General features: G+C 48.6%; 1 protein-coding gene and 1 long non-coding RNA gene across 2 annotated transcripts; one reads left to right on the top strand and one right to left on the bottom strand.

Moving 5' to 3' along the window:
- Positions 1–54,941: 54,941 nt before the first annotated feature.
- Positions 54,942–143,996, top strand: LOC122393154 (agrin-like; the record flags this gene model as incomplete). Its single annotated transcript, XM_043388896.1, has 23 exons — positions 54,942–55,434; positions 63,723–63,755; positions 66,097–66,306; positions 71,861–72,079; positions 80,853–81,068; positions 83,502–83,717; positions 92,770–92,988; positions 93,424–93,483; positions 94,912–95,006; positions 109,560–109,674; positions 119,948–120,154; positions 124,381–124,845; positions 125,968–126,111; positions 126,507–126,770; positions 127,087–127,383; positions 128,483–128,653; positions 128,992–129,211; positions 130,903–131,010; positions 131,395–131,514; positions 131,778–132,013; positions 132,293–132,430; positions 133,733–133,979; positions 143,834–143,996. Coding segments are annotated over exons 1-23 (4,656 nt in total), but the record flags the coding sequence as incomplete, so codon positions are not given.
- LOC122393159 lies at positions 138,399–141,907 on the bottom strand. Its single transcript, XR_006258648.1, has 2 exons — positions 141,220–141,907; positions 138,399–139,100 (listed from the first exon to the last, which is right to left on the bottom strand). It is a non-coding gene; the product is annotated as an uncharacterized LOC122393159 (long non-coding RNA).
- Positions 143,997–144,179: the final 183 nt, after the last annotated feature.

Genomic DNA, 144,179 nt, shown 5'->3' with positions numbered 1-144,179 from the left:
GGCGACGAAATACCGGCTGAGTTGTCACACGAATAGGTTTATAGCCATCCGTCTTGTGAAAAAGTTGAACTTTTGCCTTTAATATTTCTACAGGCAATTTTAGAAGTGTCTTCACATGGATTACAAAACCGTTTAGATTGTTGTATTCACTTCAAGCCTTCCCTATTGTTCTTGATGATGCGGGAACTATTTCTAATTAGTGTTTCTAGCTTAGTAAAAGAACATACTGTGCAAACGATGAAAAAAAGCATAAATGGAAGATTTTAAATGCAATTTTCTCTAACAATTAATGGTAAATTATCTACATATCAAGGAAAAGGTGCATGCTAACTGATATTTAAAGTTCTTGGGGCCACTTGTTTTCTTCTTTTCTTACGTCGCCCCAATGGCCGCGAATACACTTGTGATGACGCTTATCGGAGCTGTGGTTTCAATTTTTCACCAAATAACTTTCACAAAAATGGTCCTAGAGCTACGGCAGTGGTACCATCGCATTCGCCTTGTCAAACCGCGTCGAATGATTTATATTTTGTTTGGAAAGGTCAAGTTTTATGTTTTATGAAAGGTCAAGACCTCATGTGACCTCGAATGACCTTTGGTTGACCTTGACACATGAAAGGTCGATTATGATGGATTCTTACCCGCTGATCACGAAACTGGCATCTATTTTCCTCTAAGCCTTCATTTAGAGCCTCCGGAGGGTAAAAATGTCTTATTTATTATTACTAACTTGAATCAGTGAAATAGCCTCTAGCAAGGACACTCCTCTGTGACCTTGACCTTTGAGCAGCCTTGTATCGTAAGCTGAACCACAAATAGGGACCTGATAAGCCTCAAAACATTTTAAAACATCTTGAAAGTTAGCACGCAAGATGTACGAAAAAGTGCAAAGTTTGAGGTCAATTTTTAGCATGACCTCGACCTTTACCTTTGAATTTGAGCACATTTGCGGAATCCTCAGATTCTCTTCTTGCGTTTGACACCCAATTTGGCCGGTTTTATGCATCCTACCGTCCTCCAGAACGCTTATTTTGAGATCACTACACATGTGCCGGTTTTGTCTTTGACCTTGACTTCTGACCTTGAAAATTGACCTGAGGTCAAAAATTTTGGTGCTTTAGAGTCGTCTTGTAAGGACCTTTCGTTTGGTACCTATCGCTTTTGTTTGCGTAGCTCCCTTATTTACGGAGCTAGACGGGGGGGGGGGGGGCGGCGAAAAACGCCCCCCGGGCTGCGGTGGTTGGGATTAGTTACCCCCCGGGCCCGGCCGGGTTAAATAGGAAATCACGCATCAATGGAGCAAACGTCATTTCTTATGTTTCATTGATTTGTTTTTCTTGCTATGCAATATGACATATAAATGCATATATTATTTTTCACTCCATTTTTCCCAGCGCAATGTCAGCCTTCTTGTTCTCCTGGCTGGATGACAAGTGCTGCTTTCCTAGTCCTGCTTTGAAGAGAGGAAGTCACAAACCGGTATCGGCAACTATGCACGATGAACTGGCTGCACAGTGCAAAGTCCACAATTGCACCTTTCACCTTGCACATGCCCACAGTCGTTTGACATGGGCTTCTTCATGTCATGTGTCACGTGCCACTGTTAAATGTATCGGCTTTGTCCGGTGGAGACTTGGCCAGGTATCGGGATGGCCATTGGGCTTGCTTCAGTTGTGCAGGATTTATACCGATAGAGCATTTTTCTCACCATCGATGTTGTCCTGGTAGTATTGTATTCGCCGATGATAATTATAACAACTCTCACACTCGACGTCACATCATTCAGATATGGTGTCAATATTTTATATTGTCCACACCATCTTTTTTCTAATTGAATTTCAGTAACTGAATCGCCCTTGTTTCACAGCCAAGATCTTCGGATAAGTCACATAACCACACATATGCCAGCCACAGTCTACCAAATCCGCCCGGTTTGGCTTTGGGTACCTACGGGCTACGGCTCCACGGCCGAGTCACCGCCAGGGGTGTTATAGATGACGCTGCCGTCAGAACACCGGGACGCTCTCGGTTATAAAGGTGCTCCCACCGATCACGGGCGCACCTGTGCAGCTCAGAGGTATGTCATGGGCGACTCAGTGAGTATGAGTACCATGCATTGGACTTCTGAGCATTCATTTAGACTTCTGAGCATTCATGTCGCGCATGCGTGACATGAATGCACGCCGACAGATATGTGAGGTGCGGCAGACATCCGTGAGGTGCGGACGCCTAGAGCCGGCTCATCCTCACCCAGTCGGCTCACAATAGGAGGACTCATTCAGTCTCAGTCGGTACTGAAATACTTCACTTTTGTGAAAATCAGTCGCGGCTCTGGAATGATAGAAGTATCTGCTGCTAGGGAATTGTGCAAAGACGACGCCATGGTACTGATCTTACCTCAGGTGACTCAAGGTAAAAAATCTGAATGTTCAAGATCAAAAATCTAAATGTGACCTTTTGCAGGGCACATACCTTTCCAAGTATTAGTCGCTAGTCGCTACCCTAGTCTCGCTTTACTTCGTTTACTCTGCTCATGCTCAGCCTATCACCAATATGAAGGCGACAGACTGACGATGCATTGAAAGTAAGGTCACTTGGCCGAGTGTTATGTACTTATCTTTTGAGCACATTACCTGAAAATTTTGGGTTCCCACTACGTCAGATCGCCAATCCAACGTTATGCCAGGTTATGACGTCATGTCAATTTATGTTCAGCTGAAGGCGGTGATTTTTGCAATCTAAACAATTTGTGCTATGTCGTTTGGCGAATGTTTCTGCATTGCAAGTGATAGAATTGGTGTAACTGACTGTTGCCGCCGCAGGTCCGAATTTGTCTCGGAAACGCGCTCGCTGCTCTTTTGAGTTTATTGGAAGCACCAAAACGGTTTCTGAAGACACAACAAAGCAAACAAAACATGTTAACATTCAATTTAATCAAGCTAAGAAATAACAAGATCGCCGGATGACCCGAGTACTTATGATTTTTATAGCACAATGCCCGAGTTTTCTGCAAAGTTCTTCCCCACTTAGGGGCCTAACGTGAAGAAGGCTAAGCCTCCCCATCCGCTTCCTTGTGTGCCCTGGATTGTGCAGGCTATCAAATGCCAGCGAGGGTTTATCTTGATCAAATGCAATATTTCCTTCTAAATAGCACATTGTAAGAGTCTAAAAACTCAAAGTGGGCGGGCTGCGCCACTACCCATTAGTTTTACTCGCATGCCGTTATATGCTCTATCAGTGACATATTTGCCTCTGCATAAGCATATCCTTCGGTCAAATCGTCTCCGCAAAGGATTTACTGCAAGTCTTGCGATGCATGAAGTTTTCAATCCGTGCGAGCGCTGTGCTCCACCCAGGTTATCTTCTATTATTCATGAAGAGAGCAGACCATTGGCCATGGAAAGCCACGATAAACTGGCAGATAGCTGACCGTTTAATTACCATACGGGTGGGACCACAAGGGTGTCGCCTGAACTGGATGCCATTCTGGCAACAGGGAGGGGCATGTACCCATCCCATGGCGATTAGTGAAATGTGGGGATGTTTTGACAGGCGGCAGTGCCGAGAAGCATGGAATGGTATCAGATGTGAGCGACCAGTGCAGCCCGTTGACGCGGATCGGTGGCTTGTTTCAGCCGCTGCGGCTCACCAACTGATGGACGTCTCATTCCACGTCCCTCGGTCATCTCATCATCCCGTGAATCTGAACTAGCAGTGGTAATTTATTATTATGCTGATCAATGATCATGATACTGAAAGGGTTAACCCAGGCCCAGCACCAAAGGCAGACATAAGAGAAAACTGAGGACAGGGCAGAAAATGCATTCCTAAGTAAATGAAAATACAGTTCACCTGTAGTAAAGACTCTAAATCAAATGATGAACTGCAGCAGTCAAAGCTATGATCTTGACCACAGGAAACATGTCTTCAAGCCGTTGAGGCTTCGAATCTATTTGCATTCAACGACCTTTGCTTGCTACTGTTCTTTGAACCATTACCAATAAGCAATATTGTTCCAGAAAGCGTCTCAATGCAAGGATATATCAAAACGCTCGTTCTCCACACTTCCTCTGCCCCAGCGGTCTCTTAGCGGCTCTCTAATGAGCCCCTCACCGGCGCGGCCCACCCATAATGATCGAGGCGGCTCGGCGTCGCCTCTGATTTGTATGCGTGTCTGCGGGACGCGTGGGCAGGGTGGACGTGAACTGGTGTGGGTGGGGCGCAACCAGAACACGGTCCGCCTCTAGCCGCGGGGTGCGCCCGAGACCGCCACCCGAGCCAGCGGCCGTGGCTAGAGGCTGGGTGTAGAACATGGCCTTCAGTCGCCGCACTGCACGGCCTCAGGTGCGGGCCGGATGGGGTAGTGTGCGCTCAGATTCGGAGTGAGAGGTCAGTGGTGTGAGAGCAGAATGGATAGTGGTTAGTGATGAGTGTCAGTGCTATCGTGAAGTCGACGGTGTGGTAAAAGATTCGGTGATGTGCGCGACACGGTAATATCATATATGCCACCGGATGTGCTCGCCAAAGATTCGCCCACCTGCTAAGATGAAAACATTGGCGAAATGGCGACAGACCGCTCTGTACGCGGCATCAGTGACAGCGTTCTTAGTCACCGTGTCTGCTGGGATCTACGAACAGACCAAGCAAACAACCCACCACCATCCCCCTGTGAACTGCTCAGAGGAGCCAGCAAATCTCACCGTGCGCGCTTCACATGTCGTGCTCTCCGGGAAGGTGCTGAGTCTGCCGGACGGCCTCGGAGGACCGGACGTCGGTCATGTGCGAGTGATCCACGTGTACCGCGGCCTAGGTCGAGTCAGAGGTCATGTCATCAAGGTCAGGGGCCTGGCGCGCCTCGGGGCATGTGTGGGTCGCCTGCCGCGCGGCGCGGTGCGAGTGTTCATCCTGGACAGGTCAGAGGTCAGGGGAACGTTTGACCTCAGCGGTGACCCGCTCCGACTCAACAGGAAGCAGCTGGACCGGTTGAACGAGGCCAGTAAAGGTAAGGATCATCCTGGGAAGCATGGCTGACGGAACTATCTATCAGGATGTTTTAAAGTCTGCCTGAACGACGACTAAATTAGAACACATTTTTACAAGAGATGCTAAAACATGGTCATTATCTCTGCCTCTGATATATCTGCATGTATGCATCTTTATCAAAACCCAACAGCCTTTTTACACGCTCCCTGACTGACACCGACCTTTCCCGGATCAGATGCCCAGCTTTCCTTTCACTGGTTGTTGTTTTCTGACCGGACCATTGTGATGTCTTGCTGATGGCTGCCCCGCGGCCCCTCCCCTCCATTCGATACCCTGCGGTCAGTAAACACAGTGTAAATGGAATAATGCATCCGATGATAATTAACCCCCTGCGGGATATCGGAGAGGCGTTCAGCTTAGCATGGGTCGAACTGGATCAGCGCAGCGACCAACCATCGTGAGTGAAACCGCAGTTTACCAATCAAACAATTAGGATGCGTCAGCTTCAGCTTATGAATTAATCAGCCAGTGTTTGTTTGACCGCGGAGTGTGAGCTGATATTGTTTTATTAAGCTGCCTGGTTGGAGGAGCGTAGGGGCTCATCCCTTAGTTTCTATTGTGATTTATTAAAGGCCATTTCAAAGCATGAGATCCATGGACTTTTTCAGCAACCTTTCTGGAAAAAATATGTCTAAGACGATGCCTTTGTGATTGCCTTTAAATAATGTATTTGCTCATCAGGTGTTTTTCAATTACCAAATATATGCAAATATATATCTGGTTGTGTGATACATTGTTATTGCAAAATTTTATTCTTACTTTTTTATTTCATTGGTACCTACATACTATATAGGTACTTATAATATTGCTTATATCATGTGATATTCAGTAGGTATGATCTTCACAGGCATGATTATCTGACAAGTTTTCTACGCAAGTTTTCTACGCCCTCTCGATTTCTCGCAGTTAGCAGATAATCAAAGATGCTTATCTTTATATTACCTGCCCCCATTTCCCGCAGACCTATTTCCCGAATAGTGTTTGTCTCTGGCAGGACGACTGCTTTCCGTCGAGAGCCGTTCATCTCCGGGTGTCATCTGTTTCAGTCATTAGGAGCTGGCGCGTACCACAACACGCCTTACAGTCGAGTGCGTCCAGCCTCCTCAGTCGCTGCCAGTGGCGCAGTGACTGGTTATCCCGCTTTCAGTAGATCTGTCTTCGGATGTTGACACGGCTCCTGACGTCCAAACACCGCTGACAGCCTCTCGGCACCAGTCGCAGAACATCCCAGCTTTGCTGCTCACAGCGCGTCCAGCTAAAACAAAGCCGACGACACTGGTATTTCTCAAGGCCATACAAAGATTGAGAAAAAAATCCTATTTAGCTGAGCGCATGACAAAATTGTTAATGCTACTAAAACCCTGTTTTTTTTTTAATATGTACATATGCAGTTATACATAATTACATTTAAGTTGAGCTGTAAAAAATGACGTTTCTGTGTTGCTGCCCTGTGTCTACTGTTAACTGATTCAACCCGTTTCCACGCTCTCCTTTCAACTCCTCCGCTCTCTCGCAGTCTCCGCCCCTCTCTCCCAGTGCAGGGCCTCCCTATCCCAGCGTATCGGCGCCCCGCCCTGTCGATACGAGACGGCGCCGCGGCGCCACCGCACCCCCCGGCCAAAGGGTGGAGGACTCATCGCGCACTGCACATAACGCCGCATCCATCATTGGGGGAGGGCAATCGCGACGGCGGCGCGCGGCGGTGCGTCCGTGATCTGATGTGGAGAACACGAGGTCAAGTGGTGGTGAGGCATTGCCGGTGAGCAATTAGACTGGGAATGAGCAGTGCATAGTAGCTTCGAGGAATTTCTAGCTGCTCGATGAACACTCACGGTCAATGTTGACGCCGGGAAGTCTATAAAAAAATTGTGTACCTATGTGTTACGCAACCTTACTTACCATACCGAACAACCTGGTCAGTGCCAAAACTTAGAAACATCAATTCACGATAGTTACTGTCGAGGACTCACTTTATCTTTTTCAGTCTATAACGAATTCTCTATTTATGGAAACTGTGCTGTCATATTTATAATAAGCATTAAGGGACACAGACCTCATCTTTATTTCATGTCTAATAGCTGCTACTGCGCACGCGCCACCAGCTGCCGATAAATAGACCGAACACGAATGCCAGCACATATCACTTGGTATCAGCGTTATTCACGTCGACGTGCGTTCATCCGTGCCATCAATTGGTGCTAGCGCTGTCAGGTGGCGACCCAGTTACACCTTTCACCCGGTAATAAATTAGTGGCCAAATCTGCTCAGGTCGTCACCACGGTTTATGCGCTGGCGCGCTGGTCTGCAGTTGGTCGCTTCTGCAGATCAGCGACAAGTGATAGGTCATTGATGGAGTGGGTGGGAGACGGACGGTACTGGTTTAGTGATGGGTCAGTGCCAGAATGGGTGGACGATGGACGTTACTGGTTTAGTGATAGGTCAGTGACAGAATGGGTGGATGATGGACGGTACTGGCTTAGTGATGGGTCATTGATGGAGTGGGTGGGAGACGGACGGTACTGGTTTAGTGATGGGTCAGTGACAGAATGGGTGGACGATAGACGGTGCTGGTTTAGTGATGTGTCGTTCGTTCGTGTATTTAGGAAACATCCATAGAATGGTTTTTCAGTGTTCCACGTCAGGATACAATGTACATATATGATAAAACATTGGCATATTAAAAAAACTCAGATTAAAATAGATGCGACATACTTCATAAAGCTATGCAGTATGCATAGATGACGAGTTTCTCACGTGTAGAGGCAGCTCATTCCATGCTCTAACTGCACGACTAAAAAAGCAGCGCCGACCGAACTCCGTGCGCGAGCGCGGTATCTCCAGCTGTCCATCATCGGTTGCCCTAGTGTGTCAGTGATGAGGTGAGTGGTACTGGTCTAATGAATGACCAATGACTGTGTAGAGGCAGACAAAACTGGGCTCAGTGTTTTTTTTTCACTCTAATTCAGATGCTTTGAAGTCGTTACTAACAATTTCCTCCATCCCCATAGCTGTCGCAGGCGATTAGTTTTCACTTATCTGTGTGTCCGCCCACATGCCAGCGGGACGTGTTATGAGAAAGTAATTACACGTCGACATATTCCATCGCCCGACTGTTCCAGGAGTCCATCGAACCGCGTGGGTGGGCGTTATGGTCAAATAGCTTACCATTCTAAATAAACCAGCCTCGATCCCAAGTCCTAATTGATATCCTTGGAGTTTGATTTGGGACCGGTCAGTATAGATTTTCTCCGTGTGTTGAGTGGAGCTCATCTCACCCGTGCGTGCCGTTTGGATTATGGGCGAGAGACTCTGGGTTCTGTTCACGGTTTAATCTGATTGGAGGTGGCCAAATACCCGACACGACACGACTGTGAGCCGCGCCGAGCCTTCTCGGTCCGTTCGATGACGTGTCTTGGGAGGAGGCACACGATCGTGGCCTCTCGGGGTGTCTGCCGTAAGTCAGTGGGGCTGACGGCATCAGACGAGTCACATCTGTGCTGTGGGGGTATCGGTGTGCCGGTGCTGTTCATGTGGTCGGAGTTCTTTTGGATTTTTGTTTTAGCTCGTCGACAATCTCTGGAAATTCTGAGTGGCAAGCGAATGTGACCGCAATTTGATTTCGAGCCAAGAGTGATGGCTTTTGTAAAGCGGACTGTGAAACGACGGCTGTGGCATCTTCTGCTAGTGCTGGTGACACTTCAGCAGTCTGCCGGTGGCTCTCCATGGTGGTCCCACAATGCCCTCTGCGTACCCCTGGGTGCCGATAAGTCTCCGCCTCCCCCGGACGCTATGCTGCTGACGGGTCGCGTCACTCGCCTCCTGAGGGACCGGCGCACCGCTCTCGTGCGTGTCATCCGAACCATCGCCGCCCCGTCCGCCTCCACTGCCGGTAACTGGAGCTCCAGCCGTCTCGTGGTGTCCGGTTTCCAGGATAGTCGGCTGTGCGCGGCGCGAGTCCGGCAAGGTGATGTGCGCATACTGCTAGTCCGACCGACCGACCCACGGGCGGCAGCGAGGGCGGGGGCGGGGGCGGCGCAATACGAGCTGCTGGCCGCCGCCAAAATATCCCGTGACAACCTCAGGACGGCAGAGAGATACTCAAAGAAGATGGACCGGGGGAAACTGAGACGTGACAACAAATACACAGGTAGGAATGAGACGTCGAATCATTGCAAAACATTTCAATTCACAATATCCAAACCAATAACTTTCTGGTCTTTCTGGCTGTCAATGTTTATAAAAGCTGGTATATGTATCCACTTTCCATCGCCAATAGTGTTTACTGTCGCGGTGAAGTGTGTCCCCGCTGTTCGACCATTAGTGCCACCCCTGGTTGGCATGTCGGTGGTACGACCAGGAAACGCCCCGTACAAAAACAGCCATACGTCTCCGCAATTGGCTGCCCGGGCGGCGGGGTGCCGTACGAGACACTGGGTCGCTGTTATAGGAGAAAGGTCATGCATAGAACACTGGGTGCTGTTTTGCTTTGTGACCGCGTCATCTTTGTATGCGAGGGCTTCAAAGTAAATGCTTGGCGCGGTAGACGGTTTGGTAATTGACATGTCATCACGAATAAGGTGGTCGGTCGCGTGCTGGTGGGTTTCGTCTAGCGTTACATGGAGCAATCTACTCTCTGATTATTATTCATGCTACAATTAAGAGGCGGTTTCATGTCCATTCTAACGTTTACGACACATTGGGTGTAAATTTATGCTCGGCTCAGATGTTTTTACTGGATCGCTTCTGCTTACGAGAGCTGCTTGTCATCTTTGGCATAATAACAACATAACTGAGAGTTCGAAACCAACACTGGTCTTGGAGTAAGCCTAGCTTTGATTCTTTTCTGATTGTTTTCCAAAATGACATAGATGCAAAAGGTTCCCAATGATTTTCGGTGCTGACAACCAGAAGACCATAGGTCCTGAATCATCAGTTCATCTTCATACTCAATGCACGCTTGCGTCTTACGTTGCGTCGAAGACGTCAAAGAAAAACAACCACACGCACAAACACTTGGATGCCTTGTACCAGCAAAATTAGCTTGTTCGACGTTTTTCTTCAGTCATTTTATGACCATTTATTTTTCATCAGGACAATTCTGCTATGTTTAGAAAATAATGATGAATAAATGGTTGCATAAACGCCACGAAAATGGAAGCCAATTTCCGCACCAGAGATTCTCAAATGTCTTCCTAGCCTTGGCGAGCGCCTAGGATCCATGTCCGTCATTTGTTCCATTTCCTTCTACAGGTCTGGGCTTTTTGTCAGCGGACTAAGCCGCTGACGTTACACCGCTGTAGCTCACGGGTGCAGTCCCGGAGTCAGATGTGGCGTGACGTAATTCAGACCCCGAGAACAGCTGCATTTGGAATCTATGCTAATGCAATAGCAATGCGATCCACCGGATACATTTATCTAGCATACCGTTCCATGCGCGTCAAATATTTGAATAAAACCTTCGATGCTTGCCCGATTGGTCGTTGAAATATCCCAGGTGCGTTTGACTCATATCTCACGCGTGATCCCTTTCTCCATCAGTGTCCCATAATGATCGTCGGACGCACAGCGCTGCCTAATTTGTATGCGATTCGCGCCCGCCGAGTTGCGTGCGCGCTATAGAGGGCGGACTGGTATGTGCGTACTTACACCTGCCCTGTGGTTTTCGACACCGGTTCTTTGCATACATAGTTTTTGGTTCAAGCGTGGAACGGGTAGTGGGGGAAACTGTATCATCACTGATTATATTCAAGTGCTCCTAAATCACAAATTTGCGTGTAGAATGGATAATACAGTCCCTATCAGCATTCAGTATCCGAAGATCATCACAACACACACTATCCCACGCTCTTTCTCTCCTCTCCTCCGCGGCCCTCCGCTCTCTCCCGCCTCGGGTGATAATTATCCCACCATATCAGAACACCGCCCAGTCGATATCAAGCCGAGAACGCACTCCAGTCCGGCCCCGAAGCCAATGGGTGGAGTGGCGCACTGTCCATACCTGCGCGTCCATCATTCGGCGGTGGTCTGGTGGTCCCAGGACCGGTCTCGGGGACCATGCAGACCGGCGCCAGACACGCACCCCTGCGCCCGCGGTCCCAGGGCTGTGGGTAACGAGGGGTGGGGCAACACAATGACGGTTCAGCGCGGACGATTATGCTGATAAAGACGTGCACGGGCGGGGCACGGTGCAGGTACGATGCGAGGTGGCTGATGTACTGTTTATGTCCTGTGCTAACTGCCAGATAAATGATGTTCTCTAGGGGAGAAGGCGATGTGAAGCGTGAGCGTGAAGCTCTAAAAGAGTGAGCTTGAAGTGCAGTTGCCTTTAACTTTTTTAATGTTTGTGCGAATCTGATACGAATTCTCTTAGAAAGAAAACACGATTGCTCAAGGTCAATTAACGTTATTACATAATTATGCTGACATCTCTGTAGGCTGGAAATATTTTGTCCCTTCTTCTTCACTACATTTTCTTCCTTCCTTCAGTTGCACAATGTTACGCCTCTTCTTCGTTTTCTGGGGGTAGATGTAATTGCCGCTGGGAACAGGCTCCCTGTTTCCAAACAACAACCTGTAGCATTAACCGCTCGCGCCAGATAGTTTCAAAGCACAGCGATGTTGCCTGTGCGATAGCACACATTTATCTTCGGTCAGTGCGACGTTGTCAGCGCGTATATATTTTTGACCTAGCAGCTATAACAAACCTGATTGGATGCTTATCATTCGGCTTTTTTGCCGTAACAATGTGCGACGCTCACGACGGGTAATTTCTCATCTTAGATGCATTTAGGTTCGCTAATTGCTTACACCTTTGCTACCAGTTTCTTGTGTTGCAGGTACTTACCTCTAGTACACTATCCTGTTATCTCGCTTCTAAATACGTCCTACTGTCAACACCAACGCATGCAGCACAACTGCATTTACAGCTGAACTTGGCCCTGAGTTGACACACAATAAGTTTTTTGATTTATTTGTGATTGCTTAAATGTGAACAACACGATAAGGATAGGAATAAAGTTGAATATGTTGACCAATTTTTCTCTGTGTTGAAATTCACGTAATATGTATATTTAATTTAAATGCCAATGCCTATGGAAGGCATAGTTCAGTGCCCAGTGTCCTTTCTTGGAAACAAGACCATTGACTGTCCTTGGACAGGTCCGTAGAAGCTCTCCGGCTACTCACGTCTCTTTGTTCCGTGTTTGTGTAAATAGACGGTCTCCACCCAGCCTGTTGGCTGTTTATCCTATCATCTATAAGCCATTCAAATGCGGGCTATGCACTCAATGGTTTATAATCAGCGATAAAATCTTCCACCCCATGTGACGGGAGCGCAGATGACCTTTGACCCTTCCATCCTGTCACACAAAGTCGGTGAAGAGCCCGGCTTATGCGAGTGGCGCGCGACCATCTAGTGCATTGTCCGGCATCTCGCATCACTGTTCGCTATCAGTCTCTGCATCAGTGACTTACTGAATGAAGATCAATCATTTGCTCTCTGGCCGTCCACTGGCCACCTTGGGATGGTGAATGGAACGACCAGTGGTCAGCACAGCAGCCTTGTGTCGGACAGTCATGAATCACGCTTCACAGCACTAAGAATCACATACCGCACATGTTTTATCGATTATCGACCTGTTCCGCGCTGCTGCTGGTAAGACAAATAGGTGCATATGTCACCGACCACCGGTGCCGTGAGATTTGTCACCTACCGGGCAGCTTTGCCCCGCAGTGGCGGCGTCATCAACTACAGTATCAAGTGCGTCATCGTAAACGTCATCAGAAAACGTCACCACCTTTGGGGAGTAATCCACAAACGGATGGTATTGTATCTGATGTCACATGCTTGTTCATGCTAAGCCATGCACATTCCAGCCAATGCTAGTTTTTATAACTAAAGTTTTTATATCTAAGGACACACTAGTATGTCCTTAGATGAGCTGGAATCCGAAGAGCTGACGCAGCCTTTTGCGCTTGGAAGCCCACGCGCTGTCCCGGTTTTAGTGTGGTCGTTTATTTTCACCGTGTCCGTATCACTAATGAGTGAAGCAGCCACCTCACTGACGGAACAGGACCGGAGGAGATCACTTATACTGCCGGAAGGCAAACACGCGCCCGCCGCCAGCCCTGACGGATGCCGCCTTCCAGTGGTGATATGATGGATGGGGAACCAACAGCAGACGCCCTCTTCACGCTGGACTGTGCTGAAACTCCTATGCGGCTCCGGTGGCGTACCATATATAGCCGCATGCTGTGCGCATACTGTTCTGTTATGCCGTAAAACCATAGTGCCGTCCATTCGATTGTCTTTATCGCCACTGGGGACGTTCGAAAGTCGTCGACAGTCGGCCCTTTTGGTCGCCGTCTAATGCAAAACATATACGATGTCGACGCTCGCTGCGCGTTAGCCGCAGGGGTTTTGGTGGAGTCTCATTATTGGCCATCCTACGGCAGTAAATCGCTGCAAATATGCACTAATCAGACATGCCCTAATGGGCAGTACTCTACGACAGCTGATATGAACGTCTCAGTGTAATTTATGACCAATTGGTATTATAGAACATCAGTACCAACTTGCAATTGCTTCGAGCACGCATGACTGCTCTGCTTGTTCACTGCAAGTGTTTCGTGTTTCTTGTATTGCTAGTGCATCGCGATTATTCATAGTATTTTTCTTGAATCCTAATGGATGTTTCTGTAGATCTGCATTTATATTGCCCGGCCATTGTGAGCATTTAAATCGCTTGCACATCATCTTTTTTTTGTGTGTGTAAGCAATGGTCTTGCCAAGAACAGGGCCCAGTTCACAGTTGCAGATAAGTAAATGATGCTGGAGGGCTCCTTATCTATTATCCATGCATGACGAAGAAGCTCTTTTACATGGCTCTCGTAAACTGTGCCAGATAACTTTTGCTTCTGGTGCTGAACGACTGTGAAACAGAACCACGAACGGAGAGTGATTGCGGCGATGGTAAACTTCAGTAAGGCAGGATTTTATCGACAAGACAAGTAAAGTATCCGGAGATCTGGATTGTAATCGATCCGCAACCGAATGGTCGAAGTGATGGCATCTCTCTCACCGATGGATAAGACTGTTCATCTCGTTGACGTGCAGGGGACCAAACAAATCATTTTCTCAAACTGATTCTTTCTGTTGGACCATCTGATCAGTACGGCCCCTCTTCTGGACCACCTGTTCAATACCTTCCTTGGACCATCAGACTAATACTGCCCATCTCCCGGACCATCTGACCAGTACGGTCCCTAACTAATACTGCCCATCTCCCGGACCATCTGACCAGTACGGTCCCTAGTCCATCTGACCAGTGTGGTTCCTCTCCCTGGACATTCTGACCAAAACCACCCCTCTCCTGGACCATCTGACTAGTGTGGCTCCTCCCTCTCCTGGACCATCTGACCAGTACTTCCCCTGGACTATCTGACCAGTACGGTTCCTCTCTCGGACCATCTGACCAAACCCCTCTTCCTGAACCATAAGACCAACGCTGCCCCCGTCCTAGACCATCTTACTTGTACAGCTCCAATGCCCTGGACCATCTGACCAGTGCGGCTCCTCTCCTTGATCATCTGACCAGTACGGCCCCCAGACCATCTGACCAGTACGGCCCCGGACCATCTGACCAGTACGGCTCCTCTCTCCTGACCCGGAGATGTGCCGCGGTGGGCGGGAGACCCGCCCGTCAGCCGCCGGCACCAACCAGTCGGCGGGTGGCGCTGTTCACAGACGGAGGCTCGCCCGAGTCGGCGCGACGGCCGCGGCAGAAGCGGCGTGTGTGGTGTGGTGTGAGGTGAACCCCGTGTTTGGGGCGCTGATTAGCTGTAGGTGGAAGGTGTTGAGGTTACCATAGCGTGACGGACTTGCGGAGGTGGATGGGGCCGCTTAATTTGGATCAGTAGCGCCCGGCCGCGGACTATTCGTACCGAGAAGTGCCAACCTTGGGAAGTGATCATGGTTTGAACTGAGCACACGGTGGTGCAAACCAGGAACACTATCCACTGTCCACCTCTTACGTGGCTAAGAATTTCCGGTTGCGCCGAACTCATCGTGCGTCAGTGAGTGTTTTGCTGACCCATATTCCCTCGGGGCCACGAGCCGGGCGTAAGAACTATTTGAGCACCGCAGCAGCCTCCTCTGATCACCGCAGCAGACTCGGCAGTCGGCGGCTGGCCGGCTCGGCGCCCTCTGCTCGCCTTCTGTCCCTCTTATGGCATCGATGGGCACCACGGACCGTCTCAAACTGTCTGTGGTCATCTTCTGGCTGCTGACTTGTCATCTGTCTGCAGCGGCCCGCGGTAGAGGCGCCCGATGTTCGCCGTTCCCAGCGGCTCCCGGACCGTCAGACCCACGGCCTGTGGTAGTCACCGGCAGACTCCTGGCCTTCTACCCGGTGTTCTTGCCACACGTGCGGTTCCCAGTGCGTCGCCGCGGACTGGTTCAGGTCACTAGGGTCCTTGCGGGACAGGTGACCCGGCCACAACTGGTTGTGGACGGCTTCTACAAGTTCGGCGTGTGCAACTCTCGACTGAGGCTGAGGGATGCTCGTATCTTCTTCCTTGAACCTCCCGGAGAAAGAGGACCCCCGGCACGATACTCCCGGGGTAATGGAACCGAGATGGAGACCGATTTTCTGCTGATATCCACGGCACGCATAACGGAGAAGAACGTGAAGATCGCCAAAACCTACTCAGGTCAGTCACTCTTCCACGGGATTAGATGTTAATAGCTAACGGCATAGATGTAATTAACAAAAAGTGACGATAATCTCAGCTCAGGCTGTTTACGGGCGTGTTTCTAATTACAATATTCAATCACACAATACGGTTCACCGCGTTAAGTGGTCACTATCGATAGGCATTTGCCGCACAAAAGTACGCCCCGACTAATTCCTTTTGTGTAGCCGACATGGCGCCTAGTGGCTGTCAGGCGACAGACACATCTAACAAAGCCGACTACCAGCACGGGCCTAATCTGTCGGCCGCGCGTTCGATCCATTATCTGCGGTGCTATGGAGGCATTTGTGGTCGCCGTGAACGGAGGCTATCGGGGCGTGTCCGAGTCGAGACAAATCGGGGTGGAGCGCGCGCCGGCTCCGATCGACTGCGCTCCAGTCGGGTGCCGATGTCGCAAAAACGACGCCAAAAAACGCAGCCGCGGCCGTGACGATGGTGCGCGGCCGAGGGAGCTGCGTGAGGCGCGTGTGTGCCGAGGAATTCCGATCTAAGAAGCTGATTGTGAGCTACGAAAATCAACCAAAATCAACGTCTTACAAGTGAGCAATGGTAAACACATGTATTGTTCTTGCAGCAGATATCTATCCGAATCAGTTTGAAATGATCAACTATTGACCTTGTTCCACAATCCTATAAACACCTTTTGGAACGAGAAGTGCAGTGACACTTACCGTAGACTATCTAACCAAAACAATTTGACAATCCAAACTTCTTGAGCTTTTGTCATCAACATTATGCCACCATTTACATTGTTCCACATTCCCATAAATACGCTGTGAAAGCATCCGAGGTGAAAAATGACATCGGCCTGAGCGCGGACGGATCAACCATATCAAGTCGCTTTCCTCGCAGATAACACTAATAGCCGCCGCCCTAGTTAATCATCTGCCTGTCCGAACGGACGGTTCTCCCATCTAGCTAACTGCACGGCTGCCGTCACTCACTGGAGTCGTCTTGATGACGGTTAAACGGATGACGGCTCGGTCGGATGACGGTGCGATGACGGTGGCAGGTGCAGCCACCGGCCAGTCACCTTCCCGTCATCACGGTCTGTCATTCGATCTGTCATCGCGAGGTGACATCTCGAAGGCCGGTAATTTATAACCTGGACCTCGCCGACTGTGTGCGTGATGGTGGCGCGTATAAGCCTCCAGATGCGTGCCGGCCTGAATTGGAAGCGTCGCGCTGCGCCTCCAATGGAATGTGGTAGGTGGGGGACAGCTTTCAGTTTGTGGCTACTGAACTGTCTAATGATGGGCAGCAGGCGATGGCAGAAGGACTCAGGTCCGACTATAAATCGGCGGCTAGAGCCAGGTGTCACATGCAGTGGCTGCTTTGGATCAGGACTAGTGCCGAAATGGTGCCGGTTTTCTCTATCTTAGTCTGAGTTATTTCGGAGATCATGACGATTAAACGCCCCTGTCATAGGTGCAGGAGAATGATCATGATTGATGGTGAGACATCATTCATTTATAATAACAGTTTTCTGTGGATAATACCCAGGTCTTTGACACGAATACACTCACACCTATTTCTTAGAAACTGTGCCTGTTTTGTCCAGTGAATGACTGACGTATCGGGCAACATTAGTGACGCCTGACTCAGAGGAAAGAGTTTGTCATCTTTTATCATCCAGAATACGAACGAATTGGCTTGTATTTGTTTTATTTATGTTTTGTTCATTGTCGTAGGTCACCAAAGTTTTGACTGAAAGTGATGCAGACTGGTTTATCAGTTGATCAATTATGTCATCTGACAAACTAGTGAGTGATCTGCTTCAGCTGTAAGCGGCTTTGTCACCTCTGATTTCCTTATTTCCCTGATTCCCTGGTTCTTGGGTCACCTTTAATGCTCAGAATATATGTTCGGAAAAGTGTTGCTCACTTGCTCACAACTTATTGAAAGGTGTGTTGCTTGCTTATTTGCTAGCTTTTGTGTCTGTTTATTTGAAATATGATTGTTTATTGGCACGTAACTTGTATTAGGCGAATGGCATGTCTGTTATTTTCTTATGCAATGGTGCTCGAGTGTCACCCTCGCCACATTACGGTCTTTTCTCCCATAAATTCCGTATAATCACAGCCCCATTCCAGTGCAGAACGCAAACACGGTCGTGCGTTAGCCTGTCAAAACAGACCTGAATGTCTGGTTTGATTTCCACTGGTCGGCCGCTCCGCCCGCGGCAAGCTCGAATTCACCACTAAATGGTGTTTATCCTATCCCTGCGTGTAGGGTGGCCTTTGTCACGGGCTCGGGTCGGTTTCCTTCAAGGAGAGTTCAGAACATAAAGTGTGCTGACATTCCTGCACAATGGTGTTGAATTAGGCGGTATTGTCAAGCACAGTAGTAAATAGCAGATGCGCACTATTGTCAGCGTACAGGCTGCCAGCGTACTTCACATGTCTCGTAACTCCAAAAGCGCTGTAGAAGTGATGCGTGAGTCGGTATTTACTTGCAAGTCTTGCTGGTTGCATGCTCTCGCAACTAAAACTCCAAGCAAGCAGATTTCTTCTTTACGGACGACGGTATTATTCCAAGTTTTCTTTAATAGTTTGCCCAGTAGGTAATCCATACCAAAGAAACCAATCGTATGGCTTAGAAAAGGTATATACTTGTCCATGTATATGCTAAACATTAATTCAGCTAATTAATGGTCATTGAAATGCCAACTTAATAATTCATCGTTTGAGGGCATCTCCCACCCAGCTATGTATGTTGTTGCGTGGCATGAGAGGAACTTTTTTGGCTGATTCATCTTTTTTGAACAGTAGATGGGCACATGATGACTGTCACACTCTTCACTGCCCTTTGTTCCTGAACAATGCTAAGATAATTCCACCATCATCACATCAGACAGATTCCTTGTGTTTATCTTCCTTATGTGCGTCCCATCACCAATCGGACTGATCTACATATTTACTTCGTACGCTTCACCATCAGGAAGGATTATACCACCCTGAACTGCTCCAGAAAACTTACTGCCGCTGCCGATCCAATAAACCAACCTCCTGTACCTCAGAACCCATTCTGCTTATCCTCTCGATAATGCAACTTTACGAGATTAACGTCAGATGAGCAAATGGACGCACGCGCCCGCGCTCGCCGACGCCCTCGATGTGATCGGAATCTCGGACAGGTAGCAGGTCGCGGCACCGCGCACTGGATTACTCAGACGTGGGCGGACTGGGCCGCTGCCCGTGGGCCCCACGCGGCCGGCCGCTGGGCCCTGTCGGTGTCCCGCCCGCCGCGCCGTGGCCCGCTGGGAACCCCGGGGCGCCGTCCACTGTGGTCGCCGCTCTATGCCGTCCCGCCGTGCGCGGTCGAACAGGGGCGTGGGCCGGCCGTACGTCGTGCTGATGATGTTCTGTGTTGACGTCTCCTCTGTGCACCCTGCTCCCTGCCCCGTGTCCCGGGCGTTAGCCGGTGAGTTGCTGGGGCTGCCAGGGAGGGGGTCGGCCGGGGCGGCGTCCCGTTCCTGAGTCCTGTACCGCTGATTTGTGCGGTCCCTTGCCCCTGGTAGTCCTCGGTGTCCGTCAGTGTCCTGTGTTGCACTGGTGGGACCCGCCCCGGTGTCTAATGACCGGACAGCCAGCCGCGCTGTCCACTGTTCACTGGCTGCTGACGGCGGCAGAGGATGAGTCTCTGACGGCGGACAACGCTGGCTGACCGCTGTGCCCGCTGGGGTTACCGGCGAAGTCAGGCGAACCCAGGCGGAGTCGCCGGCGCCGAGAAAAGGGTGGAGTCCTTCGCCGGGTGGGCGGCGGCCGTACCGCTCACGCTGACAGTCTTACAGGGAAATGCTAATGGACTTTCGAAAGCGAGTGCAAGCGGTAAAAACCGACGTTTCTGGATAACTCAGCGGCGTCGTTGGATAGCAGAACTAAATGAGTGGTGACTACTAAAACGGTGATTGTAATATGGGCTTTTGGTATTATACATCATCCTGCACAAATCAGGCACAATTTCAATATATTTCAAATAATGATTGCGAGTTTCTACGATTAATCCTTCGGATTTAATTCCAAAAATGATAAATTGTTTACATTTCATGCTGACTTGTGTCACTGCACTAGGTGCTGGATAAAATAGGTCTATAATTTATCCTTAGCATTTGGAAGATCTTCAGATAGTTCATTTGAATGACGGCCCTCGATCGCTATCATCCTAGCGTGAGAAACGCTACGGAAATGGCTAGCATAGTTTCAGGCATTATCATTGAATAATGTCTGTGGCCTTTGTCCCACACCCGTCACATGTGGGTACTTGCGCAACGAATAATAAAGACCCGAGCTGGCGCGCCTTTGGACATTAGTACGTTTCAAAAAGGGTGCAATTATGCGTTCAATTGGCAATAATTAACGACAACAGTTTATCTATGCAGCCACGCTTCCCACTCTATGCACCAATAATGAACATGCGTGCACCATCGCCATTCTCTTTTACTTAAATACCTACCGGCAAGCGAGCTAATAAACATAACTCAATAATGTCGGCGTTGTCAGCGTTAATAGCCACCGCAATTAGCCGGTACGTCTTTTCTCAGTACGGGCGCAGACTGCAGGGTGAGCTGTCATGGGTGCAGCACCGGCAGCCGGACGTTCTGCACCTCTATTTGAGCCTGTGACCGCTCCGAGGGGCGGCGCAGATTACCTGTCCCCGCGCGAGGCACGCCCTCCGCGCGCGCGCCTCGAAAAACGGCCCGCACGTGCATAACAGATGGCGCTGACAGCGGTGGGAAATTGCGACATCTCAGGAGGTGTGGACCTGGGACGCTGGCTCCTCTCTGGTGACAAAGTGCGCCGCTTGTCCAACACATTTCTGGCGTGGTGGGGGCTTGCTGACACCCAGGTGACATCGGGGGCTTATGTCGAGCGCTCCATCGTGGGGAAGCGCCGGGCGACTTGGCTCTCCTCGTGCTAGTGGTGCACAGAAAACATATGGGAAGTGGCTGCAAATCGTATGTTGTTGGGCAACAACATTTTCTGGGGTATCTTATTTGCATATTGCACATGTCACGTGGCACGTTTATGAGAACCCGATTTGTAGGAACAAGCCGTGGTTGGCAACGTTTTTTTATATGATGGACTTATCGTCATTAGTCATATATTTTTACACATGGCTACTAAATTTTATCACAATCCTTTATCACAAGAAACGTTGTGCTTCTTCGAAGAGGCTGTTACCATCTTAGATCTCATCTTCGATAGTCGACACGCCTTTCCTTATTCACCATGTGTTTTGAAATGTATGCAAATTTTGCAAGATTAAGCCATTTCCGTACCCCGTAAAGTAATATTTTATTTTGCAGTTCGCAGCGTTTTGCCGTTCGGGGACGCCCACCGCGTCTCGTAGATTGTGTTCCGTGGCATCGGTCCGCCTCCCGCTGTCGATTGACCCACCCCCTCCTCTCACCCTGCCAATACTCCTCCCAGAGCTGACACCCTACCTGCCCGCGGCACAGAAACTTATTAAAGGACGGCCGGCCCCGCCAAAGGACGGTACGAGGGGACGGTTAGTGCGCACGGCTAGTAAAACTGCATTAACGGCCATAGCTTGCATGTCGCACAGCCTGGTTGCTGTCTTTAATAAGGTGGTGAAGGACAGAAGAAGCCATAAAAGTGGTTCATTCTCTCAGCAACTGCATCAATTCCACAACGCGAAAGAAGAAATCAGTTGTCCCGGTTGACCTCTCGGCGATTCACCCTGATGCTTTTTACATGCACTTTGTCGGTATTTTATGCATTTGTTTCTGGTTGCACAACTCATCTGAACAATTTCCTGTTCCTGTAAATTACCTCGATTCCCTTGTATGGACGTTCCAGTTCTTTCCCAAGACCGCTGTCTCCCGTTACCTATACATCAAGGGGCGGGTCGTCCGGCGATTGGCTGCCCGATAACCCGGTCGCGGCGGCTATCGGCTCGGCTGCGGTGGGTGGGACCGGGTGGGTGTCGCCCCGGCTCGTATCGAGGCAGTCAACTGTGCGTGACCTCGCCCAGTGTCTCGGATGGGCCCGCCCCTGGCGTGCTCGGCGCTATATCTGATCCACTTCACGCGTACAAAGGGCGCACTGCGGCAGCCCGCACTGATTGAAGGCAGCTCCGTTTTAGGGGGTGCTCGATGTCCGGATCCAGCGCTAAGTCGGCACTAATTTGTAGGGAGATCAGTAGACCTACGGCTCTCTGAGTGGAACTGATAGGTGCCCATTGCTTTTGTAGCATGACCAGTAAGATGCGACGTAAAACTATCTGCCTGTGAACGATAGCCCCATTTAGCATGCTTATTTATTGTTTGTTCTTTTTAACCAGTCGTGTTTTAGCTAGAGAATGTTATGCATTTTATGTAAATTGACAGTCCTCAGTCTTTTGCCGTCCCAACACACAGGTAGATTTTCTGCCCTGACTGATGAACATATACGATACATTATACATACACGCGGCTCCCCTTATCAGGTGTCCGAATCCCAGCACCAGCAGCTCTACCCATCTACCTTCATAGCTTTGTTCCGTCCCCTCACCCCATCCATCACACTCACACACTCCACCGAACCGCGTCCACGTAACGGCGAAACCTCCCACTGTCCGGCCTTCGCCACCCATATAGCGCGTTTCACTGGCCCATTATGTGACCTGACCTGTCACCCGTCACCCAGCACTACCCCCCACCCGCACACACGCACACGCACAGTGTTCGTCCTTCCGTGCCGCTCGACGCTACGGTATGGCCACAGAGCGGACTGTGCGTACAATAGGCCATCCGTCAGCCAGCGGTTACCTGTGGGTGGTAACGGGTGCAGCCAACCTGAATTGTGTCCTGGTGGACAGAAGGGCGACACAGAGAGAGAACTCGTGTCAGCCTCTGCTGGGTCATAGATCAGCAACGGGACCGGGCTGGCGGGGAACGAGGGCGAATTGGCTCCTAGACTGGGGTTAGGTTCGTTAGGTATAAGCAAGGATAGGCAATAACTGTGCGTGTGAATGGGCGTAGTCTCCAAATGTTGCCTTTTCTAGACCTCTACGCACGACAAACGCGAGAAATGAACATCCGTTTAAGGCACTGTCGTTCTGCATAGGTCATATTTCACCGGTTGTCTTCTTGGCCACATGATACCTCCATTCACACTCTCAGCAAATCCAGGAGGCCGCACCTAACAAGGACCGCTGTGAGTGCTCCTTCCTCGCGGCAGTGACGTAACAGTCGGCGGCGGAGGGCTGAATTTACGTCTGTGTCGCGCCAGTCGGAGGAGTGGTATCTGATGGTCCTCCACCCCGACCGAGATGTCCTCTCCTCCGGGGAACTGAGGGGGAGGGGAGAGGACGAACCGGTGGAGCAGGCGCCTCCGCCCCTGCTCATAATGGCGCTCTGATATATCTGTGAGATTGCATTCAATGGTAGCATTGTGCGTCGGCTAATGCGTTTCTTTATGCCGCTGTTGGTCTGCAGAAGAGGCTTGACTCTGGCTTTGTGAAGCATGATTATTGCACGGGAGGAGTCGGGGAACAGCTTATGGAACCAGTCAGGGTGACAGCGAGGAGAGGTCTGACTCAGGGGACATGTACGATCGTTTATATGCCTGATTCAGCATACCTTTGATTCCACGGGTCCGCTTCACCAGGATGTGCATTGTGCGATGCTTGTGCGCTGATATCGGCTAAATTGATTGCCGGAAATTGACATGTCATTTACCTTACTTTTATTGCTCACATGCAGTTTTGTTTATTGTAATGAGAAAGTATCTGCTTTGAAGTGCCCCAGAAACGGTTTTAATTGCAACTTGTATTTACAGTGACGAGTATGCGATATGCTTTTTCGTGCATGGGTGTTAAAGCATATTGCAAGTTTGCCTCATCTGTAAAATGTCCTTAATAAATACCATTTGTGACGGCGGAATCTGGCATGTGTCTGTAGGTGCGCCCATGTCTGGATCGGTAGCGTGCAGTTTTATGTGTTAATGGTGGAGAAGATAATTAAAAGTACATGTGTCAGGGCTGATCGCGTGACCTGATAATAATTAGCGCGGCGCTTCTGTCACTTACAGCTCGTTACGGCAGCTACGTTTTTTTTTTGCACGGCGCCAACCAAATGCTGACGCCCTTACCGCGCTAGCATAGGACTTCGTCGTCGATCGTCAAGTTTTACATGATTTCCTGCCTTGCTACAATAGACTATGTTTCCTTTCACGAAAATTTATTATTGCACGTTTAGGGTTTCACAGACCCCAGATGGCTAGCATGTGAAAACATGGCCTCACATCTGGCGTCAGTCATGGAGAGTGTTTTTTTTTTTTTTGCTTTTAAATTCCCGAAGGTTTCCGACTGCAAAGGCTCACCACACAAGCCTTATCCTAAGCTGGATCCATCCCATCCACATTCCATTTAAGTCCATTTACGGTCTCATTACTATTCCATCAGCCGCTTGCACTGCGCGCGTCACCGATAAACTCGATTACAGGTCATACCTGACAAGGTCGCTGGTCACCGCCCACCTGCGCCGGTCACTGATAATCACTACACTCGTCACCGCAGGTCACTGCTGGTCACCGCGGGTCACTGCACACGTCACTGGCACATCACAAATTATTCGCCGCATTATTCATCGCGTCGTCAGCCCACGCATCACCGAACCGGTGTCACAATACGGCCGACCGGGCCCGTCTCCCCGCCTCGCTCTGCGCCCGTCGTCACCGGTCCTGTGACAGGCACTCTGCTGAGCCTGTTTAGCTACGCTGTCACTCTGGTGTCGGATCAGGCTGGTCAGTGGCCGGATTTGGGACCAACACACGTCAGAGAATTGTCGTCAGCTCAGAGGTAAAAGCGTTCACTCAGGTGGACGCGAGGAACTTTGGAAGTGAGCTTTGTGCGGTGTTGGGAAATGCTTTTCAAGCTTGTGGCCGTAGAAGACAAACAATATAAATTAAAGTGCCGTACTTAGTTTACAGTATTTGGCTTGGGTATGTGTAAGCTAGCGTGATGTTTGAAAAACACTTTTTGTTTTTGCCCACCTGACTCCAAAGGTGCACTGACTCCATTTGAAATCTCGCATTGTGCTAGGCCCCGTTCGCTTGCCTCGATAGCTCGCATGGCCCCAGAGTACCATAGCGACCCTCTGCACCCCAACTTCTTTGTGATGCCGTCTTGCCGACCTTCATACAGAACGGCTATCACTGTGGCATCGAGTTGCAACCATTCCGCGCTAGACATGCACTCGTAAAGGCGGCCCGCGCCACAGTGGCGCTGGCGCCAGCAGGCTGAGGGTGGAGCCTCAGATTCGTGACAGCTGTCAGGACATTATCGCGCTATTAAAATCAGCCGGCGGTGACAGAACGATTCTGTGAACGACAGGTGAGTCGTGTTTACGGCTAACCACTGATGCCGTGCCTTGTGAAACTCATGAAGGTGATGGGGGACTCTGAGTTTTATGAGCAGATTGAGAAGATACAAGGTGTCTCCTGTCCATGATTATTTATAGTACCACAAGCGTGAAGTGTTGAAACGTCAGGCGTGCTAACTCGTTGATGCGTGGCTTTGAATCTCTGGAATGCCCGCTGCGAAATTTTTTTACCGGCCAAAGGAGGGCGGTTTGAGCGCTACCTTGCCATGTTTTGCAACGCTATTATTTCAGTTTTAAGCTTTGAGCTCAACAATAGTGAACTTTTTCACCGCGCTTGCTAATGCTAAATGCATTCTATTCAAAGAATCCCACACATCTTTCTGCCTGCTTGATTTAGAGGCAGCGATATCAGTACCGCTATATCGCTGCCCCGATCTGCACAGAATGGTGGTTCCGTAGTCCATAACCATACATTCAGGCGTGACTGCGGTCTGCGGCAGGACTTGGATGCCCTTCCATCCGAGTGGGAACTTTGCTTGTAACAAATCACCGAACCGATTCGGACGTAGCAACCTGTCGCATTAGCTATAAACTAACGTGCGGCTTTGAGCAGCTCCTATTGAAAAGCCCTCCTGTGACAGATATGTCTTATGATAACAGAATTCATGCGATTTTATGCTTTTCACAGGCTACATTTGAATCAGTTGCCTGTGAAAGGGTGCCACCTGTCTCGGAAAGACTGATGTAAGGAGACAGGATAGGGCGGCAGTGGACAGTGACAGGCGCACTGACAGAGGCGCTGCATGCGCGGAAAGTGAAACTGCCTTTTTGTAGCACTTAAACGATCTACTGATGCTGGCTACTGTTCTGAGGATCTGTTCACGGTGGTGTCATCGGGAATTTAATAGCCTGAGCCTACATTTGTAGATGCGTCATTGACAGCAGAAAACTTTACAGACAGGGTAACAATAGAACACAAAAGTGTACGCAAGTTATTGGAATGGTTCATTCCGCCTGACCTATGCACAAACCCACAAGACAATTGGCCAGTGGCCATACGTGTGGCCTTTCACAGGCCTGCGGCTAGTAAAGCCTTTATCATCACTCTTCACTTATACAGAATAGCCGATAGGTACTATGGACGGTAAAAACTAAAACGCATGTCAGCGCCTTCCTAATCATTCATTTTACAAAAGCTTCTGCTAGTTTTTGTGGACGCCAAGGGTTGTGATTCGCGCTGCGGGTGACATAATTATCGCTGTGGGCATGTACTGTGATAACAGCGACCACCAGGGGAACGCCGTTCCTATAAAAATATTGATGGTGGTAATAAAGCGTTATGACTCTGGCACCGGACAAAAACACAGTAATTCGGTAAGTACCGAGATTGATACGGCGTCATAATTTATCACTGCTTGTTCAGGGGTAGATTGGAGGAGTCTCGTCATTCTTTGGATGGGGCCCTTTGCTAGCCGCTCAACCAATGGCTGAAACCTATGTACAGGACGGAATGTTGCTTGACAGATTTTAACCGAAATTTATATTCAATAGACTGTCTTCTATGAACTATGTATATGATTCTATAAATTGTGATGCATTGCCTGAAATAAACAAAATATTTGTCGGTAGACGCATGGTTCAGTTTGCAATGGAAATTCATAAGCTCCTCCGGGGCAACTAATGCCAGACTTTCCAAAACTGATGTCTGACGTTGGCTAAGTGCTGACTGACCACGTCAGCCACTCACCCAATGACCTGGAGGTCGCACGTGGCAGCCATTACTCGGTCTGTTCTAGGTTAATGTGCAGTAGCCGCCACCTATCACCGTAATCAATCTGAGATCAAATTATACCGGCATTCCATCCATCGCCGCTAAAGAGCGGTAGCACTGCTGGCTAAATGAAGACATCACTTTTGTTCGTCTCCAAACGATAGTGGTTGGTAAGTGGTGCATACTTTGGAGTCTGATACCATCTGCTTAATGTATTGTCGGTGCCACTCCCAATTGGAAGGCAGAGACAAAAGTGCGCGGGCCGATTCAATTCGTACCTATCGGAACTAATTGGAAACACCCATCTGACTCAGCACGTCCACGCGACATTCCTTTAGAATTCGAACGGCCAAACCTTTTCTTATGACATGGTCCCGAGAGGGGGACTGAAAGTTTTATTAGCTGCTGATTCAGTTTTTTTTCCAGGGTAAAGAAGCAGGAACGATTGCCTCGACTCTTTCACAATACGATTACCTGGATCCTTGAAGGTCACCCACTGCCCACTGACTGTATGAGATCGTACAGTTGTCACCATTTTGGCGCTTGACGTGCCTTTTCCCGCACCCACTGGCATGCTTGAGTCGTACAGCCCTACGCCCGACTTGGTCGAGAATCACACTGCATGTTAATCAGCGGCGACAAAAAGTGGGTCCCTTCACCAATTTAGTACACGCCCACTACACGTACCTTATCAATAAATAACATCTGGGCGCCTGAGCGACCCGCGGCATGGCACACCTCACGCTCCACATGTAAAACGGTTCGTCCGAGGGCGCACAAAAACTTTGCCGTGGAGATGTGTTGGCAAAGTGTGCACTGTGCAGTGCTTGAATTTCTGACAGCTTGTGGTGCCGACAGGAAATGACAATCTGTGTGTGTTTGGGTGCTAAATTTGCTTGCCTTGGGCTGGATTAACATTATGTTGCATGCTTCTTTTCATATTATGATGCTTGTATCTTAAATTGCAACATTTTTTTGCTATTGCATGCAGATAGTTACGATTATGCGTAGTGCGTATTCATTACTCATTATCAATGCCTTGTAGCCCGACAAATGCCTTTTTAAAACGTGTATTAATAATTTTTAAAATGACTGATGCTGTCGGTCGAAATCGGCTAAGATTGATTATTTTTCTTCTATTCTATTCATACGGAGGCCAAAAACATTTATATCATGCTGTCAGAGCAAGCGCAATAGCTCATTGTTCTTTCATTAGAAATCATATCATTAAAAGTTAAGATACTGCGCTATTGATTCCACATTCAGTGTCAAATCAATCAATCATTGACATCACCTAACCCGCTGTAGTTAACTTTTGAATGCTCATTATATCCAAAGAACTACATACTTACAAGGCTCAGATAATTGTCATATTTGCGTAGGTATTTAGGAGCTGGTTTCTAATGCACGCCCGCCACTTGGTGAGGAATGCTTAGTGACTCCCCTGGCGATTGCCGATTGCATACAATATTCGTCTATTTTGAAGCTACATCTGTTTATCCCGATCGACCGACAAAACTTGCAGGAATATTCAACACCCTTGCCCTCGAAAGACAATTGCCGCGTTATGACTGCTCGCATGTGTATAGGTCTCCCTTATCTTATAGAGGTGCTATAGCTGACGACATTATCCAGCTAAAACATGTAAAAATCACTCGTAAGCCCGTCGGACCCTCCACAGTGGATGAATTATTCAAAGGACAGCTTCAATGCATGTCTTCATACTATCCGATTACAACTGAAGGCTAAAAATGCCAAATCAAACACATTTCACTGCATTCCAGAATAATCAGCCCTGGAACCTGTTTTTCCAAGTAGCGTGATATCGTTTACATGTAATTAGGTCTGTTTAAATTCACGGAGGGCACGCGCCTGTGTTGTTTTGCTGGTAGCAGAGCAGCGGCAGGGGAGAGCCCCTGCTGAGGAAGAAAGTCATGGGTGTCCGCGAAATAACCGCAAATATCCTCCCCTCCCTGACCCTCCGTCGTCTACTCATTCGAAATACCAATCAACAGCTACCTGAAACCTTCCCCTCGGCCCTCGCCATCCCCTCCCGCGCCCCTTGCGCCCGATCGGCGCATTTCGCGGCCACTCGGACGGCGGAGTGACCACCAGGTGTGCGTGTGCGTGTGTGCGTGGGCGCGACACGGCGCCCCGGCGCCCGGGCCATCAGCGGAGGGGCGTGGGCGCCGCTCCGTCCGATCGCTAGGACGTTGTCCTCCGGACTGCCGGCGCGTGGGACGGGCCCGCTAGGCGTGGGTGAGACTCCTCGCGCGCTGATGTAAATGCATCAGGAAGATAAGCACCCGGGAGTGATTGGGGTCGCGGATATTGCGATGGATTGCGTGATTTGAAAGGGGATGTGATTATCGAGTAGCTGGAGATACGAGGCTACCGTTTGCGTGAGACGGCGGACCGTGATAAGAAGAGCACTTCGGGAAGAATGGTGCCAACTGCGGTGGGCGTGTTGGTCTGGTCTCTCTTGTTTGTTGTGGCAATCGCTGGTGATGTGTTAGTAGAAGTTAATTCGGATCGTATGGCTTGTCTAGAAGAATCGATGGAAAGGTCGGCAAAAAAAGCGGAGGTCATTATATCTGGCAAGGTTCTGAATCAGCCTCCAGAAGCCGGCAGTGACGTCATTGTTCGAGTGTTTCACATGTACCGCGGCCTGGCAGGGGTCAAAGGTCAGGTTATCTACATCAGACAACAAGCCAGCCTTGAAATGTGGGCGTGGAGAGTGTCTCAAGGCTCTGTGCGGGTGTTCTTCTTGAAGACAACACCGCAGCATGATAGCTCCAAGCGCAGTCTGAGCCCTCTCCGACTGACCGAAGGCCAACTGAGCCAGCTTCACGCTGTTCTGAGAGGTGATCCCCCGCCCCACGGTCCAAACGAGAGGTCAGCGCGGTCAGAAGCACACGGGCGCCGCGGCACCCCGCTGGAAGAATTCAGCGTCTGACGTGCCGCCGCCAGTTCCGACGAGCCGAGAGGCGCCGCCCGCCGAAAACGACCCGGGACGATTAGAACAAAAACCCACCGACGCCCCGAGGGGCGGTCATTTCCACTCCTCTGCCACGTAAATTTTATGGCGGGTGGGTGTTGCGCTTCCCGGCACGAGATGACCAGGCTCTTGCCTCGTCTGTGGATTTATGTCTCCGAAGACAGTTATTCTGTATTTACGCCGGTCAACAGCGTTTTGTATGACGAGGGTAAAACGCCCAATGCGTTTCTTTGAATTCCTGCTTGTTTTGATTTTCCAACAAGCCAGCAATGCCCTAACCTTTTTATGCATTAAACTAGCATTTACTTTACGCCGAAGATAAATCACTATTTTATTAGTTCGGATACCAGACAAGTTATTCTATACATTTCCCGATGTCATTTGTGGTTAACTGCTCGCACTGTCCTCATTGTATGACTCACCCGTGACCCACAAACAGTGACTCTGCAGTATAATTACACCTCCGATAATGGGCGTTTGCTCCGATCGACCAGACAGGACGAGGCCGCGCCCTATAGGAATTCCACGCAATTACGCCCTCCTTTAAATGCATTAAACGAACGAGGAGGAGGCATTATTAGTGAATGCCATTGTTAACCCGCGCCCTGCTGGGGGTCCTGGATTTCCACGCCCTGCTGGGGGGGGGGGGGGGTGTGTTTGAACACCCCCCCTTGTAACTCGGCTCCTGGGCCACGTAGCGATACGCGGAAGGCGGCGTTCGAAAGAGCGTAAAAAATAATGACGAAATCACTTCGGTCAATTTTTTGGTCAGGTCAAAGGTCAGGTCACCAGAGGTCATTGAAGGCAAAATTTCGCCGATTTCCGGGTCGAATGTCGAAAATTTCCAAGAAGCCAACGCATAACTCGGGAACCAATAGAGCTACAGCGCCGCGGAAAAGCGCATTCGATAGCCCTATTAACGCCCTTTCTGAGTAATTCTCTCAGATTTGACCTAACGTCAACGGTTTTGCCTGCAGGGGTCAAAAACTGCAAAAATAGCCGATTTTTTCGAAAACAGTTTTTCTACAATAACTTTTGACCCAAGCCTTGTACGAGCTTACTTTTACCGGCATCGTGTTCCTCTCGTCAAGACGCATCGAATGAACTATAACTTGACCTTGAAAGGTCAACTTGAAAATTTGACCTCAGGTCAAGGTCATGACCTGACCGGAAAGGGTAATGTTGCATATCAGTCGATCCGTATCGTCGAGCTGAAAACATCTAAGGCGTTTTCAGCGCTCTAGCATGCCTCTATCAAAAGTTATTTGCGAAAAACTGTTAGATACCATTCGTGACCTAAGATGACCTCAGGGCATAAACAAGGGTCACGGACACCATTTTCAAGTTCAGTGTGTCTAAACCACTTGTAATTCGGTGTTTGGGAGTGTTTATAATGTCTTTCATCCAAAAGAGGCGCATTTCAATTTTCTCCCATTGACTTATAATGGGGAGGTCGCAAAATTGACCTGACCTTAGGTCATCGATATCAAAATTCTGAGATATACATTTTGTACATGCTATTGCTCTTAGCAATCGCTGAAAGTTTCAAAGCGATCGGTCACTCGGTGTAGCTATGACAGACATTGAAAGTTTTTAACAAAACAAATTGTAGACGTGAATATTCCCCAGACCTTGTCTTATGACAATAGTCAGTAGTGTTGACGCGTGTTCTTTATTTCAGGTACGTACGATGGCTTCCTCCCAGTGACAGTCGCTCAGCGGACAGGTCAGTGACTCCGGAACTCATTCAGCAGCTATCCCGGTCTCAAAAAAGTCTGGCCACTTCATTAACGACAAAGACATGAGCCTTTCCAATCTGTCATATTAAAAACATCTGTTGTCGTTATCTGTTAAACCAACCATGATGTGAACAGGTGAATCCACTCAGTTTATCGCTGTATAAATCTCATGGGTGGGTAAATGAGCCCATCGCGTTTTTCCCGTTTGCTTCTGTCCCTTATCGCGGCTGGGTTGGGTCATATTTTATCAGAGGCCACGCCGCTTAGGGTCGGAGTGGGCTGTGATAAACTAATTAATTAGCGACAAGCAGGGGCGAGCACAAGACAAATTGCTGACAGCAAGACAGAGTGGAGTGGGTTCTGACACCACCGGTGCTACCTGGCACGGCGTAAACAACAAACGCCGCGAGTAATAGGCGCGGAGCTTAAACAAAGCGCTGAGGGAGTGTGATGCATCGGATGCCGACTTGAGGCGCCCATTGGGAATTCAGTCATGTCTCAGACTCTTCCAAGATAGATTAGGAAGGACTACCGGGGATGACACTGTTGTTTCGTCAAAGCTATTTTCAAGTACCGGGCATTCGTCCCTGGTGTGATGTCCCATAGCGTTGCAGTCTTCGTTCGTTTCGTGTGTTGTATTGCAGTCTCCAAAGCGATGCGCTGGTTCTCTCATTGTTTTCGGAAATAACAACTTCCTGTCCACTTGACAACCATTACTGGGGAAAGGACACATGCTTAGGATTGAGGAGGGTCATAGATAATAATCGTAATTCTTATTTAAATGGAGAGTAAAACGGTTATAATATGCCGCTAGCTCTCTCGATTCGTTACTCGCACCGAGTCGGGGACACGTCCCTCTCCGTACAGCTGTCTGGGCTGCCAGCTGGTGGCTGCCGCTGCCGCTCGCTCCAGTTCTTGCCCCGGCGCTGGCAGTGGCAGTGACGGAGGTAGCTCCGTGGGCCGGCGCCAGGGCCGGGCGGGGCGGTCGGACGGGCGCCGGGCCGGCCACGCGGGGCGGAGTCGCCCCGACGGCACAGTCGGGGGCCGTCGGTCGGGCCGCCGCACACGCACGCACAGCACCGCCGTCGGCCGCGAGCGCCCCAGCCGCGACCTTTGGTGACCTGAGGATCACAGCTGGTCCGAGGAGGTGTCTAGTGAGCGCCCTGACGACCGTGAAGGCGGACTTTGAGGTCGTGTGGGGGCGTGGAAGGCGCCCCAGACTCGGGAAAACTGCGTTCGGTGGTTGGTTTCGAAATGGTGTTCCAGCTGCTCGTGATAGCTGGTGTTGTGTTTGGTGTGACTCACGGTATTTCCGGAGTGAGAGATGATCTGAAGTGCGGTGATGATACCGGATCCACTCTGACGGTTGCGGCCACAGTGACCCAACTGAAATTGGAGTTACGAACGGCTCATCTTCGAGTGAATGATGTCGAACTGGGAGGAACGAGATGGACAGACCGTGTGATATCGGTCATCGGTGTTGGCATTCATGACTGTGATAGCCGTCTTCAGGTGGGAGACAGGCGGACTTTCTATCTTCACGGAGACCGAAGGCAGTGGAGACTGAGTGGTTTCTCGGGAACCCAAACCGAGCAGGAAGTGACGGATCTTCGGAAAGGTATGGTGAAGAAATGTCGATCGGATACCAACCCATGGGTAGAGCTTTTCCAGGAAAGTTGGTGGGACAAAAAGTTGTCAACACTATACAATGCCCGATTGTTGAGTTAGATAAAATACAACACTAAATTATTTTTTTTATTACAGAGATACTATTTCCCATTACACAGACATTTCAAAGCTCCTCAATGCGAAGAAGATGGTTTGCTAAGCAACAAAGTCCTACAAATCAGCTTGAGAGGGTGGAAAGAAACGCTTATTGGTGGGGCAAAATGCCGAGTTGGTACTTGGTGGGGCATTCGCCCCACCAACTGAATAGAAAGCTACGCACCTGTACCAATCTATCGATTTATCTATTCAAAATCGATATAAAAATGCTATTTGTTATTTCAAACCTTCAGTGTTTATTATTTTATCTAACTACATTTTAAAGCAACATGTTAATAAAATCGTGGTGTTGGTGTGTATTGTGCATTTGTATATACTGACATGCTCTCCTAGTCATGACGGAGTTCTATAGCCTTGGTCATGACTATGAAACAGAATATTCTGCTACCCCATGGCCTCTGCGGACATTACATGAAACACAATTTGTAAACAACGATCGGAATTGATTTCAAAGTACTTTCTACCTTTCCTTTCCTATTTACCTCTCCTATTTCTTTTGGTTATGTTGTTGCGACCAAGATAACATATTGGCCTTTCTTTGCACTTTAACGTATTCCGAAACTATCTCTTTGAAGTTTACAGCGGTATTTACATCTATAAACAATCGAAGCTCTTAGTGATAAAAATGGTCGCAATCATTTGCTTTTTGCCTCCCTCTCGCTATCCGGGGCTCCACGAATGCCGATCGCAGTGTGTCCAACGCAAATAGGCCTGGTAACTCCTCCGCCGAGATTCTGTCCGGAACAGATGGAGAACATTCATCGTGGGCGGTTCCCTCACTCTGTACCAGCATCAGCGCGTGAGCAGCCGTCCATCTCATCCCTCGGCAGAGCGGGCCCGAAAACTCGCGCACCGCGGAGACTGCTGGGCCGATAAAAACAGATGGCTGTCTGTGGGCCATTGTCGGCGGTCAGCCGGCGTCGGCTCCGCCCTCACCTATCTGCGATCGCGATTGGTGCCGTCACACCGGCGAGCTTTTTATCGGCCGGGGTGTGACGGGGCGCCGATCCGCTGGCCTTACGCTGCGTTACCTCACCGGAGTCACGCCTCGTAAATACGGACACCGACGGACTAATGAGACCATTATTTACCGATCGGGAGATGGCGCTGCTGATGGAATGGTTTGTGCTGTGGTTCGGTCTTGAGATGTGATTTGCATTTTATTCTATGCTACGAATTGTGTATTCTGCGCAAACGTATGGGGTGCTCTGGCGGACCTAGATCAATCAAGGAGCCAAATGCCGATTTCCATTTTATGGAGTGTTGAAATGGGCTAAACCATTTTATCGATTGCAGTATTTTCCTGTAACATTGATGTGTCAGCTACAATAATTTATTGACATTTAACCAGTTTCGTGTTAGATGCACCACGGATAGTGCTAATGCAAGGCACTTGCTAGTAATGCATCGGTAGGGGAGAGTGGGGTGGGTTGTATCAGTTTTTACTCCGAGACCCATAACCTCGTAACTATCCGTGATAAACTCATCATTTCCATACTATCTCCTTCCTTGTATGTATGTATGTATGTATGTATATTTGCTAAAATCCTGTATGTATATATGTATGTATATTTGTATGTATGTATTATTTATATATGTATATTTGCTGTATGTATGTATGTATGTATATTTGCTAAAATCCATCCATAAGACATGGTTTTTCAGGAGTTGCGTCATACAGGTATACGGTTAAAACAAATAAAAGCAACACAGGGGTGATCGTGAAAGTAGCGCTTACACATCCAGGTTAAAAAGCATCACAGTCTCATCCGGCAGCAGCACATCACATCACGCGGCGAAGCGACGCCCGGAAGGAGGACAGTGTCTGCTGTCCAGTGACAGTCGGGGACAGCTGGTTCCAGGAGGCAGCTGCACGGTACCGGAACCCCCTCTGAGTGGCCGACAGTCGGCATCTGGGCAGCTCGAGATCGCCGGCCTCAGATGAGCGCGTTGTCCGGCTGGACACAGTGGATCTCTGGACGAACATGGTGCGGATGGCGGGCGGACAAAGCTGCTGGTGAAGAGCTTTGTACACTTTCAGGAGGTCCCTCTCCCGCACCAGCTGCTCCACCTGCTTCCAGCCCAGGGATACCACAGCCGGACCGACCCTCTCCCGACACCGCACGCCTGTCACGATGCGAGCGCTGAACTTTATAAGTTTTTGGATGCGAGCAAGTTGTGTTTTTATCGCTCCGCCCCAGACCGAGATGCAGTACAAAATATGGGGAAAGACGTGCGTTTCAATGATAAGTTTCATGATTTCGCTATTAAAGTGGTGACGGAAACGGTAAAGTGAAATCAGTAAGGCGTTGCACCTTTTGACGATTAGTCCAATGTGAATTTCCCAGGACATACATGGGTCTATGGTCACACCAAGCAGCCTGATGCATGGCGAGGGCTTTGTGACCACGCCCTCTATGGTGATATGAAAGTTGTTTGTGTTTTTGATGGCTTGCCGAGTGCCGATGATGCAGAAGTCTGTTTTTGTAGGGTTCATTTTTAGCGAATTTGATCGGAACCAGAGCTGCAGCGAATCCAAAGAGTTTTCTATGCGCACTTTGAGTTGAGCTAAGTTTTGAGGATCGGGCAGTGAGTGATCGAGCAGCTGGGTGTCGTCAGCGTACGCAATCACTCGGCAGCCCGGCAAGTGACAATGCAAGTCATTTGTGAACAGGCTGAAGAGGATCGGTCCGGCTATCGAGCCCTGAGGGACGCCGAAGCTGACCGGCAATGTCGCCGATCCACCCTTCACCAGCTGCCCCCGGCCACTCAGGTAGCTCTGGAACCATCCAGGATCGATTCCGTACCATCCTAGCTTTGATAGGAGGACGCCGTGGTCGACGCTGTCGAAGGCCTTACTGAGGTCAGCGGCCGTAATCGATGATATTTCACCCCTCTCGGAGTTACGGTTGATCCAATCGACAGCGTCGAGCACGGCGTCCTCTGTACAGTGGCACGACCTGTAGGCATATTGGCTGTGATACAGAATGTTGTTATCAGTTAGGTACCGAGACAGTTGATTGCAGACCATTTTCTCTGTAAGTTTTGCCAGATGAGACAAAAGTGAAATGGGACGATAGTTCGAGGCCTGATCTATATCGCCCTTCCCCTTATATATAGGCACAATCTCGGCGATTTTCCACGCGTCCGGGAACGAGCATTCCTTGATTCCTTGATTCTTCTGCTTTTTTGTGCAAAGTAACTTTTCCGCTACCTCTACCAGTTTTTCTTCTACGGTCTGCCGAATAGAACAATGTTTTTGATACAACTTGCCCCATGGCTTGGGTGAGTTGTATCACATGGTGGGGTAATTTGTATCACTAGGTATTTCACGTTTCAGGGAGTGTGCTTGCTACTGGTTTTGAACATAACAACAACATTAAATGGGGTTAATACAATGTATATGCTCAAAGACTTCACTTTTATTAGACCAAACTTAGGTCAATGCAATCCGAACGAAACATCGAAACGAACGAAACATCAACAGACTAGATGCAAAAGTGGCCCGTTAAGAGCAAAGAAGCCAACACATTGTGCCGAAATGGAACGAGTATTGACAAGCTACCTACAAACGCGAGACAGGGCTTAGCTTTCGCGATCAAAAGCAACATGCCCATACATACATACATGGTACAACATACCCCACCCGGCTCTGATACAACATGTACCTCGCCGCCATCTTGGAAACAAACATCCTCGTGCTCAAAAACAGCGGACAGCTGGAGAAATCCATTTTCACTCACGCAGCCTTAGAACCTACCCTCACCACCGCTACGGAGATCTTTCAAATTCGCGCACATCTAAATGCCCAAAACACACATTTTCTTGCAACTCATTTTTTTAGAATGACATTAAAAAAAAAACATAAAATCGGCTCTCACCTCGAGACGCGTCCACCCAGCCACACGACAGAACAGGGAAAGATGGCGCCCGGAAAACCTCGTCGGCCGGTCGTGTCACGAGCGCTATCTATTGGATAAGTTTGGCACAATTTGCCCTGATTCAACTTGGACATGATACAACTCTCCCCGCTCTCCCCTAAGCTTTCCTGAAAACGCCAACACCATGCATGTTTAAAAAGAGAAAATGAGTCATTGCTCGTAGTTGAATTGAAGCAGGATTGTGATAGGACCATGGAAGGCCTCTTGTCTAAACTGTTGATATGTTGTTTTTATTTAATAATATTATTCACATATCTACATTTTACCAAGTCTATTCTGTTTCGGATCTCTATGAGCTTCTCATCTCATTGCAAATACGGATACCGTTGTACCCGCTGCATGTTTCTGCTGCATCAGCTACTGTGCGTCTTACAGATGTCAGCGGCTGGATAACGCAGACCGGTTCGAACGATCGGCACTGAATCGACAGCCCATCAGTTTTCAACAAATGGTCTGAACAATTATGGAGGTGATTAGAACCATTTGTCGACAGAAGTTCCTTTGTGTGACAATCGTTAGTCGTTGTCGCATAAAAGATCCGATTTTGCAATCGGACGGTCCTACATAGCAAGTGGACACTGTTCTGTCCAGTTTTGCAATATGTCGATAATATTGCACTTCGCATTCCTGCTTGAGCAGGCAACCGCAACGAAGAGTTGTAGCTAAGATGTTCGCTCTATCCACAATTTTTAGACATTCCATTTTGATCATCATGGCACTCCGATTTTTTGGCCTCAGTTGCCTGGAACAGTGACCACGATAGAAGCATTGTCGTCATCGAACGATCATTATAGGTACTTTATACTTTCCTGCCGTAGTAGGTACCCGCTTACCCAGCCAGACTCTTCTTCCGACGCAAACCGGAGACTAGCGCCACCTACGGCTTTTCTGCTGCCACCTGCCGGATAGCTTCAGCGGCCCCGTCCGGGTCTGCAGGATATTTTTCCTTCTGTGTTTCCTGTTTCCTTCCAATGGCGGATACAGGGAGCACTTGGGCCAAACGCACCCCTCCCCCGCCCCCTGTAGCGCCCGAAATCGACGAATATGGATTTTTTTTCCAGAATAAAACGAAAACTAAGCAACTTGTATTAGGAAAACTTTGCTGTATATTGCACAGCGGTGTGTAATGAATCGAAATCCAATGAGTTTTTAGAATTGGGAGATTTTTTAGGGGTATGCCCCCTGCAGCGTCCAGCCTTTCTGGATTCGCCAATGGTTCCTTCCGCCAAGAAGGGACTTTCAAGACTGGCAAGGTGATGTACAATTGTTTCATATTGACCAACTGTTAAATTGATCACATAACGTAAATCTATGTAAATCAAACGCCCCACCAAAAAAAAAAAGATTGCCACACGCCTATTGCCAAGCTTTATTTGTTACGTATCCCATCCATTACATACATAGGGTAGTGTGGGGTAATTTGAACATATTTTTACGTCTTCTCCGTTGTACCAAATTCCAGCTCATCCCTGGATGAAGAAAAATTGCTTCAGTAGCGCAAGTGTCACTTGCTTTCACCATGCAAGCCTTATTTTTGGACGAGCCGAGCATACCTTGAATAGCATAGCCTCACTTCTCCACCTAGTCACGGTGTGTTCAAATTGCCCCACCGTGGGGTAATTTGAACATACTGCCTTTACCTGTCATAAAAACGATAGTCTCGCCAGCACCGATGCTGTTTGACCCATAAACAAATAGGGAGAAGAATTCTAAACATTTTTTCACTTGAAAAATCAACACAACAACAAAAATAACAGTTGCAGAGTATCACTGTCTGCACGCTGCACACCGGTCAGTTGACAGAATTTGCCTCTCTTCAATTAACAGAACGTCTATCATTTTTGTTCGATAAAAACTCCCCCAACCTTACCGCATCTGTTATAGTGGTGCCAATCGAAACCAGGACATTTGGAGTTCTGATTATGTCCAATGTCCAATTCAGAATTGGTTGGACAAAGGTAACAGACTCGACAACATTGGATGATGGCTTGCTACACTTCAGCGCTTTTTATAAAGTAATCGTGCGTAACATTGATTGGCGAATGGAAAGCTTGTCAAGCTATCAATATAATGAACACTTTTTCGGCTGGGAAAATTACATTATAAACAATGTAAATGAAAGTTTTGAGTGTTGATTAATGCGTAATTTTCGGACATGTTTGGACAAATGGCTGACTTAAACATTTTTGCACGGAAATCAACGAAAATGCCGGACATTAGACGGCCATTAGACGTAAATTTTATAAAACTGGCATCACTAATCTGCTACTGCTTTGGGTCGAAAATATTGGCAAAAAAAAAACTTGGAGCGTTGTTTTTCGGAGCTATCCCTGTCTTCATTGAAATTCTCAAACTATGTTCAACTAACCCCACGCTTAAAGTTATTTTGACATATTTAAAAACAGGTTTCAAAAGCAAATTTCTTGGATTGAAGGCACTGATCAGGTCATTGTACAACAAAAGCCGTTGCGTATTAGGCGCTAGCAATGCAAGCATTTGCGCTGCAATGAAGTTGCAATGAGGTGTTTTTAGGCGTTTTTACTTTCGAAATTGATTTTTACAGTGTGCGTCAACATCTTCATTCCCTGAAACCTTAAACCCTGTTCATATGATAGCTCTTTTAGTTACGATAATTTCCCTCATTGGTCTTATTGTCATGCCATTTATGGATTTTCCGTAATTTTGTGTTTTTAACACTATGTTCAAATTGCCCCGCATGTTCAAATTACCCCACCCTACCCTATCTCGCATCCGTCGCATAGTTGTATATTCCTGTATAGCTGTATGTACATATAGCATGTACTATGTATATAGATTCGGTTCTAGACGTTTTGGCTGTGCTGTTGCTGTTATAATGCCCATAGTTTATCAAACTTGAGGCTGAACTTGGGTGACGAATAACTTGAGTATAACCACGGTATAACCATATAATTTATGTTTTTACATAAATAATATTTATGATGTGATTTATTACTATTGACAAATTATTGACACATTATTTATCATTATATTATAATTTATGTTTTTAAGAAAATGCAATTTTTTCTTATCCTTTCTGCCTTTTCAGTGCGTTCATGCTAAGTCATACGTGGGTTACGTTCCGGTGAGCTGGTTCCTGGTCCGAATTCCGTCATTAATTGACAGCCGATGTCAATCAATGTCCGATGCCTAGGCTCACTGTCACGCATTTCCGTAAGGTGATGTGCTCTCCTCTCTATCCCTGTCTGTAATTAAGTCTAATGAGCCTGCATGTCTCCCATGAGTCACCAGCTGACCAGTCGGCGCCCCAGGCGGGCCTCCTACGCCCCCGGCTCGTATGTCGGCAGCCCTTTCAGTGGGGTCGCGTGCCTCGTGCTGGCCGTCCGGCAGCTCGTTTGTAGTGGCGCCGCCGGCTCGGGCTGATGAGGCCGACCTGTTGTTCGCAGTCACGCCCGCGGCCGGACAATTAGCGCATACGTCAGCGGCACAAAGCTGCGCCGCCAACCCGAGAGGTCCTCCACGCGGCCACCGCATTGTGGGTCTGTAGGAGACCGGTCCGCCGCGTCCGGGGAAAGGCGTGAAGAGGGCCAGAGGCCGCCCGCCGCCCCCGCCCCCGCCCGGGGCCATGTCGGACACCGCCGCCCGCCCGCGGTGACCGTCTTGGCGGGCGACTCCGGCGATAGAACACGGCTCGGCGACGTGCCCCTGCTGACCGAGTGCCGACGACGCCAGACGGAACTGGCAAATTATTCAAATGATCCGCCGGCGGCGAATATTGATAGGGCGGCCGGCGCGTGTTTTGTTTTTTCGTCTGCCGCGCGGCCGGCGCCCCAGGCGATGTTGAATAGATTTCCGGCCTGACGCGGAAAGCGGATGCTGGGGTGGCGGCGTTACGTCGGAAGGAAAAGCTGATTGAAACGGCGGATACCCAGGGGAGAAGGTTTGCTGTCTCTAGACAGACACGCTAGGCTATTCCAGTCACCATCACCGCTATCGTCATCACCGCCGTCATCATCTACCAACATCATTGCCGCCGCCGCTCCTGCAAAATTCCACGAGACACTCCAGTAGTCCGCGAACCTACCGCTACATCATTAGCGATACAACGAGCTTTCCCAGGGGATTTGTGTGGCCGCCGGGGTCCCATACAGGACAGCACGTCTTGGTCCGTCGATGCTGGGACTATCCTGACGATAGATTTCCCAGCGGGAAGACGTACAATGCAGATGGAGTCGGGGCTTATGGCGCAGGTCGGCTCTGAATGCAGATGCCGATGTCGGGAGAGGGTGACGGATCACGCAGTGATGGGAAGAGGACGATACAGGGGAGAGAACTGGGCTAAGCCTCCTTAGGGGCGCACGACAGGGCTGATGGAATAAGACCGGGTCAGTTGTCAATTTGAGGCGCGAATGGGGGAAAGCATTGCTGGCCTTGCAGTCAGCTGCCCATCATACAATGTAATGCCTTTCTTTATTCGATATAGTAATCTAAAACAGCGACTTGCTCCGATATTTTTGTTATCGTTCACTTCCTTTAATTAACCCACGAGACGCCGCGCTGGGGGGCATAAAGTTGCCCCCTTTACGTTTGGTGTAATATCTCCGAAACCGGATGGGATACGAAGCTGAAACTTGGAATAGCTTTAAATGAATACGTAGGCCACATTTGAGAAAAGTTTGATGGTCGTAGCACTTAGGATGACGTCACACTGACGTCATAAAGTTTTGTCATTTTCCGATACGGAGCGTTTCTGATGTCGCTGAGCATGAAACACAGCGGTAAATGAAGTAAACAGCACCTGCTGTCATTATGACACATCTAAGTGCACTTTCAACTAGATCCTGACCAGTTATCGGTCCTATATCCTCGGTCTCATATGTCGGATATATCGTGAGGAAACTAAGAGACGCCAATCTACGATTGGGCTTCTGACCTTACTGTGACGTCATGTCAAATGGGATCGACACCAAAGTTGGACACTACTTCGGCTAGCTATTCACAAATATGTGTGCAAAGTTTCGTTTCACTATCTCCTCGCGTTGCGACGATATGGCCGGAGAAGTAAAGGGGGGAAACTATATGCCCCCCCCCCCCCAGCGGCTGGCGGGTGGCGCGGAGGCCCAGCGGCCGCCCGCTTAACATTTATTTTTTCTTTCATCAAAAGTAAGGAAATATAGGTGCAATGAAAAGCACATTTGGAAATAAGTTATTGAGTCGAGTGTTTGAAGTGATATTTGCAGAATTGCGTGAAGAACGAAGGCAATTCGGATAATTTACGCGTCTCATCCATGGTCGTCACTCGTCGTTTCCATATGCGCCTGGTACGGCACAAGCCCCAACAATACTTTTTGCATTTCAACACTACCCCTTGACGCTGTATAGTAAGCTAAGCAATAAGCATGGCTTGGTATACTCAAATTAACCATTAGGGCCCCACCAAAAAATGGCGTCCGTGGGTTTTCTTAGGTCTTTTTTTTTGCAAAGCAGCGTATTGATAGCATTATTAATGACAACCTATATGGTTTGTTTTGTTGAATCCATGTTGACGGACTGTTGATCTTGATCTCTGGCATTCAGCATATAATTATCGTATTCCGGTCCTGTGATTTATGCTCATTGCCATTACCAATCGTCATTACAATAATTATTGTAGACCCGCGCCGCTAAGTGGGGTGTTTGATCGAAAATCAGAGCAGGCGACCATTTGCAGATATCCATTACTGCACACCCAATATCCCTCCAAGTGTGTGGTAACCAAGACATCCACGACCCCAGCGTATTGCTTTTTACGCCAGTTTTACACTCTGCCGCCGCCACAGGCGGGTCACGCGGTGTAACTTGTAGCTCTGTTCCGGGGGTATCCGCAGTGTCGTTATCCGGAGCAAATGCCGGCTCTATCGCGGCCCCGGCTCGGCCGACGCCACTTGGTCACCGACAAATTATTCCGACGTCCGATTTATGGTGCAGACGGGAATTTATCTTGATCAGCGCCGCCGTGCGACGTCCGACGCCAGTGGACGAAAACGGCCGGGTCGCTGCCGCCTGTAGGGCATTAGTGGAGAACTGTGGGAAAACTACCAAGTAGGGATGTCATAAAAACAGCATAGGCACATCATTGACGTCAGTTCCGACATAGAAACTAGAGTCAGGGCATCGAATAGATTCCATAAAAATTACCTTGTGAGTTTTATGTCAAAATAAATGATTATATCCGTCTCATCAGCTCAATATGTTCTTCAGGCATTTTCTATCCTTTACTCCAATCCGCGAAATACACATCAAAGCGAAGCTCTCCTTGTGAACCAAACATCAAAACCCAGGCACAGATATTGTATCCACACAGACTCTCTTCTGAGGACAATGTCTCCGGAATAGCTAAAAATACGATGCCGACAGATGACGATCGATCTATAGAGCATGTCCCCAGCCAAATCTTGACTGCGCTGTGGCATAGAGATGCCGATGGAATACTTTCAGGTGGATATTTGTATTGCAGTGCGTGTGTGACGGAACTAGTAATCACCCGCTAACCAAATACCATTGGCAACTCCTTCCCGTTCTATCCCAAACGACCTCCGGTCACGAGCTCTCACACAATCGGTCCCTGACAATTGCCATTGACCCGAGTATCGATCCCACGGGCGCCCACTCGTCCGTTTTCTCCCACCCCTTTCCCATGCAGTTCCGTACCGGGCCGCCCCCATAGTCTCAGTACAAAAAGGGAAGAGGGTTTCTGCTAGTTATTATAAGAAATGTGCAGAACACAAATAGTGAAGGGTGATATTTATAATGCCAGCGACCGTACGGCCATCTCTAGCGACACCTAGACTGAAGTTACCGATACTTCTGTCGCTAGATGGCAGTCGCGTCGAGCGCCTGAATTCATACTGTACCGCAGAGCTCACACTGGCCCGAGGGCTGGCTGATTACATTACAGATAGATGGCCTTGACATTCATTCCTGCACTTTCTACCATTCAGAAGGTCCTTATTTGTCACTAGATGTTCTGAAGACTCCGCTGAAGGGACCCCCCAATTCCCACATACTTGCTAGAATTACAGTTGTTTTACAAGATCTGGAGCGTGGTGCTGCGCCTAGCGCCGTGCAGCGTTTGCTCGCAGCTCTGATGAGTTTGGAGTGTTTAAACTTCTCTGGTAACCACCGCCGGATGTTGTCCTTGTCTACACCAAGGCTCGTTTGCAGCAGGAAACTTCAATCTCTGCTGAAGCTTTTGCAAGGTGTTGCCGTATATGGCCGCCAGCCAGGCCAGAGCGATACTATTTAAATTTGATTTTTACATGAATAATTTATTATTGTTGGTTTAGCTAGTGGGATAATATTAGACAATCACATACCGTTCCATCAACTTATGCATCTTCTTAACCCTCGCCCGCACATGGGGGGGGGGTTGTCACCCCCCCCCCCCCAGGTAGTCTTTCTGCTCTGCACTCAACATATTTCGAGCTAGAAGCCTGATTTTTGGTATAGCTGCTCCTCTATCCTTTCTTGATGTCCACTGAAAATTTCAAGTTTCTGTGGTGTTAGAGATATGACCTTGTTTTTTTCAGGTCATGTCATGACCCAAATGACCAATTCTCAACATCTTGCGTTGGCTATGGGCCTTGTGAGCTTTTGACACCTTGATTTCGGCCTTTTTTTTTGCCAGTCTTACCTCCCACCTATCATGGAACATGCTGTTCGACGATGTACAGATGTCAAGGTCAGGGTCAAGGTCAACCTAGGTCATCTAAAATAATTGCGTTTTAGGCGAGCTGAATTTACTTTTCGTGAAGTTTTTTGACTGCATTTTGGTAAAAGCTTCTCAGATCATGATTTCATGTAATATGGACACATAAACACTCGGTGCACACATCAGTATACACAGACACAGACATACAAACACATATAATTGACCTTGACCTAACTTGACCTGAAATGACCTCAGCAGTAAAAATGTGGTCGGGTAGTGTGGCAAAGAGGTTCTAGCTGGCTTGGCACCAGAAAACGGCATCGTCATTGGTATATGATAAGCAGCGAACTTGATATCCAACGGTGACCCAAAACAGCAACATTTTTTAGTTTGACCTGACCTGGAAGGCCAATGACTGACATGAGAAGGTAAAACTGGGTATCATTGGATTTGTCTCTTCCCAAAGAATCTTTTTGGTCTTTACCGCGAAGCTCTATCTCCAACAGGAACGAAATGGCGCCGGGGGGTCCCCCCATGTGCGCTCTAGGATGGGAAAATGGCATGTGCGGGCGAGGGTTAAGTGGCTAGTTCATTTCATTATGGTGCGATCACACTAAATCAGTACAGTTTGACCTTATTGGTATCGTAGTGAAGCCTCACGAATAGCTCGTATACAGTCAGTGCTGTATGGTTCAGATGACGGAGTCCACCTGAGTCCAGTTCTAGGTCAGGTCAGGTCATGTCCGTTAGGTGGGAGGTGGACTGAGTCCCACTGAGTCCACCCTGAGATTACCCCGACATCACCCGGAGACCAGGTCATGTCATGTGGGGTCAGGTGGGCTGCTGAGTCCGCTCTGAGTCAACGCGGAGGCCAGGTCATGTCATGTGCGGTCAGGTGGGCAGCTGATTCCCCCTGGAGTCCCCCCTGTTTCCACCCGAAGGCCAGGTCATGTCATGTGCGGTCAGGTGGGCGACTGACTCCATCCGGAGGCCAGGTCATGTCATGTGGGGTCAGGTGGGCTGCTGAGTCCGCTTTGAGTCCACGCGGAGGCCAGGTCATGTCATGTGCGGTCAGGTGGGCGACTGTTTCCACGCTGGAGGCCAGGTCATGTCATGTGCGGTCAGGTGGGCAGCTGATTCCCCCCCTGAGTCCCCCCCTGCTTCCACGCCGGAGGCCAGGTCATGTCATGTGCGGTCAGGTGGGCAGCTGATTCCCCCCTGAGTCCCCCCCCCCTGTTTCCACGCCGGAGGCCAGGTCATGTCATGTGCGGTCAGGTGGGCAGCTGATTCCCCCCTGAGTCCCCTCTGTTTCCACGCCGGAGGCCAGGTCAGGTCATGTGCGGTCAGGTGGGCAGCTGACTCCCCCCTGAGTCCCCCCTGCTTCCACGCCGGAAGCCAGGTCATGTCATGTGCGGTCAGGTGGGCGGCCTCATTACCGGGGGAGATGCGGCCGGAGCCGGGCGCGATTGTTATCGGTCGGCGACGGAGATGAGATGAAAATCGATGGCGCGATGTGGCGGTGTGCGACCGGCCCGACCCGGCGGCCGGCAGTCGACGCGCGGACCCCCGCGCCGACGGCCGTGCCGCCGTGCCGTGACGTGCTTGGCGTGCTCGGACCACACCGGACTGCCTTGCTGAGTGGTAGCGGGTCCGGCCATTCGGCGGGGACGCACTGGTGTGTGGTGAGCGTTTGGCGTATCTGAGCTATAGTGTCTAACGATGGTGAGTGTCGTGAAGAACACCAATCGCACGGTTTGACCACAATGCGTGCACGGTCGGTCGTGGGTAGCGTTGCCGAGATCGAGTTCCCCTCCTGTTGTCATCGGTCACAGTGATCAATGACGGGCATTAGAGGCCGTAACGGCACTGCGAGTGGCTGGCATTAGGATGTGGGGATCGACAGAGAGAGAGAGAGAATGCCGATCGGGAACTGCCGCCACGGCGGTACTAGAGGTGCACAAGACGGCGCCGGTCCCCGGAGATTTGCGTGATAGAAGTAGAAAGAGAGAGAGAGAGAGAGAGAGAGAGAGAGAGAGAGAGAGAGAGAGAGAGAGAGAGAGAAAGAGAGAGAGAGAAGAGGAGAGGAGAGGAGAGGAGAGGAGAGGAGAGGAGAGGAGAGGAGAGGAGAGGAGAGGAGAGGAGAGGAGAGGAGAGGAGAGGAGAGGAGAGAGGGAGAGAGGGGACGAACACACACGGAATATTTGGTTCTGTTACAGAATTCCATATGCGCACCGGACCCCCGTTATTATCTGTCCATTCTGTCCGACCGGGCCGGACGAATATAGGAAGTAATATCTGATCCCTGGGATCACATGATAGAGGGGTGGCCGTGCGTCTTTCTCCGAGTGCCCCCGGGTGATTTGGCATCTTCATAGCATTTCTGTCCCGTGGCAGCTGTGCCGGTCGTTGTATCCTGAGTATTTTCCCGTAGGGCAAGATCATCTCCATTAGATACTGACCTTTCAGTGAACCAAGGAACGGCACAGTTTGGGTGAGCTCCTTGGGAAGCCTTCTAGATTGATTGGTATTTGTTCGATATTGAAAGAGTACTTGATGGATTATAGTTGAACTACCGAGCGCTATAAATATTAGAGATCACATGCGTCTTACTGTAAATCTAGCTATTCAGCAGCGCATTTTATATGGCAATATATTGCGAAAAGGTTTGTAATCTATTTTCATTACCAATTTGAACTTAATGGACAATCGCTTTTAGATAAAATACGTTAATTTTATCACAAGTATCGAGGAATGATATTGGAAGCAGTACATCTTTCCTTTCCATTTGTGGAACCAGACTTCGTGTCGTGTTACTCATGCCATGATGACATCATCTATGTCATCATAGATAAGTTAGCGAGTAGCGACGTGTCTATAATGACACGAAATACCTCGACGCTTGAACACGGACGCTGTAATGTTGAGAGGTTCAGACACTGGTTTGACCTTTCATTAGAATTCCTATAATAGCTAGGACAGATACCCTGGAATTACAACAAATCTAGCATGATGCATGCGGTATTAAGCTTATATCTTTTCATTTCTTCATTGAATGCTCCTGTCCTTGCGTTCTAATAAGAAGGTTTTCAAATCAGAATTACTCAGGGTTTTTGTGCCTTCAAAATTGATATTGTCCCTTCATTGCAATACCCAATAGAGCTTGGAGGGAGCCTATTACATTTAATAACAATATGAGAGTTAAAAGTTGTGATTAAATAATGCTCGATGCTTCAAAGATAATTCGACATTTGACACGTTTTAGTCAGAACAAACGCTGAAAGCTGTTTGGCCTTTCGCACTATGACATTCAAACAATCTGAATACGACTGTCCGCTACAGCCCTAATCCGCGCCCCTGCACCACCCACGTGCCCTCTCGGGTACCGTGTCGCCTGGGGAGCATTTCTGTGGCGCTGCTGTGATGATGGAGCAGAGGTCCCGCCGGCGATCAGAGGCCGGCGAGGCATCTGTCAGAGCCGGCACCCGGGGGATCAGACGCGGCCAAGTGGTTGGCTTCTGCAGCCGGCGAGCAGTTGGCTCTGGGACGCAGGTCGGCACATAACTCGGCCGGCCGGTCGCGGCGTCCCTCGGAGGTGGTTTGTCGCGGCCCGCCACCGCTGGGTCGGCTGACATTATGTCGCGCCGAGCTGGGAGTGCTGGTCGAGACCAGATGCTAGATGGTATGGCGGCCGCGATTAGGGTCTCTGAGGGCAGTAAAGGTCACCCACCCTCGTCCGTTTTGACAAGACATTTAGCCGCCGCGTCAAAATGTGTCCGACAGGTTGGTGGGAACAGGGACATTATGCTATATTGAAGGTCACAAGATGACGTTTATGGTCATTACAGAATGTTTGATAAACCAATGCAATCAACTTTCAAACAACCGTGCAACAACTTGCGTAATTTTCAGTCAAAACCAACGGAGTTAAAATAGTCAGCATTCGATAGGGATCGATCCGCTCAGCAGCACGTTATCACTCGTCGTGGAGCCAAAGGCTACACGATAACATTTGCTGGAAAGCGTTATGTTGCCACACCAGCAGAGCACTAAACAAAGTGGGGTTCCTAAATCAAACACTATTTTTGGTCATCCAACGTAACATTGACTGCCATTGTATCAATACCAACGTCCAACACCATACCGTATTTTTAGTCTCATTAGGCTGCACAAATCATCTGTTACTGGAAATAACCTTTTCGTTTTGCGCGCAGATCAGTATTCTCTTCTAGAAAGGGGACAAGGGTGCAGAGATTTGACTCATTGATCACCTTTACTCCCCCTCCCCGCCTCCCACCCCGTTCGGTCAGTCCGATCAATCCGTAGTGTTCCCAGAAGGCAGAAATAGACGGTAGGCGTCGTCCTACGTCCCCGTTGGGAGCATCCATCGTGCTCAATATCTTTCTCTGTCTGTCTTTGTCTCTGTTTCTGTCTCTGTCACTCTCTCTCTCTCTCACTCTCTCTCTCTCTCTCTCTCTCTCTCTCTCTCTCTCTCTCTCTCTCTCTCTCTCTCTCTCTCTTTCTCTCTTTTCTTCCCCTCTCTTTCCCTTTCTCCGAGTATCACCCTGTATCGGATGATCGCATACCATACTGATGCTGCATTTCGTTCCAGTTTCGGTATTATATTCCACCTCATTTGTCATGCATTGAACAATTGATATCTTCATTCTCCCGTGGAACTCAGATCTGTAATCCCTAATGAGGCAGACAGTAAGCGTCTGTTGTGAAAAAAGCATTTGTGAATAGCTTGACGGCCGCGCGTATTGGCCAGAAATTCCAAATCAAGAAATTCACACTATGTAGACAGAAGGCTGCCTTCTTTTCCTTGAGAGCGGTGGTTGTGGCAACATTGCTGTTCAGTGTTCATAGCATCGTGCCGGAAGTCACTTTCTATGGACCACGTTCGTTGATCGTTCCCCCATAACATCTATGTCTATTATAATGTTTATCTGGTGTAGCACCCGTAGCACGCACAAGTTCCCCATGCCCGTGTATTTATTTGCAACTCTAAAATATATATATATATATATATATATATATATACATTTGACGGATTTCTTTGTGTCAAAATGGCCAGTATCGGGAGGGTTTGCTTCTGGCTCTCATTACGCCTTTGATATCGCAGCTCCCACTCTCTGCCCCGCCCCGCCACTCTGTCTCTGACGTCACCCAGTCCTGTAGGATGACGCCGCCGCGAGAAGCCATCTCGTTCGAGCAGCTCCCCGGGGCTGAGCCCAACTCGGAAAGTTACTTATCTTCGCCGGATGGAAAGCCTCCCGAAAGCCGTTACTCTTTCCGTCACCAATTTACGTCGCCAACGCCGCGAACTCGCAAATACGGCGAAATCGGCGTGCGGGCTGGCCGTGTGCGGCCATCGCGGCGCGGGTGAAACATGGCGACAGTTGGTGCGCGCCGTGGGCGATTCTGGCGCTCCGGCGACTCTGACTGGTCTCTGGAGAGCGGCGGACGGGGGCGGCAGGCAGACGCCAATCGCAATGGATGGGCTGCTTCACGTGCATTTCTTCATTGGCTCTTGGATAAATGCGCAGTGAGACGATTGCGTGATGGAATTTGTGAAGATAGACTAGGTCAATGTCTGTTAGTTTCCGGGTTCCTAGCATTGGTGAATGTTAATTTTTAAGGAAGACGCTGCCGCATTCCACAGTGACTGTAAACACTAAATGACACCGGACCCACTTGTATGCATAATTTGTCAATGTTGAACCAAAACATATTATTTTATTTAAAGAAATAGTTATAAACGGATTAAAATGTTATGTCAGCATTTCTCTTTTCCACGATAGCCGTTTTCACGACGGAATAGCGGGCACCTAAAAGATACATGTTTGATGTGTTGATTAATCAGGAATTTTAGTGTTTTTATGGTAGGTTTTCATAGTGGGTAGGTTTGTATAGAGCTCTGCATCACTCTGCATCACCAGGTATCACTCTGCATTAGCTCCCCGCAGTAGGAATACTCGGCTTTGCTGTGGTGTAAATTAAGATTGACGCCCTGTATTCCTCGGCGTCAGGGCTACCGTCAATGAAGGTGACGTCGACTCACAGTTTGGGCATATTCCCGAGCGGATAGACTTTCCACAGTACGGGGTCTGCAATATTTCTCTAATGACATCGCTGCATGAATGACAAATAATTACAACCTGCTCATGACAAACAAGGCTATTAATATCGTCTGATCTGATTAAATCCATCTGAACATTTTTTTTTTTCATTTTGTGCGCTTTTCCAAAGGCCATTGCAGCTATACATGTTGATTTTTTGGCACCCACTTTCCAGTATTTTGACAAGGCTCATTTAAAAAGCCACTCGTTGATGCTGAACTCCTTACATTTGGAAACATTTCTCTCGCTACTTGCTATTATGGTGTGGATCGACACATGCTCAAGTCACTGTATATGGGCTCGATATCCCGCGCCCTGGTGGGGTCTGTTTATAACGCGACCTGGTGGGGGGGCTATTTTTTGCCCCCCCTCGTATCTCCGAAACTACTGGACGGATCCGCAAAATTCAAACGGCGTTCGAAAGGCCTGTAAAACTTGTCGAAGAAAACCAAATTTCATTGACCTCGGGGTCACCAATGACGTCACAGGTCAGGTCAAAGATGAAATGTTTCACCGTTCACGGGTCTTCTAGGGAATGCGCTATAACACCGAGGAAAACGCATTTTGTCGAGAATCAGCGATAGGGCGTCAGTTGCCTAGTAGATATGTTGCTATTAGAGGTCACTGACAATACCAGGTCACGTCACAGGTCAGGTCACCAAGGGTCACAGGTCAGGTCACATGAGCCCAACTTTACTAAGGTTGTGTGATGCATGTTTTATGGCCAATTTTTCATTTCCAACTCAATGGTGTTGGTTATAAGACTATCAGGTACGGCTTAGGTCACTTTCTGGTGAAGTTCAGGTCAAGGTCAGGTCAAGGTCAGGCCAAAAAAGGTCAAATTTTAAAGTTGATAGTTTTGCATAAAATGGGTATTGATTCGATGCAGCTCGTCACGGGGAGTCTAATGGTGGTCTTTGTTTTGCGCTACGGGGTCTAGAATTGCTAAACATTGAGTTTGAAAATTTGACGTCATCAATTTTGAACAGTTTTTTCACTATAACTTCGCCAAAAAAGAGGTATCAATCTCAAATTTGGTATGTGGATGGAAGGCGGTAAGGACTATCACATATATTCCGGTTTTTGCGAAATTCAAAAAGCTTTTTGGATTTTTCGACTATAATATCCAAAAAATCTATTTTTGATTTTTAGGGGTCAAAATCCAAAAATTTCACAAACCCGAGATAGCAGTTTTGTAGCCCTTTCAATTCTACAGCTTTTATGTTCTTATCATTTTTCTGTATTTGCAAAGCTATAGGCCTGACAGCTCTTCCCGCGAAACCCTTTTTTGGGTCGAAAACGGCAGAACATGACGTCACTCTGACGTCATTTCCGGCCAACCTATCATAGCCTTTGGAAAAATTTTTGGTCACCATGTGTAAAATTGATGTCCGGGAGGGTACTGAAAGTTTGGTGACGATCAGCGCAGCGGTTCTGGAGATATATCGAAAAGTCTGGAGGGGGGGGGGGCAAAAAATAGCCCCCTCCCCACCAGGTCGCGGGATATGGTGGCCCACCATGTCCTATTGTCCTATATAGCTCTGTCAGCATGTGCCGGCATTACGAATCGACGGCCACCCTGCGGCCGAACCGACCAATGAGGGCGATCCGTCAGCCCGTCAGCCGCCATCGTTGAACAGTCAATCAGGCCGGCTCAGCGCGTCCGACTTATTAAACGTATATCAAAAACAGACGCGCGGCAGAGCCGACTGTTCACTGATTTATAGACGCGCCGCAGCCGGAAGCTACATCAAAAACGCCTTCATCGAAACTTATTGGAATTCGTGGCGAGGCATCTCCTGCGGCCATTAGAAATGGTATCAATTGTAAGATGGTAGGCTCTTTTGATTCTGTTGGTTCAGTCTATCTCCGGAACTGTTTGTAGTTTGGGTTTGTTTTTGGATCCGTCCACCGTAAAAAATACACTTTAGTGAGATACATCTGAGGCCGCTATCTTCATGCTCGTATGCATACATGACATACAGGGTGATTTTTTATACAGGGCAAAAAGTAAAGTGCAATGGTGGTACCAGAAAACACATCGACTGACAGCAAATGTATATCTTTGTACTAAGCACATTCTGACATTTCCTTTGCAGACAAAAGCTTTGAGTTTGAGCTCCGTTTAGGCTTACAGAACGTGCTCGAAGTGAGCACAGTTTTAATGCACGCAAGCCTGGAGTAATTGGCGATTTAGGGGAAAACATTTTGTTGTGCGCCATTTTCACGGAACTCGACAACAGAATGAGTCCCAAGAAGTCTCTAAAAGGTCCTGAAAACAAAATGACAAACAATTTCCTTTCACGTAGATATACTATACTAGGCTTAAAGACTTTTTGCCCTGTAAAAAAATCACCCTGTACTTTCAAGTTGTTGTCTGTTTTACGGACAAAAGGTTCCAGATGGAACATGCTGGCGGAGCTTCCTATTCAGTTGGTGGGGCGGCTGCCTCATCAACTTGCCATTTTGCCCCACCAATATGTGTTTTGCCCCACCAACTTAAGCTGACTCTTAGGATCTTGTTGCATTAGCTAACCAATATTTTTCGCATTGGGGAGTTTTGAAATGTCTGATGTCAAACATTATCTCTGTAATGAAAAGAATAATCTAACAGTTTGCACTTAATCGAACTCAACAATTGGACATTGTAGGTTTGACGACTTTTTGCCCCACCAACTTCCCTGGAAAAGCTCCACTCTTGACTGGAAAATAAATGTTTCCAGCATTTTTCATGCCAACCCTGAGATCATACGCAACAATCCGTATGAAGTTCAAGATATGCTCACTGCACAGATCAAAACCTAGTCGTTAATCATTTACGTCGAGGGACGTCGCGTCCTAATGACATCGCACGAAAAGACGTTTGCCTTTGGGAGTTGACGATTGGTTTCAATTTGTTCAATCATGAATAGGATGAGGTCGTTCATGTCAGGGAGTTTAGCAAGACCCCCACGGCGTCATTGGGTCGCCAATTCTCTTAAATACGCAGTAAATGGGCCCTCACCATGTCTTTCTGGTGCAATTGCGATAGTGGTACCCTGTAAGCAAAACGGCTCGTATATAAACATGAAATGAGCAGTTTCACTCAACGTCTATTGCCCTCGGCCTGCCCCTAAGCAGCGTCCGCTGCCATGCAACACCCCAGAGTGCAGTGCGGACCTCGGAATGGTCGTCTTTCGTGGCGGACTCGTGCATCAGCGAATGTCAGCCAACAGCGCGGCGACTTTAAAACTTGTCTGCCGCCTGTTTACCTGTCCCCGGGGTACGGCGACAGAACTTGGCCTCCGCAGGAAAACGAGCTACAAAACGAATATCCGGACGCTGGGGTGCTTCCATCATCCGTCCCTCGTTTTAATTTCTTTGCATATTTTGTTGCTTGCATCGTGCTCTTGCGTCTGGCCGTGGCTCCCCCGAGTTTTCTCTCGCGCAGCGCTCCATTTTGCGTTGACTGGCTTGTCTGCCCGACAGTGAACATGCCCCTGATAAATAGTATGGCCAAATTGGCCGGCAGCGTTTTTCCAAAACACCATCGCGAGCGGGGTCGGCAGCGCTCTCTCCCTCTCTCTTTCTCTCTCTCTCTCTCTCTCTCTCTCTCTCTCTCTCGCTCTCTCTTCTCTCCTCTCCTCTTCTCGCACCCTTTCTCACGACTTAAACAATCGGTCGTTCCAGGCGTAGTCAAGATGGCAGTGAGTCAAATATACGCTCGAAACGGCAGAGGTCATTGCATTGAACCTCATTGACCTAGGTGTCTCTGTTAGTTCCGTGACCTCACGAGATGGTGATCAGCGCACAAACCATGTACTCTAATGGCCGCGCGGGCGGCGGTGGGGACCAATATCCCGAATACTTCTACCGAGAGGTGGGGACTTTCGAGAGTGAGTTACGCAGCCACGCCGATGGCTACGGGGTGGTCCCGGCGCCGAACCGAGGCCGCCCCTTCACCTACACACCGGACACGATCAGTGAGGACGGACTGGACACGGGCGGTTTCGTCAGCAGTGGCAGCGCTGTCGGTAGTGGTGTTGGTGTCGGTGGTGTCGGTGGTGGTGTTGGTGGTGGTGGTGTCGGTAGCGGCGGCCGCGCGGACAAGCCCGTGTTCCCTGGCTCACTGCAGCTCCAGGACAGTAAACCGGATCTCGTGGAGGCCGCTGAGGGCCGCAGGTCGCCCGGCGGCTGTGCCCAGCAGCTGTGCTCGCGGACTCTTTGTCGCATCCCGCTGGTACTAGCGCTGCTGGTCACACTCGTCGTCATCTTTGTCATCATTTCTAGCATTCTGCTGCTGCTCAACTGTGAGTATGGAGACGGATGGTCGTCAACAGTCAGTGTCGTAGATACACGTGTGCATGTGGCCGGAGCTGGTAGAGAGTGCATGGCGTAAAATGCATGACTATTTTGTTTTAAGTTTTCCTAAATACACCATTTTGAATTACTTTGGTTTGAAATATGATGACCTATTTGCTGTTTACCTATATATGTTACAACCGCAAAAAGTTTTAGTGTTGGCGTTGACACCAGTCTAGCTTCTCTCGCATTTTCCCTCAATATTTGTTTTTCTCAATATAACCACTTTCCCTGTGGTTTCTTCATCGCCTGGCCGTAGGCGCCTCTTCAATATATGTTTTCTTCCCTGAGTCTGGGGTACTTTATCTAGGGCCTTCTTGCGCCTACCCTTTACACATTGAGACGTAAATGGGCTTCAGTACAAAACCGACACACGAGAAAAGCATGTCGCCTGAAATCCACTCTCTTCTGGGAAGACGCACTAGGCCTGGCGGTCTGAAAAGAGACCGGAGAAATTGAACTGGAGATCTGGCCGCAGTATCCATCAAGCTGTCGGCTGGCCTCGGGGCGGCGTTCTTAGTGTGAGCGGAGTCCGAACAGAGTTCGGTCCTGTCACCAGGCCGATGGATCTACTAAGAGTGATGGCGTTATCAACCGTTAGATGAGAGAGCGCCAATATATGAGGTAATTGTGGTGGTCATTCGTTACGGTGTCGTTATCGTTTAAATTGCTGACCTTAGCTCCCTTCACGTCAGGGGCAAAGTAAGACTGAAATTGTGTGGTGGTGTGTTTTCTGTGCAGAATTTAGGTTAGTGTTACGCATTGTCCAATAGTTCGATATTGCATTTTACTCCGTAGCCCCCTGTCCAATTAGCCCACCACTTTTATTCGGTGGCAATTGCGAGTGCGCTGCTGAAAATTCTCACAGGCAGGCACTTCATATTTACCACATAAGGTGATGTGAAAAGCGCAAGACAGCGCCTAAGGGCTTGTGCATTATTTATGTGCATCATGATGCAAGTGACGTCTCGTAAAATGTTCGCAAAATGTTAGGCTCTTTTCAGTAATCCTTCCCACATCCTGAAGCCTCCTTTTCGTCATTCGTTAAGGATTAGACATTGACCAATGACCACTGGTATCTTATACATTTCTTATCACATGTCATGTTTTCAAAACATGAATTGATTCGAAAAAATGAGAACGTTTTTTAATTATTGTAGCCTTGAATATATGATCAATTTTCACAGGCATGTGTAAAAAAGAATTGGCGTACCATTCATATCATTACAATATCAACACAACTCACGCCAAAGCGTGAGTTTCTGATTTTGCCGAATTCAAATCGGCCAAATCGGCTCGCCTATAATCAAAGACACGAAATGTCTACACCATCACACCTCCACAGACCCGCTCCCTGACCATCCCCCCCCCCCAACACAGACTCGTTGGTCGGCGCGGCGGCGCGTCTCGGCTGTCAGAGGGGGCCGGGAATTAGCGCTGGGCGCGCGGTGAGCCTGCACCCTTAATTGCGCCGCATTATCACACCGTGACCCAAAGAGGGAGGGGGGGGGGGGCGGTGGCGGTGGAGGCAGGCAGCGGATCGCCAGGGACTCCCACCACGGGCCAGGCCTCCCGTGCCGCCATCACCGCCGCCGCCGCCGCCGCCGCGGACGGCCGACACAATCGATGCGGGCTCGTCTCGAGCCGCCGGCCGCGCGCGTCCTGCCCGACGGCGGCGAGCAGCGACTCGGCGCACCGCCAGCGGCCGTCCCTTCGAGGCGCGGCGATCGGGCCCGGATGGGATGGCGTGAAGGCGTGCTCGTGGGTGTCCGTGCCGGACGGGGACGATTATGAGCACTGTGGCCGCTGAGCTGGGGGCGGGGAGCGACGCTGACGCCCCGCCGGACAGATGAGATGGAGACCGGGATCACAGGGTGCGCAGATTCAATATTGAAGAAAGGATGCGTAATTGCGTAGGAGGCATTTGTTTGCGATCCTGTTTAGGAAAATTGTCGATATGCTTAGCAGTGTATGCGATGAGACTGAAGAATATCTCAAGAAGCAGCTTCATATCTTGAGTTTACTTGACTGATATCCTCTCTCTCTCTCTCTCTCTCTCTCTCTCTCTCTCTCTCTCTCTCTCTCTCTCTCTCTCTCTCTCTCTCTCTCTCTCTCTCTCTCTCTCTCTCTCTCTCTCTCTCTCTCTCTCTCTCTCTCTCTCTCTCTCTCTCTCTCTCTCTCTCTCTCTCTCTCTCTCTCTCTCTCTCTCTCTCTCTCTCTCTCTCTCTCTCTCTCTCTCTCTCTCTCTCTCTCCTCTCTCTCTCTCTCTCTCTCTCTCTCTCTCTCTCTCTCTCTCTCTCTCTCTCTCTCTCTCTCTCTCTCTCTCTCTCTCTCTCTCTCTCTCTCTCTCTCTCTCTCTCTCTCCTCTCTCTCTCTCTCTCTCTCTCTCTCTCTCTCTCTCTCTCTCTCTCTCTCTCTCTCTCTCTCTCTCTCTCTCTCTCTCTCTCTCTCTCTCTCTCTCTCTCTCTCTCTCTCTCTCTCTCTCTCTCTCTCTCTCTCTCTCTCTCTCTCTCTCTCTCTCTCTCTCTCTCTCTCTCTCTCTCTCTCTCTCTCTCTCTCTCTCTCTCTCTCTCTCTCTCTCTCTCTCTCTCTCTCTCTCTCTCTCTCTCTCTCTCTCTCTCTCTCTCTCTCTCTCTCTCTCTCTCTCTCTCTCTCTCTCTCGTCTCTAATCTATCTTGTATCCTATATCTCGCATATGTGTCATTCATTCCTGTGTTTGGTAGAACTTCTCATTTTGTGTGTGTTTTTATCGGTTGGCGGTCTGTTTGCTATTATTCATCTGTTTTGCTTACAAGCCTCATTTGCTTGTAACTTGCATTTCGTCACTTCATTCTTCTTCTTTTTTTAGTTCGTTTGCACGTCTGAAGTGGCATGGTAATGTAACTAGAGACCACTTTAACAGCGCTGATCGTAATTCGCTATAATTTAATTGGTTACCGAGGTTGGGCTGAAGGTCGGAACTGGCAAAATTTGATGACTGGAGGCGTAATTAAACCATATCCTGTTTGGCGGCTGTGAAATACCTCTCATAGAAAAGTAAGTAGGTACCGTGTTGTTTATCTTTAAATGCTGTTTCAAGGTGCAATAGTACAGGTTTGAATAGCATATCAAATTGACTTGAGGAAGTTTATTGACCATGCTATATGGCTACCCGTGCGTACGAAATACGTTTTTTTTTTTTGTAAATAAGCAAACCATATCTTCGATGCATGGCAGTAGCTTGTTGAAATAATATGGAACATATTTTGCATAAAATACTATATTTTTCAGAACAATTGACCATTGACATAATTATTATCACGTAGTTACCATTTCCTGTGCATTGGATACTGTAAATAACACAGCTTTGAGTTCAGCGTACCGACGCTGGCCGTCCACCCACTGAACTGCATTTATACTCAGCTTATGAATAGTCAACGTCATGCAGCGAATCAGTCGATGGCGCGGCTTGGATAGATCCCGTAGTTTCTGCGCGCGGGCAGGATTTGAAACTACATATCAGCGATCCACAGCCGTGGGCCATTGTTATAAATTCGTCCCCGTTAGAGCAGTGCGATTTCCACTGCGAGTAACTCACGATAGCTGACAACGTAAACGCAGTTGAGGATTTCCAGCTATATCATTCCCGAGACGCTTTTATGGCGCGCATAACTTTTGTAAAGGAATATCTTCAAACACAGAATGAAATGCGCCTGGGGCGACGTGTTCCGTTCCATTTAGAATGGCAAGTAGCTCTCGTTGTCTATACCGGGAACTCATTTTCACCCGCAGCGGTGTGGGTCAGGCCATTTCTGACAACACATTTGCCGGCGGCGCTGTTCCGCTTCCGGTAGACCGTATTTTAGCAGCGGGTGAGCGTCGGACATTGCACCCGCGGGACCTTTTACCGGCGGACCGTCCTGTGGGGCGGCCCCGACAGTCACCTACTGCCACTGCGCAGCTTCAGGAACTGGAAGCAGGGTTACACTGAACTCATAGCAGGCTGACGCTGAGTTAACGGCAGGATGACACTGAACAAGAGTGACACTGAACTCACGGCATTGCAGGTGATAATGAACTCAGAATAGGCATTGGACTATGACGTGAGCAATGTTCAAACATCGAGAAAAAATACCTATAGCATTGGAGCAAGACGATACCTAATGTATGACCCCTCACACTCATTCAATGTTTGAAGTGAAGTGCATTTGCAGATGGAAGAGGAATCTTCATTTTGCACTCTGCAGTGTTTTACTTTGAAAAGTCGTATCGATCACAAGCTCTAAAAATGTCTCATATCTGCAGCAACACAACAACGGAGGCTATATGTTATTTATGGCAGCATTGGAGAGGATGTTAACTATACGAGGCGTTTGGATAGATATTGCTTACGGCCCGAGCTATAGCGCTACGGTAATGGGCTAGAAGATAATTATATTGTCGAAAATGATGGTCAATGGGCACTATCTTAACCCTCGCCCGTAAACGGCGATCTGCCACCTTCGCCCATGCAGGGGGGGGGGGGGTTGGTGCGACCCCCCCCTTGGCGTTTGAAAACGGAGCGTCGTAGAGCTTAGCGGAAAAGACCAACGGATTGCTCTCGCCGAGATCTCGCGATTGGTGGTATATTTTTTGGTCCTAGGTCAACATTTGACCTACTTTTGACCGGTCAAAGGTCAAATTTTCGGAAAAATAGACTTTTTTCAACTTTCCGCGGCGATTGCGGCAAAACGGTGGGAGATATCGACTTGAAACCTTCACTATCGTGTTCCTTGATCAATTCTCTATCGTTTGGTATGTATTTCGTTTCCCTAGCTCTAAAAATGGCGCGTTGGGAGCGCCGGAAGTCGGCAAGGTCACAGTCGGCGGCAGAAATTCGAAAAATCAAAATTTAAATTTTTGAAATCTGATTGTATTTTTGGATTTGGAAGGTCCATTTGCTCCCTATAGAAGCTAATATTGCTGCATATTCCCATTGAGGTGACAAGAATTAGCAAAATAGTGGTTCGGGCGCTTTTCAAAAATAGTACCGGACGCTGTTCCTCTTGTGACGTCATAGCTCCGTGACCTGACCTGACCCGGTCAAGTTTCTTATACCATATGATAGCCAATACTTGCCCCAACATGCATGGGAAGTTTCATCACGATCCATCAACCGATGTCCGTACCACCGGCAGGAAACCTCGGGCGTTGGCACTCAGTTTGTGAAAATCCGGCCGGAGGCTGTTCCCTTTGTGACGTCATAACTCCGTGACCTGACATGACCCGGTCAAATTTTTTTATCAAAAGATGCGCAAGGTTTGCCCCATAAGGTACCCAAAATTTGGCGGCGCTGCGCGCCGCCGTTTTTGCACTATTTCCGGAAAACCTCAGGGGGGGGGTTGCACCAACCCCCCCCCCTACATGGGCGAGGGTTAATTGCACTTGCATGACCTTCAACTGGCGCTGGTTAAACTTGATTGGATTTGAATTATATCATTGTCATGTTTCTAGCTCATAAACAAAAGCAGGCCCTGATATCGAGACCCAGCAATAGCCCTCTCCACATCGATGTGCCGTTTTCTTCGACATAACTAACGTTTTAGCATCCGTTTACTGAAAATCGTCAAAATACGTCCAGCGTTGATTTCAGAAACCACACCTGCCCCAATAAACACACGGGGACTCGGTCCGGTGAGTATTTTCCACACAACGTGCAGTGTCCGCAGTCGGTCAGCGCCCGGTCCATCGGCCCGGCGGCAGAGCGTCGTCATTCGATACAGCCGGGACGGCATCCCACGCGAGGTAGCGGGCGCGCCCACAGGAGAGGGTCGTAGCCGTGCCTGAGACCGACCACGTCAGCACGGCCAGAGTGGCCCGAGGTATCTGCCGACTCGGAATCAGATGAGCAGAGAGCAGGGCCCCGATACGTGATCGGAGCTCAGCTATAGGTCACCGCCTCCGTCAGATTTAGAATATATATGTTGCAGGCCAAGTGCGAAGGCTAGTCCATTCGCGAATGGCCTAGTCCAAGTGCGATAACGCACTTGGACTAGGCCGTTTGCGAATGGACTAGTCCATGTGCGTTATTGCAGTTGGCCTAGGCCGTTTGCGAATGGACGGGCGTTTATGCTCCCAGTCCAAGTGCGAAGTCAGGCCAAGTGCGAAATATCCAGCAAAGTGACGTCAACTTGGCAAGTTAACTTGGCATGTGCAAAGTCCCGTGTGAAATGATGCGTGCAAAGTATTGGTAACTCAACCGGAAAATGCTTACTCAGTCATGCTGAGGTCGCCTCTTCTTTACCTCACCCCACCATTGCGTTCACCCCTTGGAAACATTGTCTGACGATGAATTTCATGAGCCTTGCAATGTAATGGTGAAGTGAAACAAACTCAACTCAAGAACACACTGATCCAGTGCGACACTTACCTATTTTTTATTGCCGGCCACCCCTTTATGACATCTACTGGTGCATGTCACTCCAGCCTTGATACATTTACACCGTCCAGTACACATCTTTCGGCACTTCCATGTAAACATGCCTTGTCCCCCAGTCGTTGACATGAGCCGGGCACACTCACGAAGGGTAATTGCGGCCCCGGAAGGAACATCCGATGACGCAATAAAGCGTCCCGTACATGGTGTAAGACTGTGACGGCTGTACACGCCATCTAGTCTTCCTTTGACGGTGCCCACGATGTACCCGTCTTCAACAGCGTCTTCCAGCGGCAACACGTTGCTATAATTTCCGCGTTGTGCAGGGTTCAGCGGAAAGTCTCATCCCGAATGGACCAGGTGTGTGGAGACCTTAACCCAGAGTTGCGCCAGCTCGCAGATCTGCTCCGGAGAACAAACTAAACATAGACGCAGTGGCGTCGCCACGGATTTTCGACTAGGGGATCTGGTCGGACGGTCAGTCAAAGTAATCCCCACCAAATACTGAAAACTCCTCGGATTTAGACAATCTTATTTTGAGAATGCACCAAAATCGTTTTTTTAAATATTTTATTTTATTCTTGATCGATTTTCGTGGCCAAAAGTGTCTGTGTAGGGGGGGGGAGGGGGCGTCGGACCGGCATATTTTCAAGAATGTGTGTGTGGGGGGTCCGGACCCCTCCGACCCCCCCCCCGTCGGCGACGCCCCTGCATCGACCAGCGGTCCCCCATTCATTCGGAATCGTACCCCAATCCGAGGATCCATGCTTCCGGCGGCTAAGTGCAACGCCACAAACCCGTCCGTTCGCAAACGGCCTAGGCCATTCGCGAATGGCCGGCCATTCGCAAACGGACTAGTCCGTTTGCAAACGGACCGCCATTCGCAAACGGCCTAGTCCATTCGCGAATGGACTAGTCCGTTCGCAAACGGACTAGCCTTCGCACTTGGCCCGTAACATATAGACCAGGATGTAAGTCATAGGTCAGAATGCTGGTTAGTGACGACCACTATATTTGATGGCAATGATAGCTCAAAAGGAGCTCAATAAGCCTCAGATCACGGTGAAATCCCGGGATTTCCCTGTCGACAGACCGAGCAAAATCACTCACAGACAACCGGTGGCTATCTCTGCCGCTCGCCGTTTATCATTCCCACTCCCCTCGCAGCTCACTCTTAACCGCCTGTCTGAATATCAGTAAGGTAATCACGGGTCACCATACACCGCTGTGTGCGCCAATGCTCGACCGCTGTCCTCCAGCCGTTGGCCGCTGTCTTGTTTGCGATGAAAGATGGCGGTAATAACTAATCGCCGCCCGCCGGGGTCCACTCGCCATGGAGCATCATGCATTATTTATGTATTTCTCGCGGCCGGGCCCTATTTACGGCGGAGAAGGGTAGCGAGGCTTCCTATTGTTATGTCGAGGCCATTTGTCTGGATTAAGGACATGACCAGTGATTTCTGGGGAAAGCTGCGCAGACGAGAAAGACGTTGTGCTAAGTGCTCTTTGATGCAAAATCCGCACAGAGATGATGGAAGCCTGCTTTTATGCAGCTGAGAACCCGTCATTAGCATATTCTTGATCAAGCCGTTATTTTTATGGCGGCTGGAACAGATATTGAAAGCAGCGTAATATACTTGCAGTAAACGGGCAACGTTTCATGATTCGTTCTTTGGTTTACTTTGCCGATATTTACGGCTTTTTTCACTGTGCCGTGTTTGAGTTTTACCTCTATCAAATACTTAAATACATACATTCACACTGTGTCCTGTTGTAAGCCACACTGTACTGTGCCCGTCACATTTCATCTGTGTCAGATACTTACTGTTGTTTCTGTTTCAGATCTTCCACTGGAGGCGCGCAATCTCGCCAAAGGTAAGCACTAAGCAGTGAAATATCTTATATTTATTTCCTTTGACCTTTCCGATAAGGTACTTATCAATAAGAAAGAAGTACATCAGGGAGGTGCAAGCTAATTTCAAGTTCTTATTATTGTAGACGGGTCGGGCTAGCTTGCTTTAGCATGAGTTTGAGCCTTTTGGTACGAGTATGCAGCGGATAGGTGCATGGTCGCTTCGCCTCTGTCGCCTGCTGGCACACACGGATAATCGTGTGGACCCGTTTCCATGGGCATCACTGATCCGGATAAGTGCTTCGTAAGGGCTTAGGCTGCCCATGGAAACACCCGTAATCCCTTACCGCTGATCCGGATTCTAATCCAGCTTCGAAAGAAGCTGATAGACAAGTAGCCTCTGTCCTGCCTGCGGTACCCAGTGGGTTAGCGTATAGACGCCTCCTATCCATCCTGCCTGCGGTGCGCAGTGGGTTTGCATGTAGCCGGGCAGAGTTAGCTCGCCTCTGTGCTACACGGCGGGGCTCGGCTCCCTCCCGGCGGAATCGGTTACCGGACTCAATGAGACCCATTCAATCTAACTGGGATCAGGCCCGTGCAAACGGCGCCGCGCCGCTCTGGCGCCGCCGACATTAACTGACCGTATTTACTGGCGAGGCTAAATCACATTACGGCATTATGTTCGGCAAAGTACGACGTTGGCATCCGCTTTAGAATGTGACTGCAAATAAGGCTGAGAAGCTGGGGAAATTGGTGTGAGATAAATCTTAGGTGGAAGCTAGATCTCGGGAGCATCAGGGATGAAAAGTCTTAGGTTGACGGAGGCAGGTTAATTATGCGAGTCCTAAAATAGTCGCAGGTCGTACGCAAGTTGGATGGCCAAGTTTGGGTGCGGGATAGTGTGAAGAGGCCCTGTGGTCCGATAGCTCTTTACTAACGCGGGCTCGGGGGCGGGTGTGAAAAGCCACCGGCCGGGACAGCGGGTGAAAATGGACAGTCACGCGTGCCACGAACACTGCTCGAGCGCCCGACAACCGGCCTCTAAATTGGCGTCGAAATGAACCTTTCTCGGCGGAATCACTCGGACGCTGCGCCGGCGGCCGGCGCTGATGGTGCGCCACATTTTATAGAGCGCCCGCCACCGCGGCGGCGGTCGCCGGCAACGGCCCTCGGCTCTCCAGCGGACCCAGGCAGCTCTTCCCGAGACGACCGCACACATTTGGCGCCCACGGCGAGCCGCTGAGTGGCTCCAACTCGGACCGCAACAACAGTCACGCCGCTGCGCCGCCCTAAAAAGTTGGAACGAACCGCCGGCAAAATAATCCATCGCGCCGCGCCCGAGCTCCGACGCGTCGTTTTACACTTAAAACGAGGAATCGCGTGTTTTTCTCACAGAGGAGCAGCCGCCGATAGCCTGGTCTGAAGTCTGGCAATCACTTTTGTGTTCAAACTGAAAAATATGATGGTGAGGCATTCTGATGTAAAAGGTAGTTACATTAATAGCGATTTTATAGTCGCCTGTGTGATGCGCCATTTGAAACATTTCTGTCGTAATTTGCAGTAGCATATAAGTTGATTAGGTCCCTATATTGTTTGGCTATGCATTCATATTTGTGTAGTTTAGCATATCTTATTCAATGCATATTTTGTGTGCATACAGTCTGCTCAGTAGGCAACAAGAGATCAATATTAGCTCGTGCAGCTCTGACTATGCACATCACTTTGATATGACGTCGACATCAATAGTGTGTTACTATCAATGCGTCATAATATCTCTTATTAATCTGTTTACGCTGAGAGCTGCGCCAACAGGCAATATGGCCATCACTCAGCGCTGCCAATGGTGCCAATATTTTGCCGGAACGATTAGCAGCGTATCGATTCTGGCTCATCTTCCTATTGCATATTGTTCTGTTCTTGTATGCTCTTCCTCTTCTCCACGCTGTCGAAATGCAGAACCACTCAGCTTCTGCATGTAAACTATTTTATAGATGCTGCTTACAAAAAAAAATATTTCTCTCTCTCTCTCTCTCCCTCTCTCTCTCTCTCTCTCTCGCTCTCTCTCTCTCTCTCTCGCTCTCTCTCTCTCTCTCTCTCTCTCTCTCTCTCTCTCTCTCTCTCTCTCTCTCTCTCGCGCTAACCTATCACCCCACCCCGCTCCCCGCAGGCTCCTGTGACGACTCGAGCTCCCCCGCTCTCCACAGGCTCCTGTGACGACTGTCCCCGCTCTCCACAGGCTCCTGTGACGACTGTCCCCGCTCTCCACAGGTTCCTGTGACGACTGTCCCCGCTCTCCACAGGCTCCTGTGACGACTGTCCCCGCTCTCCACAGGTTCCTGTGACGACTGTCCCCGCTCTCCACAGGCTCCTGTGACGACTCGAGCTGCCCGTTCGGCGGTCAGTGTCAGACCGGTCCGGACGGCCGGACCTCGTGCTCCTGTCCAGAGCGGTGTCCGAGCCGGTACGAACCCGTGTGCGGAACGGACGGCGACACCTACCACAATGCCTGCCAGCTGAGACTGCGCGCCTGCCATCGACAGGCAGATGTGCGCGTCGCCACCGCCGGAAAATGCAGTAAGTAGCGTTTAGTTGTTTGTGGGATTGAGGGGCACCTTGATTGTGGGGCCATTGTTTTTTTTTTAATATTGGTTAATCGATCCTTCCACTATGCCTATGTTTTACACAAGCGAGGGGGTTGCTCTGGTTACGAGCGAGCGAGCGCAGCGAGCGAAGCGAAGTCTTTTCAATATAACGGAAAAATCTCAGTATGAGCGGCCCGGCCCGGCCCGGCCTGTAACGCTTTTGAGAGGCTTATATCTCAGCAACCGCTGGACCGATTGGCCTGCGGTCTTTTTTGCTGGGTAGCCCCATCCCTTCTACCCCGTAATTGACTACTTTTGATACATCTCTACAACCGTCGTGGCACGTGCAACGTGAAAAGTCAAGGGTGTTCAAGCAGTTTTGCAAAAGTAATGATTTTGAGAGGCCCATATCTCAGCAGCGGCTTGAGCGATTGTCTTGCGGTAATTTTTATAGGGTAGCTGCATCCCTTCTACCAAAGGTCGGATACTCCTGATCTATGCGAGTGACCCCCACTGCACGTGCAAAATACAAAAGAAGAGGTGCCAAATTTGTTCCCATTTCAGTAACTCGCTAATTACTGGGGCGATTTCGCTGAAACTTGGGATACAGGTAGGCACCCACCAGGCAATGCATTCCCATGTGTTGTGGTTAGGGTGCTACTGCACGTGCGCACGTGCAGGGGGCGTTTCCAGATCTCGAGAACGGCTGGGCCGTTTGCGCTCAAATTTGGTACACGGTTGGGGACCGGTTAGTAGGGTGCCGTGCAAAAGTCATTTTGGACCCCGTTTGCACGTGCGCACGTGCAGAATGCCGCTTCCAGATATCAGGAACGGCTAGGCCGATTGCGTTCAAATTTGGCACACCGCTTGCGAGCGGTTAGAAGGGTGCTTTGCACAAGCCCGTTGGAAGTACCCTCTCGCCCTTCTGCACGTGCAGGGCTCACTATCTCGCTCGCTCGTTCTTCGCCCAAAAGGCGTTTTACTGGTATTAGAGTGAAAGTGGCGTTTTTTATTAGTGATGCTGCTAAATCCGAAAAATGGGTCGTGACTAGCGTAGCCGAGTATGTTTTTTTGCGAGGTTTCTGAGCAGCGTGCTCTCAGTTGGATTGAAGCACATCTTGCAGGCGCCTTAGGGAAAAGTTTATTGGAGCCGAAGGTAGACTTAAAGCTATTCATTTCATTTCAATGATCAATGTACATAGATAATACTGCATGAATGTTGCCGACATAGACCTCATATCTTTCATATTAAGTTACCTTGTATTTTGTCATATCGTGTCCAAGCAATGACTGTCAGTTTCAGTCCCACAATATGTAAATGTCTGTTGCCGCAGTAACACCTCCAATCAACACTCGTCACAAACTTGCCGACTCCATTGATGAGGTGTAACCCTTACAGAAACATAATGCCGTCGCTGCGAAGTTAAATTTAGTTGTTCACTAAGTTAGGTCAACAGTGATAAGTGTTTGAGTATGGAATTACAGCCCATTATTCTGGAAAGACTTGACATAGTGTAAGATCAGTGTCCCGAACGAAATGTGCAACACCCGCAAATGCGTGATTTTGAGCAAGCGACGGTGCTAATTACCGTCGCTGGCAGAACGTTTGCGTCCATGTTACCAATTTTGTTTGATTGACTTCTTTGTTGTCATCGGAGATGGTAGTTTTTAGAGGCGAGCAATGCTCACTTGCTGAACAGGTTTTGGAGATCATTTGTTTCCCAATTGAAATTAAAGCAACTCAGTCAAAATGACACTAAAGAAGGATTTTGGAAGTATTATATTATACAAAGAAGAGTAAGGTAAAATAGTATTTCTTTATTAATGACTTCAACATTATCGTTCGCTCTCCCCAAACTTCAGCTATTTGTGGTAGGAACAGAGTAAATTGTCAGACCATCCCATTATTTAAGTCACCGGTCCCGGCCCAGCGCCTGTCAAGTAGAGGGACTGATCCATTATCCAACCGTGGCGGCGGGTTCTAGGTCCCGGGAGGGTGGGCTGTCGAACACCAGCTCAAGGCCCGGGTCGATATACATAGTACGGCGAACCTGGACTCGACAGCAGGGCTACTTGTGAACCCCGTCGGCACGGCCGTTCCTGAGATTGGACGTGGGAGGGGTCACTCAGAGTCCCTTGAGGTCGTCAAGGATTCGTCGAGGTCACTAGGGACTGCTTGAAGTCGATTAGAGTTGCGAGTTTCTTGAACCGCTTCTTCAGCTCCATAGTACGGCTATATCACAATTCAAGGCTGTCAACTTATTGCGACTGAGCAGCGCAGCATGTTGACTCCATCGGCGCCGCACGGTCTGGTGGAACCTGGACGATGCCCCGCTGGAGCTCCGGACACACTCGGAACTCGCCGGTACTCTGCGGCGGCATAGTGAAGTCGTTCCGCCGCTCAGTTCCCGGAGTCCCCGCAGCCCTCCTGCCAGCTGTGATGAGCCCGAACTGCGGTCGAAGCCCCGACGTCCGGCCAGCACCAAGCTCTAAATCATGCACGGCCCGGGCGGGCTCGGAGAAGTTTGACACACAGCTGCCGCCATCCGGGGCACTTCAAACAGCCGGCCAAGTTAGTGTCGGCTGAGATTTGCCCGCCGGGGCCCTCAGTGACGAGTGGGTAAATACGACAGCCGTGGCCTCTTCAGTGAACAGACCATATATAGTCGATAGTAAATGGGAGTTACCATACGCATTTTCATTTGAATATCCCGTTTAGCTATACATAGTACGTGATGTTCACTCGGATCTAAGCGTAATCGAAAGGTAGAAAACAAACAATATTGGCTTCCATAATTATTGTTTATCCCAGATCCTCTCGAATTATTCCGCTAATTGACTTGCTTTCATAGGTATAATGTGCTACATTATCTGTGCCTTTGATTTGCTCGCTACGATTGACCCGGCGGGCGAATCCAATTGGTCGTGAATGGAGGGACGACCGATCATCACCCGGTCAATAGCTCGCGCGGCGAATGGCGATGACGGTGAGACTGGCGGCGGCGAATCACAAACGGTGACAGGGCTGTGACGGGATGGTGATTGTGGGACAGGGGGTGGTGATGGGGTGGTGATGGGGAAGTGATGACTGGTGATTGGGCGGTGACAGGATGGTGACGGGGCAGTGAAAAGGATGTGTGCGAAGAGGGTATTTTGGCAGCTAAATATATAGGTGTCTGTATCAGTGGCAGTGACGACCGTGTCCGCGACGAAGACGTCTGTGTTGCTTGTAGCGACTGTTGTGATTGTTCTGACCGGGCAGATGTCTCTCCCACTGTCTCTTTATCTACCAGCCGTGTCGCCCGCCCCCGGCTGACCGCTTACTGACGGCATGCAGCGCTCACCCTTTCCGACACCGCTGAGGTGCGTGGTGCCGTCGGGTGAGCGCTCCGTTGCATGTCGACCACCGTCAGCCGGTGCCAGTCAGGGACGTGTCGGCACCGTTCTGATTACTCTGTGTACCGCCGTGACCGACACAGCAGCCGACACATGTGGGTGTGCGTTGTGTAATCCACTAACTAGTCAGGTGCTGTTACTGTGCTAGTTTTCAATTGATACAAATATGAACTACGTATATGCTAAATCTTCTTGTATGATGCAATGCCTAAATTTTGACTTCCTATCTATGAACGTTTGACCCCGCAGTTTTCGTTTTTTATTAATGTTGACACTTATGAAAATAACCAGCGCCAAAGTTCGATCACATTTGGTAAGAATGAAACTCGCTGTCACGGTGATTACAGTCGGCGTCGCTATTCCTTTTAGTTGTCTCCCCGCCACTAGATGGCAGTGGTAGTCAGCACCTTAGCTGGTATGCTGTACCGCATTGCTCGTCGACGCGGAGGGCTGGCTTTCAAGGCTCGCCTCTTCGAGGATGAAAAAGAAATGATGGACCATTGTTTGTTAGAAAAATAACTGCAGTTCAACAGCCATATTTGTGTCATGCTGTCCACAAGCATTCCCATGATGACAATAAGCGACGCTCGGTTTTCATAAACTGCTGTCGCGAACCTTCTACATCAGTGATCTACACCAGTCCACCAAGCCTTCTGATATCCGGACATTGGATGGTGTATGACTGATGGACAAATGTCGCTGGAGGGACAGCGACAAATGGCCGTCCATGACCGGAGCGGGTCCTGCCGATACCCATCAGCGAGCCCGCTCCGCCGAGTTCCGTGTGACAGACTCGCTCGTTTAATCGCCAGCCGGCAGCGGCCGACGGTGGCGGGTATCACATGACCTACGGGGATCATTACCGGGCGGCCTATGGCGGATACCACGTGACCCGCCGCGCCAAAGCCGTCTGTTCGCCGCTGCAGCGTCAGCAGATCCGGCTGGCTCACGGAGGCGCTGATTGGTGCGCCATCTGTATTCAAACGCCTCTGCCGCGCCGCGATTGGGATCATTTTCGGCGGCCACCGTGGCCCGATTGACGATGCGATTCGACAGCGGATCGTGGGTCTCAAAGCATTTGGCGGAATATTTGCGGAATATGTATGGGTGCTTTGTATTTTATATTGGTGCATATCTTGCGGCCTGGCTTGAAAACGCTGCAGTCGCTGAATTTGTGCAGGATACACAAGGTGGCTTTTCAGAACATCTCGCATAACCCGCGTTTCTAGGAATTTTAGAAATGGTTGAATAAGATAATTACTGTTCGATGCATCTTGGTTTGCAGTTGAATATCGCTCACTTGCTTGTGTACAGTACATTGAAAGGTAAATTGTATAGCATTTATATGAGAACAGTAACTTGCATAATGTCCCTTATCTTCGTACTACGTCGTGCAATGGGTAGTCACTTTATGTCTAATTAACTGCAAATTCACCACCGCAGGGACACAGTATTATGCCTATCCTCACACCGAGCTTCAATTCGGTCTGACATTCGACCCGGGCGAGCTCCCGGAGGGCATACTGTGAGCCGAGTTGGGGGTAATTTAGTCGGCCGGCTCAAATTAGCCTGCGGCAACTTATGCCCGGACCTGATTAGCCCAAATCTGACCAAGTGCTCAGGAGTTTCGGGCACCAATGACCAATCTGCATAAATAGCTGCATAAGTGCATACGCATATAATAATGAGGCGTGCCAGACGAACCTTCCCAATTTGTCGACAATGTGAAGAGTACAAAGTAATAGATTGTAAACACTTGTCTGACTCTTTTCACAACAATCTTCTATTTTTAGCATTTTGCTTTATTCACCAACCTTTGTTAATGGAATAAAAATCGCCATATTGCTTTGACCTATTGCTTTTTGCATTTGATGACATGACCCCATAAAGTCTACGTTACACGTAGTGTATAAAGTACGTCATTACCCTTTAGTCTATGTGCATCGTATCGGTTGACCTATACCTTGACACTATGTCTGTAATGCAGCACACACTGACCCCGTGACCTCTCTACTCTCTAGGCTGTAGGTCGCGCAAACCCTCGTCTCCTCCATGTTTCAGCGCCGTGTGATCGACACCTCCTCTATGTTTCAGCGTCCGTGTCTGCTCCGTGTTTCACCGCCGACTGAGCCGTGCGTCCCGTGTTTCAGAGTCGCCGGACCCGTGTCGGGACGTGCGGTGTCCGTTCGGAGGTCGATGCGTACCCTCCGGACTGACATTCAGCTGCCGCTGCCCCACCGACTGCCCCAGCTTCGGGGGGAAGCCGGTGTGTGGTAGTGACGGGGTGACCTACGACTCGCTCTGTGAACTCAAACGACAGGTGTGCATCCAGAGGACCAACGTCACCGTCAAGTTCAACGGACAATGCGGTACGTGCTCCGGTTTGGTGTGTATATGTGTTGTAGCTACATCGCAGCGTTATTTGATAGTTACAAATATGCGTTTATGAAACTGCTTTCTCATACCATATCCCAGAGCAGTCATAGCGTTATGAATTTTGCAACCACTGCCAACTCATAAGAGGACAATGACCGATAAATACATCCAGCCACCATCTTCAGCAAATTTAGGCTCTCAGACTTTCACTGGGGCGCTGGCAGCTCAAGATGCTGGCCAAACTTCTGACGGCCTAACCGTCGGAGGGCTTAGGACAGCGCCGAAGTTAGCAGAGCCTGTGACTCGATCATTGCTCGAGTTTGTAGTCAATAACAATCACTCAGTATTGTAAGACATGTTTATAAGATCTGATGGCCAAGAGTTGCGAACGAAAATTATAATTAAAATCTAAATCTTTTTGTATTTCAGACGTTTCGACAACACTGTGCCATCGTCAGTAATTGATCTAAAATATTTCCTAAAGTCACAAATCACATTTTAAAAATAACATCAGCATTAAGAAATTACACATGGTAATGACATTTCGGTATTTTTACATTCGATCACGTTCGTTCCTCACAAGCGTGCTTCGTTTCAGCAATGATAATCTGGCTGTCGCTACTGCCATCGAATAAAATCCCCCTCTTGTGTTAAGTGTGTTCTTGGTCTTGATGTGTGCAGCCTCTAGTGCCCTCCTGATATTTTTGTTCATACCTTTCTCTAAAATTTCAGCCCCTTCCCACCTTGGTAAGTGCCCGGCCTCATCCACATGAACCACTATCGCATTACTTAACACGTGCCCCCTCACGTCTCTTCTGTGTTCCCCGACACGGGTACCTAGGCCCCTACCTGTCTCGCCTACATATTGTTTTTCGCAAACAGCGCACGGTATCTGATAGACTATGCTACTTTCGTGGACGTGATCCTTATCTTCGTCGCGTGCACCTTTTAAAAGGACGAGCTGGAGCACATTTTTGAAAGATTTCAGCAACTCAAATATCCAAGAGGGTTTCTCATTTCTCAGAAGAAAAAGGCCCAGAAGATTCGTGAACGAAACACTAATGAAAGAGAAAACGCAAGAATAGAAAAATCGAGTAGATTGCTCTGCATTCCCAATTTTGAAAAGGTGGATACGGTAGCACGACAGCTTGAACAGGCCGGATTCAAGACGGTGATAAGTGCGGGACACAAAAGTGGCGATATTTTAAAAGGTGCACGCGACGAAGATAAGGATCACGTCCACGAAAGTAGCATAGTCTATCAGATACCGTGCGCTGTTTGCGAAAAACAATATGTAGGCGAGACAGGTAGGGGCCTAGGTACCCGTGTCGGGGAACACAGAAGAGACGTGAGGGGGCACGTGTTAAGTAATGCGATAGTGGTTCATGTGGATGAGGCCGGGCACTTACCAAGGTGGGAAGGGGCTGAAATTTTAGAGAAAGGTATGAACAAAAATATCAGGAGGGCACTAGAGGCTGCACACATCAAGACCAAGAACACACTTAACACAAGAGGGGGATTTTATTCGATGGCAGTAGCGACAGCCAGATTATCATTGCTGAAACGAAGCACGCTTGTGAGGAACGAACGTGATCGAATGTAAAAATACCGAAATGTCATTACCATGTGTAATTTCTTAATGCTGATGTTATTTTTAAAATGTGATTTGTGACTTTAGGAAATATTTTAGATCAATTACTGACGATGGCACAGTGTTGTCGAAACGTCTGAAATACAAAAAGATTTAGATTTTAATTATAATTTTCGTTCGCAACTCTTGGCCATCAGATCTTATAAACAATCACTCACATTGTAGACTCGCCTCAGGCAAAGTATTCTCGCTATTGTTATATTGATGAATGTTTGAAACTGGTTATAAAATGAAAAAAAATGATGAAAAGACGGAATATCGACTGGTTCTGCTGATTGAGTGCCCATAGCAATGAAATCAAACACTAAGCGACTATTTAACATTATTAAAAAAAGAAACGCTTCAATGAAGTATGACTAGCTGCGGCTGACCTTGAGAAAATAAAATTTTGATAATGTGGATTGGTTTGTGGACTAGCTTCGAAATCAGCAAATACATTTTCGTGTTGAAATAGCTCAGTCCGAAATCGTAGTGATACTCGTTCGACCTTGTATTGCTCGAAACCCAGCCTTTACGACCCGTACTTAAACTGCACTCGAAATCAGTGTCAATGAGTTACGAGGCCATTGGCAGTTTTTATCTCCTTGAACGCACCAAGGACAAACAGAGATTTACGACAAATCTCCCAAGACTTATAGTTCAGTGAATCATGTCCACTAAAGTGGAAGTGACAAGTTTCCTCGTTATTTATTTCTTGAAATGCAATGTCTTTCATATAAATCAGATGCTTATTGATTGCAATTGAAATGAACAAATTACATTACTGGAAACTAATACATTGATTCAATTCCTCTCGTTTGATTTGACGAATAGTTCAGACTGAACCGGTCGTGATTTTGCAGTAACAAGGGACCACAGCCCACCCGCCTTTAGAGGACGGCTCTCTCGCGCTCAGCCTGCTGCTGACAGTCCCGTCTCTGGCTATAATTCATCCCGACTGCAGAACACGGAGACAGCCGGGGCCGAGGGGCCACCCCGGCCTCTCCGGCTCACTCACATGCTAATGAGCGGCATTTGGCTGCTGACTGCCGACCTCCAAACGGTGACATGTCTGCCTCAGTGGGCTCGGAAAGTCAACGGCAGAGGTAGCTATACTCTGTTCCGTTTCAAGTTTGCAGTCGAAGTGCCCTGCTGAAAGCAGTGCGTGATTTCTGTATATACAGCTCTTACATTTTAAGACGCAAATTCTTGAGCGGAGGAGCGATCTGCTGAAGAAACTCCAACTGCAAACTTGAAACGGAACAGAGTATAGTGGAGAGAATGGCAGGCGGCAGTGGCCAGGTGGGAGGATGTGGTATCCCAAGAGAGCGCCGCTCGGGTGGGGGTCACGAGGAGTTACGATGAACGGAATTGGGGAGAGGATAACTGGAAATACGTATGCCTATATAACATCTTATGTAACACCTATATAACATCTTGCTGAGAAGCTGATTCAGTTTTCAATAGCCATTCCAATTTGTGAGTAAACATTTCCGTTTACGGCTAATCATCCTTACTCTTACTGCACGATTTGATACCGAAAGTTTCTGTGTTAGAAAACGGTTAAATTAAAAACGCAGCTATATTTGCTTATGGTTTATGACTTGTTTTGTCAAACAGAACGACAATGAAATTGCCATCTGGGCCAGCTAACAGTGTGCTATTTTTGTCACCACTCTGAGATCGTGGGTGGCTAACTGTTGCGTCACTCAGCTTCCGACTATGTATAGTGCTATTCAGCCGGGCTGTGTCTCCTTGTCATAAATCACTTGATGCTGCTAAGCCACTCCAAACATCACTACAATTGCTATTCTAGCATCATTGCAAGCGCCACTACAAACGCGCACTCCAGGCACCACTCCAATTTGATTACTCCGACACCGTCATAATTGCTGCTACACCACCATCGCTCCAGCAAAAATTCCATTAACCCGCGCCCTGCTGGGGGGGGGGGGGTGTTTGAACACCCCCCCTTGTGGTTTTTCGCGAATATCTCAAAAACGGCGGCGCTCGCGCCGCCGTTTTTGGTACACCTTATCATACATCAATTCTACACATGTTGTGAAAATTTCAGACCAAGGTCGTGCAAGGTCAGGTCACCAGGTCACTTGAAGTGACCTCACCTCATAAAAAGTTCCAATGTCTGCCATAGCTACACCGAGTGACCGATCGCTTTGAAATTTTCAGCGATTGCTAAGAGCAATAGCATGTACAAAATGTATATCTCAGAATTTTTATATCGATGACCTAAGGTCAGGTCAATTTTGCGACCTCCCCATTATAAGTCAATGGGAGAAAATTGAAACGCGCTTCTTTTGGACGAAAGACATTATAAACACTCCCAAACACTGAATTACAAGTGGTTTAGACACACTGAACATGAAAATGGTGTCCGTGACCCCTATTTATGCCCTGAGGTCATCTTAGGTCACGAATGGTATCTAGCAGTTTTTCGCAAATAACTTTTGATAGAGGCATGCTAGAGCGATGAAAACGCCTTAGATGTGTTCAGCTCGACGATACGGATCGACTGATATGCAACATGACCCTTTCCGGTCAGGTCATGACCTTGACCTGAGGTCAAATTTTCAAGTTGACCTTTCAAGGTCAAATTATAGTTCATTCGATGCGTCGTGACGAGAGGAACACGATGCCGGTAAAAGTAAGCTCGTACAAGGCTTGGGTCAAAAGTTATTGCAGAAAACTGTTTCCGAAAAAATCGGCTATTTTTGCAGTTTTTGCCCCCTGCAGGCAAAACCGTTGACGTTAGGTCAAATCTGAGAGAATTACTCAGAAAGGGCGTTAATAGGGCTATCGAATGCGCTTTTCCGCGGCGCTGTAGCTCTATTGGTTGCCGAGTTATGCGTTGGCTTCTTGGAAGTTTTCGACATTCGACCTGGAAATCGGCGACATTTTGCCTTCAATGACCTCTGGTGACCTGATCTTTGACCTGACCAAAAAATTGACCGAAGTGATTTCCTCATTATTTTTTATGCTCTTTCGAACGCCGCCTTCCGCGTATCGCTACGTGGCTCAGGAGCAGAGTTAGAAGGGGGGGGTGTTCAAACACCCCCCCCCCCCCAGCAGGGCGTGGAAATCCAGGACCCCCAGCCGGGCGCGGGTTAACACAGCTTGTATGTGGCCGTTGCATTGCCATGAAATAATGATATTGTTTGTATTTCTTCACATACGATAGTGAGAGGAAGACAATAATTCCCGATATATACGCATTATTATTTTGTCAATTTACATGTTATCGCTTGAACTATATATTCCTCCACTTCTGGCTGTTTTCCATGTCTAAGCGTCGCTAACTTTGTTTTCACAATTTTGCTAGCTCAGCACAAATAACAGCTGTCTCCGGTCGCGGACAAAAGTTTGATCATTACTGGCAGTCTGCACTGTTGACTGCTAGCAAAGATTGTCCGAGTATTGGACTCGGATTCTTGTCGATGAGTACACATTGCTGTCAGCCGAACTCCTTCCATTCGTCTGTAGGATTTTTATTTCCACCGTATGCCTCTATCATGCACTGTGTGTGCTACTTCAATGGTTGGCAGTCGGAACTTGTCACAATTCAGAAGGAAGCAATGCATCAAAAACATTCAGCGTACTTGGCGTAGTCCGGAAACCATGCATTCCCCCATGAATGTCGAATGAAAATTATTTGTCAGGCATGAGATAAAGCAATATATAGGCTTTTTGAATATCATTTTTATGGCAATGGATATCATCACTTCTTACTTTAATTAAATGACCTCAGACACCAGATTCAGTAGAACGCATATTTCTGGATTATTGATGAGATTGGATTGCAGATAGCTTATCAATCTCAGCTTAGCTTAGCAACTGTCACAAATGGCTGATGACAGCTTGCCACCCACTGCACTGGCCTCTAGCCAGGTTACACGTGGTTCTACGATTGCAGTTGCTGGTTGGGTTTCGGAAGGTAGACTCGTGTCTTTTGCACACATAAGCTGTCTGACTAGTACCTACACTGTTTCCCATCTCTAGGAAATTGAATACTTTTAACTTTATACCCCAGTTCTTCGAGTAGGTATAGTAGTGTCGCAACTTCGTATATTCGGGGTTGTCAAGTTCATACACCCTTCTTTGTTTCCTCATTGATCTCTCTCTCTCTCTCTCTCTCTCTCTCTCTCTCTCTCTCTCTCTCTCTCTCTCTCTCTCTCTCTCTCTCTCTCTCTCTCCTCTTCTCATTTTCGTCCATTCACCCACTGGCTCTCCTCAAAACGACTTCCCATCTTCCTCCACACACTCCACACCAAGCGCGACGGACAGAGTAGGGCGTAGTCAGAGCCCCACCACCGGCAGTCTCGGCCGGTGGCTGTGGCGACCCGTCGACCGGAACGTCATCCGTCATAGGCGACATGGCTGCGGCGGCCGGCGGCAGCGCGTTCCGCCGCCGCCGCCCCTGCCCAGACCCGCCCTGCTCCCCAGGCGTGTCAATCTGGGCCAATGCCGTCAATGAGCCGGCACCCTGCCCTTCCGGCAGGGTGTAGTCACGGCTGGGATATTGGTGGCACAGAATTGTTGGCATTTGGTGCAGGTGATTGGTTGGTAAGAAACCATTGCAATGATATTTATCATGAAGAAGGGTCTATACCTTCAAATATTTAGAATATGTTGACTGTCACATATTGACAAAATTTAGAAGTTTTGTTGGCCTTTTTTACATAATTTGATCCTTGACATCCCACACATCTCTGTTGGTCCTCTGCGCTCGCTCTAGTCCATCTCGCCAGTGTTGCTGCGGCCTGACCGCGGACCGTCTCACCGTGGAGGGAGGCAGCCCAGCGTAAAACGAAGCTACTCGCCGCGGCGCGGTGCCGCCATCCCGCCTCCATCAAGCACCAGGGCAAATGACGAGCCATTTCGGCCCGCAAAGTAGGCGATATGTGTGCACTATGCAGCTATTCTTCCAGAAGACGCCCGGCTGCCTGACAACCGATGACTCTCGACGAGGATAATGATTATGTTTATAGTTTGTTTATTTATCTGGCCTGAAAGTGTCTGGTAGTGCTCATATTAATTGTATTTTCATATTAAAAAAACACCACACTCATTACCATGAATATGCATAGAGACCAATTAACTAAAAATGTTATTATCGCTACATTCACTGTTGGTTTTTAACAGTGTCTTTTAGAATGAAAGTATTCATCGTCCTACATAAGCGATTCAATCGATTGACGATTGCGCGTGTGTTTTCTTTTTATCTTTTTTACGTGGACTGGCTCGAGGGCTCAAGTTGTATGGACTATCTTTTATTGTGTTAGCGTGACATAGAGGGTCGTTCTGGTTCAGCGGGCCAAGCCAACGGACAATTTCAGGAGACGGAAGTCATTTGTTCAGCGTGCCTTGTTGCAGCGACCTGACTGCCACCGTTCGATCAACCGAATCGTGTGCACCTGTTGAAATGAAACCTGCAGTTTTACGTGTCGTAAATGCTCGAAACGGCTGCCCATTCGTTGCTCCCGCCTTGCTGAACTTTAAGCCAAACGAGGTTGAAAAGCTAACGCGACTCGGACTGGAGTGTATTCAGTTACATTCAAGATTCAAGATAACATTCAAGATAGCTAGCGATGCTAGCGATGATCTTAGCAATGCCACATATGTTATGAATATGTGGCATTACTGAATTCATGTTTGAATCGTTTCTAAGTCAGTCCGTACGTATCATCTTCCGCCGTTCCTGTTTGTGGTGTAACAAACGCGCTGGTGAAGCACTCTACCGAATGATGAATCCACACTCGGTTTCTCTTTTACTGACACATCTTCGCGTAACTTCCAAGGTCTCCCGTTTGTGGGCGTAGTTGTTGAGCGTCAATTTATCTGAGTTTGGCCCACTAACCCGTGCCCAGTACATAATCAACCATCGAATCCGACTATCAGTCACCAGCGTCGTGTTGTCAACTGCCGACCGAGCCGCTGGTGTTCGATTGGTTCCGCCTCCAGCCCGCCTTCAGGGCCGCTCGGATCTCCTCCCGGTCATTGGTCAGAGGACGGTCCCGTTTGATCGTCCCATCCTAATAACACCACGGAGATCCAACTTCTTTACGGCCCGCTGAGAGGCCATCTCCTCGGAGCCGCGACGGTGGTGGCCAGCACCGGAAAACAAAGTCGCCCCGCGGCGGCGCGGCGGCGGCGGCGGCGGCGGCGGTGGCGGCTGAATTTAGTGGGACGGATCTCGTCCGATGGCTGTCTGTCGGACGCCCCGGAGAGCCGCCGGCGCGTCACGCTACCTCCACAGCGCTGTTTTTCCGCCACCGACGCCGCATCTAACCAAGAAAAACAACGCCACCCAGGTTGGCGCCGAGGCGGCGGCCGGCCGGCGGGCGCGCTGCCGCGGCCAATTCGGAGGTGTGTAACGGCGTCTTTTGTGGGCCCGCCGCGGCTGCAGGGAGGCGGTCGGCTGCGCTCGCAGCGCCAGGACGCCTGGGTTGTGTCTGGAGATTAGTACCGCTGTCTTTGTAATGCCCCCGGTGGGGTTGTCTGGCCGCTTATGTAGTTTTGGCGGTTATGCGACACCGAAGTCTTGCAAATGTTTGATGCGCAAGTGAGAAGAGCCTAAAACAACTCGCACAAAAAACTACCAAGCTCTGCTAAGCAACCGTATTAATACAAATATTCTCATCAGGGATGGCTTACCATATAAATGAACATTAAGCAGTGTCGGTTCATTTGCACTTAAACCCTTTATCTTTATTGTTGATCCCTAATTAGCCGGTAACACCAGTCCAGTGGTGTTCGCCGCTGGTCTAACGCCCCGTAAAATAAACAGGCTCGGCCTAGTTGCAAAATCAATGCTCTCTGACATAATTTGACGCGTTACAATTGGATAACTGTCGCTGTTGATAACAACAACTATGCTACTGCTGGCAAGTGAGCTCCCCACCAAACACTTGTTGTATGTTGTGTCGTATTACCATATTCCTCCCTGCTCATGCCACAGATCTCCTTCAAAAGTGTCCTTCAACCATCCCTGTCCATAAGCCACTACATACATCTGAATCTTCATCCTATCATTTCCCAATCCCTCTTCACCCCGCCTCGCCCCAAACCACTTCTGCTCTAAACCATCCCTTTCTAACTCCCTCCCTTCTTTTTCTCCACAGATCCGTGCGCCTCAGTGAGCTGTCCGAAGTACCAGGTGTGCCAGTTGGACGCCTCTCGCCAGGCCTCGTGCCGCTGTAGCGACCACTGTGAGAGACGCGTGGCACCCGTCTGCGCCAGCGACGGCCTCACCTACGAGTCGCTCTGTGCCATGCAAGTGGAGGCCTGTCGCAGCCGACGTCAGCTCAAAGTCATCTACCAGGGAAAGTGCAGCTCTGGTGAGTAAGAAGTGGTGGTATAAGTGAGGTGGTAAAGAAAATGGGATGAAATAGGATGGAATGGGATAAACCGAGATAGTGTGATGTAAAGGTACACTAAGGACGAAGCATCATTCGCCATTTCCGTGTGTGTTATACACGCACCGCGCACGGAACTGTAGCTAAGAGTTCAGGGAAAATAGAGCCCTTTCTCATTTTTCTGCGAGAATGCTGTTGCCTATATAGGTAAGTGCACACTGCACACAGGTAAGTAACTTTATTATTTATAAGCCTAACTACGAAGTAAAACTTTGCAGTCGAGCAACCTTCAAAAAGTCAATCTCATATACCTGGGAGCTCGAGCCTAACCAAACGATTCAACTTATCCGATCGGACATAAGTACGCATCAGCGTCGGAGCTGTCGGGAAATGGGCGCACTCTGAAGAGCTGACCTCTGATCTCTAGACGGCTGCTGATGCGGCGCGCTCTTACGTTCATTATATTTCACCGCATGGGAGGGATGGCGCGGCGGCGCGGCCGGGCGAGATGAAGCGCTCCCGTCACCGACCCGTTTGGAGCCGGCCGGCGATGGATGACGACCGCAGGCCGCGGCCGCTTCTGCACTGTGGCCGTCGAGAGGAGCTCAGTGTAGTCATTTGCACCGGAGAAGTCCTACGCTCCGGGCGGTGGTGCATCGAGCCTTTAGTGGCGCCGGGGGATTTATATTCGGGATCTGCGTTGGCGGCATCGCTCGGCGTCGTCCAAATTCAATCTGAATTTCGTATATCTGGGCGGCAAGTGGAGCACAGAGCTGCCTGATGGCGGAGGTCCGTTCTAGGAAACCGTGCAGGAGCCTGTGTGCTCTCTCGACATGTCACCCATTATTCACGTAATGATGGATGCACTGTGTGAGAGCTTCATATGAATATTTTCTGACGCCGCTCAGTGCAACAAAATAAGTTATAGGTTGCTAAAGATTTGGTTTATTCAGAAATAACAATGCTTTTATATTGATGACTCTGCGCTGGGTTAGTTTTGCTTTACAGGCCCTGTGTGTTTGAAATTACTTATCTCTGTCTTCAGTTGTTAGTGATGTGTCACGTTGAGTATTCGTCCGCATTGTGCCAAAATACATTTTACGGGAGTAAAATGTATTTTGTAAAATGTATTTTGGCACTCACTAATTCCACTTCCGTATTTGTCGCCTACAGCTCACAAAATTGGGCCGCTCCAGCGTTTTGCGCTGCCTGGCTCAAACGTAGCGGATTAGATTAATTGGCCGGCTTTGGGACGGTAGCCCCATCCTTTCAGCGCCGCGAATAACTTTGGACGGCAATTTATTGCTGGTACGTGACCGTTTCGTTAAGCGCCGCCGTAAGAAACCAGTCATATCTCTTTGAGCACCAGGCTCACTTTTGATATCGGAATTAAAATGACAGTTAAATGCCGGACCCTTACATCTAGTTCCAGCGTTGCACTTTGATGCTGTCAGAGCAGTGACCGCAGAAGGTGATCCTGTCAGCATACGTGATGCACACCCCTGTGCGTTGCCTAGAAACGCAGCACCGCTAAATGGATGCTCTCTCAAGGGAGCTGAGTGGCTCATCCCCATGCGTTTCGCGATGACGAAGCCGAGGTCAAAAGCAGGGAGCAGAACACTTCGTCTCGGGCAGCGCTGCTGATTAAATTAATCGAAGAATTATGACTGTCAGCGCTTGTTAATTAAACTCCGACCCGGCGACATTTATAACGTAAATCCGCCCGACAAAGACGCTGTGGCCGAAGTGGGGCTCGGCCGAGTCGCGGGCAGTCGCTCCGGCTGCGAATCCGGCCGAGTATTTCATCTGGCCGACTTTATGAAACTACAATGGCGCGGTGGGCCTGTCACCAGAATAGCAGGTCGGGCGGCGAATGAATGTCGGGATTTCGGGTGTCATCCGTGCGGCGTAGAGCGGAGATCGTCCACCGCGATCGAACTGATCCGCTCATCGCCGGAACGGTGACCTCTGACCTTTCACCGACACAGGCATTTGTAACTCTGAACACCGGATACCGTTCACATATCGGTAGGCCGAAAGCCGAACGGCACGATGGCAGACCTATAGGACGAGACCCGACTGCAGCTATGGTTCCATTTGCATTCGGTCTCGCTCTAGGTTTCATTCAGAGAGCTGCCAATGAGATCTCGGGAGCCGCGCTGCGGTGACGGGGAGTCATCTGCAGAGCATACCTGATTTCTACCAGCTCAGCCCTGGCGGTTAATTAGAGCCGTTCTCCGAGGACACCTCATCACACGACGCGATTACACGTCTGAGTTCAGCCAAGCTGTGACGTAGAGAGAGCTTCTAAACTGAGCTCAACTTGTGGGCTCATCTCACTCCACGATGTCCCATCCTGTGTCGTGAGTTTCGAGTGGCACGAGGTCAACAGTGCACGGTTCTTATTCACGGCAGGTGTGAATCCGTGCTCGGCCCTGCGCTGCTCCGAGTACGAGCGCTGTGAGATCGACCGTGGCGGCGTGGCGCGCTGCACGTGCCCGGACACGTGCGAGCCCGTGGTGCGTCCCGTGTGCGCCAGCGACGGCCGCACGTACGACAACACGTGCCGCCTGGAGCTGGAGAGGTGCCGCAGCGGCCGAGCCATGCACGCGCTGCACTACGGCGTCTGTGGTGAGCACTGAGCACCCGCATCCGCACCTGTACCCATACCAGCACATCACCCCCACCTGTACTGTATACCCGCACCCGCACATCACCCACACCTGTACCCATACCAGCACATCACCCGCACCTGTACCCATACCAGCACATCACCCCCACCTGTACTGTATACCCGCACCCGCACATCACCCACACCTGTACCCATACCAGCACATCACCCGCACCTGTACCCATACCAGCACATCACCCCCACCTGTACTGTATACCCGCACCCGCACATCACCCACACCTGTACCCATACCAGCACATCACCCGCACCTGTACCCATACCAGCACATCACCCCCACCTGTACTGTATACCCGCACCCGCACATCACCCACACCTGTACCCATACCAGCACATCAGCCACACCTGTACCCATACCAGCACATCATCCGCACCTGTACCCATACCAGCACATCACCCACACCTGCACCCACACCAGCACATCACCCACACCTGTACTGTACCCGCATCCGCAAATCACCCACACCTGTGCCCACACCAGCACAATTACCCACACATGAACCTTCACCTGCACCCAAACTCACACCCCGCACCGTGCTTAGCAGTGCAGTCCTCATCCGTACGGAAGGCATTGCTTCTTGCGGCAATTGATTCATCAAATAAAAACGTTTGCGTGGGGATAGGCGTTCTCTTAGCTCCATTGCGCTTTTGCTAATGTTTTCAAGTTAAAATAGTACTTTTGGCATTGGTCTCTTGTTCTCACTAGTCACTACAAATACCCAATATTGCAAATACATCTGTGATTTGATAATCCTCCCCCATATGTGAGGAGTTACCTGTCGTGAAAGGTCAATCGCTGTACCCTGTGACCCAGGTCATTTGCGGTTTCAGCGTCACACAAGGACAGACATTGGTGTCAACGAAGCCTAAAGTGCTGACTACCGCCTCAATCTCTAATTGTGCTGTCAACCAGTTCCAATTTAAGGCACGAATTCCCAAATAAATTGCACGGAGGATGATATTAGCTCGTTTCTCTCGAATTGAGATAATAAATCTTACGTAAATTTCACCAGATCACGCTCTAAGTAAGTTAGTGCATTACGTAAAAAAGGTTTGTTGATGGCGTTGTAATATTGCTTTTGTAATGTTGATAGGAAAGATGCTTTGACCTTTAACCCGCGCCGGGCCGGGGGGGGGGGTGTTTGAACACCCCCCTGCGGTTTTTCGCAGGTATCTCAAAAACCTGTTTGTGCATTATTTCCGCACATGTTGTAAAAATTTCAGACCCAGGTCGCCTTAGGTCAGGTCACCAGGTCACGCCAAGTGACCTCACCTCAGAAAAAATAAGAATGCTCGTCATAGCTACACCGATTGATCGATTGCCTTGAAACTTTCAGCGATTGATTAGAGCAACATTATCTATAAAATGTATATCTCGGAATTTTGATATCGGTGACCTAAGGTCAGGCCAATTTTGCGACCTCTCCATTATAAGTCAATGGGAGAAAATTGAAAAGCGTCTGTTTTGCACGAACGCTATTCTAGACACTCTCGAACATCGAGATGTAGATACAATGGACACACTGAACCGGAAAATGGTAACTGTGACCCCTCGTTATGTCCCCCAGGTCATCTCAGGTCACGAACAGAATCTAACAGTTTTTCGCTAATAACTTCTGATAGAGACGTGCTAGAGCGCTGAAAACGCCTTAGATGTGTTCGGCTCGACGTTGCGGATCGACTGATATGCAACATGACCTTTTCCGGTCAGGTCATGACCTTGACCTGAGGTCAAATTTTCAAGTTGACCTTTCAAGGTCAAATTATAGTTCATTCGACGCGTCTCGACGAGAGGAACACGATGGTGGCAAAAGTAATGTCATGGCTCTTTTGAGTCAAAAGTTATTGCCGAAAAAACGTTTTTCGTAAAAACGGCTATTTTTTGAGCTTTTGCCCTCTGGAGGCTAAACCGTTGACCTGAGGTCAAATGTGAGAACATTACTCAGAAAGGTCTGTAAAAGGGCTATCGAATGCGCTTTTCCGCGGCGCTGTAGCTCTATCGGTTCCCGAGATAGCGGTTGGCAGTTTCCAAAATGTTGAAATAGTGAACATTTGACCTTTGGTAACCTCTGGTGACCTGACCTTTGACCTGAACCAAAAAATGACCGAAGTGTTTTCGTCCTTATTTTGGACGTTCTTTCGATTGCCGCTTACCGCGTGTCGCTACGTGGCCCAGGAGCCGAGTTAGAAGGGGGGGGGGTGTTCAGACACCCCCCGGCCCGGCGCGGAATCTCAGAGCACCGGCCCGGCGCGGGTTAACCCGCGCGGGGCTGGGGGGGTAAATTTTACCCCCCCTCGCGAATTTTTGCGATATCTCAAAAACGGCGGCGCGCAGCGCCGCCAAACTTTCAGTACCTTTTCTTACATCAATTTGACACGTTCCCTGAAAATTTGAGCGAAATCCGTCGGAAAATTTTTGAGAAATTGACGTTTTAGTGACGTCATGTTCGCCATTTTCGCCTCAAAAACGGCAAAAGTTCAAACGCCGCTAACATCTTCATTTTTAAAGGAATTAAGACGTAACAAAAAAGGTTATACGTAATTTTACTTTGTCTATCAAATGGCTATCTCGGTTTTTTGAAAATTTTGGATTTTGGCCTAAATTTTTTCAAAAAACTGATTTTTTTGGGAAAATCATTATAAAATCCAAAATTTTGAGTCTATCGAAAAAAACCGGAATATATGTCAGAGAAGTGGTCTGTGTGCACCTACATACCAAATTTTAGAAGAATCGGTTCAAAAATGTGGGAGTTATTCAAAATTTTATGACGTCACGACACACAAATTTTTTGAAAAATGACTTTTTTGGAAGTTCTAGACCTCGTACGGAAACAAAAATAGCACCATTCGATTCGCCGTGAAAAACTGCATCAGATAGACACCTTTTTAGGCCTTAACAACCAACTTCAAAATTTGACCTCACTTGACCTGACCTTGACCTGACCTCGACCTGAAATTCATCCAGAGGTGGTCCATATCACTATTGAGTGTGCCTATTGAATTCTATGAGTAAAATGACTCATAAAACATGTGTCGCACATGCCCTTTTCTATATTTTGTTTTTTGGTGACCTGACCTGACCTGACCTGACCTTGACCTTGACCTCTGAATGATATTGTATGCAACGAGTATTGTCTTGGTAGCCTAAGAACACGTTTTGGGTGATCAGTCTCAGTCCATGACTCCATTCTTCGGCAACTACGGTGCAAGGCCGATACTGTAGAAACTTGCAATTTGTACCCTTGACCTGACCTTGACCTTGACCTCAAACTTTAAATTAAGTACATGTTTTTAGTAGTTCGTGATGAGAGCTTTCGATTGGCGTTTGAATTTTCCAAATCGGACCATTAGTTCGGGAGATAACAGGGGGGGGTAAAATTTACCCCCCCCCCCCAGCCCCGCGCGTTCGGCTGGAGACCCCAGCCCCGCGCGGGTTAACATAAGTGCTTGTTATTCCTCAACTCAGGCCACTTACATAGGTATGCTTTATCTCCTTATACATGTCGTACTAGACTAGCGAGAGAGCTATGATTTAGATGCATTGGGTTATCTGATGCTACCGAATAGGATATTCACCTTTACGCCCCATGTTTCAAATCTTCGATCATGTGTCGCTCCTATTCCAATTCCAACTGTTCTGCCCTACCATCAAAAGCCTCGGTTCGGCCTGTTTTATCAGACGACTGCTGCGCTGTGCGTGGCCTCAAACGGGCTGCCATTTATATTCGCCAGAAAATGAGAATTCTTCTCATCGTCTGTGCCTGCGCTGCCGCCAGATGGGAAATTCGCCACCTTGCCAAACTTTGAACTTGATTAGACGCGGCCGCGGCTCGACGCACATCTCACGCGGGGCAGGCGCCGTTTGTGAGCCTGCAGCTGGGCTGGACTGTTCTGCTGCCGGCACCCCCGCTCTGCTGGGGCTCTACCTGGGCTGCGGCCCGTCACGATGTCATATTTCACCCTCCCACCGCGGCGATTTGGTCGTGAAGCGATGGCGAGGCGCCGGTAAACGACCTTGGAGAGGCCAGCCCGAGGCACAATAGGTCCCCAGGCGACAAAAACGCTCCGATTCGACGGGCCCGTGAGCCGATATTGGCTGCGCCGGCCAGCGCTGTGGCGGAGCGCGGTAGAGGAGAAGGGACGCGGCAGATGGTAACACGGGCGTCTGTCTGGGGTAGGGGGCAGTCTGGTGATGATGGCACCTCCTTTGATTCTAGTGTTGTCACCTTAGGATGACAGCGACTGTGGTTTGAGTGGACTCTGATAATGGAGCACACAGAGACAGACACAAGTGTGGCACAAGTGTTCTTTCAATGTGAAAGAATACTTCTCCACATTTTCTTCACTTCTCCCACGATTCTTTGTGTGAGAAGTGAAGCACACAGATAAGAGGTGGGATAAAAAACGATGTCGAGAAAAGTTGGAAAAGCTATCGACTTTCCGCTTTCCCTAGACTATAAACGTGGTCACTCATCATTCAGTCTAACTCTATCTACCAAATTACCACTTAGTCTGAGCATTGCTTAGGGCACCTCATACAGAAATTAAACAACACCTCTTGAAACGGAATATAATTCAAAGCCTCTCCGCGCCGGCACGCGGAGGTCCCAACCTCAGCCATCCGAACTTATGCAGAGCGTGATAGCTCGTTTGTCAGAGCCGGCCAGGGCTCGTCAGAACTCGGGTCCCTGATGACGCTCGTATTCCGTCGTCACACCAGAGGTCATTTCAGCAGCCGGGCCGGCCAGCGGCGCAGGGCTCCAAACGAGCGGCCCTGCCAACTTGGCGGCGGTGTGTCCGGGCCGATCATCCATCTGGCAGAGTCGGAGTCCACGGTGGCAGCCCGTCGACACGTGTCACCTTATCAGACGCCGGCGGATGACCGACCGGCCGGGCGGTGCATGATGTCTGCCGCAGTGAATTGGAGATGTCTGAACTGAGCTACTGTCTGGAGTTGGTGTTAAGGTCGGGTCAGGTCAGATTGGAGCGGAGATCAGGGAACGTGTTTGTGGTGTCAACTACAAGTCCCGGATTAGGAGGCTAGAGGCTGAGATTTGGAGCTTCTGAAAGCGGAAACATTGGTCGATGGATGGTCAGTAGTTGAGATTGAGTCTCCAATTGAATCAGCTGACGCTGCTGCAGGATCGGATCCCACCTCGCTCCCGGCTCAGCAGTGAACAGGTCGACACTGCTCAGCGCCTCAGTCCGGGATTACTGGAGAACACTCGGCGGAAATCCGCAGAGTCCGGAGATTGGCGGAGCGACGCCAACTGACCGGTTCGCTTGTCCGTCGGTGGCGGAACAAGGAACTGATGAAGTTCTGAGACGGGCGCTAACGTTTCGCCTCTGTTCGTCGAGATTGCACGGTGGCAAAATGTGCAGGACAGTTGCTCCACCCCGCGAATGTCAGGACGTTTAGGGTTTTCATTTTGTTCTACTTACTTCACATTTGTATTTTGGCTGGCTGCGACATAAAGCTATGCATTATTTGGAAAGGCATTATCTGCAGTTTCAAAGAACAACGAAGTGTTGTTGGAATCAGCTTCTTATGCAAGTAAAAAAACAACAACCAATGAATGGATGCTTTGATTGCATGTTTCCTCATTTGCCGCACAACATACCTAAATGTGCCGTGCCTGTAACAAAGTTGTCCCGAACCTCACTTTTAGTGGCAGTGCTGTCGATCTCACTGTCTGTCCAGTGACCGGAAAACTTTGACCACCTCAGCTCAGTTTTGACTCCTGAACAAACTCATAACTGAGCAATCGCCCCTTTTGTGACATTGGCCTATAATCACAGCCCTGCTAGCTGCCCACTCCGCCTACAGGTCCCTCCCCCCATTGGCCAACTAACTGCCAATCATTATCGCCGCTGCCTACCTGCCGCTGCAGCTCTGGCACAGTTTGGTGCGCACTTTGGGCCACTTTGGCTGACGCTGGGCTCAATCAGCGTAAATCAGCGGTGCTGCTGATGCGGTGTAAGTGCCGCTCGTGATCGCCAGTGCTGGCCGAATTTACCGGTCCATAACTCGGCCTGTTTACAGCCGCTCCGGCCGCGCTCTTCGTGGCAAATTAGACGGTATCGCGCCGGGGCGGGCCGTCGAACGCGAACTTCGCAGCCGCCCCTGCCCCCGCCCCCGCAGCCGCCTCCGCCCCCGCCCCCAGCAGTTCAGCCGACTCTGAACCTATTGACCGAACCATTTTGTCGGTCTCAGCACCTCTGTGTCGGGACGCCGGCTGCAGGGTCGCTGCCACGCTCGACTGGGTCGAAACGACGCCCCCGGACAGCCAATAAGCCGGTCGGCTGCGGCTCGCCATGGATAATTAGAGGGCGCAAATATCAGCGACTGTGACGTCACGACAGCCGTAATCGCACCAGTTGGCCGCGGGATGTCGCCAATTTGCTATTATTTATCGTGGCCGGCTGGCCGGTCGGCTCGGCGGCAGCTCCAGTCGGAAAAGGTCCGTGCCCTGGTGAAATGAGGTCCCGCGGGGTCGATCTTTTGTCGCGGGCCAAACAGGCAATGCCTAAAATGAGGCAGAGTGTAGAGCTCTGGCACTTAGGAGCCTTACGTCGTCATTGGATGTTACGTATTTTTGGACCAAGTAGAGTCTCAATAGTAATTCATTCCAAACAATGCATCTGGAAGAGACCACTAGTACCCAAGGGTCATCTTGAGCTGCATCTCTATTCTGCGGCCTTTATTCAAGTGTTTGTGGAGCTCAACAACATTGAGGATAAACGTTTCTCTTGTGGCTAGTAACATCGCTTCGAAATAAATGACTGCGTGGGTGAAATGTCTCATCTGTATTCTCATGATACATGGATATAGTAAACCGCATGATAAAGTGAGCTGTTGTTTTGTTGGCGTTGATTTTCTCCAGACACCCTGTGCGCCATGCGTCACCCACCGCTGACCTCTCATGTGCTGCCTCTCACCTCTCCCCTCGGGCACCTGGGGCATTCCACGATAGATCGTACCACTTTTTTCCAATTTGACACCCTCATCTCTCGGAATTTGACGAGAATTGGTCTCAGGGGTAATCAGGGGCTCTGAATCCACCTGTAACAATTTCAGGCTTATCAGATAAGTATTTTTTGAGTTATGGTGTATAACATTTTTTGGATCTTGCTTTGCAGCGCTAAGTTTGGTGGGCTATAGCTCTAAGACGGATTATTTGAATGCAAAATGTTATATAACATTGAACTTGCAATGAAACAGAGATTAATATGTATTTTTGAAATTTCGAAAAATACGCTATTTTTGATACATGACATATAGAGTTTTCTTTCATTTGTATTTTTTGGACTTTGGGACCAAATTTTTTTGAATTTTTATTTCTTTAAAAATATATTTGGCTCATTGTTAAGAAGCATGCAAAAAATTAGGAAGGTGTTCTTTCTATAAATGTATTTATTTTACGTCACGATAACGGTTTCGAATAGTGATTTCGGGAGGGGAGCTTATAAATGGGGTGGTAAAGCTGCCTAGTGACATCACGGGTTACTGAAATTTCAATTGAAGTCTGAGTCATCTGAAAAAAGTGAAAGAGGGTTCATCCAACCCTCTTTCCTATAAGCGCGAGGGTGAAAAAGGCTGTTTGGTTCTGACATTGTTTTGGACGCCAATGACCATAGCTGTCCGAGATGAAAGTTACAGGACGCATACATGGTGTCCTCCAGAGATCTCACAACTTTAATATCTAGGAATTTTTTAAGGTTACATGAGGTCAGGTCGGTCACGTGACATCACTGTTATAAGTCAATGGGGAAATATAAAAACTGTTATTTTGGCGCCGAGAATGATCTAAAACTATCTCACGTACATGGTATCGTGATTTCATGCACTCCTTATGCTTCACTTTTGCATTGTTAACCTTGCGTGACGTCATTTATGACGTCACTAGGGCCGTACGAGTTTTTCGTGAATAACTCCCGATCAAATGGAGCTAGAGAGTCGGGAAAGCCACCAATGGACTCGGGAAGACCTTCCGAATCGAATGATATGCCATATGATACCCTTTGCCCAGCTTCGTGACCTGAGGGGCTCTGACCTGACCTTGACCCGAGGTCAACTACTTAAGTTGACCTCACCCTAGCAAAAAGTATACCATTCGATGCACCTGAGCTAGGCGAACACAATGATGCCAAAATCGCGGCTCTGCGGCCATTTTTTGCGAAGTTATTTACTAAAAACCGAACCCGTAACATCAGTCACTTGAGCTGACCTCAGACGCTACCGGTTAACCTGGGACCTTAAAATCGGGTACCAATCGCTGCGACTTGTAACGGCACACACGCTCGTTTTTTCCGCGAGGCTCTAGCTCTATTAGAAGCGAAACGGCGTGCTGGGGTCGGATCAACCCCTCCGAAACCCATTTTGCTTGTGGGAAAATGAGGAACTTATAGAAAGAACACCTTTCTAATTTTTTGCATGTCGATTTGCAATGACATGAAGTTTATTTTGAAAAAATAAAAATGTGAAAAATATTGGTCCCAAAAGTCATTAGATGCAAATGAAAAAAGATTAAGATTTTTGCTCAACAATGAAAATTTTTCTTTGGAATTTTTAAATAGTAATATTAATTTTTGATTCATCGCAAGCTTACTGTTGTTAACTGTTTGTTGGTTGCTTAACCCGTTCTTGAGTTATAGGCCATTAAGCTCACCGTTACGAACCGAAGTTAAAAAAATGTAATGCAATATAACTCAAAAAGTTTTGATCTGAGAAGTCTGATATTTTGACAGGCGTCTTTGGGGCCTATGATTACCCCTAGGACCGATTTTCATTAAAATCTGAGAGATGAGGGTGACGGGCCTGGTACGATCTATCGTGGAATGCCCCACCTAGGACCCGTGCGCCACCCACCGCTGTCTTGTGATGCCCTCTGACCTCTAACCTTCCACCCCCCCCCCCCCCCAGGCAACCAGGACCCGTGCGCCACCCACCGCTGTCTTCTGATGCCCTGTTGACCTCTCTTTTCTCTCCTTCAGGCACCCAGGACCCGTGCGCCACCCACCGATGCCCGTACGGCGGTGTATGCCGCTCCAACGGACCGGGCTCGGAGCCCCGCTGTGACTGTCCCCGGTGCTCAGACGAGTACAGTCCCGTCTGTGCCACTGACGGTACCTCGTACAACAACGAGTGTAAACTGCGCCTGGAGGCCTGCGAGAAGAGGCTGGATCTGCGAGTGCAGTACATCGGACTCTGCAGTAAGTGGGAACGTGTGCCCCTGTGGAGTTTGAAGGGGTGCTGTGAAAGCTCTAGTGAACACTATGTCATAATGATCAAGAGGGGCATGCGTGTATCGGATAGTCACCAGTTTCTTGCGATATGCTCGGCACTTGATCATGATGCAAGCTCAGCAGCTTCCTAAATTTAATTTTGATCGAGAAATTATGGGGCTAGACGTTCATTTGTATACGTTGCATTTATTTAGCCGACTAACCCAAAGTCCTTCCATCAGTGCACTACATAAAACGCTCATGGCTCACATGGCTTCAGTCCATATAGCGGGAAGAAGAGTACATAATGCTTGTACTTACACTTCCATATTTTTGAATTGGGATTTACCCACCTTTGACGACTAACGCCTTGCAAGTAGCGCTGCATATTCTCACGTGCCCTCCCCGGTGCCCCGTTTCTAGCGAACGTTAGTCTCACTCCGAGTCCTGAAATCGACATGACTCTGCCAATGCCGGGTGACGGTATGTTCTTCAAGTGCTTTGTGCTTATCGCATGCATCTAGGAATGGCGCTTGCACGTTTCAGTGTATTTCGATATGTGTGCTTATTTCTTCTATATCTCACATTCTTTCTCTAGTTTCATGATTTTATCTCAGATTGTGCCACACATGACTGCTGGTGATAATCTAAATAAGCTAAAACTGGCTGAGTAAAACAAGTTTAGTCAGCTGGTCCTACCACGAAGCACCTGCAGTCATGTATCGACCGCAGTATTCCCCCGTGGTCATTTTGATGCGTTCAGGAGGTCACCGGTCGCCGTGCCAGCCTCAGAATCGTCCCCAATTGGTCGGTTGTCCGGCCAAACCAGGACTCTGAGCCCAGCCGACAGGGCTGCCGGCGGTGTCGCAGTCTCGGCACGTATGGCGCGCTCCACTGCCCCGCTCTGGGCGGCCGACGGCGGCCGGCCAGCCCGGACGACCCGAGCCGACCGGCGCCGCTGTCTCCCAGAATATAGTGGGACGTGGGGAGCCCGATATCAGCTTGGACAGCGGGGAGGGAAGGGGAGGGAGTCGGGATCCGGGTCAGGCCCTTAGCCGCTTATCCGGGAGTAGTGGAAAGGTGTAAAGGTGGCCGAGGTTCGCTGGATGGGGCTGAAAAGGAGCTGACGTAGCTATTGGCGTTCCGAAAGATGATCTGAACGGTGTCTTTTGTTAGATAGGAATGGATTTAATGCTTCGTAAGCAGTTCTGCTAAATTGCACGTGGGCTATCAATCCGCTATCAGCTTACAACTGTGCTGATCGGGGGATTGGAGAATTGAAACAATAGGCCTTCAGTAGGGCAGTGTAATCCTTTGTCTTCATGCGTGTTGCAATAACTGTTGGCTGTGTCAAGCTCGGCGGGGCCCGTTCGTTATAGCCACCCTTACCTGAAATGTGCGTAAGAGCTTTTGGTCAATGAAAAAGGAGCTAGTTGATAGATGAGGACTTTTGTGATGCCATCTTTCTGCAGGAGCATGATTATTAGCCTCACGAAATTAGGCATGACTGAATTTATTTTATTGCAGCTCATTCCCTTTCTTTCACTGTGGAATTGCATAGTCTTTGTTTCACTTCTCATCGCTCTGTTGTTTGCACTTTGACGTGATTCTTCTTTTGGTTCTGTTTTGCTGTTGATGCAAACTATTTTTTGTGAACCAGCATCACTTGATTGTTCGCTTCTTGGGGTGACGTATTTACAGCATGTGCTGTCACCTTTAAATCTTAAGCGCCGACAAAGGGATGTTTACATGCAGCTATATACAGCAGACAACGTTCTAGAAATATCCCTTGTCATTTACTGCTGAGCTCAGCCTCGGCCTATCGTTGTATCATTTCGTATATCATTAGTCATCCGATGACAGCGTTACTAGAAGGCATGACGTCTGACAAGTGTTCTGACCGCTCCTCAGAGGGATGCGAGAACAAGCACTGTCCTCACTACGGAATCTGTGAGAGTCGGCCGAACGGGGAGGCGGCCTGCACCTGCCCGCGTACCTGTGTACCGGTAAGTACTGTCTCTTGTACCTATACGTGTCAGTGTCTGTGTGTCTGCCTGAGGTGAAGAGGTGGCGAGGTCTGTAGACGTCAGCGCGTTCTCTCAACAATGACGCACGGCCGCTGGCGGTACTGTGTTTCTTCTTTCTTGGCCGTTTCGCTATTGTTGAGTCGGACAAATCCCCAGCTTTTGGCGCCGTCTCTCTCCGTGTTTTAGTGGAGGAGTGAGAGATGGCGGTGGTGGGGCTCTCGGTGGGTTTATTTTGCTGGTTCTGTTTTTTTTTTTACCTTTATCGTTTCTCACTTAGAGTTGTACCAAAATACGCAATAGAAACTGCGATGACATTGTAAGTTCGTTATCATCTTCCCGTGAATTATGCAGTCTTTGCTTGGATTATGTATTGGACGAGAAAAACAATGTAATGTTGTGAATGAAACATGCACGTGAGAGTCAGTAAGAAACCATTGGGCGAATAATGACAAACCTACATAGACAAGAGACGCGAAGAAGTCAGAAAGGAACAGCCGAGCGCTCAGAGTCTGAAGCGGCGGCGCGGTCTCTCTGGGGGATCCGTCTCTGCTCTCTGCCGCCCTCCCCCCCCCCCACTGATCGATCGAAGCCGTGCCCGCGCCGCCCGTCCCGGTGCCGTGTCACTTTGGGCCGATAATTAGTGGCCGACCGGCGGCCGATGGGCGATACCCGGCCCTGTTGGGCGCCATCGCCCGCCCAGCAGAAGTCGATTACCTCACAGCGCGCCCGCGATCTCACCGCCAAGGCGCGGTGTAGGGTTGTCTGCTGCGCTCACGTGACATTGGAGGGGGTCGTGGACCCGTGAGATGGCGATGTGGTGTCCCTGTGTATCGCTGACCTGGCGCATACATAGGCAGCCAAGATAAAACTATTCCATGCAAGTGGTAAAATGTTATTTTAAGACGATATTTCGAAGAGCCGCTAAGTCTCATTCACATCTGGTTACGTTGCCTGACATCCAACTTGATTAAGATTGTTTCAACTTTGGGGAGTGCATTTTCATGGTTTTGCATAGCCATCGAGTGCTCTAAGCCCTTAGAACGATCCCGCTGGGCCTCATATCGACATTCGTTTGCATTCAGGCTTGTTCAGAATAGGCAATTTGTTGCCTTTGCCAAGCGGGTATGAAATTGCGCTGTCATTTTGTATTCTGTGTGTCTAATGAGGGCCTGTAATTACTGTAAGTTGACACAACCTAAACTCCTTAGTTCTCAAATTTAATGAGCGACACCGCATCAGTTCGCCAGAAGTTTATAATCTCACAGCTGTTCGTCGCTTTTTTCTTCCTAAGTTGATATCTATTCATCCCAGGCTTGCTCCCTTGTGTTACCTTGGTATAATCAGCAAAGTACGTACATAGCTTGTTTGTTTGTTTGTTTGTTTTTTAATAAAAACCTGATGCATTGCATTCCAACGTCTTATAGATTCCTTTTATAATTGTATTATGAATCAGTATGAATCTGAACAGGGTCTTGCTGTTTTACCGGATGTCTGGCTGATTATAATTCCACGAGAGGGGAGCGAGAAACGTGTGCTGAATTTCCTGCCGTACCCGGCGCCGCGCCGTCCGCTCCCACAGGGCTGAAAAAAGCTGCCATTGTGCCATTGTAAATGGTGACAAAATATGATGTGCCCGGTGACAAATATTGTGACTGAGAGGCTGCATTCTTGTCGCATACTCATATTGACTGCATCTTGCATAGGGCCTGTAACACGCGAGCAAGTAGGATCCTGCATTTGTTATACCTTCTACTTGCATCTCTACATTTCTTTGTCAAAAGTTGCATCTCTACCGTCCCTCAACGTTTGCTCGATATGTGTTCTATGAGCAGAATCAGCAAAACTCTCACGTAAGCAAAGTGGTCCGGCTGAGAAACGAGCCAGTGCGGTCCCATGCTAGCGCAATGCAATGGTGACACAGTCACCATTTGTCGCCATTCTGTCACCAACGCTCATTGGTCCGCCAGGCGGAAATTACTGCGTACGGACAAACAGAACAGTGTTTTGCTTTGCTCTATAGATGGCCTTGGCAAATTTTTGAATAGCAGTAGAAGCAGTAGAAGTATAACAATAAGAAGCGTTTGAGGCAAGCGTGAACTGAGAGTTGATGCGTTTTGTTAAGATTTTGATACAGCCTTGCCAGATTACTTGTGATTTGTCCTTTGTGATTTATCTATGACTGGACCAGAACAAGTGCCTTATTTCATCAAGTCGGCGGCCCATCACAATCTACGTTTTTTGGTGGGGTGAGTTCAAGTTGGGTGAGCTGTAACCCAGCTTTTTTCAAGGAGCCAAAACCAAATATGTGTTGGGGTGGCCAGGAGGAAAACCAGTCAAATATAAAGAATTTGATGGCAGTGTAATCCCTGCACTGATGACACATTAGGTACTCACTCCACTAGGCACTATGATGTCATCAGCCTCATGATATTGATAGGTATGCCAGTTAATATCCTCCAAAAACAAAAATGAACTTTGAAATCTAGTTGTCTGTTGTCTTTATATTACATTTTCTCCCATCAGTCTGAGATACGTACTTTCCTTGGTGGTTAAAGTATAACCTACCTACCCAAAGGCCAATTGATTTTATAATGATGCTAGATCAAGCTTCTGCTAGTTCATTCGCACATCATAAAATACCCAAAATGTTTTTCCTTTTAAAATTTTCTCCAAAATTTCAAATTTGTTGGTTTTCTGGAAATGTGGCAAATTGTGGAATGGATAAATTTACTTGCGGAATTTCTTTTGAAGTTACATGTTGAGGGAGTATCAATCCATTGAATGCATTTCATGGACTATGCATTTTTCCTTTGCATGGTGAAATTGCCTTTTTGCACCCTAGCCTAGGCTCATCTTCTTCTTCTTCTTATTAGCTTTTAGTTCCACCCATCGGATGCACCATTAGGTTATCCTTACTGCTGGCTGCTCAAAATTCAATAAAAACCACACCATATTATCACAAGCCATATATCAACCTAGAAACTTGTTGACATAATCATTCACTCCTTAAAAACAGCTACACCTCAAGCAAAAACAACAAAACCTAATCTAAGCTGACCTAAGCTTACCTAATGTAACCTAACCTTACCTGAATCAACATGTGGTCAGGTGTAATGCAGAAATGTTTTGTGTAAAAAAGTACTCTTAGTATTGTGTAGTTTCTTTTTTTTCAAGCTAAGGAGGATGGTTCCTTTCCTTTAATATCTTTATTTTCTCAATTTCTCCAGTTTTTAGAGGGGTGCAAAAAGTAAAATTAGATAGGTATAGCCCTATGTATGGCTGGGTAGGCAGTGGGCTTGGTGTGCCACAAAGGACCTTAACCCTATTCCTGGCGGGGGGGGGGCCCTCAGGAGCCCCCCCTGAGGTTTTTTGGTTATATCTCCCAAACGCGTTGAGCTAGGAAGCTCAAATTTTCTGACTTTTCCTAAAAGGCTTCTACGCAACATGTCTGAAAATTTTGAGTTGATCTGACCTCAGGTCAGGTCACCAGAGGCGGTTTGGTGACGCTACCTCAGAAAAGTTTGCAATCACGCCAGAGCTAGAGTCTTTGACCGATCAATTTCTTCTCTTCAGGGTTTAGTTAGGGTACCAGTATGTGCAATTTGTATATCTCGGAATTTTGATATCGGTGACCTAAGGTCAGGTCAATTTCGCGACCTCCCCATTATAAGTCAATGGGGGAAAAATCAACTCCCTGTTTTTACCACTAAAACGGGTCGGAATGGCCCCATATACCATACATGACTTCATATACGATCAACCTTCACTACCTTGAGGTCTGTTTTGCTGTTGGGCAGCTGTGAGGTCATGTGACGTCATCAAAGGTCACCAAAGGTTTTTGGCCAATAACTCCGTACAGGAACAAGATACAGACGCGTGGATGGTCTCATTGTGTTCAGCTCGTCAAGACGCATCGAATGATATACATGATGACCTCGAGGTCACGTGACCTGAGGTCAACCTTTGACCTTGACCTTTCGAGGTCAACATATACAGCATTCGATTCGGATTGACAAGAGGATCACGATGATGCCCTTAGTTTGTTCCTATCTTGACTAAATCGAAAGTTATTCGAGAAAAACTCTCTCCATATCTAGTGCCGCCATTTTGACTTTTTCGACCCCTGTGACGTCATCTTTGACCTGACCTGAAAATGACCTTAGTAAAAATTGTAGATCTTGGCCGTGCGTATCCGATGCCGTTTACCGCTTGTCGCTATCTTGCTTCGTTCTCGAGATCTCAGGGGGGGGGGCCGAATCGGCCCCCCCCGCCAGTTTCTTGTCCCGGCGGAGCCCGCCAGGAATAGGGTTAATCTCCCAGCCTGCATCTTTTTATATTTTCAATTCACCACCTAGACACTGCATCAGTGATGCATTGTATAATATATGCACCCTTTATTGATTAGTTAGGCAGAAAGTGACAAATTTTCCAATAGCTAATATTTAATAAACATGGTAGGTATTTATTCATTGATTCATTTGCCAACAAATATAATGGCCAATAATTGTGGATACCAGACTGGAAAAAGTACAAGTTAAGCCGAATATGTCCGGCGTAGTGGCGAGATTGTCCCGGAAATTTTAGCGCACGTCCGGCGTAACTTCGTATACGCTGAATTCAGCGCATGGCGGCCGCTGAATTTTTCGGCGAATGGCGTTCACCGAAATTTTCGGCACGCTGGTCGATCTAGCAGCACATTCGCCCCGCGGGCGGCTCTGGAGAGGCTCGGGACGTCTGTTCGGGACGAGACGTCCCCAATGCTCCGACTCACGTCGTCGCGTGCTCCGACTCACGAGCCGCCCTGAGTACTCAGTGGAGGAGCGGCCGCCGTGAGGCCTCCACCCTCGGCGCTGAGATAGGTATGGGAGACCTTGTTGAACATCGCCGAGGGTCGTGAAGTAATCCTGCAGCGGGTTCCTGCCCAAGTTTCTGCCTACTGCGGGATCGAGGGAAATGAGAGCGCTGACGACCTGGCGAAACAAGGGGCCGCCCTGCCCTCGGACGCCCGCTCGCTGACCCGGGTGGTTCGTTGTGCGGCCTCGCGTCAAATGGCGCGACAACTGGTCCGAGCTACCATTCAAGTCACTTCTAGCTAGCACGCTGCCACTCCCCATCCCCGGAGAGGATCGGGAGGACACCGACCGGGAGGATGCCGTTTCGGTGCACCTGATGAGGGCGGGCCCTGGTCGGCTGTCTCCCCTCCGCGGCGTGCCAGCAGTGCCCGGACAAGCGATGCCCGTCGCGTTTTGCGCCGAGTGCCGAGAAGGCTGATGTGCTGGAGCACGTGCTGCTCCGCTGTCCAGCCCTCGCTGGCGCCCATGCCAGCCTCGAACACACCGCTCCGCCGATTTTTGTGGCCCTGGAACTTCTGGCCTGAACCTTGTTCCACGGCACGATACAGTGCGCTACACGTATTGTGGTATTGGATCAACTAGTTGATTCAGACGTTCAAACATGGGAGAGCGCTCAAGGCTCCGGGACGCTCTGTCTGGTTGATATAGCCTTAGTCGGTAGATGTGCACACGTGCTTTAAATATAAGTGTATTATTTTTGGCACAAATAGGCACCCAACTTTCGGCGCAAATCGTGCAGAAACTTATGCGCAAAATCCCTTGCGCCGAATTTCAGCGCATGAGGGCCTCACGGGCGTCCGGCGTATTGCAAGGGTGTTTTCCAGTCTGGTGGGGACAGGCCGGAAAGGTGAACAGAATCAATAGGGGCAATCCAGCTTGACAAAAAGTGATATTATTGTCCTTTTCTGCACTTTCGTATGATGTTCTCTTGAGGCATATTGTTTCCTAAATTGATGGGTTGTAGTGTTCCTTTGGTTATATGAAGCTCCTTTGAAGTGTTCCTTTGGTTTGGTCCTTTGGTGATGGGTTGTAGTGTTCCTTTGGTTATATGAAGCTCCTTTGAAGTGTTCCTTTGGTTTGGTCCTTTGGTGATGGGTTGTAGTGTTCCTTTGGTTATATGAAGCTCCTTTATGAAGCTTCCTTTGGCTCATATGAAGCAGGGATTTCGCATTCATTACATCATAGTGTACCTATAATAATTGCGGAAATTGCCATTATGCAATGATGTACTTCAAGATTTGTTGACGAGATTCACTCTCCTCAAGAGTTGTGAAACTTGAAATATAATTACGAGCGCCCTTAAAGCTGCTTTTCTCTCGTTTATTTCACCTATTTCACTACGTCGGCTTCAAACAGTAGCCGACACCCTTTCATCGCCCGGATGCTTTCGCTTTCGGTGTTTCGATTGGAAACGCCCATGGAGGCGTGCACCGTAAATATTGGTCAGTTGTATACGTTGCAGATGCTGCGATGCGCTTTTTTGTGTGAGTAACATGAACATTCTAGCGAACATCACATCTGCATCCGTGAGACATTAACCCGCGCCCTGCTGGGGGTCCTGGATTTCCACGCCCTGCTGGGGGGGGGGGGGGGTGTTTGAACACCCCCCCTTGTAACTCGGCTCCTGGGCCACGTAGCGATACGCGGAAGGCGGCGTTCGAAAGAGCGTCAAAAATAATGAGGAAATCACTTCGGTCAATTTTTTGGTCAGGTCAAAGGTGAGGTCACCAGAGGTCATTGAAGGCAAAATTTCGCCGATTTCCAGGTCGGATGTCGACAATTTCCAAGAAGCCAACGCATAACTCGGGAACCAATAGAACTACAGCGCCGCGGAAAAGCGCATTCGATAGCCCTATTAACGCCCTTTCTGAGTAATTTTCTCAGATTTGACCTAACGTCAACGGTTTTGCCTGCAGGGGGCAAAAACTGCAAAAATAGCCGATTTTTTTCGGAAACAGTTTTTCTGCAATAACTTTTGACCCAAGCATTGTACGAGCTTACTTTTACCGGCATCGTGTTCCTCTCGTCAAGACGCATCGAATGAACTATAACTTGACCTTGAAAGGTCAACTTGAAAATTTGACCTCAGGTCAAGGTCATGACCTGACCGGAAAGGGTCATGTTGCATATCAGTCGATCCGTATCGTCGAGCTGAACACATCTAAGGCGTTTTCATCGCTCTAGCATGCCTCTATCAAAAGTTATTTGCGAAAAACTGTTAGATACCATTCGTGACCTAAGATGACCTCAGGGCATAAACAGGGGTCACGGACACCATTTTTATGTTCAGTGTGTCTAAACCACTTGTAATTCAGTGTTTGGGAGTGTTTATAATGTCTTTCGTCCAAAAGAGGCGCATTTCAATTTTCTTCCATTGACTTATAATGGGGAGGTCGCAAAATTGACCTGACCTTAGGTCATCGATATCAAAATTCTGAGATATACATTTTGTACATGCTATTGCTCTTAGCAATCGCTGAAAGTTTCAAAGCGATCGGTCACTCGGTGTAGCTATGACAGACATTGAAACTTTTTATGAGGTGAGGTCACTTCAAGTGACCTGGTGACCTGACCTTGAATGACCTTGGTCTGAAATTTTCACAACATGTGTAGAATTGATGTGTGATAAGGTGTACCAAAAACGGCGGCGCTCCGCGCCGCCGTTTTTGAGATATTCGCGAAAAACCACAAGGGGGGGTGTTCAAACACCCCCCCCCAGCAGGGCGCGGGTTAAAGAGTCATTGTGTTTGAAATTTTTCATACATATGAGATGCTGCGCATTGGTGACCTAATTGTGCAATCAATGTCAGCTGAAGTTCTAGAATCGTCATAAAATCTTGAATTGTTCGTATTTTAGCGCTTGAAGGCGTGGAATTGGTGACAAACCCATGGTGACAAATTGTTGGGCTCCAACTCCCAATGGTGACACACCGAGGATGTTTCCCAGCCCTGCGCTCCCACCCCGTTCTCGGCTGCACTACCGTTCCTGGCAGAACGGTAGGATCTTGGCACGTCTTCTGGCCCAGTTCGGCTACAGGGCGGGGGCCGCGTCCTTATAACAGCATAGTTCGAGCATTGGGAGGTTTTATTTCGCTTAGTGGGCTTAATGTTCCGTGCCGGATGGCTGGATTGGAAAGGGTTGGCCTCTGTGTTATTGGGGAGGGTTGGCAAGGAATGCGAGGGTGGCACGAACCGAAGGGAGCGAGCGCCGAGCTGCAGAACCGGTAACGCTTTTGTAGGCTGCGGCGATCGGGCATTCTGAGCACGAAGGTTTTCGAGAAAACGTCTATGACGGTTATTGTTCTAGAAATGTTTTGCGTTTTTTTTTTTTGCCGTTGCGTAACTTAGTATCAATTTTCCGACTGACGCTGCATTAAAAAACAAATACGATATATCCTGTGGAAATATAATACCTTTTGTAATAGCAAGCACCCCATGTCAAAGACATGTGCTCTCTGCGAAGCTGCTCTATAATGGAGAGCTTTCTACAGAAGCGATGATGTGCACTCCTTACTGTCGCTGCCTCAGTGACATGTGTATTTCCACTTAAGATCTCGGGCTTTTCCGCTGCATCACACAAAAGTTATCACACATTGCATCATTCGTGTCTAGGCCATGCTCTATGAATGCTCGACATCTATTGTCCCCTTTTGCCGCTCCGTGCTCGCATTTCCCCCTTCTCTCAGCCGTCTCCCCTCTCTCTCTCAGCTAGGGCTCCTCTTTGTCCAGTGTCGCTAATTGGCCAACAGCTTCCGCCGTGCTGTGCTCGATTATGCCGTTCATCCGAGAGGGGCCGGCAGCGGCACGGCACGCGATCGCCGGACCGGAAGTGCGCCGGAACTGAACCAGAAGTGCCCGGGAGGCGGCCGGAAGGCCCGCGCGGACGGCTGCCGAGCGCCGATGCCAGCGGACTGATGACGCGGAGCGTGCGCGGCCCGCCGGGCGCGACCGCCCGCCCGACAAGATTTACCGCCGGCAAAAAGTCTGGCGCATTGTTCCGCGGGGAATCCATCTTCGGGCGGCGGCCGCCCTCCGGCCGAAACGCCTCCGGACTCTGCGAATTCCCCATCCCGCGCGGTGGTGGAGAGGGGGCGGTAAAATTCTGCCGCCAGGCCCAGCGGTAATGTGCTCGACCGATTCAGAAGAGATGGGGTGATACCACCGACAGCTAAAAAGATTCGGGAATCAGATAGCCACTCTCCGCAGCCTTCGGATGCGCTGTTTGCCTTAGGCTACGGGACGAAAATTGAATTAGACGCTTAGACGCTAGTATTTGCGCTAAAAATAGAGCCTCCTGAACGTCTTCGGCGATGTAATCGCGATCGTTTTTCAGTGGTGATTGCTCAAAACTCGTCAAATATACACTTATATGTACCCACTTACTATTTTTTTTTAAATAACATTCCATTCCATCGTGATCGGAAGCGTGCAACGTATCACCGATTGATTAAAAGTTACTTGATTTCTCATTTCAAAAGACGAATTTGCAAATAGAACAACAGAAGTGGATATTTTGGGGGGACGATGAAATTTTGAACAAAGACCACGCTGGAAGTTGCTGCAACGCTGTGCGGTGTCCCCATTTTACTCGTATACTCTCCTAGCTACACGAGTTGGCCATCTATCAGTCACGGACGGTCAGCTTGCAGCTATCGATCAAGGCAAACATCGCCCCGGGAAGGTCTAAGTACCCGCATCATGGAAGGCAAACATTGAGCAGCCACCAGGGATCGGATATATGTTTCTTTTCAAATATCAGTCAGTGGTACGCTGTATGATAGGAAATATCGATTTCTAAAAGGACATGAGAAAGATGTACCCTATTTCTAAGCCTCCCACGCTATTCCAATAGGAGTTATTTTTTGCGTTATTTTTGCTACAGGGCACTTTCGTGCATTGCCTATTGGTTCAAGACCATGGTGTGATTGCTAGTTTTGTCATACGACCAGCAAGGAGACGCTAATTTAGTGATTATCCCGCAGAACAGTAAGTGACCTTTATGTGGATACTTATCTCCATCTCTCATCCATAGCGTCGTATCACTTATAGGCGTGTCTGAACACATGTCCTTATGTAAGCTGTATCCTATGCAGAATAGACCTGCGCCTTTACAAGTAAGCCGTGGGGCACCCTTGTCGCCGGCACATACATTCGTGATGTATGCGCTGGCATCTCCCTATGATCCACGCCCAGACGAGCTGTGCCCACAAGACGGATGGCGGGCTTAGCGCTGTCTGCAGAGCATGACAGCCCCGGAGACTGGACCTAAAATACCAGCATGAGCCTCTAAGAGGGATTGTCGTGTCTCATCGTCTCATTGGAAGCGATTTGGGGGTTAGCTGGTCAGATGCTGTTTGGGGTATTTTAGCCAAGCAACTTAATTTTGTAGGCAAAAATATTATAGCAAGATTTATTCTAAGGACGGTGCACTGTATTATCGAGGTACTGCGATCAGATCAGACCCGGTCGTCTGCCCCTTTGTCTGCAGCTGTTCAGTTCGCTCGTTACTGAACGACAGGCTGTGACAGCTCCCTGTGTGACTAATTGGTGCGTCTGGTGATCAGCTTAGCGGCAAAGCGTCAAATCCAGACACTTTGCGGAGCAGAAATGAGATGGCGCCGTTGATAACCTCAGAGCAAAGCGTTATTCTGTCCCTGGAGAATCCCTGCTCTTTTATTTTTTCCTGTGTGACTTACTCACCCAGTTGCGTCATGCCATCAGCCATGTATGTCATTAATAAGTACTGTGTAATCTGGTGAAAATTTTTCACCAAATGTGATACTTAAAGGCCAGCATGTTGCAGTTCAAGAACCTTTCTGTCTCGAAGCAGCTTTGCTCTTGCGTTAAGAGCAAAGTTTTGTATATGAAAGGTTAAAGCCTCCATAACTCTGACAACAAAAGCCTAACTTGTGGGCTTACGGCGACGTCATTCAGCCTGAACTGCCTTTGATCCGTTCTTCTTTGATCCGTTTTGTATAAGTCATGGTGTGTAGTTATATCGACTGACTGCACAGACTGCCTCACTTCACCACAGGGTGAAGACAGGAAAAAGGACGGAGCCTTGACCCTCACTAAACCGATCAGTCTTCTGAGTTCTGCGTGTGTTTTTCAGTCATCCGAGGGAGTGAAGTCAAAACGAAGAAGTTTTTGTGTTACCACAGTCAGATCTGCCCCTCGGCCCTCTTTGACTCAGATGCTCACAGGCAGCTGATATTCAGCACCGTAGTGTTTGTCCTGACTTCCTTGCCCAGTTGCCTGAGAGTTGTACAGAAACACCGATTATTTCGAATGAACTAAATGACGTCAAAAAATGACTTCGCATCTAATTTGACAATGCGAAAACGCGAGCACCCGTTCATCTAAGGAACGCATGCTCGCAAGAACTTAAAAGTGTAGAAATTAGAATCGCGTCCTCCGGTAACCTTTTTCTTTTTCGTATTCATTTAGTTTAAGTGGCTGAATGGGTGGCTAAAGGCAGTTGCCGATAACTTTGTCCCGAGAAGCAGTTTGTTGAAATCCTCAAAACATCTAGCCCAGACTCGACACCTCAGCTGGTTACAGACAGCGTACCTACGTGCCCCGGATACCGGCCCAGTTACATCTAATCTCCCCGGGTCCTGCCTGTGAATCCCCGCCCGCTGCCAGTGACATCTGAGGTCCGGCTGCTCCTGCGCGAAGCCGCGGAAGTAGGTATGCTCTGCCGGCGGCCGAGGGAATGGCACAGCTGCCTCATCACCGAACATCAAAGCCTCCGCGGCGGGCCCGTAGACCGGCGGTCGGCGCTCATTAGGGCCGGGCTGTAGATTACTCGGTGGTGATAGCGGTAGTGGTGGTGGTGGTGGTGATGGTGATGGTGCTGGTGCTGGTGCTGGTGCTGGTGGGGGGGGGGGACTGTGATGATTGTAGAAGTGATGGCGGTAGTAGAGACTGCAAACTTCGTTGGGACTTGGTATGGTGTACCGCAGCGCATCCATGTTCGGCGGGCTAGTCTACCCTCCAGTCGCTCGCTCCGCCATCGCGCCTGCTGCTGCCGCGCGCTGTAACCAATGAACCAATGAACCAATAACCCATAATGGTTACAGCGCGTTCGGTACACCTATCCTGGTCTTCGAGCAATTGAAAAATGACAACGTAAGTCATGCTTTTAATTATGGTTGTTATAAAGCTCCGTTCTATAGGCACAATCGCTGATTCATTTTGCATTGTTTCGGCTATTGTAGGCATTGGCCGATTACTGGCAGCTGACTGTCTGGCCAATGTTTGTTGAGAAACCACTCTGGAATCTTGCTACATGCTCATACAAGCGGGGAATTGTGTATTCAGCATGAAGGGGTGTGTGGTCAACATTTGAAGATAAATGTGAGCTTGGTATTGCGAAAGACGACAGATGAAAGCAAAGTGATTTTAGAGGAAGAGAGAGAGAGAGAGAGAGAGAGAGAGAGAGAGAGAGAGAGAGAGAGAGAGAGAGAGAGAGGAGAGAGAGAGAGGAGAGAGAGAGAGAGAGAAAAAGAAAGAGAGAGAGAGAGAGGTGAGGAAGAGGAAGAGGGGAGGAGGTGTTTGGACGAGAGTGATATCTCAATATGCCGATAAAGCATAGGTATGTAAAAAACTTGATAGCAACTTTCTGGATATTTACATCTTTTTTGAATGTTTTCAATTAGAAACATTGAAAGCAGATCGTGAGTATTGAATCCCTTGGCTTACCTATAGAGGAATATTGTAGTTGTACATTCTGCCTAATACGTTATCTGCTTATGTATATTGTGCATATGTTTGCAAAGTTTTACTCGTCTTCAGAAGGTCTAAAGTGGAGGTAAAAAAAACACACACTCACATTTACGAATTGTATTGCAAAAATTGCAGACAGGAGGATATCAGAAATAGTATGCAGTGCTCTACATATATCAGGAGGATATCATTGCTCATCGAGCACAGGTTCTTGTCATCTGTCTGGACCGCTCCCCGGAGAATGTTCACGAAATTAGCCGGCATGTTTAATCTCGGACAAGTGCACACACTCTGTTCCTTCCAAACATCCGTCTTGAGAGGGAAGCTGTACTATAGCGTCAAGCGTTCATTCAGCCGTGACAGAGGCTGAATCCATTGTGTACATGTTAAACAGTGAATAGCTTCTCTTCATTGGGCTACATTTAATGTCAGTCATTGAGTGCAGTTAATTGGTTGAGTAATGAGTAAGCATGCAGCTGAGAGTGAGTGGGTGTGACCTCATAGCAACAAATTAGCTCATAAGATTTTTCACTTATTGTCTGAACCACATAGCTTTCTGTTCTTGTATTTTTGAGATGTCACTTATGACTCTAAACATAATGCGGTAAGTACAACGGGGATAATGAGTGTTGTCTCAATAGCATGAAATATGTACGGATCTTTTGACAGAAAAACATCATTGCAATTTATTGACTATGGCAATGCGTGCTATTTATGGATGATGGAAGTGGACAGTGGACACCTTTATAAAAAAAGAACTAACAACTAAGCTACCTACAAAAAAAACATCAGATCAGATCACTCAACTATTCATCACCCTGATCCCGTGCAGTTCTGTATAAATCTGTATAATACGTCTGTATAAATCTATATAAATTGCTCTGTCTGTGTTCATCAGCCATGGACTGTGGCGAAAAAATGAACGCCCTTGCCAGCGGTCCACGGTGTTCTGTCTTTCTTCCTCCGAACCAGCCGTCAAGCTTCAGCTGTAGCGCGTCACGACCGATGAGACCATCGCCGCGGGTCGGCTTGGAATATAACCGAACACAGCTTCTGCTCGGCTCATTGCCTCGTCGTTTCAATGAGGCCGAACGTCGAGTTCACGGAACTTCGAAGTCAGACAGCTGCCGGATTAGATCAATGAGATGTATTTCATCTGACCCCGGTGTTTTATTCGGGAATAGTATTTTTTATGTAAGAGTCTTTTGTGATGCAAAAATAATTAAACGTTTGAATGTAATTGTACGGTGATCTTTGATATTATAAATAAACATCGATGTTGGCGATGTGAGTTTTGACAAGAACTAGGCCCTTGCCAATTTGCTCATTTAATGGCACGACACATAATGTATCTTCACATATCAATTGCGTGAGAAAGCCTCATCCTGCCTCAATTCCACACAGGATTTTATTTCATCATAAGTTTACCGCTATTTAGGGGAGCGTTTCTGGCCATCCATATCCAGTTTTACTATTGTCTTCCTTTTCCTCGGCGGCTCGAAGCGCAGAGATGGAGAGGGAAACGAGTGGAAAGTTCAGAAGAGAGAGAGAGAGAGAGAGAGAGAGAGAGAGAGAGAGAGAGAGAGAGAGAGAGAGAGAGAGAGAGAGAGAGAGAGAGAGAGAGAGAGAGAGAGAGAGAGAGAGAGAGAAAGAGAGAGAGAGAGAGAGAGAGAGAGAGAGAGAGAGAGAGAGAGAGAGAGAGAAAGAGAGAGAAAGAGAAAGAGAAAGAGAGAGAGAGAGAGAGAGAGAGAGAGAGAGAGAGAGAGAGAGAAAGAGAGAGAGAGAGAGAGAGAGAGAGAGAGAGAGAGAGAGAGAGAGAGAGAGAGAGAGAGAGAGAGAGAGAGAGAGAGAGAGAGAGAGAGAGAGAGAGAGAGAGAGAGAGAGACTCTATCTAAAACTCACCCGCTGACCCCTGTGTGTGACCCCGCTGACCCGACCCGTCTCCCGGCAGCACAACGACCCAGTGTGCGGCATTGATGGCGTCACATATGCCAACGAGTGTGAGATGAAGGTGGCGGCCTGCAATAAGCAGCAGTTCGTCACGGCCGCCTACAAAGGAGACTGCGGTAGGTCACCGGGGACACCGGAGAGAACGGGGGGAGCAGGGAAAGGAGTAGCGTGGAGAACGCAGCGTGGAGAGAGTAGCGTGAAGGAAATAGGTTTGAAGCTTCATGGGTAAGTCAATGGGTAAATCTACCTTTTCTAGATGGTGAATTAGAAGTCTAAGAAAAGTTTAGGTGCAGTCGATAGAGGCGGGAGACGACAAGAATATTAACCCGCGCCCTGCTGGGGGGGGGTGTTTGAACACCCCCCCCCCCTTGTGGTTTTTCGCGAATATCTCAAAAACGGCGGCGCGGAGCGCCGCCGTTTTTGGTACACCTTATCGTACATCAATTCTACACATGTTGTGAAAATTTCAGACGAAGGTCATTCAAGGTCAGGTCACCAGGTCACTTGAAGTGACCTCACCTCATAAAAAGTTTCAATGTCTGTCATAGCTACACCGAGTGACCGATCGCTTTGAAACTTTCAGCGATTGCTAAGAGCAATAGCATGTACAAAATGTATATCTCAGAATTTTGATATCGATGACCTAAGGTCAGGCCAATTTTGCGACCTCCCCATTATAAGTCAATGGGAGAAAATTGAAATGCGCCTCTTTTGGACAAAAGACATTATAAACACTCCCAAACACCGAATTACAAGTGGTTCAGACACACTGAACATGAAAATGGTGTCAGTGACCCTTGTTTATGCCCTGAGGTCATCTTAGGTCACGAATGGTATCTAACAGTTTTTCGCAAATAACTTTTGATAGAGGCATGCTAGAGCGATGAAAACGCCTTAGATGTGTTCAGCTTGACGATACGGATCGACTGATATGCAACATGACCCTTTCCGGTCAGGTCATGACCTTGACCTGAGGTCAAATTTTCAAGTTGACCTTTCAAGGTCAACTTATAGTTCATTCGATGCGTCTTGACGAGAGGAACACAATGCCGGTAAAAGTAAGCTCGTACAAGGCTTGAGTCAAAAGTTATTGCATAAAAACTGTTTCCGAAAAAATCGGCTATTTTTGCAATTTTTGCCCCCTGCAGGCAAAACCGTTGACGTTAGGTCAAATCTGAGAGGATTACTCAGAAAGGGCTTTAATAGGGCTATCGAATGCTCTTTTCCGCGGCGCTGTAACTCTATTGGTTTTCGAGTTATGCATTGGCTTCTTGGAAATTTTCGACATTCGACCTGGAAATCGGCGAAATTTTGCCTTCAATGACCTCTGGTGACCTGACCTTTGACCTGACCAAAAAATTGACCGAAGTGATTTCGTCATTATTTTTGACGCTCTTTCGAACGCCGCCTTCCGCGTATCGCTACGTGGCCCAGGAGCCGAGTTACAAGGGGGGGGGGTGTTCAAACACCCCCCCAGCAGGGCGTGGAAATCCAGGACCCCCAGCCGGGCGCGGGTTAACTGAAACATTGCAAATGCGTAGTCTAAGAAGAGTATGCGAATTCATTTGACTGTTTGAGAAATGGTAGAGTAGTAGAATTGGCGTTACTATGGAATACGAAATGAATTATTCATTTTTCGCGAACACTGCACCGCCCACTATGACGATATTGATAAATAAACTAAAACGGAATGCAGGCGAACTCGCATCTGAAAACAGTTTCATCTCATCTGTTGTTTTGATGCAAATGTAAAGTAAACTTCGCCCGTAATCTAAACAAGGGAGCCTCGGCCGGGTGCTTCAAAGCGTCTTTCATCTACCAGAAACTCTTGGAGGAGTTTGCAAAAGAATATTAGGGTAAAAGAGGATGCATCAATACATTTCCCCGGTGACTATTTCGTCGCGAAATACCACCACAACATGCATCTATAATGTCACTGTAATGCCACTGTAACGCCACCTTACCACCGCCCAAATAACTACTCAGCCCACATCCAAATGTCGCCACTTGCACGCTCGCCCATCTGTACAGGTGTCCAAAGACGACACCACGCCTCTGTTAAGGCTGAAACAGACTCTTTCCGCGTTCAGGAAATCGCATGCGAGAGCCTATTCAAATACATTAGTTTCCTCTCGCATCGATCGCACGCATCTCTCGCACTACCCGCATCAGGAAATCGTATCTCCCTGACAGTCTTCCCGCGTCGTCCTGACGCCTCGCTCGCATCGCCCGCATCACCCGCAAGCATCGCCCGCACCTCTCGCTCGCATCGCCCGCAGCGACATCTTTTCGGGATGCGAGAGAGTTGAAATTCAGTCAACTTTTCCGTGCGGGCGATGCGATTTTGCAGAGGGCAGCACGTCCGCCATCTTGGAATGTAAACAAACTTGACCTTGGCAATTTACATTGGTGGATGCGATTGATGCTAGTGCGTATTTTCCATGTCTTAGGGTCTGATTAGCACTTAATTGGGCGTAGGTTAATGCTATTTTCTAAAGATATTCGTAATTCTATAAATTTAGCCGTTATTCGTGCGTCAACATCTGCAAAATGATTGAAAGAAGATCTGCCTGACGGAATCAAGAACCAGCTACCTACCTCCTCAACCTAGCCAAAAGTAGGTAAGTACCAAAGTAACCCTAGCTATTGATTATCTTCGTGATTAATAAAGATAATAATCACTTGATCTTTTTGATTGCAGGATGAAGTTTCCGTTGTTTTTAGCTACACTAAACTTCAGGAAAATCGCTAGTGCTAACCGTTGCTGGCCTACTTGAAATAGATAAAAAACACCTTCTAGAAAGGGTTTTGCATAGCCTTTGCTGCCTTTTGCGATAAATTCCGCCAAAATGATAATAGAATTGGTCTCAAATTAAGCCATGATTGCACATTAAAGAGCTCTCTTAGTCTCTTGAATCAAAGGCAGGAAACTCATTTCATGTAGGAAGATACGGAGACAATTGACATGAAAACCGGGCTTCTGTCAAAAGAATGGGACGGGTGCTGAATCTATATTCTATGTCCATCTTCCACCTGCTCCTTCTGGCTTCTTCCCATCCCCTTCTCCCCAAGGTCAGCACCATTTCTTTGTTTTTCTGTCCCCTCTTTCCTCTTTTTGTTTTTTTTTTCTCTGATAGCCGTAACAATATTTTCTTTCTTAATCTCATTAGTTTATGAGTTATTAATACGATTTTTCAGAACGAACATTGTTTCTATTACCGACAAACCTTTCAGATCATGCTGATTGCTGCCTATACTCAAACGCACTTTACCGTGAATGCCATTTCATTGGCGAGTGACCAAACTTTGCTTGATTGGGCAATGGTCTATACTGTCTAGCTAGGTACTTATTCGTGATCTTATCAACCTGTGGGTTTCCATTGTTCCAGCACGTTCCAGCACTCGGATCAGCCCACAACAGCCCGACTGTCACCACACCGCCAGTTCCGGACGAGTCGGTGGCCGGTGGTGACTGCCCAGTGCCCACGACCCACGTTACTCAGGGACTAACGAGTAGAGAAGCATCCTGGAATCGGAGGGAGGGGCAGTATTCCGCTGGCGATGCTTCTACGACTGACCCCACGGGGAACGACCAGACTACCTTGACAACCGTCAACGCAGACAACGCGAACATCACTACTAGACGCACCTCCTTCATCCAAGCAAACATCACCAGCCTAGCAGCAGCCGAGCCGAGCCGGTGCTCGGCGCCAACCGCGCCGTGCCCGGGGATCTGTGGACACCCACCCCTTCTAGCTCGGCTCTTGGGTAGCATAGGGATATGTGGTTAGTGGCTTTCAAAGGAGCGTCTAAAACCAAGACGATAATATATCGGTCATTTTTTAAAGTCAAGTCGAAGTTCAGGTCACCAGAGGTTATCAAAGGTAAAATGTTGCATATTTCGACATTTTCGAAACACCGGTGCAAAACTTGGGAACCAAGAGAACTTCAGCGCAACGGAAAAGCGCATTCGATCATAGCCATTTTGACATTGTTTTGTGATAAGCTCTCAAATTTGACGCAGGATCAAGGATTTAGATCATAGAGGACAAATCTTGACTTAGCCGTTTTAAGGAAAAACCATTTTCTGTAACTTCTCCTGACTCGATAAAATTTGTAATGACAGCATCGCACTCCTCTCGTCGAGACGCGTCGAATCAACTGTAATTTGACCTCAGGTAAAGGTCATAACCTAACCGGAAGAGGTCATCATCTGACAGCTCATGACATTGAACTGAGGCCAACTTTTCAAAATGACACTTCTCGTCGAGAGGAATCGAGTTAAAAATGTTTAAAGCTATTTTAAGAGTTCTGGCCTCTGTAGGCTAAGCTAATGATCGGAAGTTGACCTTGGTCATTACCGCATACCGGAGCAAGCGCTGAAGCCTGAAAGGGCTATCAAATAGGCAGTGCGCTTTTCCATCGTGCTGTAGCTCTATTGGTTTCGGAGTGATGCGTTGTTTTCTAATGTTGAAATAGGCAACATTTTATCTTTGATGACCTCTCGTGACCCCGGTTGATCTAGTTAACCTAAAAAATGGCTGCAATGACTTCGTCATGATTTTTGACGTTATTTGGAATGCCACTTACCGCTTCGTGGGCCAGGAATCAAGTAAGACGGGTCATGTTCGGTCCCCCAGGGCCCGGCGCTATTGGTGCCGAGCAACGGCCCGGCGCAAGATGTCAGATCTTGTTAGAACAATGCGGTTGAATTTGGACTACAATAAACCGACACATAGTACGATATACGTTTGTAGTTTTCCGTCAAAAGGTGAGGCGTCTGTCCTAAACTCAGGGCAGAGCTTTCGAGGCTGGAGGGAAATACTTAAGCCGTTTGACCTGTGTAATTGATTTATCCAGCTGACATGCATCGACAGAAGGACGGCTTGACCCCTGCATGACAATTTATGGTCGTGCAGTTACTCGACATATGCCTACATATTAGCATTAGCTATTGTTCGACATATTTTAATATTCGCTGATCATTCAAACTTGTTGAAAAACGTGACGTGCTGGATGGCTGGAGGAGCTTGTCCTACCAAGTACCATTTTATGTAGAATATTACAGTACTACGACCATTTGATCTTTGACTAAACCGCAAGAGGTAACCGAATGTCATAAGATATTGGTGCCTGCCGCTGTATCTCATGATAATGCTGAGCGCACACGGTATTTTTTCTCACGTAACTCTCGTTCAGTTGTGAGTGAAGCGTTGAGGGGTGCTGCTCAACTCTACCGCTTTGTATTTGAAAAACCAATTAGGCTGGCGAGGGACACCTTATTGAATTGTATTGTATTGTATTGAACAAAGGCAGACAAACTCCACATGGGCGTGGCTATTCTGTGTCTCTAGTCACGGAGAGTTAAAAAGAAAACATACATCAGGGTAAAATGGGAATAAAATTTACCGTCAGAAATCACACATCCACGCACACACCAGGCACTCAATGCACACGTCATACGCAATCAGATCACCGACAATAACAGCCTCACGGAACCCCATCAGAAGTGCGCCTTTACTGCTTTCTTAAAACTGTCCGGGTCGAGATCTAAAAGGGCAGCGGGCAGCTGGTTTAAGAGCGCGGTCGCTTGGTGTGAAAAGGCCCGCTGCCCAGCCGCAGTGCGCGAAACCGGTGGCCGTAGGCGACGGTCATTCCGGGTGGTGCGGTCACCACTGGCCCGCGACCCCGCGTTCGTGGCGAACAGTGAGGCGAGGACGGTCGGTTCACCGCGCACAATCGCACCGCGCGCGACAGTCACCGCTGCGACCCGGTACATGTCACTGGCCGATTTGAGGCGCAGGTCATCCCGCGCGCGAGATACGTGGTCGTACTTTTTGAGGCCGGTAATAACTCTTGTAGCGAAGTTAATAATTTTGAGAAGTCTGGCACAGTTATCGGCAGAACAGTTTCCGTAAACAGATATGCAGTATCTCACGCGCGAGATGACCAACCCCTCAACAATAGTTTTCAGTACGTGCTGCGGGAGGAAATGTCTCAGGTGGCGGAGACCAATCAGGAGGCCGGTACAGTGGCGAACCACGTCACTGACGTGTGCGTCCCAACTCAAATGACGGTCAAACAGCACGCCAAGGTTTTTGACTGTCCGGCTCTCCCGAACAGTCCCACCACCGACCCGTACGCTGACAGGGGGGAGGTTACGGGTGTTCTGACGGGTGCCGAGGAGAAGGATTTCAGTTTTGGACGCGTTGAGTTTTAAGCCATGGGCATGGAACCAAGCAGACAAGGTGGAAAGGGTAGATTCCATGCGTTGGATGAGGTCAGGAAGATTGGCTTTGACATCGGACAACAGGATTTGGGTGTCGTCAGCGTACTGAGTCACATGGGCGTCCGGTGCGTGCAGGCTGAGGTCGTTGGAGAAGATGGTGAATAGGAGAGGACCAAGGACGGATCCCTGGAACACTCCCGTGGTGATAGGAAGGGGATTTGAGACCACTCTGTTGCCGGAAGGAGAGCAGATGGAAACTGACTGGGAATGACCATGGAGATACGAAGAAAACCAGGATGTGTCAATGTTATATTGCTGAAGTTTGCTAAGGAGCAGAGAGTGTGGAATAGCGTCAAAACATTTGCTCAGATCCAAGAGGCACAGGAGGGAAAGGTGGCTACGGTCCATGTTGGAGAAAATACTGTTAGTAACAGAGAGCAGAGCGGTCTCGGTTGAATGGTGGGGACGGAAACCGTGTTGGGATGAGGATAGGAGATGATTGTCGGACATATAGGCATACAGCTGTCGCTGCACCACACGTTCGACAATCTTGGCTATGACGGGAACTATGGATATAGGACGGTAATTGGAGGGCAAGGAAGGGTCGCCGGACTTGAAAATAGGATGCACCAGGGAGTGTTTCCATGAATCAGGGATTTCACATCTGGTAAGGCACGAGTTAATGATGTGGAGAAGGACAGGGCCGATGGCGTCAAAACATAGGATTAGGATACGGATACAAATTCCGTCAGGCCCACAAACACCGGAACGCTTCATGGAGAACATTACCTCCCGCAGGCCGGCCAACGTGGTGCCGCGCACGCGGAAGCCGCAGGCGCCCACACGCGGCAGGCGACACGGGACAGCGGGCGGGGGCCCCAGGCTGGCCAGCTCATCAGCAATCCGAGCACCGACACCAACAAAGTACGCATTAACCTCGTCGGGAGTAGCGGCAGGAAGACTAGGGGCACTGCTACGCTTTCCGGCGATTATAGGGCGCCCACACGCGGCAGGCGACACGGGACAGCGGGCGGGGGCCCCAGGCTGGCCAGCTCATCAGCAATCCGAGCACCGACACCAACAAAGTACGTACCAATGCATCTCCTTACCCACTGCCATAGCTTTCCATCACTTATTCTCAATTTTTAGACATAAGTAACAACTAAGTGTCCATAGTCATCGAATAATAAACATGAGAACATTGCATGAAAACAAATTTTCACACAAATTTAGATACCTACTTGTACTTCTTCTATATCGATACCTTGAGTTCCCTCTCGCACGGACAGTGCGATCGATGCGAGAAGTCGATGCGAGAACTGCGGGTGATGCGGACGAGCGAGTCGTGCGAGAAGTGCTTGCGGGACATACGATTTTCAGATCCGAGTCGTGCGAGCGATGCGAGCGAGCGATTGATGCGGAAAGAGTCTGTTTCAGCCTTTACGTCGGCGGGCCTTTTATCATCCGCTCGCGCGGCGGGTGTGCTCATCAGGTAATGGTGCGCCCGCAGCGCGGCTGCCCACTTCGTTCTCCTGTTGGTAGTGCAGCTAACCGGCCGGTAAGGGTGGGATTACGAGCGGACTGACAGCCGTCAAACGCTTCCAGTCAGTACCCCTGGGAGTCAGACGGAACTGGAAACCCACCCAATTGGCGCCAGAGTCTGTGGTGCTGGCCTGAAAGGTCTGCGATTTTGGTTGGGTATAAGAGTCTGGTCATCGGGGTCTGTGGGAATGGGATCGGCGTAGAGATGGTCTTTGGATTGAAATATGTAGTAAAGGAAAAAATAACGATGTTTTTATAATCTTCAAAGGACTTCCCTTTTAGTCAGTCCTCACGAATTTCCTTGCCATCACTTAGGTCTGGCAGATTGCGTGCTAGAAAGGTCGCTACTTCGTCTATTTTCACAATAACTTGTGTATGCCTCGAGATGTCTTTTAGAGTGAAAACAAAGCTGCTCTGATGTTTTCTACGAGATATTTTTTTTTCTACGAGATATTTGTCTGTTTAAATATACATTTGACGTGTTATTGTTATCATTTATCCTTTATTTGTTTTTGTTAAGAGGCTCAGCAAGACATCTTGAATAGTCATCTCCGAGAAAAGTAATTACCACTCATAGCTAATGGCGACTATACGCTGAACATACACGTTCCTAAATGCTGCTTCATATTTTTTTTTTAACCCGGCAGTTGCTGGGGTATTTCGCCACCCACCGTTTGCTGGGGGGGGGGGGGCGTTAAACGCCCCCAGCCGATAACTCGAGAACCAATAGGTGCAGCGAAACGCACGAGGCGGCAAACGAAAGAGCGCAACGAGACGCTTCAGATGAGCACTTTTAAGTTGAATTTTGAGGTCACAGGTCGGGTCAAGGTCAGGTCAAACACCTGAAATCGGGTTTTCAGTAGCATGGACTTCAGGACTTCGCAATGGTCGCCTCTCGTCATAAACTCTGTCCAAACGGTGCACAATCCATCATATAAGGCCTACAAGAGTGTCAGCTCCATGTAGGGGTCAGTCAAGCATAGGTCAGGGTCAAGGTCAGGTCAACCGGGTAGGCACATATCACCGAAAATCAAAACTGATATTCGCAGCCTGTGACACATGTTTTATAGGTAATTTGGGGCGTAGAACACGATGGTGACATTCATTTTATCATATGTGTACGTGTTTGGCTAAAAAAGTTCAATTTAAGAAATGCATGTATCATGGTCGTTAAGTAGTCACGAAAAATTGTCAAGATTCAGTTCAAGATTATGGAAAATGCGGAACGATAATCAATAATCGAAGATAGCCATTTGATTGATCATGGTATTGGCAGTCTAATGGCGTTTACGGTGTGTCTGTATGTCTATTCTGTGATTTTATATGATTTTTTGAACATATGCCGTTTTTGGTTGAAAACTCAGAAATCATGACGTCACTAAAACCTCGATATCTCAAAAGTTTTCCGACCGATTTTTTTTAAACTTTGTCACAATAAACTTCAATCAATTCCCTACAGGTACCCAAAATTTGGCGCGCCTGCGGCGCGCCGTTTTTATGCTATGGCCCGGCGAAAAAAGTGGGGGCGTTTAACCCCCCCCAGCAACTCGCGGGTTAATGGTTTCGACGATATTACAACTTGGAGCTGATATAACTGACGTTATGTTCCTTGGCTGAGTTTGGGCTCCATCGCAAATCCTCATGCTGCGTCTCTTTTTAAAAAGATATCAATGTCGGCTCTGACTCTTCCACCACAAGAAGAATGATGTGTTGTCATTCGTCTCCTTCAAACGGAGAAATAATTTGGTTCATATCAGTTGTATGACATGGAACAGAAAGCTTTAGTGGGACTTGTAAAGCAGATGCAGCTAAATTGGTCGGATTAACTTAGTTTTTGTGCTCGATTTGCGATATACAGAAATTGAAATAAACTGAGAGAAGTCACGATTACAGCTTAAACCAGCAGCTGAAGTATGTTATCACGCTTCAATTAGGCATGTTTCCAAATTCCACGACACTATCACGGTACGATCTCATTAACGATACGATTCCATTGAAGCTATCGACCAGGTTCAGGTATATATCACGGCACGCTAGATGAACACGCTATATATTACTCCTCTAAAGCTACTGGAAACTTCTGCAATATCACAGATGCAGACGATTGGGGCTATTGGGCCGTTAGCCGCACTATATTGCATGTCATACATTACTCGATCATCGTTTTAGCCCGAAACTTACGCGATCTGAAACATCTAGAGATCAATGTAGAGTGCCGAGCTGCTACCGTCTGCAAATCACGCACTAACGTTTGGTGTTCCTTTGCCATTGTTTTACGTATATGGCATACGAATATAAGCCAATAGACAGTGTGCTTAGTTGGTAATAACTGTTCATTATCCACGTTCAACGCATGTCAGTTTCTATGAAGCTGCTTTACTCCCAGACATTTGTTAAATCGGCACATGACGTCATCGGCCTGTGTACCGTTACGCCTAAACGTGCTGGGTCGGCCCAGCTGACCTTTTATCACGTGACATAGGTACTCCGTATGTCGTGCATACAGCTCTGGCCTCACGTGCTCTGTCCAACAGACATGCGACCTCACATAACGCGAGTACCTCTTGCACCATGCCATGCTCCCGTGCTCACGTGCCGCGGTGCGCTCTTTCCCCCAGACCTGTGCCAGCACGTGGTCTGCAAGTTCGGCGCCCGCTGCGAGGCGGGCCGCTGCGTCTGTCCGACCGACTGCCCTAGCGCTGATGACCCGGTCTGCGGCACCGACGGAGTGACTTACAACAACGAGTGTCTGATGCAGGCGCGCGCCTGCACGGCGGACCATCAGCTGACCACCGCCTACCTGGGGCCCTGTCAGGACACCTCCAGTGAGTATAAGGACACTGGCAGCCATACCCCCAGTTGGTAGACCGTCCGGCCAGGAAAACTGCTTGATTAGACGTGTCCTCGATGAATCGGAGAAGAGGTCCCTGAGTAAAGGTGCCAATGATTGAACTTAACCCGCGAGTTGCTGGGGGGGGCGTTAAACGCCCCCACTTTTTTCGCCGGGCTATAGCATAAAAACGGCGCGCCGCAGGCGCGCCAAATTTTGGGTACCTGTAGGGAATTGATTGAAGTTTATTGTGACAAAGTTTCAAAAAAATCAGTCGGAAAATTTTTGAGATATCGAGGTTTTAGTGACGTCATGATTTCTGAGTTTTCGACCAAAAACGGCATAAGTTCAAAAATTCATATAAAATCACAGAACAGACATACAGACATGCCGTAAACGCCATTAGACTGCCAATACCATGATCAATCAAATGGCTATCTTCGATTATTGATTATCGTTCCGCATTTTCCATAATCTTGAACTGAATCTTGGCAATTTTTCGTGACTACTTCACGACCATGATACATGCATTTCTTAAATTGAACTTTTTGAGCCAAACACGTACACATATGGTAAAATGAATGTCACCATCGTGTTCTACGCCCCAAATTACCTATAAAACATGTGTCACAGGCTGCGAATATCAGTTTTGATTTTCGGGGATATGTGCCTACCCGGTTGACCTGACCTTGACCCTGACCTATGCTTGACTGACCCCTATATGGAGCTGACACTCTTGTAGGCCTTATATGATGGATTGTGCACCGTTTGGACAGAGTTTATGACGAGAGGCGCCCATTGCGAAGTCCTGAAGCCCATGCTACTGAAAGCCCGATTTCAGGTGTTTGACCTGACCTTGACCCGACCTGTGACCTCAAAATTCAACTTTAAAGTACTCATCTGAAGCGTCTCGTCGCGCTCTTTCGTTTGCCGCCTCGTGCGTTTCGCTGCGCCTATTGGTTCTCGAGTTATCGGCTGGGGGCGTTTAACGCCCCCCCCCCCCCCAGCAAACGGTGGGTGGCGAAATACCCCAGCAACTGCCGGGTTAACGCGATAAAAAAACTTATACCTGTAGAGGCTTGTTGACAAATTAATTGCGCATGAAACAATTTTCCCTAGCATAAATATATCGCACTGCTCACTTAGGAGGAACTAACTCGAACGGTTGTAAAACACATCCGTGGTACCCTCCGTTTCCCAGCCGTTGTACCCCACCGAACAGCCACCAACAAACGAGGTAACAGCGACCCTACCCGTCTAAACCTCCGTGCGGAGTGCTGTTTCAGCCACGGGTCAGCGTCGCTCCCCGATGGGAAAAGTTACCGGCCCTTGCACACCTCAGGTGGCACTGGCTCGGCGGTAGCTGCTGCCGCTCCCACGGCCATTAGTTCCCGGCGCCGAGCCGAGGTCGTTACCAGCACGGGCCCAAAGTCGGGCCATCCGTCGGAAAGGTGCCAGAGGCGCTCCCTGAGTAGTTCCTCTACCCCAGTGCTTCCTCCGGGGTAGACAAATGTTCCCCGAGGGAGCGCTAGGCTATTCATCATCGAGTTGTTGTGGTGGGAGTAATGGGAGGAGTGGGCGGGTTTGTGTGTGTGTGAGGGGCTGTCCAAGCTTTGTTTGGCCTTTGTTTAGGGATTGTTGACGACGACTCGCTTGTCCTACGATTATGTCATTAGGAAACTTGCCCAACTCTCTTGTCCCTTTCCTGTAGACGTGTCTCCGTAATCCGGACAAGTTACTTCCGAAATTAGCTCATTTAGTTAAGTGCCTCCTCACTTGAAGGTAGTTTGCAACGCATGAACGAGCTTGTTTGCTTTTAACGGAATCCTGCTTACTTTTCTAACAATCCCCTCTTCAGTGAAAGGGAGAAGTCTGGTCAAAGAGTGTGCTGTTTGCCTCCTAAGCCAGCCATCCGCGGTTAATTCTTGGAAAAGACACGCGATCTAGTCGCTCTCCAGCCTCATTTGGCAGGGAATGAGGGCTGCACGTAACGTCCCAAATGATAGAGTGAATAATCTATAACTATCTTCCTTCAATAACAAACCAGTCAAGCTACAAATTTCAGTCAAAAAATGAAAAAGTCGTCGTGAATCACAAATCCTACCTTCCTTCATACTCCAGCCATCTTTACTGCGCCACCGTCCATCAACCGTCACCCATCCCAACTTCTCACCAGAGCTCACCGCTGTGAGTCTCCCACACCTCTCACTCGACAGCAGGGCCGCAGACAGTCGCCGGCGGGCCCGCCGACCTGCTCCTCTGCAAAGACATTCGCTGTGAGTTCGGAGCCACCTGCACCACGTCGGTGGACCGGCTGCCTCGCTGCACATGTCTGTTCAACTGTGAGGGCGAGGATGGCGCGCCGCCGCCGGCTGATGGGCCGGTGTGCGGCTCAGACCTGCGCCTGTACCCGTCTGAGTGTGTCCTGAGGAGGGAGGCGTGTGAGCGACAGCAGCAGCTCAGCCCGCGGCCCATCGTCCTCTGCGAGGGACTCACATCAGGTGCTGGGCGTATAGCTGCTCTAAGGACTTTTGACCATTGGTCCCGGCATGCTGTGGACACGACCCTGCCCGATGAACAGCACGTAGATGCACGTAACATTCGATGTTTATTTGTACTGTGGCTGTTTATAGCTTATGTTGACAGATCCTCAGTGTTCAAATACATGTACGTACATATTTGGTTCATTGAGTTGCTGGGGATGTGAAGCCTTTGTTCTGGTGTGACGACTGGAGATGGAAGCTAGATAGATATGTTGCATGTTCGTTGTCATAATTTGATAGTGCGATTGTGGTAAACGTCGGCTGTATTTTTTATCATGGTCGTAAAAGTTAACTGATATCGCGTTTTTTCCTGTTTCTTTTTTGCTTTATATGTGCATGTTTTGGCACATATTGTAGGAAACGTTTTCGTCAAGCCTTTGAATGTGTGCATATTGTCGCAAATGTGTCCCTATTGGATATGTATGTTGCCATGCTTGTTCTTTGTTCAAACTCTGCGATACTGCGGCACTTGCTTTCGTTCCAGTCTTGTCTTTTTAGCGTGGGATTTCTTTAGCGATGCACATAAAATTTTGTTGACGCTATTTTATTGGATTACGTTTATGTTACATGCATACTCTTTATATGCACTGTGCTTATATACCTACATGTCTTCATACCATGAAGCTTGGTGTTAAACAGATCATTGTCACGTGCACACTCCCTTGCCCATTGCCACACCTGTGTCAGCAGTCAGCACATACCTGCATGTGCGAGTGCACTCGTATGCATATTTACGTGTTTTCCAAAGGATGTCAATGGTGTTTTAAATGTGTCATATAGCAGCGATATGATTTGTGAAAAATAGTCATCTGTCAATGCTCCTTTTCATCGAAATGTGTGTTACTGTTGTCCTTATGTGAAACTTAATCTTTAGTTATAGCATTATTTACGTCATCTATCGTTCCACTCATTACATTACGTTGCACAAGTGCTCTAATGTCTCACAAATATTTGAAGGTGCAGAATACTACATGTCAGGATACTTTTCATTTCACTAAAACAGTTTTCAACTGTCACTAAGATCGGTTGCACCTTGCATAATACCCATATGTAGACGCATGATTTCTGACCCACCAACACGGAACACCTTAATTGGACATAACCCTTTACAACTAAGCTGCTGCTCCGCTTGGCTATTATCCGGATGTCTGAGTTAGGGCATACCAACTAAGGTACCTTATGACATTATGTGCCAACTTGGGCCACCGTTCCCTCCCTGGCGCTCTTTATGACCACGGTTATTGTCCTCTTATGTCTCCCCGGCCTTCGGCTGCTGCGGTGCCAAGATGCAGCCATATCCTCTCCACATCGCGATATTTAGCTCACTCCTCCACCGCAACACATGTCTCCTTAATCATATCCCACTTGCTAATTCCGGTGCTGTTTTATTATATTTTTGTTTGTTTTTGTTGTTTGTGATTTATTTATCATCAATTTCCAATTTTATTCTCCTCATTTGACATTTTTTCCTTTATTCGGTGACGTTATCTAGCTTATATGTCACTGTTACGTCAATGTTTGTGTTCCTTTCCCCCATATACCCCTAGCGGTAACTGTGGTGCCCAAATAAAGAGTGTTTGACTCGCGTATTCACGTAAACGTGTGTTCGTCCCCATTGGAACTGATCACTCCGAACGATACACCTGCCCTAACCGCCACCCGTGGTCTTTCCGTGCAGATATCACCATATCGCCGTGTTACGGCCTGGACCCGGTGACGAACCCGCTTACCTCGGCACCGTACGACTGTTCGGACGGAGCCGCCTGTCCTCCCATCGCCTACTGCCACCGTTCGGCCGACGCCGCCGTCTGCTGTCCTCTAGCGCCCGCCACCGTGGCGCCCCTGGACACCTTGGACGCGCCCGGCGCCCCGGACGCCCCGGGCGTGACGCTCCCGGCGCCCGGCTGCGCCAACTCCACTCACGGCTGTTGTGAGGACGGCGAGACGCCCGCGGCGGGTCCGCGGGGCGCCGGGTGCCCAGCCTCGTGCCGCTGTCACCGTCTGGGCGCCCTGGGGCCGCAGTGTGACCCGGTCACCAAACAGTGCGCCTGCCGACCGGGCGTCGGAGGGCGCCGCTGCGACCGCTGCAAGCCCGGCTTCTGGGGGCTGCCCAAGATCGCGCGCGGCAACCTCGGCTGTCTCCGTGAGTGCGGGGACGATAGGGCCCGAGGTGGTGGGCGGCACTAACTGATGAGGGTGGGCTCGTAATGGGATCGCCGCTGTTTATGGGTCTCGGTGGTATATGGCTGACAGTGGGCGGCAATCGGTGGCCTGTCCGCAGCCGCTTTGGTTTGTATTTACGACCTCCCCGCACCACATAAACAGCTATGGCGGGTAAATAATGCGCTGCAAATTGCATGCTCGATATTGCAGGTCATTGAGGCAGTAGACCGAGCTTTTATTAGTAACTGAATGTGTGCAAGCCTGCAGATGCAGGATTGTAGCATTTGGTGAATCACATATTATACTTATGGCAAAGCTGTTTATCTTATGTAAACGCTACGGTTATGAGCAACGTTTCTTGTCATATTCTTGAACTCTCGGGTGCGTTTTTCATCATCTCCGCGCGCATACGAGGAAGGGTCTTTGGTTTCACATTTCATTTTCTTGACATCATCAAAGTCTGATGGAGTACTGCGACTAAACGAATGCGCAGAATAAGTCTCATTTGCATCGTAATCCGTGAAGTGATAATTTTCTTATATGACTCATTGCTACGCATTCACTGCTTTTCAATATCATACCAAGATTTCAGTCCATTTTCTATTCCTTAATCCTCTCCAAACGAAATGACTGCACATTTTCTGGGCCTGGCGAGCTTAGCCCTTTCTAAAATGTCGGCTCTGAGGACGTCCAAGCCATTACACATGACTCTCTATTGCCTTGCTGATTGTGTTTCGCCATGAAATGTCCTGAATGAGCGCAAATTAAGCCGACGAACGATGGGATGAATGGACACTCAATGACCGGCAAATAAAGATCGCTGGGTGCCATTTCAGACCCAAATGGCTTCCTGCCGTGGCCTGAGAATGGATAAGTTAAATGGCGTCAGATTTGAGACTGCCTTCGATGAAATTAAAATTAAAACGCCTTACCTATACTTTATTTATTATGCCGTACCATTCCGATAATTCGTCAAAACTACTCGCTATTCTACCTAGCATTTAAACAAGCATCGTTTCAATCTCTTGTACAATCTATCATTAACACATCTGCGGTGTCCTCCAGACTACTGTGCGCTAACTCATTTACCCGTCTTTCACAGCCTGTGGATGTTCGGCGTTCGGCTCAGCGCGGGACGACTGCGAACAGTCCCGGGGCTACTGTGTCTGCAAACCCAACGTGTTCGGAAACAAATGCAACAAATGTCCACCGGGCCAGACTCTGCTGCCTCACGGCTGCGGGAAAGGTCAGAGGCCAACTGGTCCCCACGGCAGCTAGTCTGGCGTTTAACTTTGTTCGTGTGAGATTCAGAGCTCGGGAGTTAGTCGGGCGCTATATTTATGTAGTAGGTGGAGTGCAGGTTCCGGTAATGTTCTTGTAACGAGTGGAATATTAAGTCGTAACCCTTCGTCTTGGGTTTCCGGTTGAAAAGGAAGCAATTCCTAATTATTTCATGCTTTTCAATGTTTTATGAAATGTGAGTAGATAGCGCTCAACTGAGAAGGTCAAACCCTATGTAATATGCGTCTTTCACGACGCTCTATATTACTCTTTTTCTGAAGAACCTTTATCTCGTAGCTCTCTTGACCCTCACCTCCAATAAAGCTCACTTCACTTCCTCTCACCTTTTCCCCCACCCAGGTGAGCTGAAGACGAGCGCCGCCAGCTGCTCGGAACTGGCCTGCTATTTCGGCGCCGCCTGCATTCAGAGGACTCCCGACCGCGCCGAGTGCTCGTGTAACCTGACCTGCCCCGAGCCGGAGAGCGAGTCGGGTGGTCCACTGGAGCAGGAGGTGTGCGGTACTGACGGCCAGACGTACCGCAACGAGTGCCAACTGCGCCTGTTTGCCTGCCGCGGACAGCGAGATATCGCCATCGAGGCCTACGGACGCTGCGCGGATAAAGGTGCGTACCCGTATCACGATAATTATTTGGATTTTAGTGGTTGTTTTTTTCAGGATATCGTACATTTTATGTTTTGGGGTGCATTCATCAGGGTCGTTTATGAAACGAGTCTCGTATGACCTATGGGCGATTACTGTTCATATGTTGTCTTAGAAGGTTATCAGCATTCTTTTAAATGGCCGTCTTCAACTTTTCACGAACAACTTCCGCTGTCTGAGCTTATATCACTTTGTCCGTTTCATTTATAATGCATTGAGCTATTTGTTTCTGGTTATTGCTCCATAAATATACACAGACCGTATTCATCTTTCCACAGACACTTCCCTGGAACCCACCGGCATTCCGTTCCGGCGATCGACGCTGTTCCAGTCTGCCTTCACCGAGCAGTCGTCTCCAGCCGCGGCCAAGTCTACCCGGCACCTTTTACCAGAGTACGAGAGCGGCTGGTACTCAGGCCGGCCCACGACGCGGGACGATTTTCTGGTGCAGGGCTGGCTGGGCAGTCCGTGTGGAGCGGACGCGGAGTGTCGTGTCACTCTGTCGGAGTGTCGAGAGGGAGTGTGTCAGTGTCAGACTGGATACCAGGAGGCACCCAACCGACAACAGTGCACAGGTGAGTCAGGTGGGGCATTGAGGGTGGAAGATGTAGATAATGAAAGGGGATGAACATGTAAATTTGTGTTTGATCTGAAAGTAAGTGTATCACGAAAGAATCTTCGTATGACTATCGTCCGATCGGTCCCATGCAGTTTTGTTCAATTTGGCACGTTTGATGCGAACACATGTTAAATTGCAGAAAATAATGAATACACTTCTAAGGAACAATGCGATAAAACTTAAGTTTCGATTCTGACCAAAAACATGTGTGACCACCGGATCGAACTACTCATAGGTTGAGCTGTTGCTTGAAGCATTGATAACCGTCGCTACCACTCATCCGTCTCTCTCTCTCTCTCTCTCTCTCTCTCTCTCTCTCTCTCTCTCTCTCTCTCTCTCTCTCTCTCTCTCTCTCTCTCTCTCTCTCTCTCTCTCTCTCTCTCTCTCTCTCTCTCTCTCTCTCTCTCTCTCTCTCTCTCTCTCTCTCTCTCTCTCTCTCTCTCTCTCTCTCTCTCTCTCTCTCTCTCCTCTCTCTCTCTCTCTCTCTCTCTCTCTCTCTCTCTCTCTCTCTCTCTCTCTCTCTCTCTCTCTCTCTCTCTCTCTCTCCTCTCTCTCTCTCTCTCTCTCTCTCTCTCTCTCTCTCTCTCTCTCTCTCTCTCTCTCTCTCTCTCTCCTCTCTCTCTCTCTCTCTCTCTCTCTCTCTCTCTCTCTCTCTCTCTCTCTCTCTCTCTCTCTCTCTCTCTCTCTCTCTCTCTCTCTCTCTCTCTCTCTCTCTCTCTCTCTCTCTCTCTCTCTCTCTCTCTCTCTCTCTCTCTCTCTCTCTCTCCTCTCTCTCTCTCTCTCTCCTCTCTCTCTCTCTCTCTCTCTCTCTCTCTCTCTCTCTCTCTCTCTCTCTCTCTCTCTCTCTCTCTCTCTCTCTCTCTCTCTCTCTCTCTCTCTCTCTCTCTCTCTCTCTCTCTCTCTCTCTCTCTCTCTCTCTCTCTCTCTCTCTCTCTCTCTCTCTCTCTCTCTCTCCTCTCTCTCTCTCTCTCTCTCTCTCTCTCTCTCTCTCTCTCTCTCTCTCTCTCTCTCTCTCTCTCTCTCTCTCTCTCTCTCTCTCTCTCTCTCACCCCCAGCGATGACGCCACCCATGCTCACCACGGAGGGAGTTACACGCCTGGTGCTGAACCCCTGTATGAGTCGTCCCTGTCTCCATGGCGGCGTGTGCCAACAATCGGAGACCGACCACGAGAGCTTCAGCTGTCTCTGCACAACCGAGTGGAGAGGAGATACCTGTCAGGAGCCGGGTCAGTAGGGACGGGGGTCAGAGGTCAGTGGGGTGGCAGCGGTCGGGGGTCGGTGGGGGCAGCAGGAGGCGGGGATCGGCCTCAGGATCGCACAGGCACAGAACATGTAAAAGGGCCCAAGAGGCGTGAGCTCCTGTTTGAATTTTGTCCCTTGACTTGACTTACGGGTGCCTGAGTATAAGATGTAATGATTCTCAGCTTGAAACTTAAACAATAAACATTGTTTTAATCTATCCAAAAGTTGTTCTGACAATACTTCTTTCTACGACTTGGCACACCAAAAGTATCCAGATTGGATGTGTGTTTCCCCCAACTCACCAGCGGCGCCTCCGTTTCAGTCGGTCCGCCGACGGTGGCGCCTCCAGCGGCGGACGGCGACAACTACGAGCAGCCCTCGTTCTCGGGCCGCTCCTACCTGACGTTGAGGGCTCCAAAGGCCACCATCAAGCTGCAGCTGGAGGTGGAGTTTGTCAGTCACGCCGCCGACGGCCTGCTCCTCTACGGACAACAGATGGAAAACGGCACCGGAGACTTCATCGCTCTGGCCCTGGTGGATGGGTGCGTAGCTGGGAAAGATGGTCGAGCTGTGTACGTTGTTAGGTAGTCTCACTTCTACAAACACTTGTTGTTTCATTATGTTATCTAAGTGACGGTCTTTGAAAACAGAGGTCTCGAGATAATATGCTGACAAATATACAAAAATGTGCATTTGATTATCAAATGCTAGTTCATCCACATATGCATAACGAAATTATTGAAAAGTGATTACCATTTTACGTAGATGGGCTTCCCGTATTGCCATTGCCTTGGCCCTTTACCTTAGTGGAGAATATGGCCTGTCATGACATCTCTTGATATATTGTCTCACGTATACCTCGTCATGGTACGAGGGGCGTTCAAAAAGTTCTCGGCCCGACCATGAAGGAGCAGAGATACGACGTCGACTTATTAGACAAAAAATGTTCATTTATTCAAATAACCAGCGTTAAGACAAAAACATTTCGCGCAGCGCTTCGCGAGAGGCCCCTGGGTCTCCATAGCCAAGTGGGTTTCGGACGCATCTGGCACGTCCAAGACGGCTGCTTTTGTCTCCTTGCTGTCAGCGAAGTTGCCACTGCTAGGCAATTTCCTTATGTTGGGGAAGAGGTGGCAGCCTGATGGTGCAAGGTACGGAGAAAAAAGTGGCTGTGACAACAACTCGAAGCCACAGCTCACTGCTTCGCTGATCGTCACCCTGCTCATGTGTGCTGGTGCGTCGTCCTGGATCAGACGCACACTTTTACTCAGCTTCCCTAGTCTCTCCTTGATATCTGCTGCTCGCTACTGTTATCGAAGGGAGGTGTAGTATTCATCATTAATTGTGCGCCCCTGTTTTAGAAAGTTGACGAGCAGAGCCCCGCCAGCATCCCAAAATGCAACCACTGTCACCTTGCCGTCTGACTTAAACACGTCGCACACATTTGGTGGCCTTTACTCAGTGTGCTTCCACTTGTGCAACTCGGTCACGCCCTTAGGATCAACGTGTGACACCCACAATCCCTCCACGGTAACAAGTAGTTCAATGAACTCCTTTGGATCTTCGATATAGGGCCAAAATTTTCGCGTTACGCCTCCTTTCGAGTTTGCCTTTCCTCTGGAGTCAGCAAACGGGGGATGCATCTTGCAGAGATCTTAAACATATTAATACGCTGTCGAAGAATGGCTTTGAGGAACCTGATAGACACCTCCGCTTCTGCTGCGTTGTTCCAGACCAGAACATTTGTCATTTTCACAAAGAAGTGCTTATTTTTCATATTTTCTTGAGTCATTGCTGTTGATGGCTGGCCACTGCAGGGGTGACCTTTAATGATCTGTTGACCAAAATTGAACAGAGATGTTCGCTTTTTGACGCTACTGTAAGAAAGACAAACCTCAACATGTGTTGCCACTAGCTTTTCGTGAATAGCGTTTGGTGCATTTTTCTGCAATACATGAACCAAATCACTGCTCCCTTCTGGGCGTCGCCCATTCTGACCGGGAATGGCAAACTATGTTGCGATTAATTAGCAGCCTGAACCAATCACAGGGCAGATTGGTTAATGGCTACGTAAGTGGTCATCCCAATAACACATCATTGAACACACCGCGTTGCAGGCCGAAATTCCAACTCCTTCATGGTTGGGCCGATAACTTTTTGAACGCCCCTCGTATATCAGTACCGCCGCCTCTGATTCTATCACCTCTGTGACGGATCACTGTATGTGTTTCAGTTTCGTGGAGTTTCGTTACGACATCGGTAACGGCCCGGTGGTGATCCGCTCTCTGCAGAGGGTCTCCCAGGGAGAGTACCACAAGGTGGTCGCGCGGCGGTACCACGGGTACGTAAACGGTAGGGAGTAACTCTGCAGAGAGTACGTGAGACCTCTCTGCAGAGGGTCTCCCAGGGAGAGTACCACAAGGTGGTCGCGCGGCGGTACCACGGGTACGTAAACGGTAGGGAGTAGGTGGGAGGTCTCACGTACTCTACAGAGAGCACGTGAAACCTCTCCGCAGAGGGTCGCCCAGGGAGAGTATGTACCATACAGTGGTGGCCAGACGGTACCACGGGTACGTGAACGGTTGCAGCGGTTGCATTATTCCGCCGTTTAGACGACACCAACTGATGATAAGAAATCGAGCTCGTATGTTTCTAGCATTATTGTGGTCATAGCACTACTTCCAAGGTACTCAACCGCTTTCGATGTCTTCTGCCCTCTTTCCAGGGACGGTCAGCTGATTGTTGATGACGGAGAGAGCATTCACGGCCAGTCGGACGGAAAGTGGCGCTCTCTGGACCTCAGCGAGATGCTCTACGTCGGACATGTACCCAGCAAATACGACAGGTAAGGCCTGACTTATCTTCGTTTTTGCATGTTCTGCAGGATTTTTATTATAAACACGGGATGTTAATTGTTATTCGCACCGCCTGAGAGCTGTGCAGCATAAAATAGGTACCGAAACCGACAATAATATGAACTCGATAGATAAAAAATCCATGAATAGGCCAATCATTTTTCTTGTCTTTTGTTGATTACGTTTGGAGAGCTAAGACCTATGTGTAAATATAAGTAAGTATATCCAGTTATCTACGTTCCTCTTTTCCCAGAGTGTACGAGAACACGGGTACAGTGTTCGGCCTGGTGGGCTGTGTCCGCCGGCTGCGGGTGGGCGGGGCGGCGTCAGCTGACCTCCGCCAGCCGGGGTCACGTGACATCACCTCGTCACGGGGCGTCACGGAGTGTCGCAGCGACCCGTGCGCCAGTCAGCCGTGTCAAAACGGAGGCCTGTGCGTGCTCACCACCGGTCACCGCTACCTGTGCGAGTGTGCGCAGCACTTTACTGGTGAGAGAGGATACAGGCAGGCGTGGAGCCGGTGGGGGTGTTATCGCGGGCTGGTTGTCACATGTTCATCCTGATAGTTGAGTAATCATCAGACAGATAGTTCTTCCACTAATGCGATAACGGACTGGGAGTGCCTCACTCGTATGTGGAAGGTTAAAATGCACGCGTGTTTCAGAAATCCTGTGAAAGCAAGCCTGTAAAGCATATGGCTTAACAAGAAACCAACGTCTGTGCCTCCTTCATGATCTCAGTTCCACCTCATTCTGGTCACGTTTTCAGGTGACCACTGTGAGGACAGTGCAGACCCGTGCAGCGCCGCCGACGCCTGCGCTGCTGGCGCCACCTGTACCAGTACAGGGAACGGCACACTGCAGTGTCTGTGCCCGCCCGGCAGATGGGGCGACCGCTGCCAGGAAGGTGAGCAGTGAGCATTGAGCAGTGTGGGGAATTTCACGGGCTGTAGTAGTATATTCCTTTGCGACCTCTTACCGCAGTTAAAAAGTGTGCTTATTGTGCTTCGTCAGCGTTACGCGGCAGCTTACGACGACAGCGCGGTCCGTTCAGCTAACACGTGTCCTGCGGGACAGTATACACATTCAGGCGTTTACGTCTAACGCCATCTAGGGACAGGTCTGACAACCACTAGCCAGGCAGAATTACGGTGGGCACTACTTCACCGTTCCGTGCTTCTATCCTCAGGATACTGAAGTCCTTCTCCTCCACGCCGCAACCCCCTCCGGGCTGGACAGGCAACTTCATCTCATGCGGGCTGCTCCCTTGGAGCGGCACCGCTGCTCCTGAGGGAGCGCACCCCGTAGCCGGGTGCAGTGAGTGCCTTGGGGCTGGGTGGCCTGTCCTCTGGACGGGCTCAGCCCCGGCGACTCACTAGGGTGCCTGCCCAGACCAATGTCTCCCCCTATATCCTATCATCCTCCCGGCTCTGAAATGGTCTAATTGGACCGAAAGGGCCTAACCCAACAAAACAAACAAACAAGGTGGGCACTAAAAACGCACGGGCAGTGGGCATTGATGCTTTGATCGCGTTTCTTTGTTGCATTCGAGCGAAGTTCGTCGCTGAATACTGATGGCCCACTTTTTAGTGAGCAAGGCTCAAGTATTTACCCTTGCAGAACAAATATCACGTGCCATTCCAGTGAGCACTGGGGGAAAAAATTAGCACAGGGAAAGTTTTTTTCTTTTTGGGGAAAAATAGCACTATTTTCCCAAAAAAGAGTGATGGCCCGAATGACAGCGCTTCGTTCGACCATTGTAACATTCAGCTGTGATTTTCATGTGCTTTCTCATCCATCCTCGCCGGCACCATCCGAATTCCCCCTCACGCTTCCCTTTCCGGGCAGGCGGTCGCCCCCACTAGACAACCGGTGGTGAGGGCAGGCCCACGCCAGAGCCACTTCCTCTCCGGGGTGACCCTTTTAGCGACAGAGCGGGCTGTCCCATTCGGACATTTCCGTCCCACCGGGACAGTCTCTGCCGCTGCGGTGCAACGTCGGTGGTCCGCACAGTCCAATGTCTACACCCTATCCTTTCATCCTATAGCTTTGCAATAGCCTTTCTGGCCGAAAGAGCCTACTCATAATATAAAAAGATAACACGTTTGCTTATGTCAGTTGCTGCTATAATCCAGTGATGGACATCTGATTTCTTTCCGCCACACAATCTCGTGCATATAGTGACCTGTCATCATTTCCTGTCTTGCAGCTCGCACAGACCACATATCGGACCCGTTCGTACCGAATTTCGGCGGCTCTTCGTACCTGCAGCTGCGTCCTTTGCGGGACGCGGGCCGATCCCTGGAGCTGGAGCTCTGGTTTCTGACCCGATCACCAGACGGCGTCCTGCTCTATTCCGGTCAGCGGCAGACCAGCAGCGACTTCATCGGACTGCGCCTCAGCGGAGGTCGACTGGAGTTCGGCTATGACCTCGGCTCAGGAGCAGCCAGCATCAAGTGAGTTGAGCCGGGCTCATGAGGCGATCAACGGAGATTACTGTACTGACATGGAACGGTGAAGGCGTCTGAGGGGGTTTAGCATAAGTAGCTAAGTACTTACAGACGTCAATGTTGTAGAATAGGTAGTTGTGCTACTCCACGTGAAGGGTGTGATAAGAATTATTGCCGAGAAATTAGGTGTCAGCCGTCTAGGTATTTTCGGTCACAATTCCTTTCGGTCACAATTCCTCCCCAGCAGCAACTTACGGCTGAAGGGAGTTTGCTATCGCTTATCAACAAACCGGCCGACATTTACTAATGCGTCATTGCACTATAATAATAATTCAAGGTAGAAGTTTCCTTGCAAGCATTATGGCTACGACAATTTGAATAAGAATTCCCATTATGCCTGAAATTTGCTTACGTGCTGATGCCAGCAAAAAGATTAACAATTTATTGTTTGCCATTGGATGTTACGATGCAGCGACATCAGCTCAAGTCGTCAGCTCATGTGAGGTAAACCTATTTAGTGAGGCTACCAGACACAACAGAGATTCTACGGCAGCACCTGCAAAAAGTTCGAAGCTAAAAGGCATGCCAAAAAGATCAACACCGCAGATCGCTTGACAACACATGCTATAATCCTTGAATCTCTTGGAATTTACGAAGAATATCTGACATGAATCATGTTAACACAAAAAACATTCGGCGAACTTTGAAAGTTGAAGTTGATTTCCCCGAACTTGTTGACTCACCCCGGGACTTCTTGTGTTTGAATTATTTGTCGCTCGAGAATAAGCAGCTTTCTGCTGTTTGACATTGTCGTTCCAGGAAAGCACGAACACCACTGAATTTACTCTTTTTAGTCAAGCCATACACCCAAGCATAGTTTTGCAACCTTCAAAGCATTTACAAGCTACGATTATAGTTGTCTTCCAGCATGTGCACAGCAATTCGATTTCAGAAAAAAAAACAGACATCAGAAATCCGCTAGTCACCACTCGCCATCGTCTATCAATGTAACGGCCATCATCCATGAGTAAATGAATGAGTATGTAATTGAATGACACGAGTAATTAACCTTCGCCCCAGTGGGGGGGGGGGCATATGTTACCACCCTGTCGCGTTTTTCGCGTGTAAATAAAAAAGCGCGGCGCGTAGCGCCGCGCCGCTTGGGGTAGCTTTTTGTACATCAATTTTAGACAATGTGTGAAATTTTTGACCCCAGGTCATGTCGGGTCAGGTCACCAGGTCAAGTTAACTGACCAAGCCTAAAAAAAAGTTTGCAATCATGCCCAGCCTGCAGTGTTTGTCAGAAAGGTTTCAAACTTGGTGGATTGCATGATGTTATGGGCGCCTACAATTTGTATATCTCGGATTTTTCATATCCGTGACCTAAGGTAAGGTCAGTGGCGTGACCTTACCATTATAAGGCAATGGAGAAAAATGAAAATGCCTCTAGATCCGTGTGTACGCATGGGAACAGTCCAAATATTTCAGAATCACAATGATTTAGTCCACTCGTGATGACCAAGGTGTCGTTTTTGCTGATAGCCTCTAGACAGGTCATCTGAGGTCACTTGAGGCTACAAACAGTTTTTTGCCAATAACTCGCGATTGGAAAGAGATAGAACGCTGGGGATGGTCTCATTGTGTTTGTCTTGTTGAGACGCATCGACTGATATGCAACATGACCTTTTCCGGTCAGGTCATGACCTTGACCTGAGGTCAAATTTTCAAGTTGACCTTTCAAGGTCAAATTATAGTTCATTCGACGCGTCTCGGCGAGGGGAACACGATTCTGGCAATAGAAATGCCGTGGCTTCTTGTAGTCAAAAGTTATTGTCGAAAAACACTTTTCGCAAAAACAGCTATTTTGGGAGTTTTTGCCCTCTGGAGGCTAAACCGTTGACCTGAGGTCAATATTGATAATGACCTTTTCAAAAGAAGAGTTCAAAAGCTATCGTTTGCTGTTCCATGCGTTTTTCTAGCTATCATAGTTCCTGAGATAGCGGCATGTTTTCTGAAAAATATAATGACAATTGGCAAATTTTGACCTTTGATGACCTCTGGTGACCCCAATATTGCTCAAAGGTGAAAAATGACCGAAATACTTTCAAACGTACGCATTGAGAGCTATCGACTGCTTTTTACCGCGTCTTTCTATCCCTCTTAGTTTTTGAGTTAGAGGTGGGTGGTAACATATGCCCCCCCCCCCACTAGGGCGAAGTTGGCTGAGACCGCCACTGGGGCGCGGGTTAACTCATGAGCATTCATGAGTAGTTTTATATATTATCATTCCTTACATTTGTGATATTTTCAACAACAAGCAATTCACGTTTCATTTATCTAACGCGTACGATCACGCGCCAGTCTTCAACCTCCAAAATCATCCATTTCATCAGTACTTGTCCAACAGAGATGGTTGGAAGCCCGGAAAGAGAGACAGCTCTGTTGTTCCCGCCATTAATTCAATAACAGTTTCCAATGTAAAGGACGGAAAGCTACACCATGAACTCATAGATACACACACCGTTCCTTCATTTTCCGTCATCGTGACAGTCAATTGTCAAACCCTTCTCCTCCGCGCCTCCACTCTCTGATCCGGGCTGGATGGTTACCTTAATCCGACATGGATGGCTCCACCCCAGGAGCAGGCCCATGGCTCGGTAGGGTGACCGTTAGCGGGGTTGGGTGGTCTGTCCACTGTGATGGGCTCAGCCCCGGCGGAGCACCAGGGTTCCCGACCAGACCAATGTCTCCCTTTTATTCGTATCATCCTTCCGGCTATGCAAAGGTCTCAACGGTGCAAAGGTTGGAGCGGAAGAGCCTAACCCTACAAAGGGAACAAACTCGTCGCTATATAGTGTGTGTCAGGGAGCGGCATACCATTATCTGCTGATCTTTATCGTGGCGGTATGTTTGTGGCAGGCTGTGTTAGTTATGATGAAACTAAGTCGCATGCCAGCAAATGCGGAAGAACTGGTAATTCTTCATTACGAAATGGAAACGGAAAGCCCTTATGGCGGCTAGGTCACTAATCGTTCGGCATTACTAGCTACTGCAAGTGCATGCAACAAATGAGACAGTCACGTGCCTAGAGCCAGCATGAGAGACTTAACAACCGTCAATTAGGAAATGGATGCCGAAGAAACGAAGATCCTCTGAGCGCAAATTTCTATACGTTTGTCCCTACGCTTGGAATAGTTCCGTAGTGCCATTGTAGTGGACACTGTACACACTTCACTGCCACGTGATCGCACTGCATATCATGTCGCACGTCGTCACCGCGTAACCACTGGACCAACATTCAAAACTGGCACCAGTGTCGGATGTCAAAGTTTTCAGGCTGCTATAACCTTTAAACCCGCTCACATGACCGATTTAAAACATCACACCGCTAACCTCTGTACAGTTCTGAGAACTGCTCGATAATGCATTAGTCCTCATTGAGACGGCTCATCGCCGGCGGCCGGGTGACCGGTGACTGACGGCGGCGACGGCGCCGCTGCTCAACTTGGTGACGGCCTGACACGCCGGCCGCCGCTGGACACCGATGCGCCGACGCCTGTCGACGTCGACTTCATTACCGAGAACACTGCGGTGCGGGCTGACGGAGTCACCGGCCGACGCGTCAACGATCAGCCGCCTGACAGGCATTATTCTGCAGCGCTAAAAAGATTGTTTCCGGCGACGGGCTGGCCGTCTCGGAGGAGGTCACCCGGCAGTCGGCAGTCGGCACCCCGCCCTGGCTTGCCCCGTATGAAGACGAATGGATGTCTGTTGGTGTGTCAGTGCCCAGCGGTGATTTTGAAGGGCTGGAAGGCTAGTGAAGCAGCGCTCGTAGATATGAAAGGAGGACTGTACGTTTTTTTTTTTTGCAAAGCAATGGCTGACTGACCAGCTAAAACTTCCCTAGCTCCGTTCATCCCAAGCCGTTTGCCGCAATTCATGTATGTACTTACACTTGCGCTGACACGATCATCGAGCCTGTTCATTTATGGTTACCTAACCTTCCTTGACAGGAAATACACATTGGCTAGACACCATTAACAAATTTATGAGAAGTAGCGTGACTCTTCTGCGTCCAGCATCGAAGCTACTCCTCCGGATGTCCTACCAGGGAACATCACAGTGCATTACATTCGCACAATGCGCAGCGCGTGACAGACTGCGTCCCGTTCGTGCCGATCCTGTAATGATAATGGCCTTTCGACGACGCCAAAGAATGCGCCAAACTGGCCAGCATAATGTGACAAAGCACATTAGGTTGGTAGGTACGTTAGCAATCTATTTCTTTGAAGAACGCCCTTTCGCTAATCGAAAAATAGATCTCGCATCCAGGGATATTCTATATGAAACTGGCCTATGACCATTCCAACGTACCGGAAATGAAAACAGTTGTTTTTTGTGTGTTCTCGTTTAGTAGTTATCTCATTTCTAGCTCACACCCGTCCTTTTATTCAGAAGTTGACGTTCCAATGCCGGATCGAACAATTAAACTGGACCAAACTCTGACGGACAAAGGCTCATTTCCATCTGCGTATGCTATAGCGTTGCATAAAATGAACGTTGTCGCGAAATATGCTCAAACTTAGCTAGAGGTGAACGTTGATCTACTTCATTTGTCACAGAGCGCTCTATTGAGAGGGTGACACTACAAATTGCTATTGTGTCCGAGGTAAAGCATAATAAGTTTTTCTAAGGATATTTAGCGTGGAATGTCACCTAGAACACATTTAAATTGGTACGGCCACGCAATGTTTGAGTGTAACATCTTTTTCGCGAATACTTCACGGTATCCTGCTCTGCCGGTGTTTACGGGTTACATGGAGCAACGGCCGTGTCGCCAGGCATTCTGCATAAGTGTCAGCTTCGTGCTTTTGATATTTGACCCCACTCTGGATAGGCTGGGATAGTGGAATAAGTGGCAGCGGTGGCACCCAGTCGGAGAGAATGTAGAGCTTTCTTTGTAGACACTGAAGCCTCACGACAGTTAGATACGGAAAACATTGGTTGAAAGTTGTTTCTACATGAGTTTTTTTACGGAGGCTTTTTTCTCTTGCTAAACGCCTTCTTGAAAATGGGTCCCTTGGCCGTATTTTCCCAAACTTACGGCAGCAGCAAAGCCCGTTTACCCTGTAACGGTGAAGATAACGATCATTAAAATGCATTGAAGTGGACGAGAGGAAACAGCTTGTGCACTTTCACCAAAACTTTAGGCCAATATAAACAGGAAATGGTTCATTATATACCTTCTTCTTTGCTATGTCTTTCTGATTTAGATCGACAAAAAACAATGTCATCATGGTTCCAGCAATAGATGTGTATTACTGTAACTACTGCCCAAGTAGTTATTAGTTCCATATTCTCTTCCATCAATAATGTTGTGAAAAGGACCTTATCAGCTATCCCAGAAAGGATTTGCTTTATGTATGTGTTTGTCCAGACCGGTGCTCATCGTCGTAGCGTGATAAAGGCACTTTTCAATTTAACCCTATTCCTGGCGGGGGGGGGGGGCCTCAGGAGCCCCCCCCTGAGGTTTTTTGGTTATTTCTCCCAAACGCGTTGAGCTAGGAAGCTCAAATTTTCTGACTTTTCCTAAAAGGCTTCTACGCAACATGTCTGAAAATTTTGAGTTGATCTGACCTCAGGTCAGGTCACCAGAGGCGGTTTGGTGACCCTACCTCAGAAAAGTTTGCAATCACGCCAGAGCTAGAGTTTTTGATCGATCAATTTCTTCTCTTCAGGGTTTAGTTAGGGTACCAGTATGTGCAATTTGTATATCTCGGAATTTTGATATCGGTGACCTAAGGTCAGGTCAATTTCGCGACCTCCCCATTATAAGTCAATGGGGGAAAAATGAACTCCCTGTTTTTACCACTAAAACTGGTCGGAATGGCCCCATATACCATACATGACTTCATATACGATCAACCTTCACTACCTTGAGGTCTGTTTTGCTGTTGGGCAGCTGTGAGGTCATGTGACGTCATCAAAGGTCACCAAAGGTTTTTGGCCAATAACTCCGTACAGGAACAAGATACAGACGCGTGGATGGTCTCATTGTGTTCAGTTCGTCAAGACGCATCGAATGATATACATGATGACCTCGAGTTCACGTGACCTGAGGTCAACCTTTGACCTTGACCTTTCGAGGTCAACATATATATCATTCGATGCGGATTGACGAGAGGATCACGATGATGCCCTTAGGTTGTTCCTATCTTGACTAATTCAAAAGTTATTCGAGAAAAACTCTCTCCATATCTAGCGCCGCCATTTTGACTTTTTCGACCCCTGTGACGTCATCTTTGACCTGACCTGAAAATGACCTTAGTAAAAATTGTAGATCTTGGCCGTGCGTATCCGATGCCGTTTACCGCTTGTCGCTATCTTGCTTCGTTCTCGAGATCTCAGGGGGGGGCCGAATCGGCCCCCCCCCCCCGCCAGTTTCTTGTCCCGGCGGAGCCCGCCAGGAATAGGGTTAAGACTGATAAAACTGCCTACATCTAGTGTCGCTTATCGAACTTGGAATAGCCAAAGGACCTGCCGAATCCCCCGGCTCCCGCATGACCAGGATTTATGTTTGATTTGATACGTTGGCAAGACATTGTTCACGGTATTGCACTGTTGACTTGTTGAATGGGACGTATTTACCACTGGCCTCAGCCGGAACCGCAAAAGCCTTCGACCGTAGTTCACCGCACGTAGCCGCCACGCTTTGCCGTACGTGCACTTTTGGTGATTGGTGTGGTCTATCTAAAACACCAGGCGACGTCTCAGCCATCTAACTTTGCGGCGTTTGCCGGTATATCCCTTTTCGTCTCCCGACCGAATGATTTGTCGAGATGTTTAGGCCAGAGGAACGAAAACAGTCAGAATTCAGCTCTGTGCCTCAGCTGTACCAGCCGAGATTAACCAGACGTGTTTTGCGAATTGGTGCTGCTAATGGCGCTTATGCATTTATATGTGTGTGCTTATTGTGCTGATACAAGACTTAGCTGGACATAAGACATAAGTATATACTTTTGCCCTTCAAATACATGTTTGCCCTCTTAGTAAATATGTCAAATGAATGAGATAAAATCATTACGTTTTTAAAAGTTTCCCAGTTGATCTGCATTTTATAACTGAAAAGTATATTCTGTTACTAAAGCATCGCAAGTGGCGTCCATTGGCAAAACGTCGACGGCAGTGTCATACATGCCTTATAAATCGCACGATTTAAAGTCGTATGAGCACCTTAGCTACTTACTGCATGGTTCATCTGATCAGTAATCTTGCTGGTCCTGTTGAATTGGCTGTTGGAAGATTTGTAATTGTGTACTAGTGTTACTACGCTTGAACTGCAATGTTACTGATTTTCTTGCGATTGAATATCAAAATGCAGATGATCTTGGGGAAAACACGTTTTATTATATTTTCTTTTATCTACTCTAGATCTTCGATATCTTCCGCCCTTAGGTCTTGCTCGTGTATGTTCTTCTCCTTGAAATTCGCTTCCACCTTCTGAAACTTGCCACCCATTTGTGGGTTATATACGGGTTTAGCAGCTTCACCTCCAAGTGATAACCTTGCTTTCAAGTGTTCCGGTTCAGTAGCGCTCAACTTAGCGGAAGGTCCTGAATTCGCACCTGGACCAGCTATTGTTGAAGGTCCTCCGCCACCTCCTCCCCCGCCACCTGCAGGTGCTTTTTGGCCTTCGTTGCCTTTCTTGGATGATCCAATGCCGAAGATTTTCTTCATACTCGATCAATGTTGTCGTCGGCTATTTCGCACGTGTCTTCAGGACATCTGTAAATATCAATGCAGCTTTGTTTATTTCTTTATAGTGATCAACTTAAAAATTTGTTTACTTTTGTGTTATTCTCATTCTAAAAAAAAATATGCAGACAATTTTGTTCTTAGCCCTAAAAGTTTTCAACGAAATTTAAACATTTCTGTGCGCTGCATTTGTTATTTTTGCATAGATTCACGTGGATCTATGACAAGAAGACTACTTGAATAGCGAACGAGCAAAGTTCAGTGGAAGCAAAGGGGACGGAAATAATTTTGGATCTTCTGGCTTATGTTTAAGGCCGGTTTTTACAAGAAATGGCCAACATTGTTTATCTATCCCAGAACTTGTTCGGATGGTCCGGCACGTCGAAGATTTCAAAAATATGTGTGGGATAGAAGGATCACTTTATTATGAATTACTTTGGATCATTCATGAATCATGAAATAGTTAGCCTACTCTTTGCTCGATATTTATACATTAAAAGACATTAAAGAAGAAGGGCTAGTCGGCATATCTGCGTGGGAGCGTTTCGTTGATTAGACTTAATCGTCCTCTCTCTCTCTCTCTCTCTCTCTCTCTCTCTCTCTCTCTCTCTCTCTCTCTCTCTCTCTCTCTCTCTCTCTCTCTCTCTCTCTCTCTCTCTCTCTCTCTCTCTCCTCTCCCTCTCCTCTCCCTCTCCCTCTCCCTCTCCCTCTCCCTCTCCCTCTCCCTCTCCCTCTCCTCTCTCTCTCTCTCTCTCTCTCTCTCTCTCTCTCTCTCTCTCCTCTCTCTCTCTCTCTCTCTCTCTCTCTCTTACCTGTCCATTGCTCTTCACTTTCGTTCTCATTTTCCCCCTTCTGTGTCCTATCTTTTCCACTCTTTCTGCTAAGTTTACGTACTCTAGACTAAGCTCTGTTTCACCCTCTCGATTTTACTCTTTCCCAGATTTCTGCAGGCTGCCTTCGCTTTTTTACAGGCATTTGTATAACGCATGGAACTGACACACGGAGCTTGATGTCTCCAATGCATTATTTTCCACAGAGTTGGTGTGTTCCAATAAGACCTCTACGTTCACTATCGTTTGAGTTCATTGCCTTTTGCAGCTGTGGACTTTATTAATTATATATTTTACGTAGAACTTCATATTGCCATGGTATCACTAAATCAGTCCTGAATATTGCCAGAAGATGGCATGTTATATTTGCGTTCATTACAACGAAAAGCTAATCAATTTGTTCCCTATTTAAATTGGTATACCTAGATCGATCAGCTATTTATTTATCAAGCTTTGCTTAGTTGAGTCGTTCGTAGCTTCCCTGTTTCGTACGCCTAAGAATGAAATGCAACATGAAATAGTACTCACTCATTGGTTTCCATCACAAAGGAGCTGACCACCGAAGGATCATCTTCTTGTACGGTTTTTGCATCTGGCTTTTTCTTGCAGACGGCGACTATGACAACCAAGCATACGACGCACCAAATGAAAGAGCCTACCAATATAGCGGGGTACATGGTGAACATGTCTGATTGTGCAATGCGTGCGTTATGAGTTTGATAAACGATACCACCTCCACAAGAAATAAGATTTCGCAGCTTTGTTTCAAAGAAAGTAAGCATTCACACAAATCAGAGTTGCACTATTGTCCTATTGTCCTCAGTTACCGCCAAGGCCATGCCGCAATTTACCTTGCCAGTCATCACATGATTTAAAGTATTGCAATTGCATCGTGACTAACGTAACCAAGCTCCCTCTTATTTTATGAGAGATTATATTTTCTTCACTCTTATATTTTCTTCACTCTTATAGTCATCATTAAAATGCAAAAGAAACGTACTAACTATGTGTCTGTGTTGTCTATCCCCAAAGCAATCCGAGTTGGCAATGGTTGTATGACATAAACTGCAGTAATGACATAAAAACGTTGTGTCAAAGTCATTGGTACTGTGAAAACAACCCATTAGAATGCGATTTTTTGTGATGGATAAATGCGCAATCTGCATACTCCTGAAATGCGATTTGACCAATGGCGCTCAATGTGTAGATCAGAAACTTGCATTTCTATCGAATGTCATCCTGGTAACATACTAACACAAACATTTTCTTTTCCAGATCGAGTCATACCATTGCCCTCAACCAGTGGCATTCTGTCAAGCTCACCCGTTTCGACCAGGACGGCTCGCTTCAGGTCGGAAACGGTACTATTTCGCGCGGGTCTGCTCCGGGTCATCTGAACGAACTGAACCTATCTACCTCTGTTCATTGGCGGGCTAGAGTGAGTACAGAGCATTGAGTGATGAGCCAGCGGGCTTTGTTGCTCTTTTTCTACATTTCTTTGCTCATCAAGATTTTGTTTTATTCATGAGAGCTGTTTTAGGTTGGTGTATGCCATAGCAATTATAGCGTTTTCCTAGATTCTCTTCGTGCTGAATTTACAAGCTTTCCATGTGGCTGACTT

This window comes from Amphibalanus amphitrite, unplaced genomic scaffold (genome assembly GCF_019059575.1).
Source record: "Amphibalanus amphitrite isolate SeventyFive unplaced genomic scaffold, NRLGWU_Aamphi_draft 000519F_arrow, whole genome shotgun sequence".
Classification (NCBI taxonomy): Eukaryota; Metazoa; Arthropoda; class Thecostraca; order Balanomorpha; family Balanidae; genus Amphibalanus; species Amphibalanus amphitrite.
Note: the sequence above shows the minus strand (reverse complement) of the source record. Positions and strands in the feature narration are given on the sequence as shown.